At 41.8% G+C, this 144,179-nt stretch overlaps 1 protein-coding gene across 3 annotated transcripts; it reads left to right on the plus strand.

Annotated features, from left to right (window-relative positions):
- Window positions 1-42,670: 42,670 nt before the first annotated feature.
- On the plus strand, window positions 42,671-117,462 carry LOC132818679 (regulator of G-protein signaling 21-like). Of its 3 annotated transcripts, none has more exons than XM_060829704.1 (5): window positions 42,671-42,767; window positions 106,214-106,274; window positions 106,523-106,584; window positions 108,878-109,044; window positions 116,447-117,462. In XM_060829704.1, the coding sequence occupies exons 1-5, from the start codon at window positions 42,698-42,700 to the stop codon at window positions 116,630-116,632; spliced, it is 546 nt and encodes a 181-aa protein (XP_060685687.1). In that variant the 5' UTR covers window positions 42,671-42,697; the 3' UTR covers window positions 116,633-117,462. The 3 variants fall into 3 exon arrangements, with proteins under 3 accessions (XP_060685687.1, XP_060685688.1, XP_060685689.1); XM_060829705.1 differs by lacking the exon at window positions 42,671-42,767 and adding an exon at window positions 92,053-92,067 and having other exon boundaries at window positions 106,217-106,274; XM_060829706.1 differs by lacking the exon at window positions 42,671-42,767 and adding an exon at window positions 93,086-93,140.
- The last annotated feature ends 26,717 nt before the right edge of the window (window positions 117,463-144,179 follow it).

A 144,179-nucleotide genomic window follows, 5' to 3' on the forward strand; every position in this document is an offset into this window, starting at 1 on the left:
CACATGGTCACACTACAGAAGGAGGCCACTCTGTCCATCATATTTGCACTGGCTCTCCAAAGGAGCCATTCCCAAACATTTCTCCTTGTGGCCCTGTGCAGTCTTCCCTTTCTGGCAAAAGACCAATTCCATCTTGAATACTTCAATTGAACTTGCTTTCATTAAACCATTAGGCAACATGTTCCAAATCCCAACCACTCACTGTGAAAGGAAGGTTATCCTCATGTCATCATTGCTTCTTTTGCTGATCATCTTCCTGCTTTGCCCTCCTGTTCTTGACCCTTCTGCCAATGGGAACCATCTCTCCCTATACAGTCAGTGCAGACCCCTTATGACTGTTTCCACTTCTACCAAATTTCACCTTGACTCTTTCATCTCGAAGGAGAAAGTGAGGACTTCATTGCTGGAGATCAGAGTTGAGGACGTGGTGCTGGAAAAACAAGCAGGTCAGGCAGCGTCCAAAAGCAGGAGAATCAATGTTTCGGGCATAAGCCTATTTTCAGGCATAATTTCTAATGAAAGGCTTATGCCCAAAACATTGATTCTCCTACTCCTCGGATGTTGCCTGACCTGTTGTGCTTTCCCAGCACTACACTCTCTTTCAACTCTCAGGAGAAAAATTCCAAACTCCCCAGTATATCCATTTAACTGAAATTCCTAATTTCTGAAACATTTTTATGGACTTTATTGTATTCATTCTAAATCCTTCACAACTTTTCTGAAGTGGGATGCCCAGACCAGAACACAGTAGACTGGTTGAGACTGAATCAGTGTTCTATACAGGATTAGTGGAAACTTTTTGTCATGTAATCTACATGTCTATGAATAAAGCCTGGGATGTTGTATTCTTTATTAACAATGTTCTCAGCCTGCCCCTGCCATTCTCTAAACGGCATTCAGTAAAGTATGGACATATACACCCAGCTCCCTTTATTTCTGTCCCATCTTTAGAAGAGTTTTTAATCGTCTCTCATGTTCTTTCTTTCAAAGTGAATCATTTCACATTTCTTTGTATGAAAATATATTGCAGTTTTTCACACCATTCCACTGGGGTGGCACAATGGCTCAGTGGTTTGCTCTGCTGCCTCACAGCACTAGGGACCTGGATTCAATTTCCAACTCGGGCAGCTGTCTGTGTGGAGTTTGCACATTCTCCCTGTGTCTTTGTGGGTTTCATCCCACAGTCCAAAGATGTGCAGGTTGGGTGAATTGGGTGTGCTGAATTGCCCTTAGTGTTAGGTGCATTAGTCAGGAGTAAATGGGGGTGGGGGTGGGAGTAGCTCTTCAGAGGGTCGGTGTGGACTTGTTGGGCCGAAGGGCCTGTTTCCACACTGCAGGGCATCTAATCTGAATGCTTTTCATTTTGAAGTATCCTCCTCATAGTTTGCAATACAGTCGAGTTTCATGCCATCGCAAATTTTATAACTGTGCCCTGCAACACGATGTCTAGATCATACAACATATCAAGAAGAGTGAAGATGCTAACATAAACCATTGGGAAACATCATTACAAATCTTCCTCCAGTCTAAGAAGAACACCCCCATTCTGTTTTTCACCCCATTTCATATCGATGTTGCTACTGCCTGTTTATTATTCTATAAGCTATAACTATACTCAGAAATCTGGTTGTAAAGCATTTTATTGAAAGTCCTTTGGATACCTGTGTACACAGCATCAACAGTGTTGTCCTGATTAAACCTACCTGTTAATAATTCATGAAAGCAAGTTCAGTATCGTTTTCTCTTGATAGATCCATAATGATTTTTACTAATACACCCACTCAAGTGACTATTAATTTTGTCCCAAATCGTTTTTAGAAGCTTTACCATCACTGAGGTTGGAAAAATATCTGGCTTCCAAAGATTTGTTGAAATAAGTAGAACTGAAAATTTTCCTTCGTGATATGCTTTCTTATCGACTAGGGACTTAGTTACTGTGTTATTCATACTGCGTAGGCAGGTAAAGTAGATCATATAAATGGTTTTAGTAATTGAAAACACTCACTCTGCAACATTCTGTGGAACTCGTTCACAACAGTCTTGCTTTTGAAATAGGTTAAATAGTGTTGAGGCAAGAAAGCCAGTCCTGTTTGCCATGCATTGATGTTTTTCAGGACAATGTGGTTTATGCAAAGATGAAGGCAAAGCTAAAGAGGGCAGCGAGCAATTGGACTGCACCTGAGTCTATTTTTTGAAAGCTATTGACTGGTTTAGCTGGACATCTTAAAAAGGATACTTTCACTCATCAAATAGCCATTAATTAAATAACCCATTAGAGCTGAATTTGTAAGTATGCTGTTTTGGTAATTATTGAAAGAACAAGACTTGAAATATTTTTCTCTTATGTGTGTTTTGTATTTGGTGAGAGGCAGAATTCAAAAGGATATAGATGTCAGAGGAAGATGTGATCTGACATAGTGGCAGAACGACACAAAGAGGCAGGTTTCAAAATGACTCAGTTATATGTACTACAGCAGATTAGACTAGGCTGGATTCAAACCTAGTTCACAATGAGAAAAGGCCCACAGTTGCTCATCCACTTTGTCACTCACTCTTCCTGTACAAAAAATTAAAACTCACACAACACCAGGTTATAGTCCAACAGGTTTAATTGGAAGCACACTAGCTTTCGGAGCGACGCTCCTTCATCAGGTGATTGTGGAGGGCTCGATCGTAACACAGAATTTATAGCAAAAATTTGCAGTGTGATGTAACTGAAATTATACATTGTATAATTTCAATGTATAACAATGTATAATTTCAGTTACATCACACTGTAAATTTTTTGCTATAAATTCTGTGTTACGATCGAGCCCTCCACAATCACCTGATGAAGGAGCGTCGCTCCGAAAACTAGTGTGCTTCCAATTAAACCTGTTGGACTATAACCTGGTGTTGTGTGATTTTTAACTTTGTACACTCCAGTCCAGCACCGGCATCTCCCAAATCATGTACAAAAAATAACTGAGAGAGATCAATATTCAATATGCTGTCACTGTTTCAAGTTTCAGAATAATCTCCTCAGTCAGGAAAAGGTCACCACTGGTGGTCAGAAAATCAACCTGCATCTTTTTAACATATAATCTGGGTCATCAATTGTAGAAGAATAGAGGTGCAGATGCTTGACAATGACAAATGCTTCAGTTCATGGATGAGGGACCTCATAGCTTGGGAAAAATGATTGCAAACAGGTTTATAATTTAAAAAAAACATTTATAACATCATTCTTTATTGCAGTCTTCTAATGAGAATCTATTATAAAAAATAAATTGTTGGTGACAGAAATGTAATTACTTTCTTTTTCATTTAAATATGATTGGTAAAGGATGGTGTGATTCAGACTCAACATCCCTATCCATCACTAAAGGACACATTGAATTTGATCTCAACTATTTGGTTTGATGGAAGTGTCTTCTAATGAAGATTATCCTAAACTAAGACTAATATATAAACTATGGCTAATTAAATTTATCTCTGACTGTTAACCGGCATTGAACTAATGGCTTTTAGAATAGAACATCATTTCAAAATAAATGGAAACAATCAAAAACCAAAATTACTCATGACAAGAGTTAGGATGTGGTTTCAAAGGCATGCACTAGCTTACACCAGCTTGCCAAAGTGTTCTGGAAGTTATTGAGTTTGTCATTGAATGAGTTAGGGAATACAAGAAGAGGTGGGGAAGGTACCACTTGAACCCTGTCTGGCAACTCTCCAGCTCAACTAACTCCAAGGTGGATTGCTGTGCATTATCCTATTATGTTGATGAAGACCTGTTCCACTGGATGTATGTTTGTAGTATGGGAAGACTTCCTTTTATGCTGGTCATCTGCCTATTACAAACATTATTGACGTGTGTTAACGTGTATCCTGGCAAGGAGCTCTTCCTGTGAATGAGCCAGCAGCAAGCTTACCACAGACAGTGTGAATGACAGAAGTACTAAGTATTATTAAAGTGAGAAATAGTAGTGAAGACAATAATGGGCTTCTAGAAATAGAGGGAGATTTATAGGAGGAGGCCAGTCAGCCTATCGTACCTGCATTGGTTGCAAATGAGTTATTCAATTCTTGGTCCAAAGTCTTGTAGTTTACGGCACCTCAGTTGCAAATACAAATATAGAACATAGAAAACAGAACATTACAGCGCAGTACAGGCCTTTCGGCCCTCGATGTTGCGCCGCCTGTCATACTAATCTGAAGCCTATCCCACCTACATTATTCCATGTACGTCCATATGCCTGTCCAATGACAACTTAAATGCACTTAAACTTGGCAAATCTACTACCAATACAGGCAAAGCATTCCATACCCTTACTACTCTCTGAGTAAAGAAACTACCTCTGACATCAGTCTTACACCTATCTCCCCTCACTTTAAAGTTGCGTCCCCTCGTGTTTGCCGTCCTCATACTTGGAAAAAGGCTCTCCCTGTTCACCCTATCTAACCCTCTGATTATCTTGTATGTCTCTATTAAGTCACCTCTCAACCTTCTTCTCTCTAATGAGAACAGCCTCAAGACCCTCAGCCTTTCCTCATAAGACATTCCTTCTATACCAGGCAACATCCTAGTAAATCTCCACTGCACCCTTTCCAGAGCTTCCACATCCTTCTTACAATGCGGTGACCAGAACTGTACACAATACTCCAAGTGTGGCCATACCAGAGCTTTGTATAGCTGCAGCATAACCTCCTGATTCCGGAACTCAATCCCTCTATTAATAAAGGCCAAAACACTGTTTGCCTTCTTAACAACCCTGTCAATCTGGGTGGCAACTTTCAATGATCTGTATACATGGACACCGAGATCACTCTGCTTATCTGCACTCCCAAGAATCTTACCATTAGCCCAGTACTTTGCATTCTGATTACTGCGTCCAAAGTGTATCACCTCACACTTGTCCACATTAAACTCCATTTGCCACCTCACAGCCCAGCTCTGCATCCTATCTATATCTCTCTGCAACCTACTACATCCTTCATCACTATCCACAACTCCATCGACCTTAGTGTCATCCGCAAATTTACTAACCCCTCATCCAGGTCATTTATAAAAATGACGAACATCAGTGGACCCAATGCTGACCCTTGCAGTACGCCGCTAGTAAATGGATACCAAGATGAACATGTTCCATCAACTACAACCCTCTGTTTTCTTTCAGCAAACCAATTACTGATCCAAACTGCTATGTCTTCCACAATCCCATTCCTCCCCATTTTGTATAATAGCCTACTGTGGGGAACCTTATCGAACGTCTTGCTGAAATATCTTAGGTATCTGAAGTATCTTAAATGCATCATTTGAAGGTGTTAATCAAGCACATTAAAAATGTAGTGAAATCTTGACTCCTAATTAGGCTTAACCTTGAAAAGGGGAGGATTGACAGTGCAGTTTGTTGGATTCATTGAGTAAAAATGACAACAACGCTTCCACGTCAGCACTCAAAAACCCCAAGGGCTCAGCTGGCATCTTTGTACCATCTCTATTTTCACTTCTATGGTGCGGCTTCTCTGCTTTGGTTACAAAGAAGGATCTTGCATTGACCTCCAAGAGCCTGCAGTGTGCCTATTACCTTTCCCTCACTGGGACAGACCAAAGTCAAGCTCGATGGGTCTTCAGTGTTGCTCTGAATGCGCTCTCCACACCATTTCTAAACTTTCATACGGTGACTACCAACAGATCTGATATTTCATGAACCCTTCTTGAGCTGGGACCAATTGGCACTTGAGACACTGCAATTTTGTGCCTGGCTTGGCTTACCTGGTGTGAATGGCAATGAAAAAAACTAGCACAACCTAGTGGAAGCTCCCGGCCTATACAGAAAGGATGCAGTCTGTACCCTCTGTTTGCAACTCATGGCATTTGCTTCTCAAATGAACCTTCTGAAGCCTGCAGTGATGCCAGAATTTGATATTACGAGCCAACACTTGGCTGGGTTATTCCAGATCAGACTGAGTTCAAAATGTGGGAGGTCAGAATGCATTTATCTGAACTGGATTGTCAAAACCTTATTCACAATTCAAATCAATTTCCAGACTGATAATTTTCTCATTCAGGTCTGAAATACAGACAAAAGTACAGCCACGGTATTTTTCTTCTTTTTAAAACAATGAATCAAGACAGTCCTGGGAAATGTTCTCAGAATTCAGTGCGTGTCTGTAAACAACGTTAAGAATGAAGAATTTAGTGTCACAGTTCAGAGAAAGCAAAGATGACTTATATTCGCCAGCCTGAAATTTAATTAAGTTGATAAAAAAGTTGGCATACTCTACACTTACATAAGTGTACATTTAGTTTGCATATTAATGAATGGCTCATTGCAGGTCACTTAGAAAGGTTAATTACAAATATTATAACCTTGTGATTTATGTCTCGGCAAATAGTATTTCCAAATGCTGATATACACTGTTTAGTGGAAATGATGCAGAGTTGAGAGATTTATTTAATTACTGAAAAATATATGCACTATGCATGGGAACCTTCACACCTCAACAACCCTTGCATTGTAGCTTCCTGCAGTGTGCAGTCAAACCAAATTTCTTTGTGAGGATGTGGTGTGAGGGGGAGTTTCCATCCAACACATGCATGACGTTAATTCTTTGGGTCCTGCAGGTTATTCTATAAACTCACACACCCAGAAATATAAAACGAAACACACAAGTTCTACAGGCAGAAAGAATTTGGTTGATGGTTGAAATTTGTCTGAAAATTTGTATTTTTTAAAGTGTTTTTATCAGTCTTCGCTTTTTGGAGCTGAATTTGAAACATCGCGCTCATTGCTACCCTCATGTATCCAAATTATGAGAACTTCAACCACATAGAAGGGTGGGGGTCAACTCATATTGAATTTTCTTTTTATTTTCCATTGCCGTTACCCACCTTCAAGTTAAACAGCTGCTAGTAATTCCAGTTAAGCTTCTCTTCCCTGTTTAACTTGTTCCACCTATAAGTTTGTACACGTCCACACAGAATAATGACTGCTGACAGGAAAAATTGACAGAGTAACAGGGAAAGAGCAACAGCATGTGATTAATTGGCAGCCCTTTAAAAACCATTGGCACAGCCATGCCAGACTGAATGGTCTTCTTCTCTACTATTCCATAATTATAAGACCATAAGACATAAGAGTGGCAGTAAGGCCATTCGGCCCATTGTGTCCACTCCGGCCATTCGGCCCATTTAGAAACCTCATCCTTAATGATGAACTCTAGAGGTTAGGCTAATTGGCCTGTAATTTTCCATCTATTGTCTTGATCCTTTCTTACAACAGCGATCTTCCAATCATCCGGGACTTTCCCTGACTCCAGTGACGTTCAATCATAGCTAATTTCTAATATTTCTAATATTGCTGGCTAGCCTACCTTCATATTTGATCATCTCCTTCCTTATTTTTCTCTTTGTTATCCTCTGTTTGTTTTTGTAGCCTTCCCAATCTTCTGATTTCCCACTGCTCTTAGTCACTTTATAGGATCTCTCTTTTTCTTTGATGCATTTCCTGACTTCCTTTGTCAGCCATGGCTTTCTAATCATGGCTGATGGACATTTCAACTCCACTTACCCGCATTCCCCCCGTAGCCCTTAATTCCTTGTGACATCAAGAATTTATCAATCTCTGCCTTGAAGACATTTAGCGTCCCGGCCTCCACTGCACCCTGTGGCAATGAATTCCACAGGCCCACCACTCTCTAGCTGAAGAAATGTCTCCGCATTTCTGTTCTGAATTTACCCCCTCTAATTCTAAGGCTGTGTCCACGGGTCCTAGTCTCCTCGCCTAACGGAAACAATTTCCTAGCGTCCACCCTTTCCAAGCCATATATTATCTTGTTAGTTTCTATTAGATCTCCCCTTAATCTTCTAAACTCCAATGAATACAATCCCAGGATCCTCAGCCGTTCCTCGTATGTTAGACCTACCATTCCAGGGATCATCCGTGTGAATCTCCTCTGGACATGCTCCAGTGCCAGTATGTCATTCCTGAGGTGTGGGGACCAAAACTGGACACAGTACTCCAAATGGAGCCTAAGCAGATCTTTATAAAGTCTCAGTAGCACATCGCTACTGAGTGGCTTTTATATTCCAACCCCCTTGAGATAAATGACAACATTGCATTCACTTTCTTAATCACGGACTCAACCTGCATGTTGACAAGCGAGGGACACCGCTTGTCACCGGTTGCCATTCCGAAAAAGAACCTTTTATCCCAACTCTCTGCCTTCTGTCAGACAGTCAATCCTCAATCCATCCCAGTAGCTCACCTCGAATACCATGGGCCCTCACCTTACTCAGCAGCTTCCCGTGTGGCACCTTATCAAAGGCCTTTTGGAAGTCTAGATAGATCACATCCACTGGGTTTCCCTGGTCTTACCTTTTTGTCACCTCGTCAAAGAATTCCAACAGGTTTGTCAGGCTCGACCTCCCCTTACTAAATCCATGGTGAGTTGTTCTAATCCGACCCTGCTCTTCCAAGAATTTAGAAACCTCATCCTTAATGATGGACTCTAGAATTTTACCAACAATCGAGGTTAGGCTAATTGGCCTGTAATTTTCCATCTTTTGTCTTGATCCTTTCTTACAAGAGCGATCTTCCAATCATCTGGGACTTTCCCTGACTCCAGTGACTTTTGAAAGATCTCAACCAACGCTTCCGTTATTTCCTCAGCCACTTCCCTCAGAACTCTAGGATGTATCCCATTGGGACCAGGAGATTTATCAATTTTAAGACCTTTTAGCTTTTCTAGCACTTTCTCTTCTGTAATGGTAATCATACTCAACTCAGCCCCATGACTCCCTTTAATTGTTGGATTTTGATCCTCTCCTTACTTACTTCTCTCTTTGTTATCCTCTATTTGTTTTTGTAGCCTTCCCAATCTTCTGATTTCCCAGTGCTCTTGGCCACTTTATAGGATCTCTCTTTATCTTTGATGCATTTCCTGACTTCCTTTGTCAGCCATGGCTATCTAATCCCTCCCCGGATAATCTTTCTTTTCTTGGGGATGAACCTCTGTACAGTGTCCTCAATTATACCCACAAACTCCTGCCTTTTTTGCTCTACTGTCTTCCCTGCTAGGCTCTGCTTCCAGTCGATTTTCGTCAGTTCCTCTTTCATGCCCTCATAATTACCTTTATTTAACTGTAATACTATTACATCCAATTTTGCCTTCTCTCTTTCAAACTGCAGACTGAACTCTACCATATTATGATCGCTGCTTCCTAAGTGTTCCCTTACTTTAAGATTTTTTATAGTCTGGTTCATTACATCGCACTAGGTCCAGAATAGCCTGCTCCCTTGGGGGCTCCATGACAAGCTGTTCCAAAAAGCCATCCCGTAAGCATTCCATGAATTCCCTTTCTTTGGATGCACTGGCAACATTATTTACCCAGTCCACCTGCATATTGAAGTCTCCCATGATCACCGTGACCTTGCCTTTCTGACATGCCTTTTCTATTTCCCGGTACATGTTGCGCCCCTGGTCCTGACCACTGTTAGGAGGGCTGTACATAACTCCCATTATGGTTTTTTTGCCTTTGTGGTTCCTCAATTCCACCCACACAGACTCCACATCATCCGACGCTATGTCATTCAGTGCCATAGATTTAATTTTGTTCTTAACTAACAAGGCAACCCCACCCCCTCTGCCCACCTCCTTGTCTTTTCAATAAGTTGAAAATCCTTGGATGTTTAACTGCCAGTCCTGTCCCCCCTGTAACCACGTCTCTGTGATGCCTACCACATCATAATCATTCACGATAATTCTTTATCAAGCATCCACCATTGGTTATGTTATTCCTTACCTCAGGAAATGCTCATTTTGTTGAACAACGTTCTAATATACTTGTATATTTGTTGATGACCAGAAGCAGAGGATGGGGCATTCTGCATATTTGACATGTATCAGGAATATTTCTGAATGTTTTATGCCATTATGGAATATTTAGACTTAAAATAGTGAAACATCCTACTGGACGCATTGACTTTTTTGAGCACTAAATAGGGGGAAGAACAATAGATTTAGCTGTAGAAAGACCTGCTTCTGATCCAAACTGACTTGATCTCATTACTAATCCCATGGGACCCATTTTTTAGCCAACTCAATTGGCACTTTATGTGCAAGCCTGATTGATATTGAGCATGACTAGTGTTGAGACAATTCCAGCTAATCCTTATGGTCACCCAGTGGTTTTTAAAAAAATCATGGAAGTTTTCTGTGGAGTCAGGAGGCAACTAACAAACCATCATCTTTTTCTGTACCGTCCCAGCACATTTAAAATCACAGAATCCCTACAGTGTGGAATGTGCAAGCTGCACACAGAAAGTTGCCCGAATTGAACTCAGGTCCCTAACACTCTGAGGCAGCAATGCCAACCATTGAACCACCATGCCACCCCAACTTGGATTTAAACAGTATGGATTCTTCTCTAGGAGTAGACTGCTTGTGGGACCACAAATAACACTGACAGATTTCCCCAAACATCGGCCCAAGAACAAATTCTTGGCGATCCTCATCAGACTAATTTCTCTCACTTGAAGAAGCTCTCTTCCTCCCTCTACAAGGATTTCAGTGAGTCCCTCTCTCACTGCACCCCCCAGGTCATCTCCTCTGCACAGAAGCTCTTCAGCCACGTTCTCAAACAGACTCGTTACCACAGCCACATCTCCTTCCTCAGCACCTGCCTAAGGAACCGACTGATCCCACACGGACTCCGGACTACATTCCAACCAACAAAATTTGGACCCAATCAGGACAACCTGTACCTACAACAAATCCGAAGCCTCCAGCAACAGACCTCCCTCCGGCCGCCTGGGAACCCTCCAACCACAAGGTATGAATTCAGATTTCTCCAGCTTCCTCATTTCCCCTCCCCCCACCTTGTCTCAGTCGGTTCCCTCAACTCAGCACCGCCCTCCTAACCTGCAATCCTCTTCCTGACCTCTCCGCCCCCACCCCACTCCGGCCTATCACCCTCACCTTGACCTCCTTCCACCTATCCCACCTCCATCGCCCCTCCCCCTAGTCCCTCCTCCCTACCTTTTATCTCAGCCTGCTTGGCTCTCTCTCTTATTCCTGATGAAGGGCTTATGCTCGAAACGTCGAATTCTCTATTCCTGAGATGCTGCCTAACCTGCTGTGCTTTGACCAGCAACACATTTGCAGCTAATTTCTCTCACTAGCATAACCAAAGTTAAGAACAGATTCTGAAACATCTTCATCCTCTTCTCTTCACTGTATACATCAATTATCTTAGCCTGCTTAAGCAAGTATTGCAATCCAATTCATTTAAAATGGGGCACAATATGGTGCCTGGCTGACAATTTTTAACATTGACCAATGTAGCATGGCTCACATGGATTGGGCAAATAATTAGCATGGGTGCACTATGGGCACAATTTTTCCCTCCCTGAGGTGGTGAGAACAATTGAGAACATTATAGTTAATTGGCTGACAGTCCTAACATGAGATTCTCACCATTGAGAAAAACCATCACATTCAGTTCCCTCACATTTTCTGATGATACCCATACCAAACCCTGGCTGTAAAACGCTTCAAAGAATCTTCAGACCTCCACCACAGGAAAATGAAACATTGCTAATGTTTTGACTAGGGTTATTATAGAACAGACCATAGTACTCTTTAAGGTTCTGATGTTTGGACCGGTTAGGCTCAGTATACCTGAAACAGGGTGAACCATTGCATAAAGGTTGCCCAAAGAGAGCATGTGTTAGCTGAGGAGGTTATGCAAGAGAGACAGGGGAAACATCTGTGGAGTTATGGTGGAGGAGGAACAGGAGAGATGTCAAAGAGAGAAAAATGAGGTAATAGTCCAGAGAAGCAGAAAAAGTCTCTTGGCCCCTACTTCCTGGATGCCTGAGTTGAGTTGAGAAATTAAAATGGTAAGTAGTATTTTGATTTGCACAGTTTGGGGAAAATTACTGCTTGCTGTAACACATATTCCAAAGCGCTTGACTAAGTTTTCCATTTGATTGATGTAAATAACAAATATTGAGCTTCTCTTTCAAGTGGGGCTCTGATATCCTCAGCTCTGTAAAAGTTCCAGGGCCTTTGTAAAGCTTCCTGAGACCAACATTTATACTAGTGATATCGTGACCACTTCCACTACCCTACACTCCTCAGCACAGGAGAATTGAAAAAAGCACTAGGGGAAGAGAAGATGAAATATAAGTTAGCTATTAATATAAAAAATTGATTACATGAGGCATTTCAGATATCTAAAAGGTAAGACACAGGCAAGAGTGGACATTGAATTGCTGGAAAATGAGATTGGTGTAGTAGTAATGGGGAGCAAAGAAATGGCGGATGAATTGAATGGGTACTTCGTATTAGTTTTCACAGTGGAAGATACCAGCAGCAGACCAGAACTTCAAGGGAGTCAGGGGACAAAGGTGAGTACAATAGCCATCACTAAGGATAGGATGCTGGAGAAACTGAGAAGTTTGAAGGTGAATAAATCACCCAGCCCAGATAGACTACACTCCAGGCCTCTGAAGGAGATTGCAGAGGCATTGATTGTGATCTTTCAGGAATCATTGGAATCAGGGACGGTCCCAGAGGACTGGAAAATTGCTAATGTAACACCTCCCTGTTTCAGAAGGAAGGGAAGCAAAAGGCAGGAAACCATGACCACAGTCTCCATTAAGATTTTAGAGTCCATTATTAAGGGTGAGCTTGTGGAGTACTTGGAAGTGCACAGTAAAATAGGCTGAGTCAGCATAGTTTCATCAAAGGGAGGTCATACTGGACAAGAATTATTTGAGGAAGTAATGAGCAACTTAGAAAAAGGAGACCCTGTTGAAATAATCTATTTGGATTTCCAGAAGGTCTTTGACAAGTTGCCGCACAGGAGGCTGTTAAATAAGTTAAGAGCCCATGGTGTTAGTGTCAAGGTACTGGTATGGATAGAGGATTGGCTGATTAGCAGAAGACAGAGAGTAAGGTTAAAGGCGTTTCTTTTAGGATGGTAAATGGTGGCTATTAGAGTTCGCAGAGATTCTTGTTGAGATCACAATATTCACTTTATACATTAACAATCTGGACAAAGGAACTGAGGATATGGTTGCTAAGTTTGAAGATGACACAAAGTGGAGGGATAGACAGTGTTGAGGAAGCAGGGAGGCTGCAGAAGAACTTGGACAGGCTAGAAGAGTGGGGAAATCTGAAACATAAAGGGACTTGGGAGCTTTTGTTCAGGATTCTCTTCAAGTTAACATATAGGTTCACTTGTCAATTAAGAAGGCAAATGCAATGTTAGAATTCATTTCAAAAGGGCTACAAGAACAGAGATATAAGGTTCTGGTCAGACTGTATTTGGAATATTGTGAGCAGATTTAGACTGTATCTAAGGAAGGACGTGCTGGTGTTGGAGGAGGGTCCAGAGGAGGTTTACAAGAATGATCCAAGGGATGAAGGCACAGTTGTGGACACTGTGTGTGTATTCGTTGGAGATGAGAAGGATAAGGGGAGAATCTGATTGAAACTTAAGGAATACTGAGAGGCCTGGATAGACTGGATGAAGAGAAGATGTTTTCACTTTTAGGAGAGACTGGGACCCAACAGCCACAGGGTGAAGGAGTGACACTTTAGAACTGAGATAAGGATCAATTTCTACATCCAGATGCTGGTTAATCTGTGGAACACATTGTCACAGAGGGCTCTGGAGGCAAAGTCATTGATTGCGTTTAAGACAGAGATTGATAGGTTCTTGATCGGTAAGGGGATCAAGAGTTATGGAGAGAAGGAAAGAGAATGGGATTGAGAAACATCAGCCATGATTGAGTGGTGGAGCAGACTCAATGGGCTGAATGGCCTAATTCTGCTTTATATTTTATGGTCCCCAAGCCAAGACTTGCAGACTATGAAGCTTTGTGAGAGGCTGAGTTAGACTGAATGATGAGACTGTGGGTGTGAGGTAGCAGAGAGATGATGGTATCATACACCTGTAGAGGGCATGAATCGCTGGCTTTCTTTCTGCACTATTTACCATCTCTTTTGTAGATTCCAATAACACTGAGCTTCACTGCTAACCATGCCCAGACAGGCTACCATTATCAATGCCAGATTGGACAGATACAGTGCCATATCCTGAAATCACAGCGGGTCAGGCAGCATCCGTGGAGAGAGAGCAAACTAATGATTTGAGCTCTTAATCAGATCTGACATGAAGCATGGAAGGGACAGCATTTGGGCAATATTTGGTGGGGGATGGGTTGGAGTGCTGGGGAGGAAGGATGTTGAAAGTTCGGAATTAGTGATTGAAATGTGAGAATGGCAGAACACCCTGTGTGCCTTACTGCCAGATTGGAAAGACCAGACAATCCCACCGGGACTGGGGAAGGGAGAGAGGATGTGAACACAGAAAATGGAACAGTCAAAGATAAAAGAAAGCAAAGGAATGGGTTCACAATCTGATGGTGGTTAAAAAGAACAATATTGAGCCCAGGAGGTTGTAAAGTGCCTAGTCTGAAGATGAGATGTTACTCCTCCAGGTTGCGCTGTGATTCATTGCAGCATGCTGAGGACAGACAGGTGGGCATGCAAGCAGGACGCTGTGTTAAATGACCAGCTATGGGAAGGTCAGGGTCATGCTTGCACACAGGTGTTCTACAAATCAGTCACCTAGTCTGTGTTTGGTTTATCCAATGTAGATTCTCCAATACAGATTCCAGCATCTGTATTGTTCCTACGTGGTGAATGTTCATTGGTCTGAAGTGTGTTCAATGACTTGTCTAGCTCCCTTTCGAATGGTTGCAACTACTCAACACTGGGTGCAGGAAAACCTTGAAAAGGAAAAGTTTCTTGAGGTTTAATTTAATTCTATGCCTTACCAGCAGATACACTAACCCCTTCTTCTGAACTAAACCAAATTAAATAATTGATTCAATTTTTCAGGAAGATGTCATCCTGTCTTTCTGTGACTGTCATCCAGCAACATCTGCAGGGCACATTCAACAAAGCAGGAAGGCAAAGGAAGCATTGTGATGGCATCTCTTGTGTTGGAAGAGCAACCAACACAGGCTGAGGGAATGTCCTAGTTTGCAGTGTCTGAAGCAGAGTCCAACTGACCTTTAAATATGGAGGCAGACCGTTTGAACCAGAAAATCCTGTCGGAGGCATGGACTTCCAACTTGTTCACCAAGCAATTCCCCGAGCAACTTGTGCAAACTTGCTCGTATCATTAATGACGTAGGACACGCTCGATGTTTTACTTTAACCTCAACAGTTAAAATTGTGCTCTATTTTCAAGGTTTTGAGAGTCTATCCAGAGGGAACGAGGCCTGAGTATTTCAGTGCATTTAACAGTAAACAGCCATATCTGTGTGGGGACGGGATGGAGATGAAAATAGTCGCCACAAGCTAACTATCAGGATGTATAAACTGGATTGACGTGTATAAAACAGATAACAATGAACAAGATTATGCTCCATTTGGAATACTACCCAGTTTTAGCTTCCTCACATAGGCAGAAATACTGAGGAATTAGAAATAAGCTAGAGTAGGCTTCATAAATTAACAAACGGTCAAAAGATATTAGCAATTCCTGTAGTCTCAGAGACTGTGGTCTTTTAAGTGAAAGAAACATAGATTTCTGAAACTTTTAACTGATATTTAACATCATGCAGGGTTGAACTGCCTTGAACTCTTATGTAAATTGGTTTAGTTCAGGTGAAGAAGGGGTTAGTGTATCAGCTGATAAGGCATAGAGTGAGATTAAATCTCAAGAAACCTTCCTTTTTCGAAGTTTTTCTGCAGCACATATTGATTAGTCGCAACCATTCAAAAGGGAGCTAGACAGTTGCTGAAGACATTTCATGGCCAATGAACATTCACCAGGACTGGAGTCACCTCTCGTTCAGAATCTGTGACCTTTTGGTTGTTAGGCCCTTTGGGATTAGAAGAGTTCAGAGTGAAAAGGACCATCAAACTTGCTGCAATTCAACACATTTTGTGCAAATTTTATAATCTAAGTTAATGTCAATTGAACATTTTAACTGAAAGGTTATAGTGGAGTTAAACAGCCTACAGAGGTGAGAGCAGGGACACCACTTCAAAGACTTTACAGGGTGTGTGCTGCTTACACTTCTCCTCATTTAAGAAAGTCTTCTGCCGCAAGAGCACTGAAAAATACTGGTAATTGATGCTAAGGCAAATTTGCTCTGAATGTCAGTACAGATTAGTCAACTGCCTCTGCAGTTGTGGTTTCAATGTTAAGGGTAACAACTTAGGTAAAATATGGCATTCGCAATGTTCCAGCCCATTTCCAGCATGGTCTACATCTAAGATATTCAGGCATTGGAGACAGTACAGAGAAGGTTCCAGGTATGGAGGGATCCCCATATGAGGAGAGATTGAATAGGGTTGGGCTGTATTCACTGTAACTTAGAAGAGTGAGAGGAGACTTTACTGCAACACAAGATTCTTAGTGGACTTGGCAGGGTAAATGTGGAAAGATTGTTTCCCCCTGTGGTAGAATCTAGGAGCAGAGGGCAGCATTAAAGACAGAGATGAGGAGGAATTACTTCCTTCTAAATCTAGTAAATTCTGTAGAATTTTATACCGTGGAGAGTTGTAGAGGTTGGATCATTTACTGCTATTTTGGCTGAGACAGATTTTTAATCAGTTAGGGATCAAGGAAAAGATGGAAAATAGGAGTTGAGGGTTGTCAGATCAGCTACAACCTCATTGAATAGCACATCAGATTCAATGGGCTGAATGGCCTCTTCCTGCTCCTATGGGTTGTGGTCTTATCGATGCTATGTTGCTCAAGGTGCTCAACAGGCAGGCTTGATAGAATTTTAGAATTATAGAATTTTAGATGAACAGGCATTCAGCAGTTTGAGGGATTATCCCCCTCCATCGGTGCTATTTAAAGGCATCAACATTCAATTTTCAGTCGAGGTGTTTTCCATTACTTCCAGGTTTGTAATAGACCAGAATGCTTGAGGAGTTCAGAAAAGTTGGTAAAGTCTGCCTCACTTTTACCCAGTCATGAGGCTGCAGTCATATCTCTCACCAGGTTGAGCAGAGGCAGCAAAGAGAGCAGGCCCAGGCAAGAGGAGGGGTGCTCTCAGCAGGAGACCTTCCCTACTCAGGGGCTTCATGCTTTCCTCCTGGCGCCCGAGATGGCTGAGTTTCGACAAGGATCTGGATATGGAAATGTGCCACCTTCTGGAATTCTATGGAACTGGACGCCCCACTCTCAGAGAAGGGCAATGATGAAGCTAATAGCTGGTATCAGTGTGACTGTTACTTTGAGTTTTTTGTGCTTTCTGGTTGGAATAGATCCCCTACTTTATGGAAACAGGCCATTTGGCCCAGCAGGTCCACACCAACCCTCTGAAGTGTAATCCACCCCGACCCATTCCCGTAACTAATGCACTTAACACTATGGGCAATTTAGCATGACCAAATCACCTGACCTGCACATCTCTATGGACTGTGGGAGGAAACCAGAGGACCCTGAGAAAACCCACGCAGACATGGGGAGACTGTGCAAACTCCAAACAGACAGTGGTCCGAGGCAGGAATGAAGCCCGGAGCCTTGACGCCGTGAGGCAGCTGTGCTGACCACTGAGCCACCATGCCGCCCTAGGTGGCAGGGAAAAAAGTATCTCACAGTTCATTCTTCATCATGATATTTGGACGGTGATAGAGGTCCTGCACACCAGCAAAGGGAGTTTATCATCTTTCTAAACATTGATGACTCTGTCCACAAGGCCGGCCCTGGGACATTGAGATTCACAAAGAACTTGACCCAGCACATTATCAGGGTGCCAAAGCTCCGTTTTTGGGACACCCTGCTGACTTTCATTTGACTGTGGTTCTCCAAAATGAAACCCCAATCCTTAATGTTCAACAGCCAACACTTTACTAGTCCTTTGTCACTGACCATCACAGAATCCTTGCTGCTGAAATGCTGTCACAAAACAACCAATAATGTCATACAAACATCTAATATTTCAAACAACACACAGTTATTCTCCCCTTGTGCATTCTCTTTATGCCTGTCACATACTGCATTTTGTTACAACAAACAAGGGTAAGGCTTATACATTAATGGTAGGGCCTTGCCGTGTTGAGAGACCTAGGGGCGCAGGTACACAACTCTTCAAAGTTTGCTTCGCATATAGGTGGTTAAAAAGGCATTTGGCACACTTGCCTTCATTGTTTAGTCCTTTGAGTTGAGGAGTTGGGAAGTCTTGTTGAGGTGGCACAGGACATTGGTGAGGCCTCTTCTGGAATTCTGTGTTCAGTTCTGGTCACCCAGTTATAGGAAGGATATTGGAGAAAATGAGAACTGCAGATACTGGAGATCAGAGCCAAAATGTGTGGTGCTGAAAAAGCACAGCAGGTCAGGCAGCATCCAAGGAGCAGGAGAATCCACATTTCGGGCATAGCCCTTTATCAAGAATGGCTTCTTGATGAAGGGCTTATGCCTGAACAATTGACTCTCCTACTCTTCAGATACTGTATCGGCGCCATCTTGTGCTCCCACGAGGAGGTTCAGCAGTTCATCAATTTCACCAACTCATTTCACCACGACCTTAAATTCACGTGGACCATCTCAGACACCTCCCTCTCCTCCCGGAACCTCTCCGTCTCCATCAACACTGACCGACTCAACACTGACATCTTCGACAAGCCCACTGACTCCCACAGTTACATGGACTACAGCTCCTCCCACCCTTCCCCTAACTGTGTTCTGTAAAGACCATTCCCTCCACGACTACCTCATTAGGTCCACACCTCCCAACAACCCACCCTCCCCTCCCGACACCTTCCCCTGCCACCACAGGAATTGCAAAACCTGCGCCCACACCTTCCCCTCTCACCTCCGTTCAAGGCTCCAATAGAGCCTTCCACATACATCAGAGTTTTACCTGCACTTCCACATGTCATTTACTGTATCTGTTGCTCCCGATGCGGCGTCCTCTACATTGGGGAGTCAGGACGCCCACTTGCAGAGTACTTCAGAGAATATCTCCAGGACACCTGAAACAACCATTCCCACCAACCCGTAGCTAAACACTTCAACTCCCCCTCCCACACTGCCAAGGACTTTTAGGTTCTAGGTCTCCTCCATCTCCACTCCCTAACCACTGGATACCTGGAGGAAGAACGCCTCATCTTCCGCTTGGGACACTCCAACCAGATGGCATCAATATGGATTTCACCAGTTTCCTCATTTTCCCTCCCCACAGCTTATCCCAATTCCAACCTTTCAAATCGGCACCACCATCATGACCTGTCCATCTCCCTTCCCACCTATACACTCCACACTCCCCTCCAACCTATCACCATGACCCCCACCTCTATCTACATATCACAATCTCAGCTACCATCCCCAGTCTCACTTCTCTCCAATTTAACTCTCCACCCCCTCAGGTCACAGCCTCATTCCTGATTGAAGGGCTTTTGCCCCAAAAAATTGATTCTCCTGCTCCTCAGATACTGCCTGACCTGCTGTGCTTTTCCAACACCACACTCTCAACTCTAATCCCCAGCATCTGCAGTCCTCACTTTCTCCTGCTCCTTAGATGCTGCCTGACCTGCTGTGCTTTTCCAACACCACACTTTTTGACTATATAGGAAGCATATTATCAAGCTGGAGAGGGTTCAGAGGAGATAGGGCGGCACGGTGGCACAGTGGTTAGCACTGCTGTCTCACAGCGCCTGAGACCCGGGTTCAATTCCCACCTCAGGCGAATGACTGTGTGGAGTTTGCACGTTCTCCCCGTGTCTGCGTGGGTTTCCTCCGGGTGCTCCGGTTTCCTCCCACAGTCCAAAGATGTGCGGGTCAGGTGAATTGGCCATGCTAAATTGCCCATAGTGTTAGGTAAGGGGTAAATGTAGGGGTATGGGTGGGTTGCGCTTCGGCGGGTCGGTGTGGACTTGTTGGGCCGAAGGGCCTGTTTCCACACTGTAAGTAATCTAATCTAATTTACCAGGATCATGCTGGGTATAGAAGGTTTAAATTAAAAAGAAAGGCTGGAAAGGTTGGGACTACGTTCACTGTAAAAAAAGAAGTTGAGAGTTGACCTAATGGAAGTTGCCTTTTCCCTAGGGTGATTTCAGGCCAAAGGTCACATTTTTAAGGTGAGTGGACAGAGATTTAAAAAAGGTATGAGACAATTTTTTTCACACAGAGGGTGGTTCGTATGTGGAATGAGAAAGTGGCAGGTACAATTACAATATTTAAAAGATATTTGGATAGGAACAGGAATAGGAAAGGTTTGGAGGGATATGGGCCAGGAGCAGGCAAGTGGGACGAGTTTAGTTTGGGATTATGTTCAGCATGGACTGGTTGGACTGAAGGAGCTGTTTCCATGCTGTATGTTTCTATGACTCTATGCTTGTCTTTGCCAGAACTTGTGCCACAATACTATTGCTAAGGGCCAAGAACAAATTCTGCCCTGCACGCGCAGATGATAAGTGAGCATGCTTAACTAATTCTTTGGAACGGAATTGACAGAGTAAGTGTCGCCATAGTTTTATAAGAAAATGTGCCTTGAATTCTACGACACTTCAGTGTGGCCCATCCTTGTCCTCAAATTTCTCCATGCTCTCATTTCCTGTAAGGAGGTGGCACGGTGGTACAGTGGTTAGCACTGCTGCCTCACAGTGCCAGGATCCCAGGTTCAATTCCGGCCTTGGGTGACTGCCTGTGTGGAGTTTGTACATTCTCCCTGTGTCTGCGTGGGTTTCCTCCTGCAATCCAAAGATGTGCAGGTTAGGTGTATTGGTCAAATTCCCCTAAAATCAGGTGAATATGGGGAATGGGTCTGGGTGGGTTACTCTTCAGAGGGTCGGTGTGGACTTTTTGGGCCAAAGGGCCTGTTTCCATACTGTAGGGAATCTAATCTAATCTCCGGGTCCTCAAGTTCTGGGCTCTTGCTCATCTCTGGCTTGAATTCCTCCACTCTTTGTGGTTATATCAGCAGCTAGCTAGGCTGAGAACTCTGGAATTCCATCCCTAAACCTCTCCACTTCACCACCTCCTCCCTTAAGACACTCCCTCAAGGCTATCTCTTTTCCAGATCTTTCGGTAACCATTCCTCATGTTTACTAACCTTCCTGTGAAACACCTCAGGACATTTCATTCCAGTTAATATTTCTAAAGCTGCAGCTTGTTGTTGTCCGATGCGGGTATTGCAGGGTTGTGGACCATACATCCTCTTCATGCATCCTCAAAGCTTTATCCAATTGACAAAACCGTTCAGGAAATTACCAAGAACTGTCTCTCTGATTGGTTATTCTGGCCACTTCTGGGAGATTATTTTGTCAGCAGAATTGAAATAAGCAGAATGTTGCAAATTGATTCCTATTTAGTGACTATGAAGAGCTGGATATTTAACCACACCCTACACCCCTAATTCCCCTGTTTGATTCTGACCGCAAAATATTTTGCACATGTTTTTGAGCATTTCCCAGGATGAGGTTCCATCCCAATTGCCTATTGGTTTCCATTAGAATAAATAGTAGTCATTGAACAAGGTGATCCAATGGAAATATACCATCAGTGGCGTCAGCTATGTACTGCTTGAATTACTAGATACAAGTGTATTGTTTGAGCTGTTTCTTCGCTGGCCCTAATTTCTATGAATTCTGCCTTCTGTGTTTACTTTACAGATAAAACATTAATTGAAGTGAATATGCCTTGAGAGTAATCAGAAATAATGTAATATGTGACATTATTAACTGAGGAGAAAAACATAATAGTGTATTGGCCACTGTATTTTTGGGATGAGCATTGTTCTCTGTAAATTTTTAAGTTAATGCCAGACCCATTACACAACTCTCGTATGACTCTCGTAAGAAAGCCTGCAAGAGCAAACTGGGATTGTGTGAGGTCTAAGTTTTGCTCACCATTTGCAATGTTTTGAGACCTGAACTCTCATGAGTAAACAGCAAAGATGTTTTCCTAAACATAACTATATAGAGAGGACAGCAAGAGGTGACAGGACATCTTCCTTGTAACTCAATAGACTCAGCCTCCAGTTCTCACTGATCCCTATTACATAACTCCCTTTTGCACATACTCAATAGTTGACACAGAGCCAAGGTACAATTCACTTTCCTTTACATGTCATCCCAAAGTGTCTTATCATACCACTCTCCAGGACATTTTACCTGAAGCCCCACCGTCCCAGGCTCCAATTCCATGTGATCTGATATTGCTATCATATATCCCCCTTTTCACATGCTCAGTATACCCAGAATTAAGGGACAATTTCTTTACCTCTACACCAACTTAGACAGTAAATATTTAACTAGGTCAGAGAAACAAAATGGGACTTTACGTCCTTTTGTGTCCTGGATCTTGTGAAAGCCGCTGTCTCTGGTGTTGAGACAAACACACAAATGCTGGCAGGTACATCTGCATCAGAAAGGAGAAACAGCTGGTAAAGCTAATGATGTAATACCTTTTGCACTCAACCCCTTCTCTGTTCTGTTACTGATGTACTAGTTTCAGATTTCTGGCATTTGATGTCAAGGAAGGCATTTAAAATCTTAACCATGAGTCCATTCACGACATGGGGCTAGAAACATTGCGAACAAAATGCCACGCTCCCAATTATGAGTCAGCATCAGTCATAGGAGAGCTTTTGTCACATGTGGTTAAAGGAAAAAGTTTTAATCAGGCCAGGGAATTTAATCTGATAGCATAAGCACACATTCAGGAAGTGGGAAAGATTGAAAATAATGGCATTTTCCAGTCAGTTCTGTATATGCATATACTTGTTTCAGTTTCTTTATTAAATTCACCCTAATTCATCCACTTTGTTCTTCAAAATTCTTCACTCATTTTCTTTCAAATTTTATAGTAACATTAGTATCTTTCCCTTTTGTTAAAACAGTGTGAAAGCAGTCTGTTCAGCCCATCAAGTCCAAACTGACCCTCCCACAAAGACTCATGCCCTGCATTTCTCATGCCTAATCTACCTAGCATGCAAACCCTAGATACCATGGGCAATTTATGCACAGGGGAAAATGTGCAAACTCCACACTGCCTGTCACCCAAGGGTGGAATGGAACCCAGGTCCCTGCGTTATGAAGCAGCATTGCTAACCATCAAGCCACTTGTCATAGAGTCACAGAGATGTACAGCATCGAAACATACACTTCAATCCAACCCGTCCATGCCGACCAGATATCCCAACCCAATCTAGTTCCACTTGCCAGTACCCAGCACACTTCCCTCCAAACCCTTCCTATTCAGAGACCCATCCAAATGCCTTTTAAATGTTGCAATTGTACCAGCCTCCACCACTTCCTCTGGCAGCTCATTCCATACAAATACCATCCTCTGTGAAAACATTGCCCCTTAAGACGCTTTTATATCTTTCCCCTCTCACCATAAACCTATGCCCTCTAGTTCTGGACTCCCCCACCCCAGGGAAAAGATTTTGTCTATTTACCCTATCCACCCCCCTCATAATTTTGTAAACCTCTATAAGGTCACCCCTCAGCCTCCGATACTCCAGGTAAAAACAGCCCCAGACCGTTCAGCCTCTCCCTATAGCTCAAATCCTCCAACCCTGTCATCATCCTTGTAAATCTTTTTCGAACACTTTCAAATTTCACAAAATCTTTCCGATAGGAAGGAGACCAGAATTGCATGCAATATTCCAAGAGTGGCCTAACCAATGTCCTGTACAGCCACAACATGACCTCCCAACTCCCAACTCAATACTCTGACCAACAAAAGAAAGCATACCATACGCCTCCTTCACTAATCCATCTACCTGCAACTCCACTTTCAAAGAGCTATGAACCTGCACTCCAAGGTCTCTTTGTTCAGCAACCCTCCCTAGGACCTTATCATTAAGTGTATAAGAGCTGAAAATGTGTTGCTGAAAAAGCACAGCAGGTCAGGCAGCATCCAGGGAACAGGAGATTCGACATTTCGGGCATAAGCCCTTCTTCCCGAATCTCCTGTTCCCTGGATGCTGCCTGACCTGCTGCGCTTTTTCAGCAACACATTTTCAGCTCTGATCTCCAGCATCTGCAGACCTCACTTTCTCCATTAAGTGTATAAGTCCTGCTAAGATTTGCTTTCCCATAATGCAGCACCTCACATTTATCTGAATTAAACTCTATCTGCCACTTCTCGACACATTGGTCCATCTGGTCAAGATCCTGTTGTAATCTGAGGTAACTTTCTTTGCTGTCTACTACACCTCCAATTTTGGTGTCATCTACAAACTTACTAATTATACCTCTTAGGCTCACATCCAAATCATTTTTATAAATGATGAAAAGTAGAGGACCCAGTACCAATCCTTGTGACATTCCATTGGTCACAGGCCTCCAGTCTGAAAAACAACCCTCCACCACCTCTCTCTGTCTTCCATCTTTAAGCCAATTCTGTATCCAAATGGCTAGTTCTCCCTGTATTCCGTGAGATCTAACCTTGCTAATCAGTCTCCCTTGGGGAACCTTGTCGAACACCTTACTGAAGTCCATATACACCACATCTACTGTTCTGCCCTCATCAATCCTCATTGCTACTTCTTCAAAAAACTCAATCAAGTTTGTGAGACATGATTTCCCAAGCACAAAGCCATGTTGACTATCCCAAATCAGTCCTTGCCTTTCCAAATACATGTACATCCTGTCCTTCAGGATTCCCTCCAACAACTTGCCCACCACCAAGCTCAGGCTCACTGGTCTATAGTTCCCTGGCTTGTCCTTACTACCTCTCCTAAAGATTGGCCAACCTCCAGTCTTCCGGCACCTCACCCATGACTATCGATGATACAAATATCTCAGCAAGAGGCCCAGCAATCGCCTCTTTAGCTTCCCACAGAGTCCTAGGGTACACCTAATGAGGTCCTGGGGATTTATCCACCTTTATGCATTTCAAGACATCAGCACTTTCTCCGCTGTAATATGGACTTTTTCAAGATGTCACCATCTATTTCCATATCCTTTTCCACAGTAAATACTGATGCAAAATATACATTTAGTATCTCCCCCTTTTCTGCAGCTCCACACAAAGGCTGCCTTGCTGAACTTTGATGGGTCCTATACTCTCCCTAGTTATCCTTTTGTCCTTAATGTATTTGTAAAAACTCTTTGGATTCTCCTTAATTCTATTTACCAAAGCTATTTCATGTCCCCATTTTTCCCTCCTGATTTCCCTCTTAAGTATTCTCTACTGCCTTTAAACTCTTCTAAGGATTCACTCGACTTATCCTGTCTGTACCTCACATTTGCTCCCTTCTTTTTCTTAACCAAACCCTCAATTTCTTTCGTCATCCAGCATTCCCTATACCTACCAGCCTTTCCTTTTACCCTAACAGGAATATACTGTCTCTGCACTCTCGTTACCTCATTTCTGAAGGCTTCCCATTTTCCAGCCGTCCCTTTACCTGCGAACATCTGCCTCCAATCAGCTTTTGAAAGTTCTTGCCTAATACTGTCAAAATTGGCCTTCCTCCAATTTAGAACTTCATCTTTTAGATCTGGTGTATCCTTTTCCATTACTATTTTAAATCTAACAGAATTATGGTCACTGGCCACAAAGTGCTCCCCCACTAACACCTCAGGTAAGCATGCAAGTACAGCAGGTAGTGAAGAAGGCTAATAGCATGCTGGTCTTCATAACAAGAGGGATTGAGTAGAGAAGCAAAGAGGTCCTTCTGCAGCTGTACAGGACCCTGGTGAGACCGCACCTGGAATATTCTGTGCAGTTCTGATCTCCAAATTTGAGGAAAGACATTCTGGCTATTGAGGGAGTGCAGCGTGGGTTCACGAGGTCAATTCCCGGAATGGCGGGACTACCTTACGCTGAAAAACTAGAGCGACTGGGCTTGTATACCCTTGAACTTAAAAGACTGAGAGGGGATCTGATTGAGACATATAAGATTATTAAAGGACTGGACACTCTGGAGGCAGGAAACATGTTTCCGCTGAGGGTGAGTGCCGAACCAGAGGACACTGTTTAAAGATACGATGTAGACCATTTAGGTTAGAGATGAGGAGAAACTTCTTCACCCAGAGAGTGGTGGCTGTGTGGAATGCTCTGCACCAGAGGGCAGTGGAGGCCCAGTCTCTAGATTCACTTAAGAAAGAGTTGGATAGAGCTCTCAAGGATAGTGGAATCAAGGATTATGGAGATAAGGCAGGAACAGGATACCGATTAAGGATGATCAGCCATGATCACATTGAATGGTGGTGCAGGCTCGAAGGGCAGAATGGTCTACTCCTGCACCTATTGTCTATTGTCAGTCACCTGCTCTGCCTTATTTCCCAAGGGTAGGTCAAGTTTTGCACCTTCTCTAGGAGGTACATCCACATACTGAATCAGAAAATTTTCTTGTACACCCTTAACAAATTCCTCTCCATCTAAACCCTTAACACTATGGCAGTCCCAGTCTACGTTTGGAAAGTTAAAATCCCCTACCATAACCACCCTATTATTCTTACAGATAGCTGATATCTCCTTGCAAGTTTGTTTCTCAATTTCCCTCTGATTATTCGGGGGTCTATAACACAATCCCAATAAGGTGATCATCCCTTTCTTATTTTTCAGTTCCTCCCAAATAACTTCCCTGGATGCATTTCAGCACAGCTGTAATGCTACCCCTTATCAAAAATGCCACTCCCCCTCCTCTCTTGCCTCTCTTTCTACCCTTCCTGTAACATTTGTTTCCTGGAACATTAAGCTGCCAGTCCTGCCCATCCCTGAGCCATGTTTCTGTAATTGCTATGATAGCCCAGTCCCATGTTCCTAACCATGCCCTGAGTTAATCTGCCTTCCCTGTTAGGCCCCTTGCATTGAAATAAATGCAGTTTAATTTATTAGTCCTACCTTGTCCCTGCCTGCCCTGACTGTTCGACTCCATTCTGTTCTCAGCTGTACCAGTCTCAGATTGATCTCTTTCCTCACTATCTTCCTGGGTCCCACCCCACCACCTTACTAGTTTAAATCCTCCCAAGCAGCTCTCGCAAATCTCCCTGCCAGTATATTAGTCCCCTTCCAATTTAGGTGCAAACCCTCCTTCTTGTACAGGTCACTTCTACCCCAAAAAGGATTCCAATGGTCCAAAAATGTGAATCCTTCTCCCATGCACCAACTTCTTAGCCATGAGTTCATTTGCTCTATCTTCCTTTTCCTGTCCTCACTAGCTCATAGCACTGGGAGTAATCCAGGTATTACTACTCTCGAGGACTTCCTTTTTAAATTCCTGCCTAACTCTCTGTAATCTCCCTTCAGAATCTCAACTGTTTCCCTTCCTATGTCATTGGTTCCAATGTGGACAATGACCTCTTGCTGGCCCCTCTACACCTTGAGAACATTCTGCACGCTGAGACATCCTTGATCCTGGCACCAGGGAAGTAACACACCATTCTGATTTTTCGCTGCTGGTCACAGTCTTGACTGAATTGATTTCTCTCTTTCTCTCTCTCTTTCACTCCACTATCCTACAGACTGATAAACCACTAAATGTGCTGAAACTATCAGAGTAGCATGGAATACTATATACAATTTGTCTTTAATTAGCTACAGATTGTAGCCAATAATCCTGACATTGTCAAGTTACAGGAAAAGTTACAGGTCGCCATCAAAAGCATAATGGTAAAAAAAAATGGGCTCTAGGATTTAATCCATGATGAATGAGAACAACAAGTAAACAGGCTGTTATTGAAGGTCAGAGTTCCTGACTTGTTTCTAGACAAGTCAAGCTTCAGTCTTAAACAAAAACAGAAATAGCTGGATAAACACAGCAGGCCTGGGGCTTCTGTGGTGAGAAAGCAGAGTTAATGTTTCAGGTTTAGTGAGTGAGTTCAGAAATACCATGATGGATAATAGGTTTAAATTTGGGAAATTGAGAGTATGAAGGTGTGGCTGGAGATGGGTTGAGCTGAATGCAGAAGGAAGTGTCATAGATTTGGGCAGGAGGGGTATGGATGGTGGCAGGTAAAAGAAGGATGGCCTTACTAGTGATTGGACCAGTGGGAGGAGAGAAACCATAGGAGGTAGCATGCTAGGGGGGCTCATCATGAGAATGGACTGTTTAGCTGGAGAGAGGTTATAAAAGGACACATGGCAGTGATTCAGAAGGCAGACATGAGGAACAGATGGGTAATTGAAATCATTATTAAAAATCACACAACCCCAGGGTGTAGTCCAACAGGTTTATTTGGAAGCACTTTCAGAGCGCTGCTTCTTCATCAGATGTTTGACTATAATCTGGTGTTGTGTGATTTTTAACTTTGTCCACCCGAGTCCAACACCAGCACCTCCAAATCATGAAATCATTATGGAGGAAGAGAAGCTCAAGAGATGGGAAGAATATTTCAGTCAGCGTGGGGCCTAGGGATTGGTGGGGCTGCAGAGACAATGAAGGGAAGCTGAAAGCAGTTGAGTAAGTTAGGCAAGTGTTAAAGGAGTAAGGGATTCATGAAGGTGTAGTTTGTGGCTATACAGGCAGGTGTAAATCAGAAGTACACCAAAGCTTTGATTGGAAGCTCCAATAAGGGACAAAAGTACCAGGCAGAATCTTACAGGGATCTGAGCAATGGCAAATTGTGTGGCAGGATCAGTCAACAAATGCAGCAAAGCCCATCTTGGCACAGGGAGCAACTCACTGCATCTTTTAACCCGGTCTCAACAAGGGAGGTAAGATTCTCGCCAGGCAGCAACAAGTTGCCCATTGGTGGGGATTATTATTTGTAAAACACCTTGGTAACAACTCACTCATCTCACTCATATCCAGCCTCCCATTTTACCAAACTCTCTATTTTGTAACTAAGGATTGTACCTTGGTACTCTGTACCTAAATGGCACCATGTGTTGGTGATATTGTTACACTGTAACTAATCTGTAACTGAGGAATCTGTACCTAGGTACCTTTGCACCTAAGATGGTATTATAAGTGGAGATTTATAAACTTTCACTGTACTGATTTGATAATATAGCTAATTCAATTCAATTCATCCAACATACTAGACATCAGGAAACTGGACAAAGAAAGAAAGAGTGAGCACCTGGAGGATTCAACTCACTGCTCACTCCAAATGACCTCCATGTTGGACACTGGGCACCAATTTCTCAGGACTCCCTGTATGGACACTGGCCACACACATTCCAATGTCTATGGGCATTGGAATCCAACATGTGCTAGCCCCTCTGATGCCTCGTGGTACAAGTCTGGTCCATGCGCAGGACAATTCTGTACTCCATTCCTGTGCCTCAGGCTGTGCTAGCAACTCTCATTATAATTGTGCAGCAAGGACATGTACCCAGCTCATGGTCTGGACCAGGCCTGCGTCTCTGGGATTATTAGCTTGCTGCCATACCGCTTACTCACTTTCAGCCTACCTGGATGCTCACAGCATCCCACCTTGCATTGTCTTGCTTTGCTTTACCCTCTCAAGACACCAGGCTCATATTGCTTGGTATTTTAATGCAGACACAAAACCAGGAGGCTTGTCGTGGTTGTCAGCAGACTTCAGTCAAGGAAGATAGCCTTAGCTCCATGGTTCCAGTGAGTCTAGGGCAGCCTCCGAAGCCAGTCCAGATCTGATTCATGATAGTCAGAGTCAGCATTCTCTCTTTACACAGTCGTACACCATGGATACAGCCCCTTTGATACAACCTGTTCATGCTGACTATAATCCCAAACTAAACTAATCTCACCTGCCTGCGTTTGGCCCATATTTCTCCAAACCTTTCTTATGTACTTATCCAAATGTCTCTTAAACGTAATAACTGTACTTGCCTCCACCATGGAGGGGTAAAGAGCCAGATGGTAGGCATCCTTCTTGACTCTTTCTGCTCTGTTATCGACTGTTTTCCTCAGGAAATGAAAGTGGGTGCCACAGCTATTAATGCTAGCATAGCTAGGGAGGTATCCTGAGCAAGTGAGTAGGCAGCTCAGAGGGCTCGTCGAACTGGTGGTGTCGAGGGTTGGGATGGGCAAGAGCGAGAAGGGAAAATATTGCAGGCAGGAATAGAGTGGTACAGCAATTATGGTTCATGGTAAGTTTACGGATAGCAAAGGCTTGGTATTTATTTTCTGCGCAGAAATGTGAGGAAGGATGGTTATTGATTGCCTGGCAATTTCCAACGGGAAAGTGGTAGGTGAAGTGTAGTGAGCAGGACGGGAAGGAAGTTAGATTTCAGTTAGACTTATCGGGACAATCAGCAAGCAACAAACATGGCATACCTGAGGTTTGTGGTTTCTAAGGAGGCAATCATGGATATCTTGACAAGCCCTTCTCTTGGCCTCTCACTGGGTGGCACGGTGGCACAGTAGTTAGCACTGTTACCTCTCAGCACCAGAGACCCGGGTTCAATTCCCGCCTCAGGCAACTAACTGTCTGTAGAGTTTGTACATTCTTCCCGTGTCTGCGTGGGTTTCCTCTGGGTACTCCAGTTTCCTCCCACAGTCCAAAAATGTGCAGGTTAGGTGAACTGGCCATGCTAAATTGCCCATAGTGTTAGGAGAAGGGGTAAATGTAGGAGGGATGGGTCTAGGTGGGTTGGTCTTCGGAGGGTCCATGTGGACTTGTTGGGCCGAAGGACCTGTTTCCACACTGTAAGTAGTCTAATCTAAAAAATTGAAGGGAGGCATTGAGGAATAAATGTGGAGTCATGCAAACTTTTGGCAGTAAGTCAAGTGGATGACAGCGAGATAGTAATATACTGAGCATCAGGATTAAGAAGAATGCCCATGAAATAAGAAATGAAAACTGGTCTGACTGGATGACAGGAAGGGGAGGAGACAGGAAAGAGAGACTGGAGAGGGGCCAAGAGAAGGGAGGGGAAATAAAAGAGTATAGATTTCAGGCATCTTACTCCCCTTTTGGAGTATTTGATATTTCTTGGGATACTGTGTATTTTGTTCACAGGTTTTGAGGACCACATAGATCCCCTCATATCCAAAGATCCATCTCTTATTTGATGGAAGGATAATTGATGTGGTCCTCTCTATTGTGCATTAAGTGTATATGTCCTGACAGTACTAAATGATGAATGTGGCTCTCTTTGCAAAGACACAGTTCCTAAGTATGTTGGCACTAATCAAACTGATGCATACTCATGGATCTTCTGCTCAGAGAGGTGGTCAGAGCTGGACAATTAACGAAGTGCCCAAGGCCGTGCTTCAAGGATGTTGGCAGTTTATGACATCACACCGCTCAACATTGATTCTTGTGTCACTGACTGACAAAAGAGGGTAACAGCGATACGTACAGTGGGCTGGCACAAACTACCATAACCACCAGTGACCATCGGGTTTTTGGTCACAAACGGTAACTTGAAAGGCAAGAACCCACAATGACAAGAGGCAGCATGTGAGGTGTTTGTAGTAGACCGACCTTCCCATCTATCAGAAAAATTGTAACAAATGAAGATCCCCGACCTAACTAGGTTGTTTGTTGTGTGTTCATCATTTTTCTTTCCTAGGTTGGCATCATAACAGCAGTAATCATGAAGCATTTGTTGCTGTGGCATTTAGGTGGTATAAAAGTCAACCGATTTCCACGTTAACCGCTCATTATGAGAGCTTAAGAAGATGATGGAATTGGCCTGTACCTGTTCCTTTTGGGTATAAAGGGACACAATTCAGCAAAATAGCTTCCTCATTAGGGGACAAAACTCTCTGGCTCAAAGGTAATGTCTGTTCCCATCTAATAAGCATTTTGACTTTTCAAATTGAGACTTGCAATCACAACAATGTTAAAAATCACACAACATGAAATGATAGTCTAACAGGTTTATTTGGAAGCACTAGCTTTCGGAGCACTGCTCCTTCATCAGGTAATTGTCGCTTAATTAAAAACACTTCTCCTTTGGCCAATCACTTAATTCTTTCCCAATGTGCTGAGATCCTTTGTTGCTTCTGTCATTGGAAAACATGATATTAGGCTGAATTAGCAGCGCACATTACACCAGAACAGTTCTCCTCTTTATTGCAGCAAGATTGAGGCTGCCTTATCAATCCAAAAATGCTGCTGGAGGAGAACCAATAGCAATGATCTGCCTTTGCACTAGGGGGAGACAACATCACAGACAAAGCTGAACTGAAACGTCAAGTGCTTTTGTGGGTGTTGAGGAGTTATTTGAACTTATCAGAGGGCACGTTGCTCAATGCCTATGAGAGCTAGGAAGTAAGGAGTTTTATGTTTAACACTAAACAAAACTTCAATTTAAAAGGAAGTAAAAGTTAAAAGAAAGCAATTAATATTTATTAAATCACTTTGGATATCAGAAAAAAGAAGGCTTGCATTTATATTCCAAGTTGCAAGTACCATTTTGAAGGAGGTAACCAGGAGGATCGTGAATGTGGTTGACGTGGTCTACATGGATTTTAGCAAGGCCTTTGACAAGGTCTTAACCTAGTTAAATAAAAGTTCATAGATCCAGGGGGGTGCAGCAAGCTGGATACAAAATTGGCTCAGTGGCAGCAAACAAAACATAATTGTTTAGAGACAAGGAAAACTGCAGATGCTGGAATCCAAAGTAGACCAGCAGGAGGCTGGAAGAACACAGCAAACCAGGCAGCATCAGGAGGTGGAGAAGACAACATTTTGGGTATAACACTTCTTCAGGACTACTTAATTGCTGACGGCTAAATTTTGAATAAGCAAGGCTGTTTTTAGTGGCTTCTGATTTCCCTGTTGTTGTGATTATACATTAAAAATTGAGATGTAAGTGCAAGGGGCATGATCAAGAAGTGTACAGCGGAGACAAAAAATTGGCCGTGTGGTTGGTAATGAAGAGGGAAACTGTAGGTTGCAGGACGATGTCAGTGGACAGATCAAATGGGCAGAAAAGTGTCAAAAGGAAATCAACTTGGAGAAATGTGAAGTCTTGCATTTGGAGCCATCAAACAAGGCTGAGGAATGTCCAATAAATGGGAGAATACTGCGAGGTGTAGAGAAATGAGGAAACTTGAGCACTGGTCCAAAGATCCCTAAAAGTAGCAAGACAAGTCGATAAGGTGGTGAAGAAGGCAGATGGAATCCTTTCCTTTATGAGCTGGACTGAAGAACATTAGATCCGGGCGGTTACACTGGAACTGCATAAAATAGTTAGGCTACAAATTGAATACCATGTGCAGTTCTAGTCGCGTCAAGTACGTAATTGCACTGCAGAAGATATAGAGGAGATTCACAAGGATGTTGCAAAGATTGGAAAATTGCAGCTAGGGGATAGATTAGACAGGCTGGAGTTGTTGTTGTCAGCTGAGTCAGAGAGTCATACAGCATGGAAATAACCTCTTAAGACCAACTTGTCCATGCCAACCAAGTTTCTCAAACTAAATTACTCCCATTTGCCTGCTTTTGGCCCAATTCCCACTAAACCCTTCCTATTCATGTACCTATCCAAATGGCTTTTAAATGTTACAACTGTGCCTTTCTCTGTTATAACCACTTTCTCTGACAGATCATTCTACATATGAACCACCCTCTGTGTGAAAAGGATGTCCCTCACGTCCCTTTTAAATCTTTCTCCTTTCAACTTACAAATATGCTCCTTAATTTTGAACACCCCCACCCCAGGGGAAAAAAACAACACCTGTTATTCATGTTATCTATACCCTCATGGTTTTATAAACCATTATAATGTCACTCCTCAACCTCCTGTACTCCAGTGAGAAATGTAACCAGCCTATCCAGCCTTTCCTTATAACTCAAACTCACCAGTTCTGGCAACATCCTGGTAAATATTTTCTGAATGCTGTCCAATTTAATAATACCCTTCCTATAGCAAGGTGACCAGAAATGTACACAGTATTCCAAAAGTGGCCTCACCAACATTTTGTATAACCTCAACATTATGTCCCAACTCCTATACTCAATGGTCTGAGCAAAGAAGGGAAGAGACTGAGTAGTTGTGGGCGGTCAGTCATCTCAGTTCCAAGACATTTCTTTAGGAGTTTCTCAAGGTAGTGTCCTAGGCCCAACTATCTCAGCTGCCTCATCACCAACCTTCCTTCCATCATAATGTTCAGCACCATTCGCAATTCCTCAGATAAAGAAGCAGTCCATGCTTAAATGAAACAAGAAGTGGACAATATTCAGGTTTGGGCTGACTAGTGGAACATAGGAATCCAGGAACACAAGTAGGTTATTTAGCCCCTCAAACCTGTCCCATCTTTTAATGAGATTGTTGCCAATCTATGGTCTGACCTTATAAAGTCATGTGGTTCAGTGGTAATGTCTCTAACTCTGAGCTAGAAGGCCTAGGTTCTAGTCTCATCTGGTCCAGAGGTGTATCATAACATGTCTGAACAGGTTGGCTAAAAAAAATCTATATCTGCCTTTGGCTGATATCCCTCAATACCTTTTCTTTACAAAAATGTAGTTATCTCAGATTTAAAACATAACCTTGCCTCAAATGCCATTTATGGAAGGGAGTTTCAGACATCTATTATCCTTTATGTAAAGAAGTGCTTTCTAACATTGCTCCTGAACGATCTAGTCCCAATTCTTTAAACTATGCCCCCTATTTTTACGATCTCCAAGAATAGTTTATCTTTATCTACCTTGTCAATGTCTTGGAAGACTTCGATCAGACCATCCCATGACCTTTTAAATTCTAAAGATGACAGGCCTTATTTGTATAATGTCTCCTTACAACTTAACCTCCTGAACTCCAGGCATCATTCATGTAAATCTACATTACACTGGCTCCAAGGCCAATATATCATCCCTAAAGTTCTGCTGATAGTACTCCAAGTGGGATCTGAGTTTTGTCTAACTGCAGTATAGCTTCTGCATCCTTGTACTTCGGTCTTCTAGATATAAAGGCCAACATTCTATTCACTTTCTTGATCATGTTCTGCTCCTCTTTGTGCCATTTTAATAATCTGTGCACCTTCCAATCTCTTTGGTCATCAACTGTATTTAACTTCAAGCGATTGCAGAGATGGGATCGATTGGGAAGGGGAGGAGCCATCCAAGAAGAAGGTGATTGGGATGGAAAAGCTGGCACATGCTAAAGGATGGGGATGGCGGGGAGATTACATGAGCAGGACTATGTGGAGATTCACGAAGTTGGGGTAAAGGAGAGGGAAGAGGCAGAAATGGGGCTTGGATACATCAGTTGGCTGCTTGAGATAATCAACAGCAGTGGATCTGTGTAACTACAGTCCAGGGAGTGAGCTACAGACAGTCCTACAGGGTTCCGTGCAACCAATCTGGGGAATCGCAGTAAGACAATTGCAGAGTGTAATGTCAGTACGGGGCTTGGTCACTCATCACTCAGGCTGACCACTCAACTCCGTCAAGGTGGGGTGGCCCTCAGACAGTACTGAGGGTCAGCTCAGTGAAACTCCAGGGGATCATCAGGGGATAGTGCTGTTAGAGGGAAGTTGGGAGAAGTCAATTCTGAAGATTGGAGGCGACATGCTGGGCAGGTGAGTGGGACAGTAATTGTGAACTCAACAAATATAAATGGGGGAGACAATAGCACCAGTGTTCTCACTAAGATTCGTACAGCCACTCCAAGGTTCCACTGCACAGCAAACAGCGTTGGCACACCAATTGAAGCATGGACCTCCGGTCCTGGAGCTCGGAGATCCACACAGCCAGAAAGAAAATGAGAAGGAACAGTGCATCCTAGTACATGGGTTACTGTGCGGAAATGGTTTCATTAACAATCACAACCATTCTGGCTTCAAGGGGACAACAGTGCAGTATGGCATGGTGTTTGGCATGACAAAGCTGTAGGGGCAGGAGTCTTTGGGGGGTAACGTTGGGGAATCAAGTGGTGATTCAGTGAGGTATACAGAAATGTGTGACAGCTCAGGACTGATGGTTCAACAGGGAGCATAAGGAAGGAAGGAACATGGAGATTTGGGGGTGGGGGTGGGGGGAGTGGGCCCTTATTCACTAGGTTGAAGTGAAGAAGGGTCCTGCCCAAGCCATCGATTCCCCTGCTCCTCGGATGCTGCCTGATCTGCTGTGCCTTTTTCAGTGCCATGCTTTATCAACTCTCCAGGTTGATCTTGAGACTCACTGTTCCAGGCACAACATGTGTTTGTCACATGTTCTTCCATTCTCATGTGAATCATGTGCTCTGGAAAGTGAAAAATCGTTGCGACTATACGTAGAGTGGGAGGATACAGTGTTCATTTTCTGTATGAGCACATGGGCTCAACCTCTGACTGATGTGAAACCCTTCAAGGGGCAATTACATTAATCAGGTACTATGCAGTGCAGGCTGAAGGCATCTGTAATCATTGTACCCTGAATGTGAATGGCATGCAGTGTCCAATGGAGTGGGATACAATCTGTGGTCAGAAACAATCCTGATCATTTCTCATTGCAGATTGAAGATGGTCATCTCTGTGAAGCAGAAGTAAGCCCTGGTGACCTAAGAGTGGTCCCTTTCGATCATAAAAGCACAAATTAGCAACTGATTCCCTCTCATCTTGAATGGTGAGCATATGCAATCTTATATGATCTTATATGCAATGCTAACATTCTCCTATGATGTGGGGGTGAGGGTGGGTAGACAGGTTATCTGCAATTAGGCAGTAATTACAATTGTCCACTGTACTTGCATGACATGACTACTGTTGCATTCATTGGAGTAAGGTTCCTCATTTAAATGGTCAATTTAAAGCATTTCAATGCCCTCTGTATCCCACTGTATGGATGACTGTATTAAACATCAATAGTGCAAAATACGAATAAGGACTATTTACATTACTCAGGACTTGTTCTTTTCCCCAGGGTGGGGGATCCAAAACTAGAGGGCATAGGTTTAAGGAGAGAGGGGAAAGATTTAAAAGGAACCAAAGGGACAACCTTTTCACACAGAGGGTGGTGCATGCATGGAATGAGCTGCCAAAGGTAGTGGTGGGAGGGATCTGGATGGATACATGAATAGGAAGAGGTTAGAGGGATATGGGCCAAGTGCTGGCAAATGGGATGAGATTAGTTTAGGATATCTGGTCAGCACAGACAAGTTGGACTGAAGGGTCTATTTCCATGCTGTACAATTCTACGACTCTATGAGTCCAATAGATTTATGAATGTGCACTTGCATTTGCAATGAAGTTTCGGCTTTACCACCCATTTAACCTGAGAAATGATCATTTTTGATTCCGCTCCTCCTCCATGCAATGTGAAGGGTAACTCCAGGCTGGCAGGCCCTGACCTAGTTGAAAGCTGAGCTTTAAAAATCATGAGAATACTGGGAATCCCAGGAGGTTCCGGCAATGACAAGACTTCCACTTCTGACATGAGGGAAGCTGGGCTGAGTGGAACACCATTGCTCATGAGGTGAGTTGCAGTGACTAGAATGAGAAAATGTAATAGAGTTCACGGAGAGAACACCTCCTGCAAGTCAACACAATTAGCAATTAACTGATTTCTGCTAAAATTCAGCCCTCTGTTTCTCTCCTTCCACTCTTTTCTCTCTGAGGAGACTCTGAAGGACTCCTACCATTTGCTTGTGGTCACTTCTTTAGGTATTCCTTTCCTACCCAGGCTGACAATTATATCAGCGTTATACTAAAGGTTCTGCTAATCCACTGGTAATGAACATAGAACAGTACAGCATTGGAACAGGCCCTTCAGCCCACCATGTCCGTGCTGACCATGATGACATTCTAAATGAATCCTGCCTGCCTGCATACGATCGGTATCCCTCTATTCCCTGCCTGTTCATGTGTCTGTCTAAATTCCTCAAACGTTGCTGTTGTTTCTGCTTCCACCACTTCCCCTGGCAGTGGGCTCCAGGCGATAAAATGTGATGCTGGAAAATGCACAGCAGGTCAGCATCCGAGGAGCAGGAGAGTAGACATTTCCAGCAGGACCCTTTAGCAGGACTGGGGAAGTAGAAGGAGGCTGAGAAATAAATGTGGTTGTGGTGGGGCTAGGGGAAAGGTAGGTGGGATGGCGATAGGTGGCCGTTCCCTCCACGATTCCCTCATTTGGTCTACGTTCCCCTATCCACATCTGGCACCTTCCCCTGTAAAAATGGAGCAAGAGGTACAAAACCTATCCCCACACCTCACTCCTCACCTCCGTCCAAAGCCCTAAAGGATCATTCCATATCCGGCAGAGATTTACTTGCATATCCTCGAACCTCATTTACTGCATCTATTGATCTCGATGTGGTCTCCTCTATATCTGAGAGACACAGTGTAAACAAGTCAGGGAACATCTCTGGTTCGTACACAACAACCAACCCCACCTTCTGGAGGCCATCCATTTCAACTCCCCCTTCCGTTCCCCCGATGACATGTCCATTCTGGGCTTCCTCCACCACCTGAACAAGGCCATTTGCAAACTGGAGGAGGAACACCTCATCTTCCACCTCGGAAGCCTACAACCACACAGCCTTAACATTGAATTCACCAGTTGCCAAATCTCCAATTCAACACCGTACTCCTGACCTGCCCTACCTGTCCATTCCTTCCCACTAATCCACTTCACACTTCCCACCGACAAATCACAGTCACTTCCTACCTGAATCCACCAATCGCCAACCCGCCTACCTTTCCCCTAGTCCCACAGCCCCCTATTTTTCTCTCAGACCCCTTCCTCCTCCCCAGTCCTGATGAAGGGTCCTGCCCGAAATGTCAACTCTCCTGCACCTCAAATGCTGTCTGACCTGCTGTACTTCTTCTAGCGCCACATTTTATCGACTCTGACTCTCCAGCATCTGCAGTCCTCACTATTTCCTAGTGGGCTCCATCCTCTGGGTAAAACCTTGCCTTGTACATCTTCTTTAAACATTCCCTGTCTCAGCTTAAACCTATGTCCTCGGCCCATTGGTCCACCTAATCAAGATCCCGTTGTACTCTGAGGTAACCTTCTTCGTTGCCCACTGCACCTCCAATTTTCTCCTACATAGTTTTCTTGCATGTACTTCACCCAAGTAATTATTTATCCCAAAAGAATGAAGAAGAGGCTTCCCCAGTTCTTTAACCAGGAACAATTCAGTTATCAGCTGCTCATCCTGTTGTGCCTGCAGTGTTTTGAGCTCGGACTGTTGCAGGATTGTTATTCTGACGTGCAGAGTAGTTCTACGAATGTTGCAGAAGTGTGGTCACTAGGGGGAAACAGCATCACACTGACAAATTTTTCGCAGCTCCAGGTCAGTTTCTGTTTTGCTTTTCTGCTGCTTCTGACTTCAAAGCAATTCCAGAGGCTGCCTTCTGATCTTCTCTATCTTTCCTAATGCCCCAGTCCTCTCAGTTACGCCGATCCGAGAGCCTACTGTTGACGTTGCAATAGCCCTGCACTCACCCTGCTTTGCCAGTGAACAGCCTGAAGACAAACAGCAAGCACTCACACCTCACAGCTTTTACCTCAATGAAGCTGGAGGCTCAATATCCATTGGACTTTGGTTATTGGCCAGTGTGGCACGATATCCTTTGGGCACTCTTTACTTATAGTATAATCATAATGTCCTCTTTCTAAATGGGTTTTGCAATCCATTGTGAATATTTTACTGTGGATTCTTGTGCTATACATTAATGGACATTTTTGAGAGATAAATGACAAATTTTAAATGTTGAGAGATAAAAATCACAAACAATTACTCATTTATTGTGTTAAAAATCACACAACACCAGGTTATAGTCCAACAGGTTTAATTGGAAGCACACTAGTTTCAGGTGATTGTCCTGAAGGAGCGTCGCTCTGAAAGTTAATGTGCTTCCAATTAAACCTGTTGGACTATAACCTGGTGTTGCATGATTTTTAATTTTGTACACCCCAGTCCAACACTGGCATCTCCAAATCATTTATTGCGGTAACATGGAATTAAGAACAGATTATTGTATTTGGTCAAACCAATAATACAATCTCCATAGGGAAACCTTAAATCAAAATATTCCAAATTTACATAACGACCACCAAATAAAGAAATTATCAAACACATTTTTAATTTTTGAAAATTTTGTTTAAACATGAATCCAAATCAATTTGAAATAAATATGATTTAATGAGTTAATGTGACTTTAAACTAAAAAGGTAAATTTCACCAGGTACTAAGCGACATGGTCTATGGTGGGATATGTGGTAGATGGCTATCTTGGGACCATTTTGTAGCAACTTTCTCACATTGCTCAAGTAGGTAGTGTGAGATCCTAGCCAGGGAGCAATATGTTCAGGATGAATAATCATTATTGTTGCTAAATGCCTTGTTAACACAAGTCCCCTCAGGTTGCAATGTTACTACACTCTGAAAACAAACTATAGCCATTGGGAAAACCCGACATGAAAAACAGTGCAGGATCTCACCAGGTTCAACTTGCTGCTCTCTCCATTAGAGGCATGAAGATTTTGGCACATTCAATGGACACATACCTTTCATTCAAGGGGAGCTAGGAATAGTTGAATGAGCACTGGAAAGATGTTGAGCACATCCTACCTCTTTGCATTATCCTTTGCCAAGTTTCTCATCTGCCAGGCTTTCTCAAAGGGTGGATTCAATTCAGCCCAAATTCTAAGAAAGATCTGTAAACCACATTGCTATTTCATTGAAACATGGTGATTTGGCTCAAAACAAAGGTCTATAAAACAGACATTAACAGAATCTGCTACCAGATCTCCTCTAGTCAAGTTTCAGATGAAAAAGTCATTGCTAATTTAAGTAATGGAAAAATTGAAAAAATAAAATCTTCCCTGTTTATAATGTCAAGTACTATCCAGCAGTTTATAATTATTAATGACATCAGTATATGAATAATTACCAAAATTTACATGTTTCAGTTCAATTACTGTTCCTGACGTATTAACACAATTTGAACAAGTATTGAATCTTCATTGCACTAAAATAGCAGACAGAGAATGTCAGCTGATTGTACACTCATTCATACAGAGCACTAACCATATTATTGCAATGCAGTTTAGAGGCAATTAGTGTATTTTAATAAACTGCATACGACAGAGGGTAGGAAGGACTAACTGATCCCTTTGGCCTACTCCTCCTCTCCAATTCCCTCTTGGGAGAGAATGCCCTGTAAAAAGTATTCTCCAATTCCCTTGGGCCATGAATCAAAAAACTAGCTCAAAACTGGCTGCCACCCTGTCCCACCCCATCCCTCAAAGTAATTGCGTGTGGAGAATGGAGAATGCAAAATATCCTTTGTTTGCTTTCAAACACCCATTAGCTGCTTATGGGCATGTTCAGACTTGACTGTAAATTCACTGCAAAGCTAGATTTGCAAACTGGGCGGGTATTCAGAGCTCACCCTGACTCCAGAATAAACTGGCTGGAGATCCACTGAGGGACGGAGACCTGTATCACTGATGGCAATGTTGTTGGCATGATAATACTCCATAGATCGCAAAGTGACCTATTAAGTTCCAAAACCCCACCCCAACTCCTCAATCCTCCAAACTGCAGAGTCCAGACACTTCCACTTGAAAGCGTACATGATGCTTTATGCCGTCCTTCCTCTCAAAGGCAGGTAACAATTCTACTTTGTTATGAATGGTAAAATGCAGCGTGATGTAATGGTGACTGCAATGGAGAGTAAAATCTGGCAGAGTATAAAATCCGGTGAATATCCTAGCCCATTAGTTCGGTTACAATTTTTCCTGCACATCTTTTAGACTGGTGGCTGCATGATCTGATTAGAAGTGGCCATTACCTGCATTATTCTGTCAGCTCTTAATCTCATTGTAGAAGCTAAAGAGAGAGCTTTGTCCGTGGCATACCTTCTCGCATCAAGCATCTAGACTGGGATTACTCATCCTAGTTGGCTTGAGGGCTGAATTGCAATGTAAAGTAATGCCAACAGCACACATTCAATTCCAGCTCATGAAAGACCTGCCTTCTCAAAATATCCCCTTGCCTGGCATCCCTCAGCCTAAACCCACCACCAGGTAAAAACAATGACTGCAGATGCTGGAAACCAGATTCTGGAGTAGAGTGGTGCTGGAAAAGCACAGCAGTTCAGGCAGCATCCGAGGAGCAGTAAAATCAATGTTTCAGGCAAAAGCCCTTCATCAGGAATACAGGCAGAGTGCCTGAAGGGTGGAGATGAAAGGCTTTTGCCCAAAATGTTGATTTTACTGCTCCTCGGATGCTGCCTGAACTGCTGTGCTTTTCCAGCACCACTAAACCCACCACTAGTTGTCTTTCTCAAATGAGAGAGCAGCCCTATGGTGCCCCAGGACTATGGTGACTTACTTATTAAATTGGACACCTGAAAGGTAATAATGCTCCCACGTCCAAAAGACTTGCAACTGCTGATGTGCACATTCCCTGAAGCAGAGTGTTTGTGCCAGCAATAGCTCCTGGAAGAAAAAAACAAGACATGGGTGACATGGTATTGAATAATCCAGCAGAACACATCACAGATCACCGTTATATATAGACATTATGTTCACAGACACATAGGGCCTGGAGTTTACCGTATTTTTGGTTGAGTGTTAATTACTTGCAGGATTTCCCCGTGGGAGCCGTAGAAACTTGACTCGCACAATTGTCCGCTGCTCACCTCATTAAACATTCACCAAAACTTCACGGCACCGCTCTCATGTCATCTTGTACTCAGCAGCAGTGGAAACACTGCCTGTGACCTTACAGCATTCACACTGTGAGCACCATATCTGAGCACCAACTGCGTGGCTGTGCAAATGCTGGAAGGCAGTCACTAGCCTTTGTGTGTTGCTGTATAATTCCAAGGAACCTGTCTGATAAAGGAAAGTTTGCTTTTCGTTCAGGGACCTGGAAGCCCAAGCGGATGGTGGAGAAATGGTTGCCCTTTTTCCCGAAGACCTCCAGTTAAGGCCACGGCACCAAGCACAGCTAGCTGGGTCTGAAGGTCAGTGCAGTCTGGCGGAATGGACAGAAATGCAATAACTTGGTCAATAATCTTATGTGTTTTGCAAAGATATAATCTTCTCTCTGCCCCCTCATACTTTAACTCTGTACTGCACTCACCAAGGTTCATGGTCTACTACTCTCACTATAAAATGCACCTATCCCATTACCTCAAACTACCAACCCTTCCTGCCCTCTGTTCTTCCTATTGACTCACTCACTACCCCTCCTGACTGGGCACCTGCCAGCACCCTGGCTGACCATAGTCCCCCATGACTGGACTAAGAATGCGCACTTTAGTCTTTAGGACTTGGCCATTAGACTGAAACATGTGCTGTGTGTTTGTCACACAAGTTGCTGCCGTAGATTCAGCATTGACGCTCAAACTCCAACATGCGTGTCCCTTGCCTGTTCACCGCAGACAAACATGACAAACTGCCTGGCTTTCAATCTACACCAAAAGGCAAGGCACGACAGAGCTGTGTGAGTTTCCAAGTGAGCACAAAGCAGGTGAGTGCTAAGAAAGAAAGCTTAGAGCCCGGAGACACACCCTATTCTGCTGCATAAAAGGTGGGTATATGACCATACGTGCAAAGGAGCGTGACACCATCATTGCAAAGTATGGCATTGGTGAAATCCAAAATGGAGTACTGAAATGTCTTCTTTGTCCATTGGAGATACCCTGTAATGAACTGGTGAGACTGGTGGTTTGCCAATGCGATCTCTGTGGTTGGAGAGTGCCTGTGGATGCTGCCCGTGAAGTGTGCAATGTGAGGTTGGAGAATGAAAACCTGGAGAAGGTACTGGCAAGCAGCAGCCAATAGAAAACCGCTCAGACGTTCAGATCAGGAATTGGCACTGTCTAGGTTTTCACTGATACCTGAGAGAATAGCAACCTCTTAGGAATGAGACAAAGTTAAGTAATGATAAGATATTAGTGCACGCATACATGGTCCCTGTCATTTACTAGTGAGACTCCTATCTAGCAGTTAGGAGTATTTTAATAGAAAGATCGGGCATTTTTTTCCCTCAATGTTGAGAATCTAATTTTTTTTCAATTTTGCTGCATTCTCTCAAATTTCTTGCTATTGTCCATCTTGTTCAGACACTGGGAACATTTCAAGCACTGAGTCTGGGTCACTACTAGGTTGCTTGGTTACAGAAAGTAATAGATTTTCAGCAGCATTTCATGCTTCAAACGATTGAAGTATAGATGGGGTATGAAACCTTTATGTGCTCAAGTCGCATGCTATGATACTGCTGATTTCATGAGCATACCAATGAAAAGTATACTGCCGTAATGACTGTGAGACAAAACATAAAGTTCTCCTTTCTCTAAAGATGGAAAATTATCCAAGATATACACAATGGTTCATAAGCACATATTGTCAATTCAATAATTATGCAAAATAGTAACACAGAGTTTGCAAAATTAACACTTCAAACTTCAATGTAACATTCTGGCAGCTCAATCTGAGTCAATGATTGTGTGCATCAGGGATTGCTCTGTGTTACACTTGTTTGACAATTTGGTTGTCTTGTGTTGTCACTCAATGCCATTGCACAATGATTGTCAGTGCTATCTTCCTTATACTCTTTCTGCGCAACTGACAAACCATGCATTGGTCTGAACTTAGCTCTGTTCCTTTGCAATGTCACACAATGATCAGCGATGCTTTCAAATGATACGGGTTGGTTACATATTTCAGAAACCATTGTTTATTCTATAGCTTTTCAAAGGCCCTCCTCAGACTATGATGTCTTACAGAGTTAAAGGATATTTTTAAATTTTGGAATCAAATAACATAAATAAACTAGTTAAATCTCCTCTTATGGGTTTATGGCAGCAGCTGCATCTCTTTCTATGCACCATAACCTGGGAAAGACCTGCTGTTTATCTACTGCTCTACAATCAAGTGTCACTCAGTTTGAGATATTCCAGAGCACATTCTCTGTTGTTTCAGTCACTCCTCTCAATATAAACTTCATTAACTATACAAACCTAATTGTTTTCTTTCAAATCATTATTCCGGCAAGCAGTAAATCCATGAAATGATATGTCAATGCACCTTACATCTGGTAGCACACCCCAGTATCATGACCTGTTGCCCCATCAGTCCCAATTCCTCAACATAAATCCACATCTCAACGTCTACATTTGCCTACATGTCAAAACCAAGAAAATTCGAATCTGTCTCCACCAGGCATGACTTGTACATCTAAAGCTTCTGTTAGAACAGAGAAACATCCCCACTTTAAGCGAAGTAGAAACAGAAATGATTAATGACCACTCCACTAAAACGATGTATTCAGTTTCTACGTTAGGCAGCGATTTCAAGCGCGCAAAGATTCTGGTGCCCTTGATTATTTTCTGGAAAATATTTGAATTAAAAGCAAAGGTGGAAAGAATCTTTCACAACTTTACAGCTAATTTAATATCCTGCAGCACTTTACAGTTGCAACACAGAAGAAGCAGCAGCTTATTTGTGCCTGGCAAGTTCCCATTGGCAGTAGCAATTCAGAATCGCATAGGGTGTATAGTGTGGGAAACAGGCTATTCGGTATATCTAGGCATTGACATATAGTTTACATTCCCTCTACCTTGTGTCAACTTTTGACATATCTTTCTGTTCCTTTTTCTCTCACGTTACTCACTTTGTTTTCTTTAATCATCTTAAGTTAATTGTCTCAAGCACATGATGCCATTGTAAGCTCCACATTCTAACCATGGGTCGTTCTGCTATAACACACATTTCATTGATACGAATTCATTATAACATGATTGACAAATTCGGGACACTGTTTCTAAAGTGTGAACTTTTAATGTGTGCATTGGTTATAACGTGATTCTGGTCCCATAATGGTTTTGCTATTACATGATTTTCTTATAACACGGGGTTGCACGAGAATGGAGCTACTGCGTTATGGCAGAACTAACTGTATGTTCCAAGTTTTAAAAATGTGTTTAAGAAATTTTTCCAATTAGATTTTGTATTTCTTTTTGTCATTAAGAGGTGGAAACTTTCAGTCCGTATATGCTGCATTGCATACATTTGATGAAATGCCCATGTAGGAAGCCTCTCAGAATATCGAAGCACATGGAAGGTAATATGGATATTAAATTGGATTAGCAACATGCAGCAAAGGTTAGTGGCTTTTCAGACCGGAAAGTGATTTGTAGTGACATTTGTTCAAGCATAGATCAGTGTCAGGGCAATTATAGCTTTCACTTTATTTAAATGGCCAAGACTCAGGCAGCACTCTCCAGTTTGAAGATGATACACAGCTGGAGTGCAAAGTAGATAGTGATGAGGCTAATTATGGACTTCAGGTTGATCGAGAGCAAAACCAAGGGGACCTTGGAGCTTAGCAAAAAGAAGCAGGAAGTGATGTATTTTGAAATGCCTAAGAAGGAAAGATGTATACCATAAGTGGAACTATGGAGAAATGTATAGACGAACAGATTGTAGTGATTGTAATGAGGTCAGCCACCTCATAGAATATGAGTTCCCTGATTGGGGCTGTTAATCTAATCCAATCAGGGAGCCCTGGCTGAAAGATAAGAACAGGAATGTCAGACATCCTCTTCACTCTGAGAACTGATTCTGAGTGCCTGGATCAATATCAAGGACTCTTTATATGTAAATAAAGGGTGACCTGATGATGGGATATCCCCAGATTCTATGGAGTTATTTCACTGATCATCCTGATGTGTTGGTGTCCATCTACATGAATCTTCCATACACTTCCTGCCTCCATACTTCAGCAAAGATGTAAATGCCTCAGACGTGATACAAAGGAAGTTCACCAAGATGTTATCAGGGAAGAGGGAAGTCAGTATTTTTGGAAAGCTTTGGAAAGTTAGCCTTTGGAACAAAAAGGTTGTGTGATGATCTCTTGAGATAAGGTGGGGGAGAATTATTCTCTCTGATGAGTACATCAATGATGAATCAGTAAAAAGGGGAAATGGAGAGAATTTTTTCATTCAAAATTGTTGGAATCTGGAACTTTCCACCTGAAAAGGTGATGGATGCTGTTTCTGAAAATTATTTAAAAAGGGAGTTGGACAGGCACTTAAGGATTAGGACTTTTGGAGCCAAAGACATAAAGTGAGGATATGGGCCTGAACAAGGCTGATCTTTCAAAGGGCCATTACGGGCCATGATGATGGGATGGTCACAGTGCTTTGTGCTTCAATGATTCTATGAACTACCCAGTTCAACCTGTTCATAGTTTTTAAAACCCTCTATCAGGTCTCCTCTACAGGTCTTCTCTTTTCTAAAGAAAAGTGCTGTGACTTGTTCAGTCTATCCAAATAGATTTTGAAATCTTGGTTCTGGTATAGCATTTTAAACCTATATTTGTATCTTTTCCATTTATATCCTTTCTAAAGGCTGGAGCCAATAACTATACCCAGACTGCCTGAAGCAGCCTGACCAGTATCCCACACATTTTTAATATAACTTCACTATTTTTGAGTTCTACCTTTATGGAAATAAGTCCTTTTCTTTTTGAAAAAAGTTAGCATTTTTAATTATTTTGCTGACCTGCAATGCAGTGTTTAATGATTTGTTAACCTGCATATCCCTAGATCTCTTATTTCTTCTATGAACTGCATCACTCACATTTGTCAATACCGCAGTTCATGTAATTGCTCAGTCTGCATGTTATCTAATGTCTTCCTGTATTATGCTTCATTCTTCTTCAGTGTTAGCTACATTTGTATTTCCTGTAAATGCTATGCAGTTACTAGAAGTCTCCAAGTAGGTTGCATAGAGTCAGCACCTTTAAATTACTCTGCGTGCGTGACCACATTAGATAATTTAAGGAGGCTGTATGATTTTAAACATCATGAATTTTCTCTCTTTGGTCCTATTTATTTAGATGCCCTTCATATCACTCTGAGATCAACATGTCTGCACGGTACAGAACCTATTTTCTGTCTGAAGACCCCCTGTTTTTCTATTCCTACTGTGCCTATTAATTTTTGATTTGGAATGAATTCACTTCCAATCAAACACAGCAAATTGCAGATGCTAGAAATCTAAAATGAAAACAGAAAGTGGCAGAAATACTCAGCAAATTGGGCAGCATCTATAGAAAGATAGACAAAGTTAATGTTATGAATTGAATCTGACTTATGCTCAGAGCTGAAGCAAGGTAGAATTTCTACCTTCCTTCATTTCTGAAGTAGCGTCATATTCAACTCTCTGCTCGCACATGATTTCACCTTCTCCAAAACTATCCTGATAATATTCTGAGTGCTGTTACCCATCCCTTGCGAAAGAATAAAATATCCTTTATTGTCGTGTATTCTCCATTGTAGAAATACAGTGAAAAGCTTTTACAATGTCTGCCTCTTGTACCATCTTAGGTACACATCTTGGATACAAAACGTGAGTAAGAAGTAGTTGTCCTGAAACATACTCCACTTGCCCTATTTCATTCCCAACAATGCTTCTCTCTCACAACCTGGACAAACACTAATTAAGCAAATCGTCATTTTCCCTGTTTGGAAATCCTTCATGTCACTGAGCCCGAAACACAATTTGTATTTAGTCTATATTAGGATAAGTGAGGTCCCTTTAATTACAAATAGCTAAAAGAAATCTAAAACATGGTCCTCTGTAATCACAAAGGAGTTTTCATGGGAGTTGAGAGTTAGGAGTAATTCATTTCACAATGAGGTAGAATTGGAAGATAATTTGTGAACAAAAAAGATCACTTTTTATTCTTCCCAGAGGTCACCAAATATGTTGAGGAATCAGTGGAGGGTGAAATTACACCATTTAATGCTTATAAGACAACAGGGGGGCACTTGAAATTGCAAGAGAAAAAGGAAATCTAAACAGTGACATCGGAAAAGAGAATGCCAGTATTTCAGTCTTTTGACCAGAGCTGAAAAGCTAAAGAGGTCTCTTCAAGAAGGTAAAGTAGAGCGCAGCAAAAAGAAGGTTTGACCTCCAGGGGTAGTTGGAAGATGGATATCATAGCGAGTTGCAGACAAGCTCTAGTGAGGATGGTGCAAGACAGGGAAGTGTGACACACTACGAGTAGATCTGCTAGCGGGAGGAGCTACAAGCAACAGCAGTAGTGCTCATTTTCTTGGCATTCTGTGGTCTCATGAAAATGCCAGTAGACTGCAGTGCGCTCTCCCTTGCAGAAGTAGAAGATCCAAACATATCGGGATAGAACAAACCAGAGGCATCTTTTACCCATAGCTCAAACTGGGCTCAGCTCATTTACATATGTAAATCAGGATGGATGCTCATTTCAAGTTACCACTGTATCCTTGGTTACACTGAGATTGACCATACTGTCCTGCTATTGCACCATAACTCTGCAATTTTTAACATAAATTGTATTGTATATATCCCAGAACAGACAGACAGTAAACCTTAATACAGTTAGATGATACCACAAGATGTGACTTTCCAGTATGAAGGCACTCACCCTAACTTCAGTAGCACTGGTGGCTGCAACATTAGTAATGGTAATAACCTGCCTGCAGTTACTATATCTCAGCTGGATGTAGTCAGAAAGTACAGAACCACACTATATGTTAGCCTGAAAGCCTATCGCAGTGCAATTAGTTAGTTGTGTTAATGATTTTCAAGACATCTGTCTCAAAAAGAACTCAGTCTTCAATGTGTACTTTCCAAGGGCCAAGATGTTGCTAACACATAGACTTGTTTAGCACTCTGGCAGAATATTCATACATTTTTTAACCGAAAAGAAATCACAAAATTCTATCTTTTCTTTGAAATAAAGCTATTTAATGCACTTATTTATTATTGTAGTGTCATATTAGTAGCAAGTTAGGAGGCAACGGATTGTAATTATTACATATTTCATTTGATGGTCCAAAAACAACTTATCATAAAATCACCATAATCCGAAGGAAGTGGACTATGAGGCTGCTGTTTCATTAAAGAGGGATGACCAGTGGTGGCTTAACCTGAGGGTCATCAAACTTCAGATGAGGGGAGGATTTGAGAAGGAGAGTCCTTTATGGTAACCTCAGCCAGTGTAGGAATTGAACCGGCTAACCAAGCCCCCGTGCTTATGAAATACAAACAGAAGTAAAAATGAAACAGTTCTGAGGAACTTGTGAAGCAGGAAGTTGTCTAGTCGTGTTTTTAGTTAGTGACAAGATCAATGTACTTGGATTCGCATTTTACTGCCTCAACACATCATAATGAAAAGTAAATTCTCATTCAGGCAATCTGTACATTAAAGTGCCTACACAGCATTCGTCTGAACAAATCATTCACGCAATTTTCTGCCATCTCAAGCTTCAACAACACAGAGTTGAAGTTGGGACATACATGCAACGATGAAGGACATAGCTTCTGAGGCAACAAGTAGATGTGTAGTGAAAATAAAGTGGGTGATCAGTGCTTCAATTAAATAAAGAATATGAAATATCAGTGCTGAGATGACCCATGAGTATTGGCAAATAGCTACAGTATCCCTAGGAGACAGTAAGGACAGCAGATGCTGGAAGTCACAGTCAATAGATGTGAAGCTGGAAGAGTGCAGCAAGTCAGACAGCATCCGAGTGAGTCCTAACGAAAGGTTTCGACCAGGAACATTGACTTCCTTGCTCATTGGATGCTGTCTGGCCTTGTGATATTCCAGCTTCACAGCTTACAGTATCCCTGGTGTCTATGAAGTAGACAAATATGTTTTAATCTCAGGAAGGGCTATCATTGGCTAAAGGACTGTGGAGGAGGCACTAATGCAAATGAAAAATGGTGATTACACAAATACCAGTCGTGTTGTGGCAGATTCCATGGTGAAATTAATGCAAACCAGGAGCATGTAAATATATTGGGCCTTTAATATTTGATTACTTGATCCTAAGCATTTAAATACAAAAGGATATATTTATACAGAGGTATTTTTAAAAAAAACTATCAACCTGTTCAAAGCTCTGAGCAAGGGATAGGGATACTACCACTACACAACAACAGAATCTGGGTATTGTCTTCATTGTCACATCTCAGACCGTGTTTTCAGAATCCTTAAGGGGGAGGGTGTGCAGCCAGAAGTCGTGGTGCACATTGGCACCAACAACATAGGTAGGAAGAGGGGCGGGGAGGTCATTCAGGAGCTCAGGGAGTTAGGCTGGAAGCTAAAAGCTAGGACGGACAGAGTCGTCATCTCTGGGTTGTTGCCGGTGCCACGTGACAGTGAGGCAAGGAATATGGAGAGAGTGCAGTTGAACACATGGCTGCAAGGATGGTGTAGGAGGGAGGGCTTCAGGTATTTGGACAATTGGACTGCATTCTGAGGAAGGTGGGACCTGTACAAGCAGGACGGGTCGCACCTGAACCAGAAGGGCATCAATATCCTGGGAGTAGGTTTGCTAACACTCTTTGGGGGGGGTTTAAACTAATGTGGCAGGGGGATGGGATCCAGACTTGTAATCCAGAAAGTAGGTTAGCTGTTTTTCAAGATGTCCAAGAATGTAGGGAGGCTGTGGAGAAGGTAGCACTGACAGGGAATACTTGTGGACACAGAGATGGGCTCAAGTGTGTATACTTCAACACAAGGAGTATCAAAAATAAGGTGAGTGAACTTAAGGTGTGAATCGGTACTTGGAACTACGACTATCACGGAAACGTGGATAGAAGAGGGACAGGAATGGTTGTTGGAGGTTCCTGGTTACAGATGTTTCAGTAAGATTGGGGGGGGTGGTAAAAAAAGGAGGGGGTGGCGTTGCTAATTAGAAATGGTATAACAGCTGCAGAAAGGCAGTTCGAGGGGGATCTGCCTTTGGAGGTAGTATGGGCTGAAGTCAGAAATAGGAAAGGAGCAGTCACCTTGTTGGGTGTTTACTATAAGCCCCCCAATAGCAGCAGAGATGTGGAGAAACAGATTGGGAAACAGATTTTGGAAGGGTGCAGAAGCCACAGGGTAGTAGTCATGGGTGATTTCAACTTCCCAAATATTGATTGGAAGCTCTTTAGATCAAGTAGATTGGACGGGGCGGTGTTTGTGCAGTGTGTCCAGGAAGCTTTTCTAACTCAGTATGCAGATTGTCCGACCAGAGGGGAGGCCATATTGGATTTGGTACTTGGTAACGAACCGGGACAAGTGATGGGCTCACTGTGGGTGAGCATTTTGGTGATGGTGACCACAATTCTGTGACTTTCACCTTGGTTATGGAGAGAGATAGGTGCGTGCAACAAGGCAGGTCTTACAATTGAGGGGAGGATAAATGCGATGCTACAAGGAACATATACGATGTGTCCTTGATATGTATGTACCTATCAGACATGAAAGAGATGGTCGTGTGAGGGAACCTTGGTTGACGAGGGAAGTTGAATGTCTTGTAAGGAGGAAGAAGGAGGCTTACATAAGGTTGAAGAAACAAGGTTCAGACAGAGCATTGGAGGGATACAGGATAGCCAGGAGGGAGCTGAAGAAAGGGATTAGAAGAGCTAAGAGAGGGCTTGAAAAATCTTCAGTGGGTAGGATCAAGGATCACCCCAAGGCCTTTTATGCATATGTGAGAAACATGAGAATGACGAGAACGAGGGTAGGTCCAATCAAGGACAGTAGTGGGAGACTGTGTATCGAGTCGAAAGAGATAGGAGAGGTCTTGAGTGGGTAATTTTCTTCAGTATTTACAAATGAAAGGGACCGTATTGTTGAAGAGGAGAGTATGAATCAGATTGGTAAGCTAGAGGAGATACTTGTTAAGAAGGAAGATGTGTTGGGCATTTTGAAAAACTTGAGGATAGACAAGTCCCCCGGGCCTGACAGGATACATCCTAAGATTATGTGGGAAGCAAGAGAGGAAATTGCAGAACCGTTGGCAATGATCTTTTCATCTTCACTGTCAATGGGGGAGGTACCAGGGGACTGGAGAGTGGCGAATGTTGTGCCCCTGTTCAAAAAAGGGAATAGGGATAACCCCGGGAATTACAGGCCAGTTAGTCTTACCTCGGTGGTAGGCAAAGTAATAGAAAGGGTACTGAGGGATAGGATTTATGAGTATCTGGAAAGACACTACTTGATTAGGGACAGCCAGCATGGATTTGAGAGGGGTAGGTCTTGCCTTACAAGTCTTATTGAATTCTTTGAGGATGTGACCAAGCATGTGGATGAGGGTAGAGCAGTGGATGTAGTGTACATGGATTTTAGTAAGGCATTTGATAAGGTTCCCCATGGTAGGCTTATGCAGAAAGTCAGGAGGCATGGGATAGTGGGAAGTTTGGCCAGTTGGATAGAGAACTGGCTAACCGATCGAAGTCAGAGAGTGGTGGTAGATGGTAAATATTCAGCCTGGAGCCCAGTTACAAGTGGAGTTCTGCAGGGATCAGTTCTGGGTCCTCTGCTGTTTGTAATTTTTCTTAACGACTTGGAAGAGGGAGTCGAAGGGTGGGTCAGTAAATTTGCAGACGATACGAAGATTGGTGGAGTTGTGGATAGTGAGGAGAGCTGTTGTTGGCTGCAAAGGGACTTAGATATGATGCAGAGCTGGGCTGAGGAGAGGCAGATGGAGTTCAACCCTGTCAAGTGTGAGGTTGTCCATTTTGGAAGGACAAATAAGAATGCGGAATACAGGGTTAATGGTAGGGTTCTTAGTAAGGTGGAGGAGCAGAGGGATCTTGGGGTCTATGTTCATAGGTCTTTGAAAGTTGCCACTCAGGTGGATAGAGCTTATAAGAAGGCCTATGGTGTATTAGTGTTCATTAGCAGAGGGATTGAATTCAAGAGTCATATGGTGATGTTGTAACTGTATAGGACCTTGGTAAGGCCACATTTGGAGTACTGTGTCCAGTTCTGGTTGCCTCATTTTAGGAAAGATGTGGAAGCTTTGGAGAGGGTGCAGAGGAGATTTACCAGGATGTTGCCTGGAATGGAGAATAGGTCATACGAGGATAGGTTGAGAGTGCTAGGCCTTTTCTCATTGGAACGGCGAAGGATGAGGGGTGACTTGATAGAGGTTTCATAGATGATCAGGGGAATAGATAGAGTAGACAGTCAGAGACTTTTTCCCCAGGTACAACAGAGTGTTACAAGGGGACATAAATTTAAGGTGAAGGGTGGAAGGTATAGGGGGGATGTCTGGGGTAGGTTCTTTACCCAGAGAGTGGTGGGGGCATGGAATGTGCTGCCTGTGAGAGTGGCAGAGTCAGAATCATTGGTGACCTTTAAGCAGCAATTGGATAGGTACATGGATAGGTGCTTAAACTAGGACAAATGTTCGGCACAACATCGTGGGCTGAAGGGCCTGTTCTGTGCTGTATTGTTCTATGTTCTGTGTTCTATGTCAGAAAGGTAAAGGAGGGGTAGGGTGGTTCAGTACAGATTCACTCGAATGATACTGGGGTTTAGTGGATTAATATTAAAAGAGCAAATCCAAGTTCTAATGCTCTGGGATCATCAGTTTAAATCCTACCATTGCAAATAGTGAAGTTTGAATTCACTAACAAGCTGGAATCAAAATATGATATATTAGTGACTATGTAACTATTGTTGATGTTTGTAAAAACTCAACTGGTTTGCTAATGTTCTTATAGAATCATAGAGTCACAGAGATAAACAACACAGAAACAGATTCTTTGGTCCAACTCATCCATGCCAACCAGTTATCCTAAACTAATCTAGTCCCATTTGCTAGCATTTGGCTCATATCTCTGTAAACCCTTACTATTCAGACACCCATCCAGATGCCTTTTGAATATTGTAATTGTTCCAGCCTCCATCACTTCCTCTAGCATTCCATACACCCAACCCCCTCTGCATGAAAAGGTGCCCTTTAGGTCCCTTTTAAATCATTCTTCTCTCACTCTAAACCTACGCCCTCTAGTTTTGGACTTCCCCCACCTCGGGGAAAAGATTTGGGTATTTTTTCCAAAATTACAAAAATAATACAAACTAGCGCATTCCACTTTATAATGTAATAACAACACCAATATAAAATTTTTCAAAAACCTAACTATTAATCTATTCTACAAATGACCAAAACATAAACTAGGATATCATACATTACTAACAATAAACAAAAGGTAGATAAATAACTAGATACATGCTCAAAATAGATTTATATCAAATCATAACAAAACCTGTATTTAAATGGGATTCCTCCTCCCGGAGGCCCCAGATCCAGCCAGAGCCATTACCACGGCTAAGCAAAGGCCCTGAACAATATGGCCGAAATATCTGTGTCAGTGTAGTTCAAAAAGGGCTGCCATGTTCTGTAAAATAATTCCATTTTTTGGTGCACCATATTCATAAGGAAGTCAAGGGGGATATATTCCATGACTAACGTGTAGCAGTTTGAGAATCCTGGGGGGCCTTCAGACACCCAATTCACTAAAATATGTTTCCTTGCAAAAAAGGAAAGGATAGTAAATGATTTCTTCCCATATATGTTCAGAGAGGAAAAATTTGGGGAGCCAAAAAGTAGGGACAATGGATCTAATCCAATCTCCGTACCCAAAATCTTTGTCAAGGCATTCGCTACTCTGTCCCAATACCTGCGGACCTTATGGCATGTCCACAGACAATGCGTGAGAGTACCAACTTCGATTTTACATTTAGGACACACTGGGGATGCTCCTGCCTTGAACTTTGTGAGTTGCTCAGGTGCCATGTGAGCCCTGTGAAGTATCTTTAATTGAGTAGCCTGAGTTCTGTTACAGATAGAGATCTTCCTGGCATTTTCCCAGACATCCTCCCACATTTCTAAACAGATTTCCAATCCTAATTCTTGATTCCAGGTTTTATATAACAGTTCCATGTCCTTCGATACCTTATTGCATAGTGAGTGGTGGAGAGTACTGACCGAGGGTGGCCCTATCGGCCAAAGCACTCTCCTTTCCCTATCCAATTTATAAGGATTGACTATCAGTGTGGTCTTCTTTTGTATAAAGTCTCATATTTGGAAATACCGGAAGAGGTCCTTGCTGAGCAGTCCAAACTTCTGCCGCAGCTGCTTGAAGGACATCACAACCTCCCCCTCGCACAGGTCTCCCAAACAGGAGATACCTCTGGACTCCCAAATTTTGAATGTAGCATCGGTTAGTCCTGGCTGAAATCCCAATGTTCTCACTATAGGGGTATCAGGGGAAGTATTTTGCAGGTTACCCTCTTCTTGTCACATTAATTGTATTTAAAACAATAGGATTTTTACAATAGTCCACAATAACTCTCATCTTATCCATAAATAGTGGATTGATGAAGGGACATTTTGCTTGGGAAGTCTCAATATCTTCGAGGAGAAAGTGAGGACTGCAAATGCTGGAGATCAGAACTGAAAATGTGTTGCTGGAAAAGCGCAGCAGGTCAGGCAGCATCCAAGGAACAGGAGAATCGACGTTTCGGGCATAAGCCTGAAGAAGGGCTTATGCCCGAAATGTCGATTCTCCTGTTCCTCGGATGCTGCCTGACCTGCTGCGCTTTTCCAGCAACACATTTTCAAGTCTCAATATCTAACCAGATTACTTGTGGGTCACAAGAGACCCAATTAGCTACATAAGATAATAGGGAGCTCAACTGATACCTCCTAAAATCTGGAAAGTGCAGCCCTCCCCTTGCTTGTGGAAGCTGCAGCTTTTCTAATTTGATAAGGGGCCGTCTACAATTCCAAATAAAGGAGCCGAGCCAACTGTAAAGCGTATGCAATGCCAGTCTCGGCAGCATCGAGGGGAGCATTCTCATGGGGTATGAAAGACGAGGTAGAATATTCATCTTAACTAAGGCTAGTCTACCTAACCAATATATTGGGAGATCTTCAGAACATTGAAGGCCCTGCCTTATTTTCTCTAATAAGTGTGTGTAATTGGCTTTATACAGCTGACCAAATGCTGGAGTAATAAAAATACCCAAGTACAGAAAACCTTCCAGTGACCACTGAAAGGGAACACAAGATCCATCCAGAAAATTGGATATAATGGCAAGGCCTCCCACCAGCATGGCCTCCGATTGCACAAAATTGATTTTGTAACGTGAAAACATACCAAGTAAATTGACCACTTGAATTAAGCGGGGCACAGATGTCAAAGGATCACTTAAGAAAAGGAGGACATCATCCGCATAGAGAGTAATTTTGTGCTTGCCTGATCCAATCTCCGGAGCCGTTACATTAGGGTCAGTTCGTATAGCTTCCGCCAGTGTTCAATCACTTACATAAATAATAATGGTGAGAGAAGACATCCCTGGCGATAGCCTCTGCCAACGCTAAAGCTGTCCGAAATTAAACCATTGGTGATCACCACAGCGTTGGGATCATTATATAATACTGAAACCCTCTCCAACACCAAACCTTTCCAGCGTATGGAAAAGATATGGCCATTCTACCTAATCTGTGTTCTTTGCATCTATGGAGACAACTAAACCCGGTATTGCTCCCTGTTGGTAGGCTTGTACCATATTTAAGACCCTTTATAAACCCGTCTGGTCCACTTTTATAATGAATGGTAAAACCCTATCCAGTCTTAATGCTAACATTTTTGAGAGAATTTTAAAATCCGTATTTAAAACAAGGATATGGGTCTATATGAAGAGCAGTATTCTGAGGCCTTTCCCTTCTTAAGAATGACAGAAATATTTGCTTCTCTCAACAAACGCGGGGGCAGCCTGACTATATGAATAGTTAGGTTCTAGATTAGAGTGGTGCTGGAAAAGCACAGCAGGTCAGGCAGCATCCAAGGAGCAGGAAAATCGATGTTTCAGGCGAAAGCCCTTCATCAGGATTTTCCTGCTCCTCGGATGCTGCCTGACTTACTGTGCTTTTCCAGCACCACTCTAATCTAGACTCTGGTTTCCAGCATCTGCAGTCCTCATGTTTGCCTACGTGAATAGTTATAGATATTTATGAGTGGCCCGGCCAGTTCCCCTACAAATTCAGCCTGGAATCCATCTGGTCCAGGCACTTTGCCACTCTGAAGCTGCCTAACTGCTTCCTGTACTTCCTGGGTTGTCAGGGGGACATTCAAGAACGACACCTGCTCCAAGGTTACAATTAGAATCTCCCCCTATAATTGTATTGTGGACCCCGAGAGCTATCAACTTAGAGAACGCTTCCATTACAAATTTTAAAGGGTGTGCCGGGGGGCAATAAAGATTCAAAATCCCTTATTCCTCTCCAAATATTAGAGCTTTGATCAATATATACCATCCAGACTCATCTTTTATCTGGCTTAACATTTGGAAGGGGAGACTCTTCCGAATAAGAATGGTTACTCCCCTACTTTTGAGCTAAAAGATGAAAGGAACACAGAACACCTGGCCAAACCTACCCTGTTGCAGCTTTGAATGCTCCTTATCAAGTAGATGTGTCTCCTGTAAAAGAGCTACATCAACCCTTTCTTTTTTAAGACGTGATAATATCTTTTTCCTTTTGATTGGCAAATGGCTCCCCTTGACATTCCAGGAGCACCACCTAAATGAATGGCTAGCCATGATAGTCCAGGCAGCCCTGGGACCCCCCAGGAGGAGGAACCCCACACAAAAGACATTGAATAAAGATTTTAAAAAATTCACATATTAAAAAAACTCTTTAAAACAGTTAAATCAACACAAATAAGAACCACTCCTAAGTAAAAATGACATAAAGCATAATTAAAAAGATACTTTCCCCCGAGATCACAGGGGGCACTACTACCTTCCAATAACACCACCATAACCTCTCCCAGCTAGGGCCCTGCCTTCGGCCCTGGCATTACAAAATAGAGTAAATAAATTCCAGTATCTTATAAAACAGGAGTTAAAAGTGGGTGACCCATCCACCACCACCCCCACACTATCTCCTAGACACGCTTAATAAAACAATACAAGATAGAAATATGTGAGATTACGAAATTACAATCCCAGCAAGTATTAGGCAACTAAATAAAAAAAAAGAAAGAAAATCCCACTCAGAAACAATCTCCAAAATCAAATAAGCCGCACGATAAAAGACCAAAGAAAGAATAAAGAACAGGCCTATCCTAACCACCAGGGAAAGATGGACAAAAAAAGGAGAAAGAAAGAAGGATAAACAAAGGAGGGGAGGGGTGCAAAATAAAGTCCTTATCCATACAGTTCAAGTCCTGCCGTCCAGGAATCCTTTTACTTTCTCCGGTGATCCAAAGTTATATATAGATCCTCCATGACTGAAGTGCAGCTTTGCTGGATATCACATAGAATATTGAATATTTAAGCCTCTCAAATGCTTCTTCGCCTCATCAAATCCCCTCCTTTTGCGGACCACGACCAGAGAAAAGTCCTGAAGCCGCATTATCGTGAAGCCCTTGTACATTGTGGCCTGGGGATCCTTCCCCAAGACTCTGGAGGCCTCCAGCAACATTTGTTTTTCCCTGTAACATCAAGATGGAACCGGGCGGGAGTGTTTGTCCGACTCGGTGGGCCTGCTCAACCTGCACTCGGCCCAGCTCTGACTTCAGTTTCAGTGGTTGTGGGAGCCATTGCTCCAGGAGATACACAAGCTGGCCTTCCTCCTCTCATTTTCAAGGTCATCGATGTGCTCCTTCAGGGTCCGGACTTGTCGCTTCAGAGCCTGGACCTGACCCATGGGTGATTCAGCAGTAGTCTCCGAGGCTGCGGCCCATTGCTCCGCCCCCTCCGAAATGCTGCCCGAGTTTCTTGATCTCTCAGTCATACTTCTGCAGCATGACCGAGATTGACTACCAGGGTCTCCTCGATGGCCGCATTGATCTTCTCTCGAAGTTTGATGATCTCGGAGATCAGGCTCGCCTCCGCCCCCCGAGGCGGCCGCGGACATCTCTGCTGCTGTGGGAGGGGGTGGGGGAAGGGTCCTTGCCTGTTGCAAACTGTGAAAGATTTTGCCCTTAGTCATTTTAAAAAGCACCAAACTGTTAACGTTTGTTGCAAAATGGCCAAGTGTGCTGGGCAAAAGCTATTTTGAGTAATTTAACAGATGAGGTGAAGGTGGGCACTCCACTTTGCCTGAGTCTTGGGCAGAGCTCTGCAGACTCAGATCTACTGGGTCGCCGCCATCTTGAATCTCCAAAATTCACATAGCAGAGGATAGTTTTGACCCAATGACCTCTGGGTTATAGGTCCAGCATGCCTCTGCTGCGCCAATCTGCTTGCCTATTCTGTTAACTGGAGCAGAATGGCTGCCTGATGAAGAGGCAATATAACAACAGTAAAAACTGCAATACTTCAAACTTGATGATCTCCAACATGAGCATAATATGATCCATGAAGTTGAGATGATTCATGTCATCAGAATAATTTCCATGATCAGATCCTGTTGACCCATGAAGTTCATTGTGTGGTGATTCTTGTCATTGAAATAATCACCTTCTTGTCCCTTTGGTTTCTTTTCCATTTTACCTCTATGAGGATATATCTGACCACAATCTGTTCTTGAGGGAACCAAATGACAGGGCCCGAGAGAGGAGATGAACTTCTTCCATGTGTGTGGGCTGCCAATGGAGCTTATTACAAGTATTCAGATTGAGAACAAACGAGTGGCTAAATGATCTTCATTTTGTAGAAGAGATTCATGATACTCAGAGAAGAGTAACACTGAGATAACATTTTTATGTTTGATAAAATTTACCTCATCCTGTACAGCTCAGAGGGTTGATCCAGGTTAATCATTGAGGGTGGTGTATTTATTTCCTTGTCTGTCAAGCATGATTGGTATTGATAGTGGTGAGGTTAAGCATGAAATATTTGTCATCTAGTTCTCATGCAAGTTCATTGACCTGAAGCACTAACACAGTTTCTTTCTCCATGGATGCTATCAGATAGAGTCAAAGAGATGTACAGCATGGAAACAGACCCTCAGTCCAACTTGTCCATGCCAGCCAGATATCTTAAACTAATCTAGTCCCAATTGCCAGCATATGGCCCATATCCCTCTAAACCCTTCCAATTCATATACCCATCCAGATGCCTTTTGAATGTAGTAATTGTACCAGCCTCCATCACTTCCTCTAGCATTCCATACACCCACCACCCTCTGCAGTGAAAAAGGTGCCCATAAGGTCCCTTTTAAATCATTCTTCTCTCACCCTAAACCTATGCCCTCTAGTTTTGGACTTCCCCACCTTGGGGAAAAGATCTTGTCTATTTACCCTATCCATGCCCTTCTTGATTTTATAAACCTCTATAAGGTCACCTTTCAGCCTCCGACATTCAAGGGAAGATAGCCCCAGTCTATTCAGCCCTCCCTATAGCTCAAACCATCCAACCCTGGCAACATCCTTGTAAATCCTTTCTGATCCCTTTCAAGATTAGCAATATCTTTCCTATAGGAGGTAGACCAGACTTGAAAACAGTATTCCAAAAGCGGCCTAATAAATGTTGTGTACAGCCTCACCATGAACTCCCAACCCCTATACTCAATGCACTTACAATAAAGGAAAGCATATCAAACACCTTCTTCACTATCCTTTCAACCTCCGACTCCACTTTGAAGGAACTATGAACCTGCACTCCAAAGTCACTTTGTTCAGCAACACTACCATTAAATGTATACGTCCTGCCCTGCTTTACCCTACCAAAATATAGCACCTCGCATTTGCCTATTGAAAACCTCTTGCTTTGACGCTTCATTTAAAATGATTTGGAGGATCAGATCTTTTTGCTTAACAACAGCAACTGATACCATTTTTCCCCTTTGACAAAGAACCTCCTCCATCTGTTTTTCTTCAGTCACTGACCATTCCGGGTTTTAATGTCAGACTGTTTCCAGTGGATTCGTTTACTATGCAAATTATAACCTGTGTTCAACATAAAGGAATAACTTTAAAATCAAAACACAGGTGGAAGTTATTCCAAAAATAAGTGGCTACTTACAAAGCTGATCCTCTCCATATCACCAATCTATTAAGTTAGGTTTTCAAATGAATGTACTGATGTAAAGCTTGCATTGTGCTGTGTTTAGAAACCAAATTATTTTAATTTTCACAATTCAACCATATTGATAAGTTGAAAATCTGTTTCAGTTTCTGTTCAAAGTATTGTGCAAAATGAATCAAGTTATTGGAATGTCAAATTTGCCCAAACTTGTCAATACAAATCAACAAAGCTGAACCTCTATCTTTTGTGCACTATTTGCTGTAATATTCTGGGCCGGCATTGATAGAGTGGAATGACATTCTGAAGAAGGGTCACTGGACCTGAAATGTTAACTCTTGTTTCACTCCACAGATGCTAAAAGGTCTATTGAGTTTTTCCAACAATTTATGTTTTTGTTTCTGATTTACAGCATCTCTAGTTTTTGGGTTTGTTTTGTTTAGTAATATAAAATATAATTATTGTTTGAGTAACACAGAGAATATTAAATTACTGTGTCATTAAATTCTGCACTGAGCATTAAAAGTTTAAAAGGTCTAAATTCTGTATTTTTTTTAATATAATGTGGTTGGTTAACTAATATGAGCTTTTGTGCAGTTGTAAGGCAATCCCTCATCATACAGTAAATCTTAATATAATAGTCATATTTTCAAAAATTCTGGACAAAGCATTGACAATTTACATTAAATGTTCAAAAAGACCTGAAGTTTCTGTGATTAGTGATCAGGGCAAAGGTCATACACATATGTCTTCATCATTTAAATTCTCATTCCACAATGGCTATTATTTACACTTGAACAGAACAGCGACCATTTTATAATCAGCTTAATCACAATCTCTTGATTTATCTTCAATCCCCTTAAAAGTTTCTGCTGTGCCCCACTTCAGTAGATCTTGAAGGTACTACTAAGTCCCTGCCTATGCTGGCAATTACCCTTCAACTATTTCTTCCATTCCATTAAGTCCACTAACTCTAGATCTGAGCTGGAGGTAAACTTGAGCATTTAGTTTAAATATGGTTATGAAATGCAGCAGGAAGTTCTTAACAACGGTCGAGATAGGATCTTTGTTCATTTTTTAATCAGCACTTAAAAATTAATCTTCTGCATTGTAGCAGTTCCTCGAACAGTACCAAACCTTTGGTAAACATTATAATTCAGAGTACAAGCCCCAGATTTTCAATTTGATGCTGACACACCAATATCAGGATTAAATCAGGGTCCCAATCCAGCACTTTGTTTGCAACAGTGAGCCAAAATAATTTTGAATGGATTGGACAATTAATGGCAAGAGAAATGCGCTCACCATCCAATTTTAGGAAGTCAGGCAAGCTCTCAAATCTTTAAGGCAAATGAGATGGTCCTTCAACACTGAAAACTACTGCTGCAAATAAGGGAGAGAGAGAGAGAGAGAGGGAGGAAGAGACAGAGAGTGTCCATCTTGAGGCTTTCTGCGAAGACTTTTCACAAAACCTTTTGGCCATATGAGCATGACAGCTGCAAGAGTATGTTTGGATGATTGCTATCCCTCTGGCCTGTTGTTAGGAGGCTGCTTCCAGATATCTACTAGGTTCCTGATGTCCCATGGGTCAATGGGCCAGCTCCAACCATTAGTCTCTTAAACTATCATAACAAAGTTGGCATTGCCTCTGGATGAGTCACTGCCCAGCACGGAATTGGCATTGCAGCCGGAAAGTAACAGGAAATTTCACCCTTGTCGACCTTTATTCCCATCTTGATACCAGCACTAGCCTCATGATTTTCCTTTCTAATTTCCTTGTTCTCTCACTATATCCTGACATGACACCTGTCTCCACTACAACTGTAAGTTCCTTTTCTACGCTACAACATGTGTTTAAATATCACAGTGGGCCACACTGAATGAGGGAACTGGCCTTCATAGTACATGCTTCGTGAACTCAGGATTTTTCTAAATGTTTCACAGGCATTGCACACTATTGAAATGTGACCAAATATAGAAAGCATGGAAACTCAGAGGGAGGGATACTACTACTGCAACACAAGAGCACTCATTTGTCAATTCATAAACAATGTGGACAAACCTAAAATACAATCCTGTACTAAGCATAGTGTCCTTGCCTCTGAGCCAGGTGACCCAGGTTCAAATTCCATGCTCTAGAGATGTGCAACATCTCTGAATAAGCCGATTAGAAAATATCTCCAATCCTGTGCTGTTGACAAGTTATACAGGACATCTTAAACTACCTACCTGGATTATGAGCAACCACCTGTACAAACAAACTGTGCTTCCGTGTTTTTAATTCTCTGATTAACATAAATGTATTTGCATATGTAAGTTATTGTATTTATTTGCTCTTTGGAATGGTTGATTTTAATGCAAAAGTCTCCATGAATTAGACTTTCCAACCGCAATCTCTGACACCTGAGAATTAGAGACAGGCAGAGGAGAGTATTTTTCTGAGCAGACATTGGGATCTGGGAGGCTGGTAGGAGTAGATTTAATTGTAGCTTTTGATAAGGAATTGGATTAGTACTTGATAAGAAAATCGTTGAGGGATTTGAACAGCACTTGCAAAGAGCCAGCGTAGACCTAATGAGCAGAAACTTGAAGAGGGTTGCTCTTGTCAACTGGCTGGACACTTGGCTTCAGACCCACACTGCTTTGTTCATTGCTGGTGGGTTGACATGAATTGATAGTGGTCATGAATTAGCTACTTAAGGGCCTGATCATGGCCCTTGCCGTCCAGAATATTTTACTGCAGGAGGAGGGAAATGGCCTGGTCTATACATCTATCCTACCCTGATAAAGTGCCCTTCTTGCCTCCAAACTCTCCCTTTCCTGGAGAACACAATCCTGATGGATCAAATGACCTTATTCTGTGCAGCAAAATTCTAAGAAACATTACAAAGATAGTCACTGCAGAAGTCATGTGAGTAAAAATTGCCGTAATTCCAGAGGACCATAGGGCTATTTCCTCATTTGAGAGAGAGAGAGACACACACACATACAGAGAGAGAGAGACTGACAGACAGTCAGACAGACAGTGAGACAGTCAGACAGACAGACAGTGGGGGCAGTAGGGGGTGGGGGAGGTGGGTGATGGTGTGGAGGACTAATGGTGGTTTACCTTAAGGGTAATCATACCTCAGATAAAGGTCAAGGTTGAGAAGGTGAGACCTTCATGGTAGCCTCAGCCAGTACAGGAAATAAATCTATGCTGACAGCATCACTCTGCATTACAAACTAGCTGTCCACCCAACAGGGCTAATCAAACCCAAACATTATCTAATCAGTGATGGATGAGTGAAGAGAGAGAGAGATGGACATTATTTGTTTACCTGACTGCATACAGTGTGGTCTAAGGCTTGCTGGCATGGTGGATAGCAAGTCAGAGTAGACTTAGAATGATGAGGAATGGAGATTGAAAGCTGAGAAACTGAGACTGCATTGGGACAAATAGAGGACAATTGCAAGAGACCAGATGCCACAGAAGTGAATCGAGGACACACAGTAGAGGGCAGCAGTTAAATTAAGAAGAAGTATTAGTATTCATTGGTAGGGCAAAGCAGACAAAACGTAATTTGCATAATGTTTTTTCACATTATGTTTGCTCATCAAAAATTCTACAAAGGAGTTAACTAGTCATTTGGATACAATTCACACAATTCCATATTACTGCAAAGTGTTCAATACACACAGGTCACAATTGTTTATTTTCCCTAAGGGTGTCATCCCTCCTCTTGGAAACACAATGTACAGACACAAAAAGCAGCTATCAAACACCTGGCTGTGGTATAACATATAGCAGCCAGCGTTTGGAATGGAACGCAATACGATCACATTTTTTTGTTTGTTGTTCAAAAGACTTCAGGGAAGGCATTTGAACAAAATAAAATGTACAAAATGTCCTTGGCAATAATTCAAGAATGTCAGGTGTTCAGAACATTCCTCGAAGATTAACAAAAGCAACGTGCATGTTAACAGGTAGAGAAGGTTCCTATATCCTTTGGTGTCAGCTGATCACACAGAGTTCCTTCTTATATAATACATTTATTGAAAGTGCATATGAAAATTCTAAAATTCCCCTTCTAATAGCGTTATCATTGCACCGATTACCAGGTGGAGAGCTGCAGTGCAAAAAGATGACTTAGCAACTCTTTAAGGGCAAAGAGAGATGGGCAATAAATGCTGATTCCTACATCCCATGAAAGAATAAAAACAAACTAATATGAACCCAACAAAAGAAAAAGACACTTGAACAGTACTAGGCCGCTCAGCCCCTGGCATTCTTTAGTCATTCACTCAAACCAGAGCTGGGGTTTTGTACCTTAACTCTACTGATCTGCTTCTTTATCATCCTTGCAGAAGAATTTAAAATTTTGTGTTGATTTAATTTTTTTTGTGCAGAATGTTTCAGATATCCATAGTCACTTGGATGAAGGTGTGCATCCTGATAACTTCTGTACAGCCTAGCTGGAATTTTAAAGTTATGACGTAATAGCAGATATGAAACCTAATTAGCTCTTGCATTATTTAATGCACATACTATCTTTGCAATTTCTCTCCCTCCCTATTCACTCCAGGATGTATGGTTCCACTGTGCAAGATTGTTTGGGGATTACCTGCAGAACATTTGGCCAAGGGGAAGGAGTTTGAGGGAGAGAGAAAGTAGGGAGTAACACGAAAACATGACCGATTTTCAACCCGCTAATCTTGAGCCAATTACATTGCGCCAGCCAAGACCAGGTTAACTCAAAACATAGTGGGCAGCACGGTGGCACAGTGGTTAGCACTGCTGTCTCACAGCGCCCGAGACCCGGGTTCAATTCCCGACTCAGGCGACTGACTGTGTGGAGTTTGCACGTTCTCCCCGTGTCTGCTTGGGTTTCCTCCGGGTGCTCCGGTTTCCTCCCACAGTCCAAAGATGTGCTGATCAGGTGAATTGGCCATGCTAAATTGTCCGTAATGTTAGGTAGGGGGTAAATGTAGGGGTATGGGTGGGTTGCGCTTCGGCGGGTCGGTGTGGACTTGTTGGGCCGAAGGGCCTGTTTCCACACTATAAGTAATCTAATCTAATCTAATTATGTGATCAAAATTGGGATTTTCCTGGCTTGTTGTGATTCAGCTGCTCGATAACTATGCTGAGCTATAAAGGAAAACTTTAACATTTGACGTTTCTTTTCTTCCAATTCAACAAACAAAACATGCTGGCTAAGTCAATATTACAACTGATCTCCCATTTCTACCTGTTTATGTGAAGGGGCCGGGGATGGGGGGGGGGTGATATACCAGCAAGTGGAGAGTGTAAATAAACAGGAAGACATATCAGGCCAATTTAAACCGAAAGCAATATTTATATTTCTGGTACATCTGATCTGTTGAATGCTCTTTGAATTCAAAGGGTTACATTTGTGCAGCAACTCCATTGGAAATTGCAATAGGCTTTTGATGCAAAACGTGATTGCAGAAAACAAGAATTGGAATGGCCACATCATCTGAGTCTACATAAGATTTAACACAGACCACAGAAAGATCACGAAGCAGGGATTCTTTATTCCACTAGCCCCGATCTTTACGAACATGAAGAAAACTTGAGGTTAAACTAGGAAAACAGAGAATTTACTTGAAATTAAGCCTGGTGTAAGTTTTGGTTATAAACATTTTATCTGTCTCTCCATCAGACTTCTTTTTGCAAGGAGGATCGACTCAACAGCTTGGTATACTCCCTCACTGTCGCCACCTGCTGCTGAAGGCCCTGTTCTACTACTTTTGGTTGAAGTGAGAATGGTGTTGAAACAATATTCTGCCTTATCGTTATTCCAATAAAGCTGCAGAGTAAGCAGACAGGAGTTCAACACAATGTCGCATTTGAAAGACACTGTGTGGCAATGCAGTACTCCCCTAGTGCAGCACTGGTACATGAACCTGGCAGATGGAATTGGCCACAGTGGAAGTGCAAAACAGGCATCAGCAAATCTGCTGCTTGTTTCATGCCACCACTTAATTTTTGTTCCCAGTGCACCTCACTGTCAATTAACTATCACCATTTAATCTGATTCCCACTTTCTCACCACACACATGAGTAAAGTTAACACAAGGTGATGCTTGAGAGGAGCAAGAGAAAGTTCCAGAGACAGTCACTGGCACCTAGAAGGGAGCTTGTTTCAATTCTAGGAATTTTGAAAAACAAATTTCTAAACTAGCATAAGGAACGAAATAATATATTAGCAGAGAAGAGAGAGTTGATTTGTGAGTAAGGATGGAAGAATTTCTACTTTCTCTAATCTCCAGTTTTCAGGTAATAGTGGAAGTGTAAGGTTAGGATAAGTTAAAAATAATTAAAGATACAGTTAAATAAAGCAACTTAATGTATGGCAGAGCAGCTTAACCAAGTGAAATGCCTTTCCTGTGACATGTTGTGGACATTTCTCACAGCATAGACTAGGCAATGTGCAGATGGTGTCACTTTTTACACAGGTTTGAATTCCAGGGTGGTTTCTTACCTCTCTGGTGCTAAGGTGAGAGACGTCACTGAACTGCAGTGAGACATTCTTCTTGGGAAGGCTGAACAGCTCGAGGTTCTGGTCCACATTGATACTAACGAGATAGTTCGAAAACAGGGTTATGGCCCAGCAATTTGAATTTCGGGAGCTAGGTAGAAAATTAGGAAGCAACACCTCCAAGGTAGTAATCCCAAGTTACTCCCAAATAGGAAGACAAGACAGATGATTGCATCCGGTGAAAAGATTATGCAGGAGGGAGCACTTTAGATTTCTGAGACACAGTATAGTGCTTCCCCTGATATACAAATATTTGATGTGCTGGGGACAATTTCAAAGATTGTGTTTGAAAGATTTGCAATTTGTGAGGAAGATAGTGTCTAACTTCAAAAGAACATTGACAAGTTGGTGGCAACTGAAGTTCAATGTGGTGCAAGAACATGGAGTGATAATATTAAATAAAAGACACTAATCTAAAGGGTGGGCAGGAGCAGAGAGACTGTAAATATACTCACGAATATCTTGGATGGCAGGATGCATAGCGAGAGCTGTTAACAAAACGTACATAGGCTTTGTAAATAGGGACAGTGAGTACAATAGCAGAGAGGTTATGATGGTGTTATACAAGACCACGATTGTGTACAGTTCAGGGTAACATGATAGAGGAGGGAGGGATGTGAATGCATTGGAGAGCATGCAAAAGAAGTTTATTAGAATAATTACGGGGAAGAGAAAGTTCAGTCCTAAAGGAAGGTTGGAGAAGTTAGAACTGTTTTCCTTGGAGACAAAAAAGAAATTTGATACAAATTTCAAAATCATGTGTAGGCAGAAACTAGTCAACTCATAACTGGGTTGAGAATCAAATGGCACAGACTTAAATGTTTTGCAAAGGAAGCAAACACGAACTGAGACAAAGCTTTCAGATTTAAATTAGATTACCTACAGGATGGAAACAGGCCCTTCAGCCCAGCAAGTCCACACCGACCCTTGAAGATTAACCCACTGAGACCCATTCCCCTACCCCATATTCACCCCTGACTAATGCACCTAACACTATGGGCAATTTAATGTGGCCAATTCACCTGACTTGCACATCTTTGGACTGTGGGAGGAAACCGGTGCACCTGATGGAAACCCACACAGACACAGGGGGAATGTGTCAACTCCAGACAGATAGTCACCCAAAGCAGGAATCAAACCCGGGTCCCTGGCGATGTGAGGCAGCAGTGCTAACCACTGAGCCACAGTGCCACCCCTTTCACTCAGTGCAACATTAGGGTATGGAATACAGTGCAGGAAGTGTGGCGGAGGTGGGTTCAACTTAGGCAAAAGGGCAGTAGATGATTATTTGATAAGAATGAATGTGCAGGGTTCCAGGGAATTGGCAGGAGATTGACACAAAATTAAAATGTTCAGAGAGCGGTTGCAGCCATGATGGACTGAAAAGCCTCCTTCTGCAGTTTAACAATCCAGTGTTTCTGTGATGATTTGGAAGTTTTAGCTTCGTCAGATGGTTGTGACAGAAACCAGTGCTCCCAAATAAACCTGATGGACTATGATCTGGGGTTATGTGATTTTTTTAACTGTGAAGCTCTCCTGTTGTGAGTTGCAGTGTATTGCTAATGGTCAGGACTGAAATTATTGATGGTGAATTTCTTGAATCAGAATGAATTTTAATACACCTGCAAAAATGGTGTGAAGCCAAGCCTGTTCTGAGGTTATATGTACAGACATGCTAGAGGAACTGAAATGTACTGTAATATCTGTAAGCTGAAAGAGATATGTGATTCTGATGACATTTCTGTATCGCAAATCTAATCTGCTTGCTGATCACCCATAACCTCAGAAGTTACCAAACAGTGATGGTAAGTAAACGCTGCAGATGTACAGAGAAGCCAAAACATGTAACTCAGACAAAAATTACAGGATGATGATTCAAACACTCACTGTGTTTCTTGCGGTGTTGGGAAAACAAAAATGTACATTAAGCAAACCTCTACCTTCAGTAGAAGAATTAGTGGTAGATATCTTCTAAGCAACCTGTTCAAAGATGCTATGACGCATTGCATCCTGAACTCAGGACATTAGCACTGCACTAGAAAAACCCCAAGAATTAGTTTTAAAGCCTGTGTTCAAATTAATTTCAGTAGGTCCACTTGTTGTCATCTTGTCATTGATGCAATGGTACAAGTGACAACATTCCTTAATGGAGTTTAAGGTTCATATATTCCATAGGAATACAATCAACTCCCATTATGCCACAATGTATTTGCTGATACAGTCTCCCTCTAGATGTGATAGAAAGGTAAGGGGTGGGGAGGGAGGGGCGGCTGATTTTTCTGAGAATTGAATGGATAGCAGTTGAATCCTTGAGGGGTGGGGGGCAGGGATCAGGGAAGGGAGTGAAGGGTGACTTCATCTCAATCATTGACTCCCACAACTTACCCACATTTAATTTTATGTTGGTTGGACATATAAATGGGCAAGCATCCCGTTTGGCTGGAAGTGAGCCCGCGACCCTGATTTGTTCAGTGATGGGGTCTGATGCCGCAGTTAGTGGGAAGGGGAACTCAGACTGAAATGTTCATATATAGAATGGACAGTGTCCATGCACACCAGAGTGCCATTGCTTAAAAAGTGAGAGAAAATGCCTGGGGGAGGTGGGGAGGGGTGTGGCGGACAGAGAGAGAGAGGTGTGTGAGAGACAGTAAGTAAGAAAGAGTGATATAGAGAAGTAGCTGGCAGGAAATTTCAAAACTAAGGTTGATTGACTTGGAGAGTAAGCTAGAGGAATCCAGTTTTTTGTGGGGCCAGCAGGAAATGGGACAATCCCCAAAGGTCTAGAAATCTGATACTTGGCCATAACCCATTCCCTCTAGATAATGACCCCTAGCCCCAATGTCTTCCATTTACAGTTGCCCCTTGGCAACATTATCTGCAGATCCAGGGTCAACTTCCACATATATTGTGGTGCCACCAAGCTTTACCTCTCCAGCATCCCTTTCAACCTCCCCCTTTCTCCGTCTACACTTGCAGTATTAGACATTCCTCCAGTTAAAGATTGGGAAGGATTAAATCACTATTCCCAAGTCCCACCACAATCTACATATCCTTGCCAGAGTTTCCAACTTCTGAAGCAAATGTATCAGCCCCAGTCAGCTAGTTCAGATCCTCACTGTCCTATTCAACAGCAGATTGAACTACCACTCCCACACCCACCTCTACAACATCACTCCTTCCTCAGCCAATCTGTTGCTGGCACTCCTCAATTATTTGTTATGAACAGGATGAGAGGAACAGTCCTCCTCTTTACACCTATGATTGATGTGTTTTTGAAAAGAAAGATGTGTGCTTCTTAGAATTTGGAATTAAGAGTCTAATGATGACTAGGAAAAAAACCATCTAGTTCACTAACGTCCTTTAGAGAAGGAAATCTGCCATCCTTACTTGGTCTGGCCTATACATGACTCCAGACCCACAGCAATGTGGTTGACTCTTAACTGCCCTCTGGGTAATTATAGGATGGTAATAAATGCTGTTCTAGCCTGTGATACTCACATTCCATGAGTAAATTAAAATAAAAAACAGGAATTTGAGGACTGTCTGATGAACCAACAGCAAGATTTCATGGGTTTAAAAAAGAAAGGATTATTTATTCACACACTCACCCTGAAAGCTTAATGCTGTGTCATTCACTCATCCCCCACACAAAAAAAATTACTGGACAACATTTCAGTACACTTTTACAATGTACAAGCAAACAAAATGTCAATTGCGAGTTTCCCTCATCTTGAGAAAAGAAATACCAATGTTACAGGTACAGTGAGAGTTAGAAAGTGGGGCACCTAGAGAAAGACAGAGCATAACCTTGCTGTAGGTGTACAGAAGTGAATAGAGTGGGTTCTTTCTTGATTATATATTTTATCGAGATTTGTCTCTTGATTAATTTTTAAAAATATAAACCATAAGTACTAAGTTAGCCTGGAGTACTGTGTTGTCTTAGAGTAAAAGGATGATGTTATTTTCTGGGTGTGTAGAATGTGAAGGAGCGAAGATAACTTTTAGTAGAGCAATATGCTCTTCTTGTTGGATATGGGAGTTTAGGGAGAGTTTCCATGTTACTGAGGATTATGTCTGCAGGAAGTGTCTTTGGTTGCAAATCCAATCATATCGCACAGATCAGTTGGAGCAGTAGTTACAGGCAATGAGGAATTTACAAAATCTAGGGGGTGTGATGGATGGCAGTTGCAGGAAGGTAGGAGGGGTAGGCAGGTAGTGCAGGAGTCTCCTGTAGCTATCCCCATCTCAAACAAGTATGCTTTTTTGGAAAATGTACAAGGTGATGGACTCTCAGAGAAATTTAGCATGAACAAACAAATTTCTGGTATGGAGACTAGCTCTAATGTAATTAGGGATACATTGGGTTCCAAGCGATCACTTGTCAGAGGCACAGATGGACGTTTCTGTGGCCAGCAGTGAAAAACCAGAATGGTATGTTGTCTCCCTGGTGCCAGGATCCAGGGTGCAGAATGTTCTCAAAGGGGAGAGGGTCCAGCAGGAGGTCATTGTACAAATTGGAATCAATGACATAGGAAGGGAAGAAATGAGATTCTTAAGGAAGAATATAGAAAGGCAGGAATTTAAAAAGGTAGCAATATTTAGATTACTCCCTGTGCTATGAGCTAGTGAGGGTAGGAATTGGAAGATAGAACAGATGAATGCATGGCTGAAAAGCTGGTGTATGGGAGAAGGATTCACATTTTTGGACCATTGGAATCTCTGTTGGGGTAGAAGTGACCTGTACAAGAAGGACAGATTGTACCTGAATTGGAAGGGGACTAATATACTGGTAGGAAAATTTGCTAGAGCTGCTCGAGAGGATTAAAACTAGTAAGGTGGGGGGACCCAGGGAAATAGTGAGGAGAGATAAATCTAAGACTGGTACATTTGGGAAAAGGAGCGAGTCAAACACTCAGGGCAGGCAAGAACAAAGCAGTGTCAAAATGTATAGTGCTAGAAAAATACAGAGAGTCAGGCAGCATCCAAAGAGGAGGAGCAGGAGAGTCAACATTTCGAGCATAAGCTCTTCATCAGTAGCTCGTCACCATGTTCCTGAAGAAGTGTTTATGCTTGAAATGCCGACTCTCCTGCTGCTCAGATGCTGCCTGACTGGATGTGCTTTTCCAGCACCATACATTTTGACTCTGATCTCCAGCATCTGCAGTTCTCACTTGCTCCTAGGAACAAAGCAGAGAACAAGATAGGACTGATCAATTAAATTGCATTTACTTCAATGCAAGAGGCCTAACAGGGAAGGCAGATGAACTCAGGGCATGGTTAGGAACATGGGACTGGGTTATCATAGCAATTACAGAAAAATGGCTCAGTGATGGACAGGACTGGTAGCTTAATGTTCCAGGGTACAAATGCCTATAGGCAGGATAGAAAGGGGGGGGGGGGGGGGGGGGCGGAGGGGAACAAGAGAGGAGGGCGAGTTGAGTTTTTGATAAGGGATAGCATTATTGCTGCTGTACAGAGGGAGGATATTCCTGGAAACATTGCCAGGCAAGTTATTTGGGTGGAATTGAGAAATAAGAACGTGATGATCACCTTATTAGGATTGTATTATAGACCCTCTAATAGTTAACGGGACTGAGACTGCCATAGTTTTAAGGGTTTAGATGGAGAGGACTTTTTTAGGCGTGCACAAGAACATTTTCTAATTCAGTTTGTGGATGTACTTACTAGAGAAGCTGCAAAACTTGACCAACTCTTGGGAAATAAGGCAGGGCAGGTGACTGAGGTATCAGTGCGGAGCACTTTGGGGCCAGCGACCATAATTTTATTAGTTTTAAAATAGTGATGGAAAAGGATAGACAGGATCTAAAAGTTGAAGTTTTAAATTAGAGGAAGACCAATTTTGATGGTATTAGGCAAGAACTTTCAAAAGTTACTGGGGACAGATGTTCACAGGTAAAGGGACGGCTGGAAAAGGGGAAGCCTTCAGTAATGAGATAACGAGAGTCCAGAGAAAGTACATTCCTGTCAGGATGAAAGGAAAGGCTGATAGGTATAGGGAATGATAGATAACTAGAGAAATTGAGATTTTGGTTAAGAAAAAGATGGAAGCATATGTCAGGTATAGACAAGAGAGATCGAATGAATACTTAAAAGAGTATAAAGGCAATAGGAGTATACTTAAGACTTAAATCAGGAGGGCAAAAAGGGGATATGAGATAGCTTTGGCAAATAGAGTTAAGGAGAATCCAAAGGGATTTTGTAAATACATTAAGGACAAAGGGTAACTAGGGAGAGAATATGGCCGTCCTGATGAAGGGCTCTGGCCTGAAACGTCGAATTTCCTGTTCCTTGGATGCTGCCTAACCTGCTGTGCTTTAACCAGCAACACATTTTCAGCCCTCAAAGATCAGCAAGGCAGCCTATATATGGAACCGCAGGAGATGTGCAAGATATGAAACAATTATTTTGCATCGGTCATTAGTGTGGAGAAGGACATGGAAGATATGGGGAAATAGATGGTGACATCTTGAAAAAAGTCCACATTACAGAGGAGGAAGTGCTGGATGTCCTTAAACACGTAAATGTGGATAAATGCCCAGGGCCTGATTAGGTGTACCCCAGAACTCTGTGGGAAGCTAGGGAAGTGATTGCTGGGCCCCTTGCTGAGAAATTTGTATCATCGATAGTCACAGGTGAGGTGCCAGAAGACTGGATGTTGGCAAACGTGGTGCCACTATTTAAGAAAGGAGGTAAGGAAAACCCAGGCAACGATAGACTGGTGAGCCTGACATCAATGGTGGGTAAGTTTTTGGAGGGAATCCTGAGGGACAGGATAAACATGTATTTGGAAAGGCAAGGACTGATTAGGAATAATCAACATGGCTTTGTGAGTAGATCATGTTTCACGAACTTGATTGAGTTTTTTGAAGAAATAACAAAGAGGATTGATGAGGGCAGAGCGAGAATCGTGATCATATGGACTTCAGTAAGGCGTTCAATGAGGTTCCTCATGAGAGAATGGTGAACAAGATTAGATCTCATGGAATACAGGGAGAACTAGCCATTTGGATACAGAACTGGCTCAAAGGTAGAAGACACAGGGTGATGGCGGAGGGTTAATTTTCAGACTGGAGGCCTGTGACGAGTGGAGTACCACAAGGATCGGTGCTGGATCCACTGTTTATTGTCATTTATATAAATGATTTGGATATGAACATAAGAGGTACAGTTAGTAAGTTTGCAGATGACACCAAAATTGGAGGTGTAGTGGACAGCGAAGAAGAAAGAAAGCCAGGCCCATCCAAAATTTCTTCATAAAATAACTCATTAGGCTTCAGGTATCAATCTAGTAAAGCTACTCTGAACCGCCTCCCATTGCCTTACTTTCTTTCTGAAATAAGAAGTCCTAACAATTGCACAAAGGCGTGGTTTCACCTATACCTTAGAGAATTGAAACATAACATTGCTACTTTTATGATTAATTGGGTCCATCAGTTTCTGCAAATGAAAGTAGATGACCACCTTTGTGTGTGGCTGCATCAAGCTGTGCGTGGATCCCTGGTATGCAAACACCAAGTGTCACTACGTACTGAGGTTCAACCTGTCCCCGGTGTTGCGAAGGATGGGCCTGGCCTCGCTGCTGTGGAATGCTCCAGTAGTTGGACCATTCTGTATCACCTGGGGAAAGATCACCGTGTAACATCTGCCTGCCTAAGTGGAACAGGGGGCCCACCCAGTCATTTAGGTTCTGCTGACGCCTCAGCTAAATATATGGATTGATAAATGTACAGACCGGTTTATACAAACGATAAATTCTGATCTTGTATGCAAAGAAATTGAATGTTTACATATGTACGGCATGACCAACTATACAGACCATCAAAATATTTTATGAATAAAGTATATTTTTGAAATAAAAAAAGTAACTGGTTTAGTGTCGTACTCTAACATAGATCCTGCCTGCAGGGCAGAACAATGCCTCGGTGTTTGACAGTAGATACCAGGTCTAGTGCTGGGGCATTGAGGGTCTTCTTAGGATATAATGGTGGGTTTGTGGGGAGGAGAGGGCATGGATGTGATGACTGAAAAGCTCAAGAGAGCCCAAAAAGAGTTGTTTCGCCAAATATATGACCATAAGAAATAGGAACAGGTTAAGCCATTTGAACTCTGGATTAGAGACGAAAAGAACGCAGATGCTGGAATCCAAGGTAGTCAAGTAGGAGGCTGGAAGAACACAGCAAGCCAGGCAGCATCAGGGGGGTGGAGAAGTCAACGTTTCAGGTGCAACCTTTCTTCAGGACTGGGGTGGGTGTGAAGACAGCTGCAGATAAACAGGGTAGAGGTGTGGGGAGCGACTTCTCCCCCTCCTAATGCTGCCTGGCTTGCTGTGTTCTTCCAGCCTCCTGCATGTCTACCTTGGATTCTAGCATCTGCAGTTTCTTTTTGTCTCTAATCGAGAGTTCAAATGGCCCACACCTGTTCCTATTTCATGTGATTATATATTCAGAGAAGCAACTCTTTCTGGGCTCTCTTCAGCCTTTCAGTCTTCTCATCCATTTCCAGCTTCCTGCCTGTCTAATTTGAACTCACGCACCTGCTGTGCCATTCAACAGGCTGATCTAACATTCCTCATGTTCCCTTGATTCCCCCACTGATCAAGAATCTATTTATCTCAGTCTTAAATACAAGGACTTGGCCCCCATTGCTCTCTCTGGCAAAGAGTTCCAAATCTACCAATCCTCTAAGAGAAGAAATTCCTTTTCATCTCAGTCTTAAAATTAGCACCCCTTTATTCTGAGACCATATCCTCTGGCCCTAGACTTTCCCATGTGGAGGAGAATTGTCTCAGCATTTACTCTGCCAAGCCCCTTAAGAATCCTATATGGTTCAATGAGATCACCTCTCATTTTTCTATACTCCAGTGGGTTTAACCTGTTCAGCCTTTGCCTATATGACAATCCCCTCCATACCAGGGATCATCCTGGTGAACCTTGTCTGAAGCACCTCCAATGAAGTGATATATCTTCTGAAGTAAGGTGATCAAACTACTTACAGTACTCCAGATGTGGTCTCACCAGCACCTTGTACAGTTGTAGTAAGACTTCTCTACTCTTAGACTCCATCTTCACTTGAAATAAGGGCCAACGTTCTATTAGCCTTCTTGATTTCCTGCTGCGTCTTGTGTTAGCTTTCTGTGTTTCATGCACAAGTTCCTTAAGTCCCTTTGTATTGCGGATTTCTGCCTCATATTTTCACATGGGTTCTGAAGAAACTCAGTGGTGGCAAACATAGACATTATTAAGGATTTGGAAAGCATAGAAACAAGGGCCTATTCTCATCTGATCACAGTTCCCCTTCATGTTTTTATTTTAAGTTTCTGCTTTTACCATGCACTCTTCCTTCAACCAAATGAACTGCAGAATATTGTTCCAAGTATAGTGGGACCCATGTCTAATACTCTTTGCAAGATAGTATTCAATCATGTAGCCCATTCTTTTTAAGTGCATGGCAATGTAAAGGCCGGTTCACGGTAAATTGTCACGGTATGTCTGGACTTTGAGTCACAAGGAGTTTACACTGACAATTCCCATCAGTCCAACCCCAACTCATGTGCCTCCCAACAGCTTGCTGCGCGAACTGTGTCAAAACATTGACTTTCTTGTACACTTCCTCAACATCACCAGTGTCAGGCATTTCCAAGAATTGTTACATAGCAGGTTTTATAACTGATGGGTATGTTTGGTGATTACATATCCTAGGAATCATCTAGAAAGGAATAAGTTGATTAGGGATAGTCAACACAGTTTTGTGAAGGGTAGGTCATGCCTCACAAACCTTATTGACTTCTTTGAGAAGGTGGCCATAGGTTAATAGGAGTTGATGTAGTGTACTATGGATTTCAATAAGGCGTTTGAAAAGATTCCCCATGGTAGGCTATTGCACAAAATAGGGAGGCATGGGATTAAGGGTGATTTAGTGGTTTGGATCAGAAATTGGCTAGTTGAAAGAAGACAGAGGGTAGTGGTTTATGGGAAATGTTCATCCTGGAGTTTCGCTACTATTGGTGTACCGCAAGGATCTGTTTTGGATCCACTGCTGTTAGTCATTTTTATAAATGATCTGAATGAGGCTGTAAAAGGATGGGTTTGTAAATTTGCAAATGCCAGAAAGGTTGGTAGGGTTATGGATAGTACCGAAGGATGTTGTAGGATACAGAGGGACATAGATAAGCTGCGGAGCTGGGTTGAGAGGTGGCAAATGGAGTTTAATATAGTAAAGTGTGAGGTGATTCACTTTGGAATGTAGAGTACTAGGCTAATGGTAAGATTCTTGGTAGTGTGGATGAGCAGAGAGATCTTAGTGTCCATGTACATAGATTCCTGAAAGTTACCATCCAGGTTGATAGGGTTGTTAGGAAGACATACGGTGTGTTAGTTTTTATTAGTAGAGGAATTGAGTTTCGGAACCATGAAGTCATACTGCAGTTGTACGAAACTCACTTGGAGTCTTGCATACAGTTCTGGTCACCGCATTATAGGAAGGATGATGAAGTGTTGGAAAGGGTTCAGAGGAGATTTACTAGGATATTGCCTGGTGTGGAGGGAAGGTCTTAATGAGGAAAGGCTGACCGACCTGAGGCTATTTTTTAACGAGAGAAGAAGGTTGAGAGGTGACTTAATTGAGACATATAAGATAGCCAGAGGGTTAGATCGGGTGGACAGTGAGAACCTTTTTCCTCGGATGGTGATAGCTAACATGAGGGGACATGAGGGGACATAGGGGTGATAGATATAGGACAGATGTCAGCGGTAGTTTCCTTATTCAGAGAGTAATAGGGGAGTGGAAATCACTGCGTGCAACAGTAGTACACTTGCCAACTTTAAAGGCATTTAAATGGTCATTGGACAGGCATATGGATGAAAATGGAATAGTGTAGGTTAGATGGGCTTTGGATTGGTTTCACAGGTCGGTGCAATATCGAGGGCCGAAGGGCCTGTACTGTGCTGTAATGTTCTATGAATATTAAGTTAGCATGAGACAGCACACAATGAAAGAAATAATTACTAAACCGTAATGGAAACAATTCTGCTGCTTATTTAGTATATAAAACGTAGAAAGTAGTCACAAAACTATTATTTATATAAACAATACAATTGAACCATTGTTAGCCTCACTGGAATGCATAGATTACATAATTTATGGATCGCTTGATCTCAATTTTGATGTGTTGAAGGCAGTTCATCTAAGTTATGAAACAAAAATAAACTCCAAAAACCAGAAGTGTGTAATGATACTATAAAGGGGGAGCATTACCTGCATATAAAAAGAGAGGGTGAGTTACTGCATTTCAAGTATTTGCCAAAATTAAACACTCTATGAGGAAAAAGGTCAGGCCAGTCAGGTTTATTAAAACAGAAAGATAAAACATAAGGGTGGAAAATAAATCAGTTGACACTTAAATGAAAGAGATGACTGGAGATAATGATGTCAAGACTAACTTCTGCAACGCTGGCAGAAAAAAGTAACAAAATAAAAAAGGAAAAGCTGCAAATCCTGTGAACTAGTCATGAAAAAGAAAATGCTGGTTATACATTATCTACGAGCCATTGAACGACATTTCTTTTATTGGAAAAAATGATAATAAGTAGAGTTTTCCCATGGTTTGATTGTGTATCAGAGAATCCCTACAACATAGAAGCAGGCCATTTGACCCATCAAGTCCATACTGATCCTCTGAAGAACACCCCCATACCAGTAACCCCCATCCACCTAGCCTCCGGGCAATTTAGCATGGACAATCCACCTAACTTGCACGTATTTGGACTATGGGAGGAAACCCGCACAGACACAGGAAGAACGTGCAAACTCCAATCAGACAGTTGCCCGAGGGCGGAATCAAACCTAGGTCTCTGGCGCTGTGAGGCTGTGAAGTAGCAGTGCTAACCACTGAGTCACCATGCTTGTGCAAAATATAATAAAATGTGAATCATATCCACTCAATGGAACACACCTGCTTCTTGATATTAAAAAGATAATCGATATCAGCGGACCGACCAATTCCCCTATCGAACCCAGAATCACAGAATCCTCCACTGTTGAAGGAGGCCATTCAGCCCACCGGGTCAACTGTTTAAAAGTACTTGTTGTACTGAGGCATTAAGTCCAGCTCTGGTATCATGTTGTATTCTAATACACAGATAACAACCACTGATGGCCTTTGGTCAGGGGAATCTGCTGCAATCAAGCCACCTTCCAACACTAATCTAAGGAGCTGTACATTCACATGTTAAGGAGGATAAACCACCAACACTTTAGGTGTTGCTTGTTTTAACAACTAAATCCATACTCCCGCTGCTCCCGCCTCCTCGTCTGGCACACATTTTCTTTAGAAAGTTTTATTCAATTGCTTTTGTTGAATCCGATTCCACAAACACTTTAGGCAATACATTAAAAGTACTAACTTTTATGTAAAAGAAAATTCTGCTTCGCCACCCTGCTCCACTCCAGCTCTTCCATCAATTACTTTTAAAGGTGATTTTTGTCTGAGCTACAGGTTGAAAGCTGGTGTACATCCTGAAGAGACAAATTATGAGAATGAAGCAAGTTCACTTTGGGGCAGTACATTTTCTATAAGTTACATTGATATTCATTTGATAATACCAACCCCTCAAACTTAAAAGTGAGATTTTTTAAAATTCATTCTTGGGATAAGAGCATCACCAGCTAGGTTAGCATCTGTTGACCATGTATATTTGTACAGGGAGCAGTTCAGATACAACCACATTATTGTGGGTCTGAAACCTCTTGTAGCTAAGGATAGTGGATTTTTATGATAGATGTCAGGTTGCCATTAAATTACTTTTTTATTCAAGATTTTTTTAAAATTCAAATCTGTCATGGTGGAAGTTGAACCCATCTTCCCAGAACATTTGCTTGAGGTTCTGGATTGCTATCCAATGATATTCTCCATCCCTCCCTCTTGAAATTGGGGCAATGAATGCTGTTGAGAACTTGCATCTGCATCTAACCTCTTAAAAGTAACCAAGTTTCATTGTATAATATTCCATTCGTCACAGTTAGCATTCCTCATCTTGAAAAATCACAAAATGGCTGATGAAATGTAAGAACTGTAATTTTTACAGATCAGGACACCAAGGTATCATGGAAATTATTAACTTGTAACACCAGATTTGTCCTCTAAAATCGAGTCTGCTGCAGCCAAATAAGGTGTACAGATGTAATGTCAATCCATATCTGGGATCCATGGAATGTTACACCTGCTGAGAGTCAGAGAAAATTCAAAGGAGAGAAATGCAATAGGAAGAGGTAATGATGAGGCTGATCATCTGTGCCTGTCAGCACAAAGCCATCTCTTGCATAATTTATGTGTTTTAGCCTTCCTGGAATGCACCAAAATAAAAGGATTGAAAACTGATTGCATAACCAGCCTGTGTGACAGTGGTTTTAATAACCTAGTGTGTGCAGTAAGTGTGCTAAAACAGAATCAGAGCTTTGAAAACTGCCATTCAAATATCCCTATATTGTGGGTAAAAGAAAAATGATAAAGCTCTCTCACAGAGTGCTGACAGCCAGCCACTACCAAAAGCAATCAGGACAACAGAGTTTCCTACAAAACCAAGAGTTTTGAAAACAACTGTTCGATTACCAACACCTCGTTCCATTTCTTGCAATGCTCAACCATCCACTCTTCATGAATAATTCAGAGACTGATCAGTATTTTTTCTTAAACTACTAGCTTTTGTATTCACCTCTTATTTGTAATTTATGTCTGTATGTACTGTGTTACTATTTCTTTTCACACTTAGAAATTAATAAACTCATTGTCTTGTTAATTCAAGAAAACATGTTTTAAGTGCTTCCTTCTAAAAGAAATTCATTTGGCTTTATGGAAACATATCCACAAGGTAAGGGATCCTTTACTAATTAACCTCGTTTTGATCAAATACAGAGGGAAGGCTAAATAGCCAAAAGCAAACAGTTCACATCTTTTCACCCAAGAAGTTAGTGCTCCAATTTGGGAAGGGAGTGAATCCGACGGCTCATATCAACAGAGACTTCACGGACGGGTAGCTCTGCCAGATTCAGTCTGGCATTTCTGCCAATGGTCTTACCTTCGAGGGCAGAGTGTCCTCCAGGTTCTGGCTGAGTTTCAGAGATTTCCAATCATGGGAAGTGCTTATCGGAGGCTGAGGGGTGACCTTATAGAGGGTTACAAAGTTATGAGGGTTATGGATAGAGTAAATAGACAAAGTCTTTTCCCTGGGGTTAGGGAGTCCCGAACTAGAGGGCATAGGTTTAGGGTGAGAGGGGAAAGATATAAAAGAGACCTAAGGGGCAACCTTTTCACACAGAGAGTGGTATGTGTATGGAATGAGCTGCCAGAGGAAGTGGTGGAGGCTGGTACAATTGCAACATTTAAGAGACATTTGGATGGGTATATGAATAGGAAGGGTTTGGGCGGATGCTGGCAGGTGGGACTAGATTGGGTTGGGATATCTGGTCAGCATGGACAGGTTGGACTGAAGGGTCTATTTCCATGCTGTACATCTCTACGACTATCACTCTAAGTTAATGGTTGGAGGCATCCCAGCTGGAATCATACAACCTGTCCTTTCATTTTATCATCTTATTAACTTGAAATGCAAATTGTGCAATCTCACTTGGGAACTGGTTGTAACAAAATACTTCTTGATCTAGTCTAGACTCAGAATGACCAATTATCCAAAGATAACAGAGGACAATGTTTCCTTTGGTTCAGATCCTGTGCAAGTCAGGAAAGGGTGGGTGAAGTATGGAGACAAAAGAAGAAAACAAAGTCAGAAATTCAACAGCATCAGTGGAGAGAAGCAATGTTAAATCTTTCAGTCCAGCATGATCCTCTGGAGAAGAAAGACAAAAAAGAAGCAGCAGATTAAGTTAAAATGACAGTTAAATTTCCCATTTCCTTTGCTACAATTGGTTAAATAATTTACCCCGTGGAGCATTTAGCTACAAAAAGTGTCTGACTGCCATGCATGCAAAATGAAAAAATATTACAGTGCAATCTTTGTGTTTGTTTCAAAATATCTTGACTTCTTACTCAGGCATACAGTCAAACAACACACAAAACTTCCAAATTTCATACTACGTTACATAAGATTCTGAGAAGCTACACTGTATTGAATTACACAGAATCTACAGAGTAAAAGATAGACCTTTCCAGCCCATGTGTTCTTGCCAATGTTTATGCTACAGTTGGACCTCTTTGGCAAATCCATCAACATAATCCTTTTCTCTCCCTTCTCCTCTGTATAATTACCTACAATGGATCTGTACTATTCTCAATTCCGTGGTTGATATTTTACTTCATCATGGATTTAGAGTTTACAGAAACAATCCCACCCAGAACTTAATTCCAAAGCAAGGGATGTGGTTCAGGTATGTCACCCTCGCACTTGATTAAATCCTCTTCCTGCCTCATAGCTGGCCACAAGCAAAAGCAGAGGGTTCAGTGCAATACAAACACTGTTAGACTCACAGGAAAGCATGAACATATAATTAGAGCCATTATTTAGAATGTGTTGAGCTCAGTTTCAACAGAGGGAAAGAAAAACCTGGTTCACTTGTCTGTGAAACAGAACAGAAACTGAACACTGGGCATGGAAACAGAATGGAGAGTGGTATCTGTATAAAAGACGATTATAGATTATTGCATTTCAAGTTAATAAGACCATAAACAAAAGAAAGCAACACACCAGGAGCCTTCTCGAGGGATGGAATTGAAAAGTGCACAAGCCGTACTAAATGCATATTAGTTCGACGACAGTTCTGGTCATCATAAGGTGGACTTTACAGAGAGATAGATTACCCAACCCCGAACCTGAAACTCAGTCAGCACCTCATCAAAGTGAAATCTGACCTTATTTACCCCGACCGACCCCCCCCCCCCCCCCCCCACACCAAGGGTTTTGACTCCACCTGTGGCCTTGACACCACCTGATTGGCTGGTGATTTGACAGGTCATCCCAAAAGCAGGCAGCTCAGGTTCCTTTGTCAGATCTCCATCAGGCAGATTCGCATTTCAATGACTGCTTCCTAGATGCCCTTCTCTCACATCAGCAACCTGCCAAGCTTCGGTTGATTTTACAGCCCGGTTGCACAACTGATTCTTTGAAGTACCTGACACTGATCGATGGAGAGGAAGGATATGGAATAATGTCACCTTTCTGTGTTTTCAACGCTGATTTAAGGATCTTACAGAGGGTTGCTGAGGTCAGGAGAAAGGGGATAGCAGATTATAGTGGTGCAAGCTGTCAGTCTAAACTTTGTGACTTAAAGTCCTGATATATCAACACACTTCTTCCAACAGCACGACTGAGAACAGAGGCCACTGCTGAGACTATAAGCAATCCCTAATGCCCAAATCATCAAGGCCAATATGAAATTGAATGTGGGTGGAAGGGTCATTACCACAAGGGAGGCTCTGGAGGAGAGGTGGTGGGGTTCGTGATGACAATGCCAGGCAGAAATTGAGGGACCACGTGGGGCTGGAGCATCAGACCGTTGTAGTGGGTCAGACTGTTGCGGTGGAGAACTGGGTGTTTTGCAGGGTGGGAGAGCATCTGATCTGGAAAGGAAACTTGGAGCAAAAATGCCTCTTGTAAGACTTTATTTCCTTTTATGTCAATATGAAACTGATTAGGCAGTTGGACAGTTTCTCCCTCCTTAAAGTTTCAGTGTATGTCAGTTATCTAGCCCTGCACCTTTTTCCAATGAATTATTAATAGTATATAATAGGTGCTTGTGCTAACTTTTCCCTCAATCTTTTTAAAATGTGAAAATGTAGGTTTCACCCTCTGGCAGCTTAATTTGTTGAGTTGATGTCTCTTCTTTTTAGATTAGATTACTTACAGTGTGGAAACAGGCCCTTCGGCCCAACAAGTCCATACCGGCCCTCTGAACAGCAACCCACCCAGACCCTTTCCCGTACATTTACCCTTTCACCTAACACTATGAGCGATTTAGCATGGCCAATTCACCGAACCTGCACATTTTTGAACTGGGGGAGGAAACTGGAGCACCCGGAGGAAACCCATGCAGGGATAATGTGCAAACTCCACACAGATAGTTGCCTGAGGTGGGAAATGAAACCGGGTCTCTGGTGCAGTGAGGCAGCAGTGCTAACTACTGTGCCACCGTGCCGCCCATGGTACAAGTGTACCATTTCTAATCTAAACTTCCAACCTCATGTCCACCTGATCCATCTCACTGAAGCAAAGGAATTTTGTTCACGTTAATGTTTCTGCCATTTTACTGTTGCTACTTCTGAGTTTGTCACAGATCTTAGAAACCCTGTGACCCTCCTAACCTTTCTTTGAAGCTTGTTTTTTTAAAGATTTGTAATCCAAATTAAAATTAAAATCCAGAAATTGAAATTCTATCCCAAAATCACTATTGTTTTTTTAAAATTCTATGGAATTGTTGCAACATTACAGCATTGCCATCATAATGTACATCTCTGGAGATCTAATACCCGTAGCAAAAGTGACACGAGGCAATGTTCTGGAAGCATTCACAGCTCTGTAGCTAATAATTTTGAGGATTAACTGAAGAATCCTGTCATTCATCGCAACTGGAATGGTCACAGTCTTTCCTCACCCAAGTACCTGAACTAACTGGAGTTTCCAATGAATAAGTGCTATCACTGGCAAACTATGAAAGCTTATTAGAGCATGGATTAATTGCTACTAAAGTTTAATCACAAGTCAAAATTTCTCTGCGTGTATGCAATGCATTCAAACTGAACTCATTGTGCATGTGAGGTGAGCAGTTTGCTTGTCTGTCTATGAGGAAGTGAGGGCCTGCCTTTGAGGAAATGAGAGTTTGTGGGATGGGAGCTGAGATGTTGAACTCCCAGTGATGCTGCGAATCTGCGAAATCACATTGGTTCTCCTTTAGGGAAGAATCTGTATTATATCACTCATAGCACCTATTCTGCTGGGAAACAGTTCTTCGGAGAATACTACAGACTAGCATATTTCCGACAATAGAGTTGAAAGCCAGGTCATCCAGATTGGTAACTGGCCTTTTAATTCTGCAGTCTAGCCCACTTCCTTCTAGGCTGTACCTTTACTTGTCTACTCTTTATGTTTATAGCTGACCTCATAGATTATACTCAAACCAGCAAAGATCTGAAGCATAATCAATCCCACATTATAGTCCAAAACCCTTAATGTTGCTCAGCTAGCAGTGCTACTAGGGAAAGCTGCCAGGCGTCAGTCATATGATTGCCCACAGGAAGGGAAGAAAATCACTGTTAAAAGCTTATTTTACTTGTCATGCGGATGGATTGGAATCCCAAATTACCATGTACAATGTTAAATTTTTAACCCCAAAAATGTCTTTTCAGAAGAATCTGGCTTAGCCAGTTAAGGAATACAAATATAAAATTTGTTGCTATCTGGTATCTGTTTGGCACTTATGGAATGTGGCATCTATAAAATTTCAGGGAAACTTCAAATAGAGAGTGAATTAAAATAGCGAAAGATGAGCAAGGCCATGTCTCCATCCTCAGCAGAAAGCTACCTCTTGCAATATACGTTTTGGTCTTGTAGTAATACACAAAGAAAAGGTTAAAATCCAACTGAAATTATCATATTTCTCTATGCTAATGTCCTGATGTCCTGGTGCGGACTAGGGTTTTGTGAAGGCCACAGCTTAGAGAATAACCATTTTAAGCACCCTTGCATTGCAGGTAAAAGAAGGGAGAAAATTACCTCACTCTGTGCTCCAAGTCATTCACTGGCTAAAGGACTCTGAATAAAAGTGCTTCAATCAACCTAAAAAGGTATGCATATCATAATTCTCCAAGAACCAATGGCAGCTCTACCAATGACATTCAGTATAATGGCTGCAATGGTTAATTATCCACTCTTCATGACCAATTCGGAGACTGATTTGTATTTTTCTTTGAACCTGTGTCTTTTTTGACTCAACTCTTCCTTATACTCTATGACCATCCATGTTGGATTATGACTTCTTCTCATATTGGATCATTAATAAAGTTGGTTAATTCACGTAAGTGTGGTTAATTGACTCTTTTTAAAATATAAGCTCATTTGGTCTTCAGGGAAAGGTATCTACAATAGAAGAGGTCCCTTATAAAAATCAACCTTATTGTTGCCAACTGAAGGGACAGGTGAGTAAAGAGCTGGAGACTTGGCCCATCTCGCTGTGGAGAGACAGTTCGAAGAATCTTGTCGGGACCTATAACTAATTGGGAAACCTTGACCAGGGTCTGATTGTACTTCAGTTTGGGCTGATTTGACATCAAACAAGAATCAGATCCGAGTTCTCTTATTATCTTGAGTGGAGAAGGACACATGACAAAAGACAAATTTTAGGCAGGACAGAATATTCACTCGTTCAGCATTATTTTCTAACTTTTCTGATTGAAAACCATATAAACTAAGCAACATTTTTATTGATTGTAACAAAATGATGTGCTTCATCTCAAAATGAACATGATAACAACTGTAGACCAATTTTTGATTCTCCTCATTTTCAGGATATGGGTAAGGCCTATTTATTCTGCTCTAGGTTTTATTCTTGACATGAGTGGCTTGCCAGCTTAATTTTAGAATTCAGCCAAGTGTCAGGATTGTTGGTGTGGAGCTGGTGTAGACCAGGTAAGGGAAGCATGTTTCCTGCCCTGAAGGACATTACAGTACCTTTAACATGTCCAAAAGCACCTCAGAGTAACATTATAAGCCATGTAGGTGAAGCATTATGTTCTTAGAAGCACCATAAAAGAGGAGAAAGGAACACAGAGATTTGGGATGGAATCCAGAGCTTAAGGCCTATACAGCCAAAATCACGGAACCAGGAATGGAATGATTAGAATGAAGGAAAGTATAAAGACTATTAGGGAACATGAAGACATCAGGATGATATAGTGCTAGAAGAGGGTCTGAGATGGGAAAAACTGAAGGATGGAGGGATATGAGAAGAGGTTTAAGAATTTTAAAAAGGACACGTTATTTGGCCAGGAACAATGTAGGTCAACAAAAACATGGGGTGATGGGCAAACAGGACTTGACACAAGTCAGGAGTCAGGCAGCAGAGTTATAGATTTGACCTCAAGTTTACAAAAGACTAGCCTAGCGTGGAACCACTGAATTTAGAGCAAAAGATATCAAGATGCCTTTTGGACTGGTGGTGGTGAGGAAGAAATAGTAATGTTACAGATGGGAAAAAGGAGGTCTCAGTGGTGATATAATGCCAGATTTGGCAACTTTGATGGGCCAGGGGAGTGCCAGGTCAGCGAACATAGGTATGATGGATGAACAGGCCTTGGTGCAAGTTAGGATTCAGTCAAAATAACTTTGGATGATCGTAAGTTTGTCATTGCTAGGAGACTAGCCAAGAGAGTATTCATTGTGTTTGATGTGTCTCGAGGTAACAAAGGTATAGATGATGATTTCAACAGCAAATGTGTGGGGACGGTGTTTCGAAGGCAACAATAGGCAATTTTGGTGACAGAGCAGCTATGGAAAGAGAGAGAATTGCATTGATACAGCAGCTGTCAAACCTCAGGCAAGTCTGGGGAATTTTTCAGTACTCTGTAAATGTACATGCTAGTGTCATGTTTACTGTATATGGGATCAGAAGCTCATACCTGGGATAAATAAGATCACCAACATTCTGGTCCAGTTGCAAATAGTGGCCAGGGAGAAGGATAAAGTTAGTGGTTAATGAGTTGACTTGGTCTTCCTTGGTGAAAGCAGTTTGCGCTAATCCAGCAATAGATGTCAGACAGCAGCACAATAAATCAGAAGCAGCAGAGAATGATGTTTAGGAATTGGCATTCGAGTTGGATGTCACCTGCATGCATGTGAAACCTGACATGTTTTTTGGATGATCTTGTTAGAGACTGTCGATGAGAAATAAGAAAGGGATAGGTCCTTGGCCTCTCCAAGGGTGCAAAGGGAAGCCAATTCAGATTTTACAGCTTGAACTTTAAAAGCAGTCTGACACCTTTGTCATCACGTTTCGCCGACAACTGTTTTTTTTCTATATTTAGAAACTGAATTAAAATTCTTAAAGCAACATGACTTGACATGTTTTCTGGAGCTCATACCGATATAAATGCTATACTGCCACACATATACTTAAATGACTCGTGAGACATGTATCAGTGTGCTAGGCAAATAAAAGTGGGTGTTTCTTTTATTTTAGAACACAGATGGCATGACTGATGCTTCTATATTTAGAGTGCAGTGTTTATTGTCTGAGGAAAGGCATTTTCTTAGAACTGTAGAGAATTTTAAAAGCAGTTGATTACCATAAATATTGCAGAGTGTTCAAAAGAAGTGGATTTATTCCCAGTCTCCAAAAAAAGCTTTCTCCAGTTTTCATTTCTGTTTCAGTGAATTAATTTGCAAAGGGCACTAATCATGAAAAGTCAATCGGGAAAAATAGGACAAAGGCACATGGATCGCAATGGGTGCTTATGCATAACCCATTTGTAATTTGGCAAGAAAATGGCATGCTCTAATTGATCGCTGTGTGTAGTGCTAAACACATTGCACAGTCACTACATGGTCAGGGGACCAAGATTGTACAAGCTCTCACCAATTCAAGCTAGGCTGCACTACTTAAAACCAACCTGGATGTTTAAAGGCAGAAGTTTATTCTTGTTGTAGAAAGTACTGGAAGTGGCCGAAGAAGAACAGATGACCTGAATGGTGAAGCAGACTTGATGGGCTGAATGGCCTACTTCTCCTCCTGTGCCTTCTGGTCTCAAGGAAAGTGGATTTTAACAAAAAATGATAGGACAGGCCAATTTCTAAATGATGAATTCCAACATTGCTGGCTTTACGTTGAAGGACAATAATTGGTCAAAGGGTAACATACTCTCTGATTACCATTTCTCCACTTAACTAGTTATATTGCTCGCAAGAACATTGGGCCCAGCACAATTTAGATGGAAACCATACCATTGGTGCAGATCTCATTTTTCGCTGTGGTTCACAAATAAAAAACCCCCACTTCAGGTTTTGGGCCTCTCCTTTCTCTCTCATTTGATTTGCCCTAACCAATTTGCATGTAGCTCAGCTAAAAATCCAACAATTATGACCTTTCCTTCTTAATTTGTGCCCAGCTTCTCACTCTGACTATGCTGAACCTCCTTCTTGCCCATGTTGCTGGTACCTGCATGGATGCAAACCTCCCTTCCCTCGGAACGTTCCTCTCCAGCATTGAACATATATGCCGAAACCTAACACCAGTAGGCAACTCACTCCATCGGACCCTTGTTCTTTTTTTGTAGAGCATGGTATCAATCCTCTGAGCATACTGTCCCCTACCACCACTGTATTCCTGTTCACTCCCCCAACCTGAAGGATTTCCTGCAGCATAATGCTATGGTCAATTAGCTCATCCACCCTGCAGCCCTTGTTCTCATCTAAACAAGCTTAAAGATGCTGAAACTTGTAATGTGAGAGGTTTCTGAGGTCTGCCGTATGGATTCTCTTATCTGCCTTACTCACGTAGTCACTCTTCTGTGTCTGAACATTGGCCAAATTAGAAAGCCTTCATTAAGAAGAATTGTCTCCTGTTACAAAGAATCCACGTAACTTCCCTCTTCTCTGATACATCATAGTGGCTGTATTTCAGCCTCCACTTCAAACTCTGAGCCACAGTTGCTTCAACTGAAAGCATTTACTACAAATGTGTTTGCCAAGGATTATACTGGCATCCATGAGTTCCCACATACTGCAGCTGTGACACATGTCTTGCCATCCTTAATGTGTTTTAATTGACTCCTTCATAATTTTATATACATGCTTATGCTTTTTATATATGTAATTAAACTTACTAACAGATGCTATATTACTTTGAAGTTGAAGAATAGAATGAAAATACAACAGAATACAAGTAGATCAAAACTTAATCCCTTATCTGATACTTAACAAATAACTAGCTTCTTCTCCTTGAGCCTGGAAAAAAAGTGAGTAATAGCAAAAGCAAAGGAGAACTTCACATCTTTCTTCCCCAATTCACTTAGTCACCCACCTCTAGCACTCTATTGTAAGTCACAATCAAGTAATTAAGCCACATTAAGTTGGCTAATTTGATATACTTCTAACACAAAAGGCCTAAATGACCCAATATAAAGGAATAGGTTCTGATTGTTTCTTTAAGTAGTAGATTAGCACAGCTACTCTTTCAGTGATGACTTTATTCAAGCCTCTCTTAGGGCTGGTAACTTCAGAATTCAAACTGTGAATTTCAGTTAAATACTAACCACATACATTACATTTGTAGAAAACAATAAGACTTTCTGACACACCAGCTGCCCACATTCCATATTTCCTTTTTATCCATAAGTGCCTTCAATTTTTCCATGTGCACTTTATCACATCTAATTTTCCAAGCATCCTTGGAATCTGAAGGAGTATCAGAGGATAGGTAAAATTTCAATGTGACATCCCTTATTCAAAAAGGAAGGAAGGCACAAAGCAGATAGCTATAGGCTGATTAGCCTAACATCTTGTGTGAGAAAAGTATTGGAATTAATCATTAAGGAAGTAATAGCAGAACATTTGGAAAATTATCATCTAATCTAGCAGTGTCAGCATAGCTTCATGATAGGGAAATCATGGCTGACTAATTTATTGGAGTTTTTCAAGGAACTCTCAACCAGAGTGGATAGAATGGAGCCAGTAGATGCATTGAATTTGGACTTCCAGAAGGCATTCATGAAGGTATCTCACAAAAGGTTAAGCAAACTGCCTCAAGCAAGCAAAATAAAGATCCTTCACAAACACCAGAGTTATCCATCCAGGAGCAGGAAGTAAATCCAGTGATTCTCTGTCATGATTGGATAGATAAGGACTAAACCTTGTAAATGTCAACTCACCCAGTGGGACAGCAGTATAGAAGTATTGGAGAAGGAGATTGTGGTCAACTGCATCATAGGCTACAAATGGGTCAAAAAAGGTAATGAAGGATAATTTACCTTGTTACAGTCTTTTTTTTAATGAGCAGGGGTACTGTTTTGTAACCAAACAGTACCAAATCTGAAAGAACAATAGGCTTTTGTCTGTAGATTATGACCCATGACTTGCAATTTTTATCATGACTGTACACATGATCTATGAATACTCAATTACAACTGAGTAATTCAGCTCCTACATATGCAACTTGGAAAAGGATAATCAGCATTATTTTTACGAGAACACCAAATTGCATTTTACTCATTGATATTTAATGCTCTTAGTTGCAACAAGATAGCAGCTGTTTTACAGGCACTGAATGCTTCAAATCATATTTTTATTGCATAATTCCCCAAGCTAATTTTATACTGGATTCCCACAAAATTTTGACAAGGCTGAAGTTGCGTTAAAGCAATAAAAGTCATTTCATTCAGTCTTTTCCACAAATTAGGTAATATAGCCAAATATCTGATAGTATCAGAGCTGATTCACATAAAAACTAGTGATGAGTTTAGCAATTTAACATTAGGTCTAATTGATCAGTGAGGCTGTAATTGCTTCAATTCACGGATTTGAGTTGCAAATGGATGCTATCAAGGTGATGTAGGTCTTTTGTACAAATGTAAGCATATTTTCGAATATGATTCAATAGCCGAAGAATCAAATTTTTGGGGACTATTTTACTGTGTCTCCAGCAAGTTGAATTTATTTTTTAAAACCCACTGAAAATTTGCATTCTGTTTACAGGAAAACTTATTTTCATAGCATATGCAGCAATGGTTCCAAATTAAACTACACCTTTTGTTGTTTTAACCTTGAATCTAAATCAGTGCATTTCCCTTCTGAGATATTATGCACATGAGGGCTATTTCATTGGATGCAGATTCATTTTCCACTGTGATTTTCATCAGCATCTCCATCCTTGCTCCTCCTCCTAAGCTCATATCTAATGGCTAAGGTTGGTTTATATACATTGGTGATGTCATGGAAAACTATTGTTGTTTGACACATCGAGGAGTTAAAATGAAGAGGTGCTACTCTTAGCGAAGGGACAGATCAATATTCCAGGTGTACCAGGTAAGAGCTCTGCTGTCTCTGAACAAGTTGTGTAGAAGGCAAGAGAAGATCTTTTGGAGGCATTGATTCCACAATCTCCTATAACCATGTTAGTTATTTTTTTAAAAGTCTTCTGTTGTCCAGTCAATGAAATGTTCTGAATATTAGCTGTGAAATTGTGTAAGATTTTTAATTGTATTGCTTTTCAAATTCAATATTTTGTAAGTAACATTTTATATGCCTTCAAAGTACATTGTGCAGGAATTGAAATGATGCACAATATCTTGGACTCTATGTCCCTATGGAGTTTGCAAAATATTTAAAGTGCATCCATAATTGTATGACAGTTCTCTGAATGCCTTAAAGCTTGGGATCTGCAGATTTGTTGCTTCCATCAAAAGTCTCGAGAGTGGAAAAAGGTATTTTCCATAAACATAGTTTCAAAGTCTTTCTCTACAAGAGTCGACCTTTTTTTTGTCTTTCAATTTGTATCTTGTGTGAATAATTTAGATTGCACTTCACACAGTTGGTGTGTTAACGGAGTACAATTTAGGGGGGAAAAGATCACCGGATTTTTCTCTTAATCTCTCTGACCAAGCCCATTTTCACCTGAAACGGTAGCTAACTATGATGGCGAGAATTCTATAATGTTAGCCATTCCCTGTTCACTTACCCAAATGGATGTTCTTCATATGTCGCAAAGATGTTTGTTGGCAGTCTGTGCCACTGATACTATTCAGAGCTGAGCCTGGTTGTTGAATCATGGAGCCCAGAGATACTTCCAACATTTGATTTTTCATCAGTATTGGAGGAATTGTCAGATTTCTGGACTCTTTAACCCCTGGGCCGTGTGGAGCATCACAACTGCTATCCCAGTTCAACTCATCAAGTCAAGCCAAAGAGGTGCAAACCTGAGATATTCCAGATGTGGCTCAGTAATGCAGTAGGTTGTAAGTGGACCTACTGTAACATGCTGGAATATTGTCTACTCAGCATTCAGTTCAATAAAATCTAAGATTTAATACTGACTGAAACATTTAAACTTAAAACCAGAACCTCCAGCGGAAGCTATACAAACCAACTCTAACATAGTGACTCCGAGGGTTGGTTCGGGTAAACATAAAATCACTCTCTATGCAGATGATGTCCTCTTGTTCTTAAGTAATCCTCTGATATCCGTACCCTGCTAAGTTCAAGTAATTAATCTATTTCGTATGTTCTCAGGCTACAAAATCAATTTTCTGAAATCAGAGGCCATGCCATTGGGTGGTCTTGCTAGTATATCCAATTTATCGAACGGATCTTGTTTTACCTTTCAGTGGTCACTGGAAGGTTTTCTATATTTAGGTATTTTTATCACCCCAATATTTGGTCAGCTGTATAAAGCCAGTTTTATACACCTACTAGAAAAAATAAGGCAAGACCTTCAACGCTGGAGAGATCTCCCAATATCCTGGTTAGGCAGAGTAGCTCTAGTTAAGATGAATATTCTGCCTTGTCTCTTATATCCTATGAGACTGATGTTATGTAAACTACACGGCTGTCTTGGTTCCTTTATGTGGAATCATAGATGGCCCCTTATCAAATTAGAGAAGCTGCAGCTTTCACAAGCAATCGGAGGACTGGATTTTCCAGACTTTAGGAGGTATCAGTAGGAGCTTTCTATTAGGCTATGTAGCTGATTGGGTCTCTTGTGAACCACAATCAATCTGGTTAGACATCAAGAAAGACCTCCCAAGCAATGTGTCCCCTCATCAATCTTTTATTCTTAGATAAGATGAGAGCTGTTATGGACTATTGTAAAAACCCTATTGTATTAAATACAATTAAAGCATGGAGGATAATGCGGCAAGATGAGGGTAACTTACAAAAACCTCTCCTTATACTCTTATAGTGGGAGCATAGGGTTTTCAGCCAGGGCAGACAGATACTACATTTAAAACCTGGAGGTGTCTCTTGCTTAGGGGATCTGTTTGATGAAGAGGTTATGATGCCTTTTGAGCAGCTGCACCAGAAGTTTGGACTGCCTAATGGAGACCTTTTTCGGTATTTCCAAATGCGATATTATATACAGAAGAATAACACATTATTAGACAGTCCCTACAAATCAGATAGGGAGAGAAGGTTATTATGGTCAATGGGTTCACCCTCGGTCAGTACTCTTTATATAACGAGGTATCAAAAGACATGGAATGACTGTTTAAAATATGGAACCAGGAATTGGGGTTAGAAATCCCTTCAGAAATGTGGAAAGACATCTGGGAAAATGCCAGAAAGATCTCTATTTGTAATAGAACTCAAGTTATTCAATTAAAGATACTCCATGGGGCTCATATAGTATAGGAACGACTGGCAAAATTTAGGGTAAGAACATCCCCAATGTGTCCTGAATGTAAAATAGAAGTAGGCACTCTCATGCACTGTTTATGGACATGTCACAAGATCCGCAAATACTGGGACAGAGTAGTGAATGCTCTGACAGAGATCTTGGGAACGGAGATTGGATTGGATCCAGTGTCTCTTCTCCTGAGCTTTTCAAATCTGTCCTCCCTGGATGTGCATGGGAGGAAACTATTCTCCATTCTCTCTTTCTGTGCAGGGAAAAATATCTTAGTTAATTGGGTAGCTGAGGGCCCTCCAGGACTTTCGAATTGGCACAGGTTAATCATGGAATATATTCCCCTTTACTTCCTCACAGATATGGTGCAGCAAAAAACTGAAATATTCTATAAAATATGGCAGCCCTTTTTGAACTATATAGGCACAGATATTTCAGCCATATTGTCAAGGGCATTTGTCTAGCTGTGGTAGTGGTTCTGGCTGGTCCAGGAGCCCCCCCGAGGGGAGGAATCCAGTATAAATGTGGGTTTTATTATGATTTGATGTCAATCCATTTTCAGTACATATTTAATTATTTAATTATTACCTTATTTCTTACTAGTAATGTAAGGTATCTTATTTTATGCTTTGGTTGTTGGTAGGATAGATTAGTAGTTCGCTGAGTTTTTTTTTTCTTTTGTTGTGTTTTGGCTATTATTTATTTCATTTGTATGTATATTTGTATATTAGTGTTTATATTTGTTTGTATTACTTCGTAATTTTGCAAAAAATGTTAAAAAATCTATTTTTTCTTTCAATGAAAATACCATTTAAAAAAACTTAAAACCAAAATACAGATTAGATTAGATTACTTACAGTGTGGAAACAGGCCCTTTGGCCCAACAAGTTCACACCGACCCACCGAAGCACAACCCACCCATACTCCTACATTTACCCCTTACCTAACACTATGGGCAATTTAGCATGGCCAATTCACCTGACCTGCACATCTTTGGGTTGTGGGAGTAAACCGGAGCACCCAGAGGAAACCCACGCAGACACGGGGAGAACGTGCAAACTTCACACAGTCAGTTGCTTGAGGCGGGAATTGAACCCGGGTCTCTGGCGCTGTGAGGCAGCAGTGCTAACCACAGGTTCTCTAAATGACAATAACATGGTCAATATGGAAGGTAACTTCAAAAGAAAAGCAAAAACCGTATATAAACCAAAACGAAGGTTGACCTTAAAGAACTTTTTAAAATGGAGATTTTTCAACCGATTCAAGTGCTCAGTCAATGCCTCTTTTTTAAGTGAGCTGTCTGTCCCCTATCCTCATGCGAAAATTATTTAACTATAAGAAGAAAGTGAGCACTGCAGATGCTGGAGATCAGAGTTGGAAAAGTGTGGCACTGGTCAGGCAGCATCCAAGGAGCAGGAGAGTCAATGTTGCGGGTCACATTCCTGATGAAGGGTTTTTGCCGAAACATCAATTCTCCTGCTCCTTAGATGCTGCCTGACCTGCTTTGTTTTTCCGGTGCCACACGTTTCAACATTTAACTGTAATCCTAGTATTAATGTAATTTCAATGAATACCAAGAACACATTTTCAAATTAGTTTTCTTTTGTAGAAATTACCACAAAGTCAAGAAAGAAAGTTACCTAGTAATTTTGACAAGAATGATGCAAAAGGTTTTAGCTATACTTGGTATTAACTAAAATTCCTAACCACCTTATGAAAGACAGATAGGAAGTTGAAACATAGCCCCTTCTGCCTCCATAGGTGAATGCAAAAAGATCCTGAGCAATATTTTAAAAACAGCAAAGGATTTTTCCTAAGTGCTTGTATCGATACTTATCCCTCAATCTATATAAGTGAGTTCATATGGTCATTTTCATGTTGCTGGTGGTGGGAATTTGCTACAGATTATGTGGATACTGGATTTTCTACAACAGTGATCACACATTAAAAGTACTTCTTTGTGAACAGAAAACACTTTGAGACATTTGATGGTTGTGAGAAGTGTGGTTAAATGCAAGCCTTTCTTCTTCCGCTAAAGGACAGATGTGCAGCTAAATGGGAACATCCAAAATCTGCAGCTCAAATTGGGAGATTCTGCTATTAGCATAGCAAAAACAACATTGGCTATCTATCTCTATGTTGGAGTACATTGAACATCATGAATTTCTGTGTTTGTGTATGAGAAAATAAAGCTGCTATAGATATTCAGAAATACAAGCATAGGTAGCTTTTTAATGTTAAGATGGTTGTAAAAACTTGTAAAACAACCCCTCTGGCACTGAAAAATAGCTTTTATAATCTTAGAATCACATTCATTCTGATTGTGAAATGTTTTAGGAAATATTTTAAAATTTTTAATGTCATTTTATTCTTACCATTACCATTCTGTCTCAATTTTCTTCATTCATTCTTTCCTTTTCTGCCTTTTTCTTTCTGGATCTGTTTAAGCATTGTATGCTGCCACTCCAACTTAGAGTGCCTTTTCTGCCTTTGAATATAGAACATGGAACAGTATGGTATAAGAACAGGCCATTCAGCCCAACATGTCTGTTCTAACCATGGTGCTAACTAATCCCATCTGCCTGCACATGGTCCATATCCTTCTATTCCCTGCCTGTTTATGCATCTGTCTAAATTCCTCTTAAACATTGATATTGTATCTGCTTCCATTACTTCCCATGGTAGTGCATTCCAGGCAACTACCACTGTCAATATAAAAACATTTCCTCTTTACACATTTTAGATTAGATTCTCTACATTAGATTAGATTCTCTACAGTGTGGAAACAGGCCTTTTGCCCCAACAAGTCCACACCGACCCTCTGAAGAATAACCCACCTAGACCCATTTCCCTCTGACTAATACATCTAGTATGGGCAATTTAGCATGGCCAATCCACCTGACCTGCACATCTTTGGACAGTGGGAGGAAACTGGAGCACCCGGAGGAAATCCACACAGACACAGGGAAAATGTGCAAACTCCACACAGTCACCCGAGGCTAGAATCGATCTTGGGACCCTGGTGCTGTGAGGAAGCAGTGCTAACCACTGAGCCACTGTGCCGCCCATTTCTCCTTTACGTATTTCCCCTCTCACCCTAAACCTGTGCCCCCTAGTATTTGACATTTCCACTCTGGGATAAAGTGTCTACTATCCACCCTATCAATGCTTCTCATAATTTTATATAGTTCTATTTAGGACAGCTGCCAGCTGCTGACACTGTAGCGAAAACAACCCAAGTTTGTCCAACCTCTTCTTACAGGTAATACACTCTAAACCAGGAAATAGCCTGATAAAACTCTTTTGCGGCCTCTCCAAAGCCACCACATCCTTCCTATAGGTGACTATGCTGCACACAATACTCCAAACGTGGCCTAAATAAAGTTTGAAACAGCCACAACATTACTTGCCAACTCATCTATTGAATGACCCTATCAATGAAGGCAAGCATGCCATTTGACTTCCTTAAAACTGTATCCACGTATGTTGCCACTTTCTTGGAGCTATGGACTTGCATTACAAGATCCCACTGTATGTCAATGCTCTGAAGGGTCCTGCCATGACTGTATACCTCCCTTTTGTATTTTGCCTCCAAAATGCATCACCTCACACTTATACCAATTGAACTTGTTCTGCCATTTCTCTGCTCAAACTGATCGATGTTATGCTGGTAACCTCCCTCACTATCCATAACTCGACCAATTTTCATGTTATCTTTATGACTGTGAGTTTTGAGAAGATTTGTAGCTCAGGTTGAGATTCTGGATATAGGGTTGCTTGCTGAGCTGGATGGTTCATTTTCAGGTATGTTACCATACTCGGTAACATCATGAGTGAGCCTCTGGATGAAGCACTGGTGGTATGGCCCGCTTTCTATTTATGTGTTTAGGTTTCCGTGGTCACCAACCCAAATGTGTTCACTTTTCATTAAAATGGGCAAAACAAGAATTCTGCATCAATAAATCCTTGTGATAATGTTACCTTAATAAATATTCAGGCTCACCATGTATTCCTTCCTTAATTTCAATATTGGTCCCAATTTGTTTTCCAACTGAATGGATTTATAGTGTTTCATTAAAAACAGTGTAACTACAGAATTTACAATTTGCATTTTCACCGTTTATAGCAAAATACTCAAAGTTATTGCAGTGTAAAATTAAAAAGTTCATATCTCAACCATTACTGAGAGCCTTTTCAGAATTTCATCCAGATCAAATCTTCAAGATGAAATGACCCATTCTTTATTAAAAACTAAACTAATTTCAGTTTATTGTCTCATACACTTTGAGAGAATACTGCCAAGATTTGGTGCCAATGTTTTACTTTAGATTAGATTAGATTCCCTACATTGTGGAAACAGGCCCTTCGGCCCAACAAGTCCACACCGACCCTCTGAAGAGTAACCCACCAGACCCACTTCCCTCTGACTAATACATCTAACACTATGGGCAATTTAGCATGGCCAATTCACCTGACCTGTGCATCTTTGGACTGTGGGAGGAAACCAGAGCACCCAGAGGAAATCCACGCAGACATGGGGAAAATGTGCAAACTCCACACAGACCGTTGCCCAAGGCTGGAATCGAACCTGGGACCCTGGTACTATGAGGCAGCAGTGCTAACCACTGAGCTCACCGTACCACCCATTTTCAAAATGATGCACTTTGTAGTAATAGGCTGAAACTGACTGGAAATCAGTAATGTAGCAAGTTCAAGGAGTTCCATGGAGGGTTCCTCTCCATGAGATCTAGCAAGTTTTAGAAGATTATTCATGGCTCACCTCATTTGCTTGGCACCATGTCTCTGTGGCATCCCACCTGCACTATCTCCCATTCAACAATTGTGGAAGCACTCACACCTGCTGGGACCCGCCCCCCGTGCCAACACTCTGTCATGCAGAAGGCTTCTAAATGCAACTTGTGAAGTCTCCAAATGAGAGGAAATCAGGGCTGTACTCTTTGTGTAATCTATTGGTTCTTAAAATGCAAAATTCCCTGACAGCACCATTTCAGTAAAAGGTGTTGCTGCACTTCAAAGTGCAACATTGAATTGGAGAACTGTATTTAATTGGTTTGGAAATATGCTATGATGATGTGGTAAGGTGACACATGTCTGATGCCAATGTCCATGGACTGTGGAATGATACCTGTGGGAAGTGTCCTGAGATGTTGTGGACTGCTGTCCATAGTGGAGGCCCAGAAAAGCAAATAGTAAGCTGGAGTCACCGGGCACCAGTGAGGAAAGAATAGGTACTAAAGTCACGCAGTTTGCTGCAATAAGCCAGTCATCATTCCCCAGTGAGATTCTTGTCTCATTGTTCAAAACATGGTTGCAGAATTGGAATTTTTATTCCCGACATTTAGAATCTCGTTTCTTTCAATCTTTTCTCAATTTACCAACTGACCCATCAATACACATGTCATTCAGGTTCTGGGAAGATCCTATGTCTTTATATAATTTTAACAAGTGTTAAAATGTTATTTAGAATGGTCAGTTTTAATCTGGTACATCACAATGTCCATTTTGTGAGTGTAGAAGTTTGCTATAAGAATATCTACAAAACTGAATGGATATTGCATTAAGCCTGTTTCTCTGAGTTACCTGTAACTCATATGAGAATAGCACAGCTTATCACTAATTGCAATCCAAAAGCAAATATTACACATACCTATGGCAATTCTGGTCTCTGCACATTCTCACTTTTCATTGCTCCATTATTGCAGTCTACTTTCAGATGCCATTCCTTCCCTAAACCTCTCCTTCCTGTAAATTGCTCCTTAAAACCCACTTCGGTGACCAGATTTTCTATTACTATCTGAATCTCTCTGTAAGTTCTCGGTGTCAAATTTCCTGTGTACCACCTTGAATGTTTACCACATGAGCTGCGTGATACGTAGTGTATTTAAAAACAATATTTTGCCAATCTTTTGGCAAGGTTGGTGTTGTTAAAAAGAAGTCACCAATGCAAAGAAACTCAGCATTTTGAAGCATAAGCTTGTGAGAAAATGATAATTCATGCATGTTGCAGCTGACTGTCTGGCATGGATTATGGTGAGAACTCAAAAAGTACTCACTGGAGTTTAGATTCACCAAATACAAAGTCCATTTGTGAAAAAAAAGATTCAAATTTATTATTTTCAGGACCCAATTGTGACTGCACTGCTCAAAATAAAACATAGGAGAAAGTGAGGACTGTAGGTGCTGGAGAGTCAGAGTTGAAAGGTGTGGTGCTGGAAAATGGACAACAGGCAGCATCCAATGAGCAGGAGAGTCGACATTTCAGGCATATCTCTTGATCCTCTCATTGTAACTTTGAACGGTGTCAGAAATTCGACATGCCATTCAGGACAAAGCAAGCTGACTACATTAACAAGAGTGTGGTGCTTGAAAAGCACAGTAAGTTCAGGCAGCGTCTGAGGAGCAGGAGAATTGACGCTTCGGGCATAAGCCCTTCAAGAAGCGATAATGCCTGAAACGTTGATTTTTCTACTCTTCGGATGATGCCTGACCTGTTGTGCTTTTTCCAGCGTCATGCTTTTTGAATCTAAATAAAACACAACAAAGGTAAGAATGCAGGTAGCTTATTTATTGAAAATTTCAATGATTTCTCCAATTTACTTTTTTTATATTTTTTACCAATTTTAAATAAGGTGTACGGGGTGTCTGTTTTTAAAATAATAAACAGTGTTTGGTTGTCAAAAAGGTTCATCAGACTTATAAAACTGGCATTCACTGACTCCCCCTACCTCCTGAAATGAATGAGCACCAACAAGTGAGTGAGCTGTCATGAGCACAGAACAATGTTGTATTGAATGCTGAGTCATTTATCCTTACACTTGCCATTCCCACACGTGTTCAGAAAATGTGAGTGAATAAATAACACCGTTGCTGGTCGCGAGTTTTGAATAACCAGTCACTGGTTCCACTAGTGCAGCTGAAATTAAAAACAGTTGATGGCTGTTTCCAAGTTTGTAGGATTGTAAGATATATCAGAAGCAGGTCATTCTGCCCCTGAAGCCACCATTCAATAAAATCAAGATTATTATGACCTTAGCTCTATTTTTCCAGTCTCAGAACTTTTGACTCAGTTGTAGATCAGAAGCCTAATTCATTGTTGAACATGTTCAATGGCACATCATGAGGTTTGATGACAATCAAAGATAGTTTTATGTTCACCATTAATGAGATTAGTTATTAGATTTATTCATTGCATTTCAATTCCAACAGCAGCTGGGGTGCCATTTAAACCCATGACTCCAGAGCATTAACCAATCAGTAATGCAAGTATATTTTTTAAATAAGCAGGCAAAATCTGAATATGATCATTTAGGTGTAGTCTCTTAGATGCCTTTTACAATTAGAACAAAAGTTTCCTAGTTCTATACTCCATCCCCTTTTAATAAATGCCAACATTTTGTTTGCCATCCTAATTACTTGTTTGACTTGCACATTAATGTGTGGTATTTCATCTACAAAGGCGTCAGATTGCTCTGCACTGAGCCTTATGTGCTCATCTCATTAATCGTGTCCATGAAGCCACCATCAATTGTCATAAAACTCCAAAAATAATGCCCTGCTGGAAATGACCATACTGTTTCTGACCTGACTTGGTCTAGATGTGACTCCACATCTACAGCAATGTGGCTTGTTCTTAACTGTCCTCTGAAATGGTCTAGCAAGTAACTCGGTTTTGGTCTTGTCAACAAGGCCCAAATCCCATCAATGAATTTTTAAAAAAACTCCTAGCCATTTCAATAATTAAATGCTTTTTGATGCTTTCTCCCAAAGTGGATAATTTTGAATTTCCCTCTGCTCAATCTGTCACATTTTAGCCCATTTACCTCAGCACCTGACAGAATCGCAGAATTGTGATAGCGTAAAAGTAGGCCTTTCAACCCACTGTGCCTGCCTGCTCTTCAAACAAACTTCACTACCTAATGGCAATCTTCTTCTTTCTTCCCCATATCCTTGCTCAGTATTTCTATGCTTTCTCCAGTTTCCTCATTTCCCCTCCCCCCACCTTGTCTCAGTCAAATCCCTCGAACTCCGCATCACCTTCCTAACCTGCAATCTTCTTCCTGACCTCTCCGCCCCCACCCCACTCCGGCCTATCACCCTCACCTTGAACTCCTTCCACCTATCACATCTCCATCGCCCCTCCCCCAAGTCCCTCCTCCCTACCTTTTATCTTAGCCTGCTGGGCACACTTGCCTCATTCCTGAAGAAGGGCTTATGCCCGAAATGTCGAATCTCCTGTTCCCTGGATGCTGCCTGACCTGCTGCGCTTTTTCAGCAACACATTTTCAGCTCTGATTTCCAACATCTGCAGACCTCACTTTCTCCTCCTCAGTATTTCTATCCAAATAATCGTCGAATGCCCTCTTGAGTGCCTCAGGTGAACATGCCGCTGCCAACTGATAGGCAGCGCATTCCATAGCCTCACTACTCACAGAGTGAAAAAGTCTTTTTATCACATTACCATCGCTTCTTTTGCACATCACTTCAAATCTATGTCCTCTCATCCCTGTTCCTTTTATGAGCAGGAAATGCTTCTCCCTATCGACTCTACCCAGCTTACTCATGATTATGAAAATCTCTAACAAATCTCCTCTTAGTGTCCTTCTCTCCAAGAAGAACTGGCCCAGGTTTTTCATTTGATTCTCAATACCTGAAGTTTCTCATTCCTGGAACCAAACTGGCAGATTGCTTCTGCAGTCTCTGCAATGGATTCATGTCTTTTCTAAGATGTGGCGCACACAACTGGAAACAATCTTTTAAAGGTTGAATACCTCTCCCTGTTCTCATATTCTATGCCGCTATTAATAAAGCCAAGGATCACTGTATGCTTTATTAACTACTCTTTCCACCTTTTCTGCCACCTTCAATGATCTGTGCACATATACACCGAGGTCTCTGTTCCTGCACCCAGCATTGAGTCGGTGGAGGAGGGTTGATGGAGCAGGCATCATTGGTGTGCTGGCTCAGGTCTCATGGTGGAGGCAGTGGAATGAAAATGGACTCTGTACCTTTTTTTTGTTCTGAAGCTACATAAAACAGCACTGGATCGTGGTGATGGTTGAAGCATTTCACTGCATTGTTCACTGTAAAATACACATGACAACAAAAGATTCCTTAAATTCATTTTGATTTGTACCCCCATTTCATATTGTTTCTATAATGTTCTTCTAATCATGTACATTGCCTCACACTTTGCTGCATCAAACTTCATCTGCCACCTACCTACCAGCTCCAGCAACAGGTTAATATCCTTCTGGTGTTTTATACTGTTTTCCTCACAGTTTATAATTCTTCAAAGCTTCACATCATTCGCAAACTTCAAAACTGTCCCTGAGAGACCAAGATCCACATCAGTAATGTATATCAGGAAAAGCTTCCTCAAGCCTGAAAAATATCCATTACTCTCTGTTTCCAACCACTTAGCCAATTTGGTATCTACATTGCTACTGTTCCTTTTATATCAGTGATCTTTAATTTTCCTCATATGTCAGCTATATTACATTGCATCTGCTGGAAATCCATGTATCTCACATCAACAGTGTTACCCTCACTCAGCTTTTCTGTTAACTCTTCAAAACTCTCCAGCAAGTTAGCTAAACATAATTTTCCATTTAGAAATTCATGCTTATTTGTCAACCCAACATTTTCCGTGTCACCACAAATTCCATGACGAATAATTGTTTCCAAAAGCTTCCCCATCACTGAAATTAAACTGTCTGCTCTATAATTGCTGAGCACAATTTTTAGGAACTTTGTTGTTTAAAAAAAGGCCATAATGTTTGCAATAGTCCAGTCTTCTGGCACCTCTCCCAAGTCCAGTGAGGACTGAAAGATTATAGTTCTTAAGAAGGGTCACTAAACTTGAAACATTAATTCTGCATTCTCTTCATAAATGCTGCCAGACCTGCTGGGTTTCTGCACAGTTCCTGTAATTTATTTCTGAAAGTTTATGACCAATGCCATAATTTCTACCCTCACTGCCTTCGAAATCTTTGGATGCACCTCATCTGGTCTTGGTGCCTTGTCAACTTTTAAGTACTAACAGTCTATCTAAGATGTCTTCATTATTAATTTCAAACCCACAGCAACAGAGTTCCCTCTACTGATACCATGGCCTAGGCAGCACTCTTCTCTTTATGAAGGCAGATGCAAAGTATTCAATTAACACCTCGGCCATGGTCTCTGCCTCCTCAGTGTAAATCCCCTCTAGGTCTCTAATCAGCCCTACTTCTAGTTCAACCACTCTCTTACTATGTATACACATACAGAAAACCTTGGTTTTCCCCTTTATGTTAGCTGCCAGTCTTTTCCTCTTAGCTTCTCTTCTTTGCTTTTTCACCTCACAGCTAGCCTTTCAACATATTTTTTTTCTCATCGGTGAATTTAGAAACAATATCTCCTCATCTGATATAGTTTGTAAATAGTTAAGGTCTCAGTACTGTCCCTGTGGTAATCCACTGGCTATGGATTAGATGAAGTAGGGATTGTTAAGGCTAATATTGAATATCCTGTTTCTGCACTCAAATTCTATGTAACTCTACATGATAATTGATTATCTACATTAAAAAAAATTTTAGGTCTGGTTTAGGAAATCTAATTGCAAATGTACTCAAAATTCTTTGAATCAATGCACCTTCCTGCTGAAAACACTATGTGCAATGTTTTGCTGCCAACAAGGCAGTTTAATATTTAGCAAAGTAAAGGACTGAAAACTCAAATTAATTGAATTTTTCATCAGCAGTACTAGTGATTCCATTACTCACCTCAGAAGCCAGAACAAAGGTCAAGATGCCAAAAAAGTGAGTCCACTTTTCTTATTAAGGGGGCTTTACCTTTAGAAATTACAGCTTGAGAAATGAATGACTTTATTTTTGTATGGGAATAGTCTGCGGCTAAATTACATAATCCAGATACACCAGTGATATAAGTCAGAGAGATACATGGATGAAAGTTAATCACTTTAATGATGAAAGTTAATCAGTTATTCCAAAAAGAAATGCTGGAAGGTTGCCAATGTTATTTTCAAGTATTGTCACTGTTTTCATAGGCCAACACATGACGAAGTAATGCTGTGGTCTGAATCAGTGGATAAACTGTTGTCTCACAAAGGTAAAGTCTCATTGAAATGCACAATATAGTTGCTGGAAATACCTTTTAATTATCTATGCTTTTTAATGTTGTGTTTGTTATTGAAGAGCATTTTCCTGATGCAGATGGAGGTAATCTTCATCTACTTTGCCTTCCTATCATTACCCCTACCCTTGCCCCTACTTCCCCAGTCACCACCGCCACCACCACCTAGATCCCTCCGTGGAAATGTTTGACTGTTTATTCCACACAGGATAAAAAAGTAAAACATTGCAGATTCAGGAAACGTGAAATAGAGTGGACACAACAGATCTGTGGAGAGAAAACAGAAGAGTGGATTTCTCCTGGCTGGGAACGACAGCATTTTAAAAGAAAGGGAAGGCAGTGGAAGTTTGTGGGGAGCAGAGGAACACACACTTAAACAGACACTTAATCAAAGCTCTTCCACTCAGTCATGCTGCCGTAAAACATGATGGCTCTGCATTGCACCCACTCCTAACACCCATAATATCCATCAAAGAATCTTCTGGGAATGATGAAAAGTAAAGTAGAAAGAAATTTGGGCCAGTTTTGGTTACTTCCAAAGAGAACGGACAGATTCCAGGTGAGGAGCATTGGGACCGGAAAGATATAGGTCAAACCTGATCAAATTTTCTCCATTGACATCAGCTGCAGACAGTAGATCCCTCATTACTTTCATTACTACCATTATAATTTCTATTGTTTCACACAAACATCACTTTGTTCAGCTCGTTCCTATTCACCACTGTTATGGGTCAGCTTCTTTCCCTGTTGTGTGGTTATGTCTCTTTCTCTGCTTCCTCCCCCCTTGCTATCATCTGTGATAGCTTCCATTTCTGATGCAAGTTTGCTATCTGACATTCTGACTCATCTAATAAAAGCAAATTACTGTAGATGCTGGAATCTGAAACCAAAAGAGATAATGCTGGAAAATCTCAGCAGGTCTGGCAGCATCTGTAAGGGGAGAAAAGAGCTGACGTTTTGAGTCTAACTGACCCTTTGACAAAGCCAAAAAAAGGGAGAAATAGGGAGGTATTTATACTAGGCTGAGAGAAGGTGAGTCATGGCGAGAAGCTGTACTCAATACCCTGACCACTAAAGGAAAATTATCCATTCCCTTGAAGTGGTGAGGAAGGTGGAAAGGAGGGCAAATAATTTGGCCATTTATCTCCAGAGACTTCCCTCCCTGCCACCACCTAAGTCCACGCATTACCATGGTCTTATCAGATGGTGCTGTCATCATTAACCCCTTCAGACCTGTTCACCTTTATACACCTGCTTTCCCAGCAGCTGAGACAAATGGCTAGTTTCCTGACTAGGATACCAGCACATGCTGCTGGCATGTTTTCTGACTAGTGGGGGCAGGGAGTCAGTGACCACTGAAGATGCTTCTCCCCCAACCACTTAGTACAAGGAAAGGTCCTGGCTTCTGTATCTCTTTACAGAGAAGTTGCCACACCCGAGTATTTCCAGCATTTTGTGTTCTTATTTCAGATTTTTGTGTGCAACAATGGACACACTCTAGAGACACTCAGCAGGTTAGATGAGTCAGAAACCAAAAGCGAAAATGCTGGAAAATCTCAGCAGGGCTTTCCGCATCTGTAAGGAGAGAAAAGAGCTGACGTTTCGACTCTCACTGACCCTTTGTCAAAGCTAAAAAAAAGGGAGAAATAGGGAGGTATTTATACTAGGCTGAGAGAAGGTGAGTCATGGCTCCAGAAGCAAAGGTGGCAATTAAGAGGTGATAGTGACAGTGCAGAGAAAGATTATAGGGAGATTAGGAGCTGTGAATGACCAAGGCTGAAGCCAGTACTATGTGACAAAATATATGGGGGATGGTAGGGATGGGTGAAGCAGAGGCGAAATGGAAAACAGGGGAGAAGGGTAGGGTCTGGAGGGATATGTGTCGGTGCTGGCAGGTGGGACTAGATTGGGTTGGGATATCTGGTCGACATGGACGGGTTGGACCGAAGGGTCTGTTTCCATGCTGTACATCTCTATGACATCTGGGGGATCATAATTCAGTGTTAACTCTGTTTCTCTTTTGTTGTCAGTCCTGCTGAGTATTTCCATCATTCTCTGTTTTCCAATGCATGGTTTTGTTACAGATATGTTTCCAATGGTCTGCTTAGAGTAAAAAATGAGGTCTGCAGATGCTGGAGATCACAGCTGCAAATGTGTTGCTGGTCAAAGCACAGCAGGTTAGGCAGCATCTCAGGAATAGAGAATTCGACGTTTCGAGCATAAGCCCTTCATCAGGAATAAGAGATTAAAGTTCACTCCTTTACCACAGCTGGTCAGATTGCTTTCAGAAACTTTCTTACAAAGGAATACAGTGAAGAGAACATCGATTTCTGGTTGGCCTGCGAAGACTACAAGAAAATCAAGTGTCCTACAAAACTGGCTTGTGAGGCCAAGAAGATTTATACCAAATTTATCAAAGTTGAGGCACCTGGAGAGGTATGGATTTCTTTTCTTTTGAAAAAAATGACTTCATGCTTGTAGCTGTCATCAAACTGAAAACTGGAAAAACTTTGGCAGAATATGACAGGATCTCACATCAAATCTCTGCATGGTCTTGCCCCATCCAATTGACAGACAGATATGGTCAAAGTAATTGTCATTTGGAATGATCCAGGGTAACAAAAGAAAGTTAGCAGAGATTTATTCAAAGCAAATCATGTTCATTGAACCTAATTGAACACATTGCTTCAGCAGCAGGAGTGTTGTGTGGGGTTGATGTGGGTGTAAATTTTTAAAAACATTTAATAAAGTCTCAGATAATTCACTAGTGAGCAATAAAGTAATGCACTTGGGATTAAAGGAATGGTGTAACATGGATCCCAAATTTCCTAACAGACATATAAAATATTCAATAGTGATGATTGGTTGTTTTGCAGATTGGATGGAACTATATACCATTGTGTTCTCAAGGAATCAGTCAGGTTCAACTGATTCATACAGTTTTCCATACACTTTTGAGGAATGGTGGGGTAATTACTGAGGGCAAGGGGTGGCTGTTTGAGTGGCAGACAGCTGAAAATGTGTTGCTGGTCAAAGCACAGCAGGCCAGGCAGCATCTCAGGAATAGAGAATTCGACGTTTCGAGCATAAGCCCTTCATCAGACAGCCCTCCTCAGTGGAAAGGACCTCCATAAGCCATAGTGACCAATCAGAGTGGCCCCTCCCGAGTCCTCATCACTACTGTTCTGGCCTGTGTGCAAATAACAGTACTGTGTTCTTGATTATATGGTCATGAATGAATTCAATACTGACTAATATTTCCTAAAAACAGAAAATGCTTGGCCTACTCAGTAGGTCTGGCAGCATTTGTTGAGAAAGAAACAGAATAAACGTCTCAGGTCGTTGACCTTTCCATCATTTTCTGTTACTTCAGGTTTTTGGCTAATACAACGTATTGTTTCTCTAATTCAATGTCATCTTATTTTCATCACCAAACAACAGGAAGGAGCAAACAAAGAATTTGACAACCGTTTGTCATTTTGTCATTTTATTCCTTGTAGTAATTGAACTAAGTGACTTGATTTGTGCAAGGAGAAAAATTAATTTTCTAATTTTGGCATCTAGTTTTGGTTATTTTCATTCTTTTTTTTTGTAGGTTTGTATTTCAATTCACCTGGCTGTGACTTCAAAAATAGAGTCAAATACAGGACCGTAAAAAGTTACTTTGGTAACAGTTTGGTCCAATTTTTTTTTTGCAAAAAAGTAATTTTTCAAATTCAAGACAGTTACTGTGGTGGTTTTCTGTTAATTTATTGGTATCTTTGTTCGTGAACTGAAAGAGTAATTCAGAACTAAACGTTAACATAACTGCCAGAGATATTTTTATTGAAGTCACAATAGTACAATGCAGAAATGTGTAATTTGACCCCATTGTTGAAGCTTTTTCACAAGTCAGCCTTTCTCTTATTAGATTACCTACAGTGTGGAAACAGGCCCTTCAGCCCAACAAGTCCACATTGACCCTCCAAAGACCAACCCACCTAGATCCCTTCCTCTAACTAATGCACTTAACACTACGGGCAATTTAGCATGGCCAATTCACCGAACCTGCAAATCTTTGGACTGTGGGTGGAAACCAGAACACCGGAGGAAACCCACGCAGACACTGGGAGAATGGGCAACTTCACCCAGACAGTTGCCTGACATGGGAAATGAACCCAGGTCACTGGCGCTGTGAGGCAGCAGTGCTAACCACTGAACCACCGTGCCGCCCATATGCACTACTTAAGCAATGAGTTAGATATACAATGTATATGTTATGGAAAATAATCTAGGAAGCTATAATTGAAGTTGTAAATTGTATCCCACTGATTGGGATACTTGCAGCATTTTTGTGTTTCTGTATTACATTAATGCATTCTGTGTAATATAATTACAGTTAAATGTTTCAAATGTTTTAATACTATGATCTTGATTTGTGACTAACTTTAATTACTGTGTATGATATACAATGTTCCCTTTAAATTTTCATCACCCAGAGCTTGCTACAAAATCCTTTGAATGTTACTTTGTATCAGGAACAAATGTCTTGTCCAAAAGTTCTGAGTGACCTGTTTAGTTGAATGCATAGTGCATTCCAGATATGGATAGGGTGAATAGCCAAAGTCCTTTTCCTAGGGTATGGGTTGCATATTGTACCCACATACATGTTAGAGGAAGGATTGCTCCAAACTGACTCCATTCCACCTCACCTTAAATGTCCACAACTTGATCTCTCACCAGTGCCAATCCACCTCATCGCTAAGGAATCACAGCCTATGTCAATCTGCACAATCCCAATCTTTCTCTCCTCTCAGTGGTTCCCAGGCCAGCTTCTTTCCAGGAATAGGAACAGCTTTGTTCTAGTTTCTCCATCTGCACTTTTCATGATTTGAATCATTTCACTCAACCTTCCCTTCTCTATGGAGAACAACCCCAGCTTCTCCAATCAATCCAGGTAACTGGGATTCCTCATTCTTAGGGTCAAATTCATAAAAAAACAGCAGGTCTTCAAAGGGGTTTGAATCCATACTCGGAGGACTGATCACGGACTTAACAAAAGACCAGACCAATGGAACGAACTGGATCTATCTTCAAAAACGCTGGCACACATTTAATGGGTTGCCTGGTCTACGTCTCTACTGTCCTATTCTATGTTGTGGAGGTGCGGTGTTGGACTGGGGTGGACAAAGTTAAAAATCACACAACACCAGACTGTAGTCCAACAGGTCTATTTGGAAGTACAAGCTTTTGGAGCGCTACTACTTTGCCAGGTAGCTAGCTGACAAAGGAGGAGCACACTGAGAGCTTGCACTCCCAAATAAACCTGTTGGACTATAACCTGGTGTTGTATGATTTTTAACTTTGTTCTATTCTATGACAGCAATTGATTATAATTTTATTGAATACAAACTAACAGTACCATCTGGAAAAACAGGCCTAGGGGAATTCTCCGAGTGCTGTAATTGATGTTCATTTTCCTCCATCCTGGGATCACCATGAACAGAGTAAAATCAATCAATCAAAGGAAACAATTGTCATTGGTATCATCATGCTTATTGTACAATTCTGGTTGACCTTCTACAGGAAGGATGTCGTTAAACTTGAAAAGGTGTAGAAAAAATAACATGAATGTTCCCAGAACTGGAGGGTTTAAAGTATAGGGTGAGGTTAAATAGGCTGGGACTTATTTTCCATGGAGCATTGAAGGCTCAGGTGACCTTGTAAAAGTTTTATAAAGTCATGAAGAGTATGGATAGGGTGAATAGCCAAGGTCCTTTTCCTAAGGAATGGGTGTCCAAAACTAGAGGATATAAGTTTAAGGTGAGAGGAGAAAGATTTTAAAAGGACCTGAGGGGTAACCTTTTCATACAGAGAGTGATGCAAGTATGGAACAAGCTGCCAGAGGAAGTGGTGGAGGCTGGTACAATTACAGCACTTACAAGGTATCTGGATGGGTATATGAATAGGAAGCATTTTGAGACAGATAGACCAAGTGCTGGCAAATAGGACTAGGTCAGATTGGGATGTCTGGTCGGCACAAATGAATTGAACTGAAGGGTCTGTCTCCATGCTAGATAACTCTATGACTCTGTTAATGGTCATGGTCATTTGAAAGCTTTTTTTCTGAATGTTCCTGTAAATTTTGCTTCTAAAATCTCAAGGATATTGTACTTTATTGACTAACTTTGAGATAAGATTCTGATGTGGTTGAACTAGATCCACTATTTTCTGCACAGTAAACAGGATGGCACAACTAAGGAAAGTATTTCTGTGCCTAAGTTGAACAAAAAAAAATGTTGGGCACGAAGATTATCCAACAGCATCCAGCACTGGCTCTGAGACATGCCTTGGATCTCTTGAAATTGTTCATGAATTAGGCTCAAGACCTACTTAATGGCCAATGCTATTGTCTTACCAGCCCATCAGTCATCTGAGTTCACAGTAGGTATTACACACAACTCCCCCAGTCTAGTGATAATGTGGGCCGGGGCCCAATATTGAGTGGACCTCGGGTCTACCCATTCAAAATTGTCTCCTACATTGAATTCAAATCAGCTTCATTGCTCGATCTCAAAGTGAGAGTGCAATGGGAATTAACAAAATGACAGTTCCTGTGAGTGCCAGTCACTGAGATCCAGGACGGCAGTGTACCTCCTGTCCTCTGATCCACTCTTCCCGGGGAGTACATCGCAGTATCACCCCCCTCGCCCCCCCAGCTCTCTGATATATGGAACAAAGGGAAGTACAGTTTAATGGGTACAGGTCAAGATCAAGAGAGACTAATTAGAGCACTAATGGAAACCATTCAGTGTTTGTTCACAATAATGTGAAAGGCAGAATTTAAAATGTGTGTGTGTGTGTGTGTGTGTGTGTGTGAGAGAGCGAGCGAGAGAGTGTGTGTGTGTGTGTGTGTGTGTGTGTGTGTCTCACTGTGTGTGTTTTATGTAATAAAGGAAGATGTGGACTATATTTAAAGCTGTCAAGCTATATCGATGGCCAGCTAATGTTATGAAGCTTGCAGTTTTGATTACTTGCCATTAATTTCTAACCTGGTTGTGGATGTATTAGTAAGGAGAAGGTAAGAGCACAAGGAAGAATTAGGTGAGAAAGAGATATTTAGTCCAGGAAACTTCTTATTTAGATTGCACGGTGGCTCAGTGGTTAGCACTACTGCCTCACAGCGCCAAAGATCTGAGTTGGATTCCAACCTCAGGCGATTGTGTGGAGTTTGCACATTCTTCCCGTTCTGTGTGGGTTTGCTTCAGGTGCTCCAGTTTCCTCCCACAATCCAAAAATGTGCAGGTTAGTTGGACTGGCCATACTAAATTGCCCATCATGTTCAGGGATGTGTAGGTTAGGTGCATTACTCAGGGGAAATGGAAAGTAATAGAATAGGGGAATGGGTCTGTGTGGGGTACTCTTTGGAGGGTCAGTGTGGATGTATTGTGCCAAAATGGTTTGTTTGCAAACTGTTTGGATTCTATGATAGAGGTGTTCACGGCCATGTCCAATTCTTAAGTGTGCAAGCTAGCTACCTAATAATCAGGATATTATAGTTAGAGTCAGGTCTAATTTTCATATCATGATCAATTGCTATCTCTTGGCAATTGCAGTTTAGAGGTTTTCATCACATAACCTCTCATCTTCAAAGTCCTGCTCAGTTAAGTGGCCAATTTATTTGATCTTTCAGTATTTTGATCAGCAATAAAAGCTTAGAAATTGTAAAGCTCAGCTCTAAACAAGACTGGGGATGGTTTCTGGAAGTTGAAGGTCCTCTGATTTGGGGTACTTTGAATCGCCTGGTGCTTTCCTACACAGTCTGTGCTTTGCCCCATTGTGGAAAGGTATTCCTAGAATTTACCAATAGCCTCTGAGTTGGTGTGGTCATAACAACACACAGTCTTACCAGGTGATTTGGTACTGATTTCCTGGATGTAGGCTTTATAGAGGAATTTGGGAGAATTTTGTAAGAAGCTCAGTAAGGTCTCTCTTGATAGCAAGAGAGTCAGGTTGTCTGTTCCAACTATGTTCTGGGCGTCAGGTTGAGATTCTAACAAATGAGTGGGGCAAGAGGCCTAATAACTGCGATAACTCATTTTCACCTTTTCTAACACATAACCTCACCATATTAGTATCTGCTCTCCGATACTACCACCATCAGATAGAAATGAGAGAATATCAACATGAAAGCCTGAGTAGGTACCTGGTGACTCCAACTCACCACTTACTCCTCTGGACCTCCACCTTGGACAGCCAGCATCAAGATCTCACTGTACACTGATTGGGCAGAGGCCGCATGCATCCCACATCCATGGGGACTGGCATCTGACATATGAGTAGAGTAGATAGAGTAGAGTAAATTCTATTTGTCATTTCTACCATATACAATTGATACAGTTATCAAGACAGCGTTCCTCCAGGACCAGGGTGCTACATGGACAGCACAAACTACACACCTCTCTGCACCATCGTAACACATCTCCAGTCCACTTACGTTATACACTTCTGCATTTTAATGTTGCACTTTGAACTGCGCTGGCAACTGTCATTGGAATATAGCTACAAAGACACAAAGTGGCAGAGCATGAGCCTTGGTGAGAGGTGTGTGCAGTGGCAGAGATAGAATGGATGTGAGGTTGCAGAAAGGAAATAATAGCATATCCCCTCATTGACCTTCTTCCTGCACTGCTGGACATTTCTCCAGATGGCAGAGACTACCCTAACCTGGTGACAACCACAGACCAGGCTGGAGCGATCTGGTCTCACTGCCTCCTCTGCTGATCCTTTGGGAAGAGGACATCCATCTTCCACAGCATCCTGTCACCCAAGACCACCCAGCTCCCTGTCCCCAAAACAGGACAAAACCACAATGGGCAGCTCCAGACTGACAGCACTTGTCTGGATGCATACAGGTCTTTTAAAGGTGGCATTGACGCAAGTGGATCATAGAATCCCTACAGTGTAGAAAGGCGTCATTCAGCCCATCAAATCTGCACTGACCCTCTGAAGAGGATCCCACTCAGACTCACCCCATGGTCGTAACCCCATATGGGGTTTTTAACTGTGGCCACCCACATAACCTGCACATCCCCAGACATGGCAGGGCAATTTTTCTAACCATTGCCAATCCACCTAACCTGCATATCTTTGAACTGTGGGAGGAAACTGAAGCACCCAGAGGAAATCCATGCCAACTTGGGGGGAATGTGCAAACTCCACACAGTCGCCCAAGGATGGAATCGCACTCTGGTCCCTGTCACTGTGAGGCAGCTGTGCTAAACACCGAGATACCATGGGGCCCATGAGGGATCACAGGACATCCCAGCAGTCGCAAATACTTCAAGCTGTGATGAGTGGGAGATTTAGGCTGGCATTGGATGAAAATAGTGTCATTAGGACATGGCAGGCAGTTAATGAGGCATTAATAGGATTATAATGTAAGAAAGTCACTCAACCTCGCAGACAGAGAAACCCTGCTTAAAACTCAACAAAAATGTCACTTTGCCAAACTGCAGACAGTGCCACATCTGCAGTCAACTACACTGCAGTCTCTGAAGATCTCTTGCATTATATTCTATTTCAGGAATTAGACTGGATGAATTATTGACAAGATTTACAGCAGGATCCCAGAAGTTCATCTTTAAATCCAGAGCAATCTGTACAGGGTAACATCACTTTCGCATTCCTCAGGAAAACAGAGCCTCAGATTAAACCTTAGCACAACACCATATGACATAATGACTTATGTGTAGTTGTAGACTTTTATTATAATTTGCTTTCAGAAAGGGTCTAGAATATGCACTGCAAGGGAACATCATCTAGTTTCATTTTCATGCCTTCATTTTCTTTCTCACAGATTAACATTGATTTTACAACACGAGAGAATATTGCCAAAAGCATCAATGAGCCTACCCCTTCCAGCTTTGACCTGGCACAGAAACTAATCTACAGCCTGATGGCGAAAGACTGTTATCCCAGATTCCTGAAGTCCAACAACTACCTGGAACTGGTAACCAATGCAGAAAAAAGTCAGCAGAAATGAAACCATTCTGTTTTGACATTATGTACAATGAGCAGTAAATCATCAGACCAGAAATAGTAATTAGTTGTTGGCTGGACAGTGAGAATATTGCCAGTAATTTAAGGCCATCTGGATAGCTCAGGCTGATCTGAAATAATTAATGACAAAAGTGATTAATGAAATGTTCCCAAACATTTAGACTGCTGTAATCCTGAAGAAGAATATTCTCAGTGCATTTAGTTTTTTAGTTATTGTCAGAAGATTTGAAGGACTCTGTGTTAATCTCCAAGATTGATCTGAACATTATACTGTCGAGTGTTAAATCTTGTTGTTGCTAATATTGTGGGCCTCGCAGAGGAGTTGTCCTTATTTGGGATTGAAATGCTAGTTTGGCTGTTAAGCATACTAGGATTTTAGTCATGAACATCAAAGAGTCTAAAATTGCTTAAGTTAGAACAATAAGATTTCAATGCTTAACTCACGACATGAATTCAAATTTCTTCCAATTAATGAGGTGATAATACTCGCCTTAAAGTGAATTCAGGGAGACCTATACTGAAACATTCTCATTGTGCCTTTTATGTAGGTTCTGTCATAACTTTCAAAGAGTATTGGAATAAATGGCCTTGTTTTCTGGGTGTTTAGTCATTATAGATGGTACTATTCTTTTCTCAAATAATTTATTTATAAAAATTTCAATCGCTTTATAAAAAGCGATCATCCAAAGGACTGGATTTAAGCCATCTGTTCCAAATTTGGCAAGAATGCACTTTAAATGACTCAGGAAAGTATAACTAATCTCCAAATTATCTTTAGATTTGATAAGGAAAACCAATAAAGGACTATCACATGTTCTTTCATCATTTGCAACTGTCATTGGCTACTCAAACTGTTTATTTGGTCACCAGCTATTAGTCTGCTGTTATCAACTGCTGTCATGCTTCCTAATTTCATCACTCTGTAACTGTTACTTTTAAAATCATTTATAGCTTTGACAACAGAATAAAATCCTGCTGCAAACTCAGGCTGTTGGAGTGCATTTTAATTTGAATTGAAGCAGCATTTGAGTTTGATCTAAGGGTTTGTGATTGGTAGCAATATTTTAAACAGCGTTCCTTAAATTGCAATGAAGTTTTAGTAGTTTATCCAGGACACAATGCAGACGAGTTCAAACAGTTAAAAATCCTCTGGGCATCATTCCGTTGAAATCAAGATGATTTTTGCTTGTGTCAGATTATCACATGTTGCCTAAACTGGATCTAGTAGATATTATAAGGTGCACTGTTACCAACATTCCTGCTGAAGCTCTACCCAAACTGTACTGACAGTCCTGCTAGGCTTTGTTACATTTTTATCCACATCTTACTTCACAGAGCATACTCAGGCTGGATATTACTTCATCACTTTCTGAATTTTGTCTTCTATACTTTCCAAACTGTGTACTCTCGTTCTTTTCAGCTACAGTTCAAGCTGCTAATAATAAATAACACTGATGAACAATAAGAAAGTTTCAAAGCAAACTTTATCTTAAAAGCATGCCGTGAAATGTTAAACAATGTAAGCAACGTGTTAGAGTGTGATTAATGCTGTTATTGATGGAGTGAAATTCAATCTGGCAATGGTCACATTGAATGTTGACATTATTGTGCACTATACTTTAATACATTTATCTCAATTTTAATTAACATGCTAAAGTAGTCCACACAGGAATTCTACATGAATGTAAAGACATTCAGATGTATTATTACATTAAAGATATCCTCTTAACCTTATACTTTCCATAAAAGGTTACTTTTTACTGTTTTAACTTAGCTTTATGCGAGAGACTCATTTGAATCACACTCCATCTACTTGCCAGTACATTCCTGATATTCTAAATGCTTCTGTTTAATGCAGCAGATGCACAGGAACACAGTCAGCTCTGAGTTCCCTTTCAAGTCGCACACCATCCCAACTTGGATACACATCGTCCTAAAACCTAAAACTCAAGACCTAAAACTCGCTGCCTAACACCATTACAGTAGCTTCACCTGATGAACAGCAGCGTTTCAAGAGAAACGCCCATGATCAGAGCACTTCTCAGAAGTACCTGGACACGGACAGTAAATGTCAGCCTCGCTAAAAACACCCACATCCTGAAAATGATTTTTTTGTTTAGTGACCTGTGGTTAACACACTGCAAATAGGCAGAAAGTACAACCAGGAACACAATATATTCCAAATAAATTCTCCTCCGCATAGGTGTTATTTTTAACGGCTTACTGTTAATGTTGCATAAAGAGGAACACAGTTAGAGTTCTGTATGTGAGCAGCAATGGGAATTTCTACTTGATGGGAGCCATTTTCATGCAGACGTTCCAATATCAATGTTCTGCTGTGTGTAATATGGGAAGTATGGCATGATTCAGACTTGCCTACATGTAATAAAGAGCTGGAGTTCCTTTCATTAACTCATACACCTTTGAATAAGAAGTGTTATCTCAACTTGACTTTTGATCAGTTGTACTTCCACTGCAGGCATGTGAACTCTACCGATTTACTGAGCGATCAACTTGTTTTTATTCATTTATGAAATGTGAACATTGCTGATAAGGCTGGTATGGATGACAAGGTCTCACTGCCCTCATGACAGAGATGTCGAACATAATCCATCTTATTGAACAACTGCAGCCCATCTGGTGTACACAAAATTCTCGAGTTAACTTTATTGAATTTACGAAGTGAGTTACAACTCCCAAGGCCAAGGGGTGGAGGGAATAATGAAACAAGTAAAGTTCCACCCTGACCCCAATTCCTTTTACAAAGGCCTGATTTTTTTCCTCAGGCATATGAAGTGGTCACCTGAGACATTAGGACCCCAAAACCACCTTACGTACGGTAGCACCTTGACTTACGAACATAATCCGTTCTGGGACCCGGCTTGCGAACCGAAAAGTTTGCGAACTGAATCAATTTTTCCCATTGTTTGGATAGTGTAAAAATGCTTGGACGGCTGTTCACAGCGCACACGCCAAAGACGAACTGAATGAGATGACGTGGAGCCCGAGAGCTTTTGCGTTCAACAAGCGCGTAGCAAAGTAGAACAATGAAACCACATGGTCGCACACGGGCTTTTTGTGTTCGTACCTTCGTTCGTACCTTGAATTTCGTACATACGTTAAGCAAAATTTTATGTACAATCCTGTTCGTAAACCGATTTGTACGTGAACGGGATCGTTCGTATGTCGAGGCACTACTGTACATGTAATGGCCACCCTGACAGAGCAATCTGATTCTGCAGAAAGTGAAAGGCAAAGCATGTGGTATGCATAACCAAAAAACAGAAAATATAGGAAAAACTCAGCAGGTCTAGAAGCATCTGTATCGAGTTACCATTTTGAGTCTGATATGACTTCGTCAAAGCTTCTGAACTTCTTCAGTTCTGAAGATGTGTCGTACAGGATTTGAAATGTTAACTATGTTTCTCTCCAACCAGATGCTGCCAGACCCTGCTGAGCCCCTGCAGCAATTTGTGTTTTTATTTCAGATTTCCAGCATCTAAAGTATTTTACTTTAACTTGGTATGTATAATGGCCACCTGATCTGCTGCCTGTTTTTATGACTCGTGATTTTGAAAATGCTTCTCCATGTGACCCTTATCCTCCAGTCTGCCCTTCCTTTCTGTAACCTTTGTAGTGTGTTGCATTAAGTGACCTAGTCTAGACTTTATTTAACATACTGGGGGCTAAATTCAACAACTCCTGAAAACCGATGGCAAGACTGCGATGCAGGGTAATCTCTGCCTGGTATCTCTGATGTATGTTGCACAGCAACGTTGTGCTGTCAGCCTATTAAACTGATTGCAGCTTGCAGCCAGCTCTAACCATGCAGCGAGTGGTTCCACTCCTGAACGGAATGTCCAAAATTGTGCAAGATTAGCACTGGTTAAAGCTACCTTGCACCACATTATAACAGCCTTCATTTTACAGTAAATTATCTTGTCACCACAACAGGCTGCAAGTTGTTATGGAACTCATTCCGATTTAGAAAATGACATGATAATAGGAAAGGATCGAAATATCAGACTTCAAGAGACTCCAATGCTGTACTTAAGGTGCAGAGAGAGATACGCTGTTGTATATTGGATCAGAAAGCCCAGCAGACACACTCACTAATGGCAACTAGCTGTGGCAATCAATGCATGAGTCTTCTCCCAAGGACTTGGATGCAGTGAACAAAAAAATCTAAATGGCATCATATGCATGGTCAATATCAGTGAGTGCAACTTCAAATTACACTGACTGTACCAATAGCCTCAGCCACTGCTCAATCCATCACACAGCAGATAGCAGGGGAACACCACCACCTGCAAGTTCCCCGATAAGCCAAACACCATCCCGACTTGGAAATATATTGCTGTTCCTTCACTGTCACTGGGTCAAAATCCTCGAACTCGCCAATGGCACTTACACCCTTTTGCATAGCCGTGGTACAGGAAAGCATCTCAGTGCCACTTTCTCAAGGGCAATTATGGATGGGCAAATGGTGAGCTAGACAGAACCATTCGCATCTTTAGAACAAATGGCAGTGGTTTCTAACTGAGGGAGGAGCTGTGTAGCTACGTGTCTTTACTCCAAAAGCAGAGACAGTGCTCCCTGGCATTGCAGCAATCTGGGGTTGTGGCCAGGTATAGGATTAAAAGTGGGATCTTTAAGCCTGATTCTCTTTCTCATATTACACTTGCCCCTCAGCTTGCTCTAGCTTCTAATTAGGCACTGGAATGGTGTAAGTATGTACCTCTTAAAATTCCCACTGTCCTCCACATGCTTGAGCCTTTCTCCCTTCAAATAGTCAAAAACTAGAAACTGACCAGATAGTGGTAGAAGACAGGACAGTGACGGTTACAAAACCCAGTTTCAGATAATACTTCGGATGCTGACTGATTTTGTAGAGGCAGCATGGGAGGTCATGGATCGAGTGTGTGTGTGTGTGTGTGTGTGTGTGTGTGTGTGTGTGTGTGTGTGTGTGTGTGTGTGTGTGTATGATGCAGCTAGACAAGGAGAGCCTGGTGAGACAGGAAGGTATATAATGGCTGTCCATCTAAAAGGAAAGGAGGGGATACTTAATCCAGATCTCTCCATGTCCAATTAGTAGATCTTTCTGTCTAGGACAGAGTGTCCTACCAGATCCAGACCAATCTGCTAGCATGCCCCCTCATAGGCCCACGTGCTATGGCTGGTTCAGTATCATCGGCCTGGCCTCAGACCTTCAAGTAGTCAGGCAAGGATTTTAATTAGCCTCTGATAGGGAAGGCTGCTGTCAAGTTCTCCTGCTGTGGTCTAATTTAGAAGGAAGCAGGAAGACAATGGGCTCGTCACCCTGAAACTCCTTACTTGGGCCTCTCCTCACCTCACCCTCAAAACCCAAGACAGGCATTAAATTCCAGCCAAGGTGTGCAAATGTTGGGTGACTAGGGAATTGAGGTAACGTTCACTCAAATTAGAATAGGAGAGTTAAGGTAGAACAGAGCAGCCAAGATAACTGCATCCCTTCCTCCTCTTCCTTGTGCTTCTGCCTTCTCAGCTGGTTACTGTAGGTAGCTGATGGCAAGCTTGGTTCCACCTGACGGTGATGGCACACGGCAATCAGCTGATCAGCATGAAACATCACATCCACTCTGTCAGGTACTGCAGGACTGCTCCAGAACATTCCACTTAGCAGAAACATTGTCTCATCATGTCAACAGACCATTCTCTCACATGCAAATGCCAGCTTATACTATTACACATAGGCTAACAGATATATGTGTGTATGTATGTGTCTGTGTGTGTGCTTGTGTTTGTCTGTGTGCACGTGTTTGTGTGTCTGCATGCATGTGTCTGTATGTGTGTGTGCACGTCTGCATGCATGTGTGTCTGTTTGAATGAGTGTTTCTATGTGTGTGCGCCTGTGTTTCTGTGCATGTGTCTGTGTGTGAGCATGTGTCTGTGTGCAAGTATGTGTCCATGTGTATGTGTGCCTGTGTATGTTTCCACATGTGTCTGTGTGTATGTGTCTGTGGTTTCCATGTGTTTGTCTGTGTGTATGTGTTTGTATGTGTGTGTGTGTGTGTATGTAGGTGCGTGTCTATGTGTAAGTGTGTGTGTGTGTTTCTATGTGTGTTTGTGTGTTTGTATGTGTATTTCCACGTGTGTGTCTGTGTGGATGCATGTGTGCATGTATGTGTCCATGTGTATGTGTGCCTGTGTATGTTTCCACGTGTGTATGTGTCTGTGTGTTTCCATGTGCTTATCTGTGTGTATGTGTTTGTATGTGTGTGTGTATGTAGGTGCGTGTCTATGTGTAAGTGTGTGTGTGTGTTTCCATGTGTGTCTGTGTGTTTGTATGTATGTTTCCACGTGTGTGTCTGTGTGGATGCATGTGTGTATGTTTGTGTGTTTCTGTGCGTGCGTCTGTGTGTCTACTTGCCAAAGAGGATAGCAATGGTCATCCAGTAGACATCATTGTACTCAAGTGTAGATGGCAGAGTCAATACTGCAGGTGGAAAGGGCACTGCCAGAACACTGAGTGTCAATTCCCTGTCTGTGACGAGAAAGCAGCTGGATTCTGAGGAAGTGGAATCCCTTTCAGTTGTGGTATACCATAGAGACATATATATAGTGCCTGAAAAGTGTGGCCAGTCATTGACTCCTCTACCACAAGAAAACCTACAATCTGCATGAAGTCATGTTTATTTCCAGAAAAAAAAAACTTTATTCGTAAGATTTGCAGCAGTACATTGTATAATGTCAAGTTTAAATTGTTAAACTAACTGCAATATGGTTTACTTTATTTCAGTGCAGTATGTGGCACCCTGAGGTGACAGGTTGTGTTTAAAACATACATTTCACATCAAACATTCTCTGGTGTTTACAACCTGCGGTGCTTTACATTGGCTCCAGCCCTATTAAGCATTTTGCACTATACGCAATAATTCATGGGCTTTTCCATTTTTCAGCAGTTTCCCCAAATTTTAGTGCGTCACATAGTTCTGGATCTTACAATGTGTCAGTCTGCAACACTCAGTTGTGAACACCTCACCCATGAACTCAATGTATTTCTCTTTCTCCAACTCTTGAGCTGCAGTAACTTCCTCTAAAGAACAGTAGATGGCAAACTGTGAGACACTGCAAATATCTCCAGCTCCAGCCTGTATAAATATGGTGGCAACAGTAGGGTAGGTAACGTTCGGGCTCCTAAGCCCATTCGCTGCCGAGCACCAGGCCAGCTGAATCCAATTTTCACTTTTATATTTCCTTTCCTCTCTCTTTTTTTTGTCTTCTTCCATTTGTTGGTGGAGTAGACAGCATCTGTGGTCAGCGTCAGGATTGGAGATGTTGGTCTTCAGCTGCGATGATGCAGTAGGCCCGAATCAGTCCTCCTGCCATCAATGGAAGTAGCAGCTGCAACAGTGATGGCATGGTATGGTTACTGTGGGACTCCTGGTGGCGGAGGCCAGGAGCAGGACTCCTAGTGATAGCAGGGATGCGGCAATGATGCTGGCTGGCCCGGACCCCATTTATAGAGACCCTGGATTCCATTGTGCAGACTCCCCACCCAACACAAGAATGGAGGAAGATGAACCTTTAGTTATATTCCAGTTATATCTTAATATCTGCTGTAATTCAAAACGAGCATAGTGACTTATTTATTTGTTAAATACAAGTCACAAAAAATTATTCAATTCAATTCAAAATATTACCCAGGTGCATAAAATTTCAACACCATGGTCACCTTTACAGTCACTGTGGGATTTTTTCAGTCCGCTGAAATTGTACGCGTGGCTGTACAGGCTGATAGATATGGGTGAGTCTGCCCCTTGCGAAGTAAAAGTTTTGTTTTTCACTGAGCCTTTGGATAGGAAACTTGCTCCCTAAACACAGTCTTCCATTGGGAGCCTTCTTCTTCATCCTTCCCCTGTCTCTTGTTCTGCTGAGCATGCTTCCATTCCCCAGCTTATCCTATATTTAAAGGGGAATACTTACAAGTACCTGGAAACTTCTCCTGTGTCTTGACGTCAGGACAATATCCTTCAGCATTTGTGGCGCACATCTCGTAGACAATTGCAACTTTCAGCAAGTTTGGAAACAGCGAACTCTTGTACAATCAGAAAAAACGTTGGAAGAAATCAATCAGAAATGAACACAAAAGCAGTTGTCATGTCATAGAATCATAGAAGTGGACAGCATGGGTACAGATCTTCGGTCGAACTCGTCCATGCGGACCAGATATCCTAAATTAATCTAGTTCCATTTGCCAGCACTTGGCCCTTATCCCTCTACACCCTTCCTCTTCATATACCCATCCAGATGCCTTTTAAATGTTGTAAAATATCAGCCTCCACCACACCCTCTGGTAGCTGATTCCATACATGCACCATCCTCTGTATGAAAAAGTTGCCCGTTAGGCCTCTTTTAAATCTTTCCCCTCTCACCTGAAACCTATGCCCTTTCGTTATGGACTATCCTGGGGAAAGACCTTGTCTATTTACCCTATCCATGCCCCTCATGATTTTATAAACCTCTATAAGGTCACCCCTCAGCCTTCGACGCTCTAGGAAAAACAGCCCCAGCCTGTTCAGCCTCCTGCTTTAGCTCAAATCCTCCAATCCCGGCAACATCCTTGTAAATCTTTTCTGCACACTTCCAAGTTTAACAACATCTTTCCTACAGCAGGCTGACCAGAACTAAACATAGTATTTCAAAAGTGGCCTCCAGTGTCCTATACAACTACAACATGACCTCCCAACTCCTATACTCAATGCAATATCTATTGATCTATTTAAAAGAAAAACACTGGGTGTGAGAGTAGGGAGGTCCATCTCTCCTGTTGCTGAATGTCTGTTCAGCCATGCATAAAGTGATAGCATTACTTTGAGCATTTCACATTGCTTGATATTGAGCTCGGCTTATGCTGTATACTTTCTGTGGAAATTCATTGTCAAATACCATCTCCCTCAGCACAATGACATCTGGAAAAATCAGACTAGACGGATGTTCCACTTGAATGTCAAAGTGCCTCTGTAACATCAAAGAACTGCCACTATAGATCTCAACTTTCCACCCGCCATTCTCTCAAGAGTCACTGTACATAATTTCTCATATCAGGGACAACAGATGCTGATGACAAATTCCTTATATGTACGAGAATACAAAACTCAAGCCCTTTTTAACAAGTTTTGTCCTGAGCAACAACACAGAAAACTGTTTAACATCCGCAATGTAAATTAGATTTTTAAACATTGATATATTTTGTCCCAGGATGTGGAAGAGCTTGAGAAACAGAGATGAGATACTTCCACTTGCTTCCGCTGTATCTTACGTAATGTTCCTTCTATAGATATCTAGACTTAGCTTCTCAAAGAATATCTGCTGACCTGTACAAAGGCCAGTCGTTGTTGGTATTTGCCAGTTGTCATAGCGACCAAATATTTTCAATTATGTTTTACATATTTATAAATGTTCTGTTCACAAGGGGGGGAACACAGTGTTCCATGAAAAGAACATATTCCACCCAAAGTCTACATTAAAACAATAAATACACTCCAGCACTGTGCCTCATTTGCATAAAACATCTTTGAGGTATCTGGTAGCTATGAAATGTCCTTAAATAAATGCAAATCTTTTTTTTAAAAGACATCATGCTAAAATCTCTTGCACTGCTTAATGTTAACTGGATACTCCCATGCTGCATCAACATAACCTTGCATTTGTTTACACTGATAATTACTAATACTTCAAATGCCAGGATGGTATGGCACAATGGTTAGTACTGTTGACTCACAGCACCAGGAGCCTGGGTTTGATTCCAGCATCGGGCTTCTGTCTGCGTGGAATTTGCACATTCTCCCCGTGTCTGCATGAGTTTCCTCTGGGTGCTCCGGTTTCCTTCCACAGTCCAAATATGTGCAGGTGAGGTGGATTGGCCGTGCTAAATTGCCCATAGTGTCCAGGGATGTGTAGGCCCAGTGGATTAACCATGGGTAATGCAGAGTTACAGGGGATGGGGTGGGTCTGGCTGGGATGCTCTTTAGAGGGATGATGTTAACTTGAGGGGCTGAATGGCCTGCTTCCACATTATGGGGATTCTATGACTCTGACTAGGTTTTCTGGTACAAACTCAAACTTGCACAAGGTTTGAAATCTTTCCAAATGTATGTTAATTCAAAGTTCTTGACATCCATCAAAGGAAAGTTGGCATGTGGTTGATGCACTAGGAATGCAAGTAAATCCAAATTCCTGAAGTTCAAGAGTGGGACTCTGATTGGCATTGGGGTACCTTCTTGTGTTGCTCATTGTTTACTCTAATTGTTTACTAATGTTGTTCAACTGCTGAGCGTGAACTTGGAAAATATGTTTGTCATATTGTAATCTATTGTCAGATTGCCAAACAGAATCATACTTATTGTGACCTTCATTCCCACATAGCAGTACCTTAAAACCTTGAGTGAAATGCAGTGACACAATTTAATTTCTGTCATTGTGCTTGATCTGCATTGAATTTTTCAATAAAATCCACTTATTATCACTTTCTGCATTGCCTGTGTGTGCTTAGCACACACAACTAGTACTGGTGTTAATGCCTTTTATTGGTTCAAATGTCCAAGGGACGGATTTCGAAATAAAAGGAAGAAACACCCACACATGAGCCAATGGTTATCAAAAAAAGAAGCTGGGTTCAATTTCCAAGTTTATTCCTTCCTGATACTGATGCTATATGGTAATTGTGATGTCAATGGACTTCTCTCACTCTGCTAATAATAGGACTCTATGTTTGAGCTTATCATTTTTTCAATAGAATCCCTACGATGTGGAAACAGGCCGTTTGGCCCAACGACCCTCAATGAGTAACCCACCCAGACCCATTCCCTTACCCTATTACTTTACATTTACCCCTGACTCAAGCACCTAGCCTACACATCCCTGAACACTATGGGCAATTTAGATTAGAAAGTGTGGAAACAGGTCCTTTGCCCAACAAGTCCACACTGACCCTCCGAAAAGTAACCCACCTAGTCCTAATTCCTAACTGATTGTTGCACCTAACACCACGGGCAATCTAGCATGGCCAATTCACCTGACCTGCACATCTTTGGACTGTGGGAGGCAACCCACACAGACACGGGGAGAATGTGCAAACTCCACACAGACAGTCGCCCAAGGCTAGATCCCTGGCACTGTGAGGCAGCAGTGCCAACTACTGAGCCATCATGCCGCAATAAATTATGTAAACCTGATATCAATGGAGTATTGTAAAGCTAATAGGAATAGAATGCTGTGGCCCTGATATTAATAGACTTAATTAACAAGGTATTCGAACATTTTTCTCCGAGGCACAACCAAGAACCACAATATAGACACAACCAACATTGTTATTGTCCATTTCTTCATGCATAAAATATGTTTGAAATGTGAAGGAAATTTTAAACTCCTGCTCTCTCAGAGATTCAATGAATGAAAAATGTGGTCTACCAAAGACAGAGTCTGGTGAAATATCTTTGGCTGATTGATATATTTCATCTTCATTTGAAGAACACTAAAATAGCTATCTCTGACAGTTGACTATTATACAACTTGTATTTATAAAATGCCATGAATGTGACAAAATATCACAGCAAAACAACATTTGACAGTCAAGATTTCTGAGGGATGATAACCAAATACGTTTTCAAAGAGATAGACTTGGAGGATTGCTTTCAGGGAGAAAAGAGAGGTGGAGGAGGTTTCAGGAACTGCAGGGTGTAAGGCCTTGAAACTGAAGGCATAGTGTCCAATGACAAAACCAGGTCAGAATTGGAGGATTGCAGATATCATGGAGAGTTGCAAGACTGAAGATAATTGAAGATGCAGGGTGGGAAGAAGCCATAGAGAAAGTTGAAATACAGGATGAGAATTTGAAACTGACTATGTTGCTTAACAGAGAACTCATGCAGATCCACAAGAATAGAATGGGATTTCCTGCAGGTTAGGACACAGACAGCAGAGCTTGGATGACCTCAACTTTACAGAAGGTAGAATGGGGAAGGCCAGGCAGGAGTGTAATGGAACAGTCAAGTTTAGGGGAACTAAGGCATGGATGACAGTTTCAGCAGCAAATGAGGTGAGCCAAAAACTGAACCAACCATCATTTTGTTTGTTAAAATGGGCAGTCTTAATGATAGCTTGAGTATGTGGTTGGAAGATCAAATGGACCACCCATGGCTGTGCTTCAGTCTAATTCAACATCATAAAATTGCCAACGAGTGAGATGGAGTCATGAGCAAACTTTGCATCCAGGACTGAAGACATGGCTTCTGTTGTCTTCCCTGTATTTAGTTGGAAGACATTTCTGTTCATTGACTACAAATTTCTGAGCACCCATGGATCAACTCAAAAGTGACGCTCCGGGAAGAAGATTTGCAATTGCGGTCTATCAAGATATTGCTGACCTCAGTGAGACTTCCCTTGCTGTGTAGGACAAGCTGATGGAACAGAAATCAATACCTTCTATTTGAAAAGAAAGGCTGACAATGATCTTTGGAGTTGGCTTTGTATTTGGAAAGATCCTGGATAGACTGCTAGAAATCTCCAATTGTTTAAATAAAAGGCTCATGACCCTTCACTTCCAGCTTAGTCACCATCACTATGTCACCATCATATGAAGATGTGATGGAAAAGTTTTATTCTGATCTTGATGAAATCTTCACTGCCATCATAAAAAAAGAAAAATCTGTGACTCTCATGTCTGGAGAGGAATAATTGAGAAACATGGGGATTGACAGGGAGAAGCCAATGCAAATGGTGCTTTCATGTTGACAAATAGTGCTCGACATTGCCTCATTAGAATAAACAATCTAGAGGAAATGTATAACACCATGTGGAAGTATCCTGGATCAAAGCGTTGGCACCTCCTGCACTGTCATTGTTTGGGTCAAAGATTAAAGTGATTCAATCTTGGAACTCAATTCTGGAACTGATCCCTGAATGGCAGATCATCAGTTTAAGTTAATCAATGATGCACATCTACCCAGCACCAAGATTTTACTAGGCCCAAAAGCCCAAGCTGACTGAAGAGAGGAATTCTATGTGCAGCTCACAATCAATGTGGAACATCTTCATACATCCAGCTCAAATAGACAACAAAAGAAGTATATCATAGAGTCATAGACATGTATAGCACAGAAACAGACCCTTCAGTCCAACTCATGTATGCCAACCAGATATCCTAACCTAATCTAGTTCCATTTGCCAGCATGTAGCCCATATCCGTGTAAAACCTTCCTATTCATGTTCCTATCCAGATGCTTTTTAAATGCTATAATTGTACCAGCCTCCACCAGTTCCTCTGGCAGCTCATTCCATACACACACCACCCCCACGTGAAAAAGTTGCCCATTAGGTCCCTTTTATCTCTTTCCCCTCTCATCCTGAATCTATGCCCTCTAGTTCTGGACTCACCCACCCCAGGAAAAAGGTTTTTGTCTATTTACCCTATCCATGCCCCTCATGATTTTATAAACCTTTATGAGGTCACCCCTCAGCCTCTAATGCTCCAGGGAAAACAGCCCCAGCCTGTTCAGCCTCTCCCTATAGCTCAAATCCTCCAATCCTGGCAACATCCTAGTCAATCTTTTCTGAACCCTTTCAAGTTTCACAATGTCCTTCCAATAGCTGTCACCAGACAAATATGCCAAGACCATTTGGTCAAACCAGGGCTGGTTTTGACAAAAAAAAATGCTGAAATGTGTGACAGCAGAACAAAAGGAAGTTGTTTCATTGGCTAGCAGGGCAATCCAATGTCACAAGCACTACATTGACCCGCAGGGGGGGTGGGGGCATGGGCGCCAGTCAGCCAGTGGACAGTGTTTTAGGTTCAGCCGGGCATGGTAGCACAGTGGTTAGCACTGTTGCCTCACAGCGCCAGAGACCCGGGTTCAATTCCTGCCTCAGGTGACTCTCTGTGTGGAGTTTGCACATTCTCCCCGTGTCTGTGTGGGTTTCCTCCGGGTGCTCTGGTTTCCTCCCACGATCCAAAAATGTGCAGGTTAGGTGAATTGGCCATGCTAAATTGCCCGTAGTGTTAGGTGAAGGGGTAAATGTAGGGGAATGGGTCTGGGTGGGTTACGCTTCAGCGGGTCGGTGTGGACTTGTTGGGCCGAAGGGCCTGTTTCTATACTGTAAGTAATCTAATCTAATCTAATCAAGATGGCATCATTGAAATAGCTCAAGGCTAATGCTGAAAGAGAAATCCAGAAGGTAGATGATTTATGATGGGAAGAGGAAGCTCAAGAAATCCAACAATATAATAATATGCAAAACTTTCTTTAAAGCAACATACTCCCCACCCTGGGCTATTTGTAGACCAAGGTCAAAAAGACCAAATCCCCCTCAGCCATGTGATGCTGTCTTTCTCTTCTGGATGACAATGCCATCTGTCAATGCTGGAACAAACATTTCCAACAACTCATCAGCCATTGATCCACAGTGACTGAAACTCTCCAGGTTATCCCTGATTATCTGCAGTAGAACCCAAGGAGGAGTCACCATCCATTAGAAAGCTAAATTAAGCAATAAAACAGATGAAAATCATTACAGTCTGCAAAGCTGATGGTATTCCAATTGAGGTGTTCAAAACTGGAGACTTTTCCTTACATCAAGACTCAATTCATGCATCCTACAGAGATGGGAGGAAAATAAATCCCACCCACCTACTTAAGGAATGCAACAATGGCAATTACCTTCAAGAATGGGATCTATCAATTGTCAAATCCTGAGGGTTACGATTGATTAGGAACTGAACTGGGTGAAAGTGAGGACTGTAGATGCTGGAGTTTAGAGTTGAGAGTGTGGTGCTGGAAAAACACAGCCGGTCAGGCAGCATCAGAGGAACAGGAGAGTCAATCTTTTGGGCAAAAGTTCCTTATCAAGAAATTCCTGATGGAGAGCTTTTGCCCGAAACATCGTCTTTCCTGCTCCTCGGATGCTGCCTGACCTGCTGTGCTTTTCCAGCACCACACTCTCAACTAGAAACTGAGTTGGACCAGCCATGTAAATACTGTAGTTTAAAGAACAGGTCAGATGCTAGGAATCCTGTATTGTTTGTCTGCCTAAACTGAATACACTGCAGTGGTTTAAGAAGATAGTGTATTACCACCTTTTCAAAGTGAAATGGGCATGAGCAATAAATGAACAATGCCCACATCCGGTGAATGAATTCAAAAAATTAAGATAAATCATGCTTAAGAAATTATCGGGGTATTTCCCTCTCGCTGGGAAAATTTCACACATTCTGCTGAATTAGTATCGCTGCATGAAATATGCATAAGGGGAATTCAACTGTTAATTTACTCTCGCTCCCCTCCCTTCTAAAGACACATCCAGGTTTCAGTGTACCTGCTAGCACAGGTGAGCTATAAAATTAGACATTTGGAGATCATAGATTTGAAAAATAAAACTTGTTGGACTGCGACAAATTCAATTGAAGAAAGTGATCTGACTGATTGAACACTCATTTCTTGTTTTTGCCGGAGCTTCAGGTTTGCCTTCATTGCTCAGTCCTTTGAATATAGGAGTTCCAGTTGTACAGGACATTGGTGAGGCCTCTTCTGGAATACTGTGCCCAGTTCTGGTCACCCAGTTATGTGAAGAGTATTATTAAGCTGAAAAGGTTTCAGAAGAGATTTACCAGGATTCTGTTGTGGTTTTTGTCACAAAGCAAGGTTGGATAGTTGGGACTTTTTTCACTGGAGGTTGAGAGGTGAACTTATAGAAGTTTATAAAATAATGAGCGACGTAGATAAAGTCTGTAGCAAGGGTCTCTTCCCTAGGGTGGAGGATTCAAGACTAGGGGACACATTTTAAAGGTGAGAGGAGAGAGATTTAAAAAGATTTGGGAGCAACATGTTTACACCAAGGCTGGCCTGTAGAAGTAGATGTAGGCATACGTACAACATTTAAAAGACATTTGCAAAAGTTCTTCAATAGGGAAGGTTTGGAGGGATATGGGCCGGGGCAGGCAGGTAGGACTAGTTTAGTTTGGGATTACGTTCAACATGGATTGGTTATACCGAAGGGTCTGTTTCCATGTTGAATGATTCTACGACTCTACACAATTCCTTTTCTTCTAATGTTCACAATCCTTCAACTTCAAAATATTCCTTTCCTGAATCCAATGCTGTGGACCACCTTTAGTGTTCCATTCCTCCTGCAGAGTCATCAAACGTAAGCTTCGGTCCCTTATGAAAGCAGCTTTACTTTTTCCCCGACTTCTCTTTAAAGTTCTAGAGGTATTCTCAGCCATGGCTGTTAGTCCCCTTTACCTCAGCCTTTCAATTACAAAATAAATAGGGTTATACAGTCCCATTGTGCAATTCCTCCAGAATCTGTTGGTGGATACAAATTTGATTAAATAAGTGGATTCTTGCTGTTTTTGCATTATTACTGTAAACGAATCATTGTCCATGGCACATGGTCTAATTCAGTTCCGCTTTTGTCGATCACTTGACTTTCAAATAAAGCCCAGTCACAGGGGAAGAATTGCACAAAACAGTAAATAGAATGATAGTGTCTGTACAAGATGTACTGAGGAAGGAAGTGAGGTTATCTGATTGCTGTGAGTCAGATATGCCTCTTAAAGTATATTACAAATTTGAGCAGGGATCAACAGTTTAAGACGCCCAAGTGTGTAAAATATGTGCACAATTTTGTATCTTGCTGCAAGATCATGGGAGTAAAATGGGAAAGGGGACTTGTGTGTGGGACTCAAACTTAAGTAACGTACAAATGCATTTTTACATATGCGCATAAAGATCCTTTCATCTACCATTCCCTAATGCCTGCGGTGGAGGTGAGGTGGGTAGGGTGTGGTGGTGGTTGTGGAGGAATTAGCGCCACATTCTCATAAACATCCCCACCACAGCATTTTTCAGCCATGGAAAAGCTTTCTGCTACACACCATCAAGAAACATGTGACTAGCTAAACATACTATAGCAATCAGTAAAGAGAAACAGAAACACACTCAGATGTCTGTGTGCACAGATTCCTGCAGCTGGATGGGCAAGTTGATATGGTGGCAAGTAGATACTGGACATTTGTTGACTGAAACATGGTTAGAAGAGGTTATGCTGGAAGTGCAAAAAACAACAGCTAAGACATGGCTGGAGTACCGTGCATAGGTCTGGCCACCATATTTAAAAAGATTTATGGTTGCACTGGAAAGGAAACGGAGTAGTTTTATAAGGATGTGGCCTGGATTAGCAAATTTTAGTCACAAAGAGAGACTGGATGGGCAATGGATGTTTTCTTTGGAGACAGAATCAAGAAATTAGTATACAGGAAGGCATGTTCCTCTTTGTTGAGAGTCAGTAACTAAACAACATAAATTTATGTCAAGAGAAAGGAGGTTTAGAGGAGATTCGAGGGAAAATGGTTTCATTTAACATTTCACTCGTAACATGTACATGAATATACAATGGAAAAATCGTAACCTACAAGTCTCCTGTCAAATGGATGGAAAGTGGAATTTGGCTGGGTTACTAGTTGGATCAATGGATTCCTTCGATGCCCTAAGTTCATACAATGCTATGAAAGATCATGGTAACAAGAGACCTTGCTCAGCCCCTAATAAATGAGTTTGAAAGTATTTTAAAATGTTCCTTTAGGCTTTCCCTTCCCTGGAATTTGCAGCCCTCATCCGGTGGTGGATTTGCCAACCTCATACCCATGACAGATAATCAACCCCTCCCCCCTCCCCATAGCTTCTCCACACAGACCTCACCTGGCTGTGGACTATCTCAAATCCCTCCTGGTGCTCAGCTGCGGTTTCATACATAACATCCTCGACACAACCCCACCCCTCATTCCTGCACCACAACCGACCTCAATTTTCATCCATAGCTTAATGCTTGGCTGGCCCATATCCTCTTTCCTGAATCACGACAGTGATGACTCAGAGGTGAAGCACTCTTCCTGACATCATGTCCATAAAGGATGATAGCCTGACACACTTGAGTGATAACTGAAACTATGTCATGTGTGAGAGTATCTAGCATGGGTTACCTTAAGAAATCTTGACACATTTTCCATTCGCGGCAATAGCACCAGTAAGAACAGTGATTAAATCTAAACATGTGATGAAAACAAAAGCATAAACATTGAACTGTAAAGTGGCAAGAAACGCACTAATAATTTAAGTGGAAATTTAACAGCAAAACTATGTGAGATGATTCTGTTTCTTCTCTTTTCAGAAATCACATGACATCAGGTTACAGTCAAACAGGTTTAGTTTGAAATTGCAAGCTTTCAGAGCGCTGTTGTTTCATCAGGAGTAGCAAAGGGTTTTTTTATTGGATTACAACCTATTGGATTACAACCTGGTGTCATAACTCTGTATAGAACGCAAAAGTCAATTTTTATAGAATCCCTAGAGTGCAGAAAGAGGCCATTCAGCCCATTACCAATCCTCCTCTGAACATCCCACACAGACCCAACCCTATTCCCATAATCCTGCTATTCCATCTAGCCTGCATGTCCCTAGATACTACAGGGCAATTTTAGCATGGCCAATCCACCTAACCCACACACCTTTGAACTGTGGGAGAAAACTGGAGCACATGGAGGAAACCCACAGAGACACAGGGAGAATGTGCAAACTCCACACAGGCAGTCACCCAAGGCTGGAATTGAACCTAAGTCCCTGCTGCTGTGAGGCAGCAGTGCTAACCCCTGAACCACCATGTTGCTCTCAAATTTCAAATACTTCCATCACAAAATTGCATCCCATCCTCCCCCAAGACAGCCTTCAATGGAACACAGCCTGTCTATAGCCAGTACCTGGTAGGCATTGGGCAGGGATAAAGACACAAGTAGGGGAAGGCTCTAGCTAGGTAACAGAAACTAAATAGGCTGGCATAATAGAGTCCCAAACCTTCCCTTTGTGACTTGGGCTGCCCTTCCTGGTCTGCGTGGAAACCTAAAAAGAAAGCCTTTAAGCTGATCTTCCAGACATCTGGACCTGGCTCCCAATTGTTTGGGAGAGAGCATGGCCGCATCTTCCACTGTTCTCTGCCACCAACTCCCTTAAACAAAAGAGCAGGTTCTTTTGAGGGTCATGACAAGGAAGCAATGGAATCAAAGGCATTATGACACCTTGTCTTAATTGCCTCTGTTTGTAATTTCTACTAGTCAGAATCAGTTACAATTGATATCAGCCCTGGTTCACTCTCCTTGCTCCTATTGAGTCAGAAAGCTGTGGGTTTCAAGTCCCACTCTTATCATGTGAAAACAAACCTCACGCTGACAATTCAGCACAGTACTGAGAGAGTGGTCAGGGATAACATTAAATGTGAAAACTCCAGAGTGCTCACTTGAAGTTTTGACCTCTCAACTTCCTCACGTAGGTAACATACACCTCTTCATAACCAGGCCAATCCATTTGAAGTGGATTTCACAGGCTGAAACCGCATTCAGAGGCAACCATCCTTCAGGCTACATTACAGAGTCTGGTTATTTAGGAACTATGCACAAATGGGCAAAGTTAAAAATCACACAGCACCAGGTTATAGTCCAACAAGTTTATTTGGAAGCACTAGCTTTCGGAGCAGTGCTTCTTTATCAGGTGGTTGCTCCCGTTGGACTATAACCTGGTGATTCTTAACTCTGTCCACCTCAGTCCAACACCGGCACCTCCAAGTCAAATGGGCAAAAGTTGTTTTGAGTCCTTTTGAACAAAATATACTTGCACAGTTAATATGCTCTTTCTCCTGGTCCAGATTTAAAGGAATTTGCACGTTTGGCACAGCTAGGTTGTGCTGTACTGCTACACTCAGTCTGATAGTGCAGCTGAAGCCAATAGCAATAAAACAAAGGGCTAGTACAATGGAGGAGAAAGATCCATCTAAATAAACTATAGTTAGATACTTCACGGGAATAGCGAAGGAGAAATATAAGTATGTAAGTTCATAAACCTGAGCTACAAATCTTCTCAAAAATCGCTAAGGAGAAACATCTTTGATGCTCCATTGATATTTTGAGGAATTTTGTACAATATAAGATGCTGTTTTCACAAGAGAAGATACAAAGAATAAAGGAAAATCTTATAGAAGTTGAAGAGAGAAAGAAGACATTTCATTGCTGAAGAAAAACATCAGTTTATGACAAACAGCTGCAAAGATAAGGTTCAGCAAACTGGGGACAGCACGTGTGAAGAAATCCCCGTTAAGCTATCATGTGACCGTTATTCCCCAGCTCATTGATTTTTTTCTCAGCAGACCAAAGCCTCACTGACATGTTGACACCTTTTACTAAACGATGTCTCTGTGGTATTCACCAGACTTCCCACTTCACAAAGTGCACCTGCTGGTAAGACCTTGCAGGAAACCACTAGCTGTAAATGAAGATAAGTAAGGCAGGGCTAAACGGTTCACAGGTGACAGAGCGTTTCCTGTAAAGATAACACGACTTGCTGCCTGACGTCAGTCTCTGATTGCTTCAGGCAGCGGTCTTGTGGACTTATCTTCAAGATAGACACCTATTCTCATGGAATTGCTTCACTTAGATCTCTGCATCCTCATCTAGCATTCTCAGTTATCCAAAGGTTGCTTGATGGCTATTTGTTCTTTCTCTCTCGACATTTTTCCTTCACAGTATGCTATCTGAAGTTGATCAATGTCCCATGCTATATGTTAATTCCAGCTTTCTGCAAGTCTTCAGGAATCTTGAACAAAGAATGGTAGCTGAGAACCGACTGAAAACCTTTCAATTGACCAAAATGTGAGAACATTTCAGGCTTTTTAAGGCAAACCCATTGCATTTCTCAACAGAAACAGATTCCAGAAGCTGTAATTGTTTGTGACCGCAATGAATTGCCATATAGATAACACGACTGTGGGGGACCATCAGGGCATTTATATCATGTGACATAGTGCAACCTCTCAAATGTGCTCCAGAGGACAGTCAAGTGCCAGGTCAACTTCCACAAAAAATAGTTTAATAAAAACAGAAATACCCATCAGAAATAGTTGAAACGTCATTGACATGAAACTTGAACCCAAGGTGGGTTTGCAACTAAAACTTGCACCGTCAGTAAGAGCACTTGTTTCCACTTCAGTAACATCTCTCACCTTCACCACTGCCTCAACTGTTCTTTTATTGAAATATTCATTCATGCCTTTGTTATCTCTAATTTTGTCTGTGCTGGCTGGTCTCTCATATTTCATCCTCTGTAGATTTTACTTCCTTTATAAACTTAAATTTCACTGATCAACATTGATTTCTGGAGACAGTGAGGTCTGCAGATGCTGGAGATCAGAGTTGAGAGTGTGGTGCTGGAAAAGCACAGCAGGTCAGGCAACATCTGATGAGCAGGAAAATCAACGTTTCGGGCCAGAGCCCTTCATCAGGGATAAGGCTGAGAGCCTCGGGGGTGGTGAGATAAATAGGAGGGGTGGGGGTGGGACTGGGGAGAAGGTAGCTGAGAGTGCAATAGGTGGATGGAGGTGGGATAAAGGCTGTCAGCTACCTTCTGTCCAGCCATAACCCCCTCCCATTTATCTTTCCCCCTATGCTCCCAGCCTCATTCCTGACGAAGGGCTCCGGCCCGAAACGTGGATTTTCCTGCTTCTTGGATGCTGCCTGATCTGCTGTGCTTTTCCAACAACACACTCTCAACATTGATTCCTGGTCAAGCAGTGTCCTGATTTTAAAATTATCATCTTTCAAATCCCTCCAGCGTCTCACCCCTCTCTGTCTGCATAATCTGCTCCAGCCTGCAATCTTTCATGACATCTGCATTCCTTTAGTGCTGGCCTTTTGAGTATTGTCAGCCAGAAAGAATTCAAGCACCCTCCCTGCATCTTTCCACCTTGATTTCCTCCTTTTTAATACTCCTTAAAGCCTATCATTTTGGCCAAAACACGTGCTCATCTGACTTCATATCTCCTGTGGTATAGCGTCAAATGTTGCTTTATAATGCTCATAGTGACTTGAAACATTTCATTGTGTTAAAAGCACAGTATACATGCAATGTGTTGATGTTGTCCTGGCAGTGAAGGAGTTAACCTTCTATGGACCACCCTCTTTCTAAGCTCCCAGTGGCTGGAATGAGCCCACAAGCTCATCAGGGTATGTGGAACATTTCCTCTCATTTGACATACAAAACAAAACACCTTTGCATGAAATTTACTTAGCATGATGAATAATTTCCACCTTTAGCTGTTCATGTGACCCAGCTCTCACAGGAGGTGGCTAAACTGTGTGACACTAATCTTTCCTGTATTGACTTTCTCCTGCTCAGTGTTGCAGGAAGGAGCCCTCATGCAACTCCCTGAAGACGTGATAAGCTCATTGACTTGCTTTATCATGATTTTACTGTTTTAAAGAACCTGTTGGAAAGGATGATGAAGTTAGAGACTTTGTTTCAAATCCCACCAGAGCAAGTTATGAAATTTATTTATTTCCATAGGTTGGATATGAGTGTATCATAAAGTGGTCAGATTAGTACAAATGACCTAATTAGATGTTATTCAGAAAATGGTCCAGGCACTAATACTTACTTTGCATTTTGGGGTAAGTCCACCAGAATATGTTTCACGTCCAGTGAGATCACAGCTGCTTCACAGATTAGGCCTTTGCATAATATTACACAAAAACAAAAACCTATCAGATTCAGTTTTGCAATGTATAATTGGCCCCTAACCTCAACGGTTCTTGAGGGAGAGAGTTCCAGATTTCCATAACATTTTGCTTTTCCAGACCTGGTCCCTGAACAGGCTGGAATTCCAGTCACAATGCAGACTTTTGTCACCAATGCACATGTGCTGTGATATTGAAAGAAATAATTGATTGATCTTTTGTGTGGAATGAATTATGATTGATTTATGCCAGTATATTTTAGTGATGTTTCCATTGCCCACCCATCCTTCTGATCTCCCAGAATAAGATGAACAATAATTAACAGTGAATGATGAGCAACTTTGTGCTTTGGACTTATGCCTTCTGGCAACTTGAATGAGTTGCTCAGACACACATCACTTAACACTGTTAAGATGCCTTCAACCTGCCTCACAGAAATTGAATTGTTTTGCTTAAAAAAAGTATTGTCCCCAGGTGCAGAACAGGGAAACACAGCAGCCCAGCAAGATTCTACAAGCAATGAGTTAAGTGAATTCATCATCTATTGCAGGAACAAAAGTTGAAGGATAATTATTGATCAGGAAATGGGATATCCTCATATATCTTGTATAAGGGCGTGGGATCATCTTGGTGCACCTGAGAGGCCAGATAGGGTTTAACATCTTTTCTAAGGATGGAACATTCCATATTGCAGACTCAATGCCGAGTTGGACTGTTAGCCTCATTTAAGGGTGTTAATTTCCTATGCCTGACTCATCCTGGAGTGCTACGAAGAACCTATAGCTAACAGTGAGACAGAAAATGATGAGGGCCATGGATAGGATGAATAACCAAGGTCTCTTTCCCAGGATGGAAGATACCAGAACTAGAGAGCATAGGTTTAAAGTGAGAGAGGAAAGATATAAAAGGGACCTTAGGGGGCAACCTTTTCATGCAGAGGGTGGTGTGTATATGGAATGAGCTGCCAGAGGAAGTGGTGGAGGCTTGTACAATTACAACATTTAAAAGGCATCTGGTTGGGCATATGAATAGGAAGGTTTAGTGGGATATGGGCCAAATGCTGGAAAATAGAACTAGATTAATTTGGGATATCTGGGTGGCATGGGTGAGTTTCACCAAAGGGTCTGTTTCTGTGCTGTACATCTCTAGACTCTATAAAGGAATTTTGCCTCATGCTTTAAGGAGCAGCATTCTGACTTGGTGAGTTTCCTATGCCAATTCTAGCTTGAATTTCAACATGTTTTGTGAAAATAGTTTCAGCTGGAGTCCAGTCTCTGAATCTATGTGTTTTCTAAACACAAGTAAGCAGCTGCTGCTGATAACACGGTCTGCGATCCCTATCTGCTTTAGTTATTGAGCAGATAAGGTTTAGTGTCAATGGAATATTTTCTGACCATGTCAAACAAACTCCAGGCAGGTTTACAACCTTCAAACTATTTCCACTTGTAAATAAATTCAGAACCAGTTCTGCATTGTTTTGCAAAAGAAGTGATGTGATGAGGGGATAACAATCTTTTTCACACAGCAAATAGTCAGGATTTGGAATGCACTTGCTAGCAGTGTGGTGGAGGCAGGTTCAATCAAGGTTTTCCAAGGTGGTGCTGAATGATTATTTAGGTGGAAACAATGTGCAAGAGTATGGGAAAAGGCAGGAGAGTTGCACTATGTTACAACGTTCAGGGAATCAGGACAAACACAAGGGGTGAATAGCCTCTCCTGCACCATCACAATTCACTGATTCTGTGGGTAAGCAATACTTTCTAATCCAAAACTTCGTACTTCGCCATCTCTAGTTAGAAGTAAACAGCTTTTCACTTTGTTTTTTGATAAGAAAAGGTTGGTGTTGGAATGGGCTCAAGAGACCAAGAGACCTGCCTATGTTCCTTCTTTTGTTCACATATTAACACACCAGCAGAACATTGTGCTACTTGAACCAGGGTAGATCCTCAGTAGAATATAATATAATATAATATAATATAATATAATATAATAATAATAATATAATACAATATAGGCCACACATCTAAACCAAAGGTACTTCAAAGCAGCATTTGAATTTTTAAAAATTTGTTATTATACCGTCCCCATTTGGAACAAAATAGCTTTCGAGGTTTACATTTCCTTTTGTGGTTGCTAGTTACAACACCTGGGACACAAGAATCATTATACTCCGTAGCCATTCTATGTCTAACCCAGGGATATATCAAAAATAAAATCAAACTCAAAATCAATCAAAAAATTATTAAATTAAGCAGGTATGCATTTAATCCAATTGAACCATGAATTCCGTCATTATAAAAACAATTAAAATAAAGTCTGCCAAAATCACATTGAAAGAAAATAGACAATGCGAAAAGGAACATGGTGGTTGAAGGGAGTGGGAAATAATTGAAAATCTGACACAAACATATTAGACTCCCTACAGTATGGAAACAGGCCCTTTGGCCCAACAAGTCCACACTAACCTTCCTAAGAGTAACCCACTCAGACCCATTCCCCTACACTATACTGATCCCTGACTAATGCACCTAACACTACAAGCAATTTAGCCCGGCCAATTCACCTGATCTGCTCATGTTTGGACTGTGGGGGGAAACCGGAGCAAACCATGCAGATACAGGGAAAATGTGTAAGCTCCACACAGACACTGTGCTTCCCCACTGAAGGCCGAAAGCAATGACTTCAGATAATGGAGAAATCCTTGCCCTTTGGCCTGTCATTTTCCTCACACACCCCCTTACACACCCCTCAACAACCATCATGCACTCCCACACGATAAACATAATCATCTGAATCAGTTTCCTGCTTACTCATGACCAGCTGCATTTTAGATTCAAACTACCTACTGTCCTCCAATTGCATCTCCTCCACCCTTCCTCTACACAAGCGCCAACCCACTCAAGTTCCTTCTCAAATTTACTCCCACTGCTGTATTTCCTCTTTCCTAATAACTCCACGGTAATAATGTTCATGAGATGCACCTTGGGACATTTTACTACATAGGAATAGGCTATATTATTCAGCCTATCGAGCTTGCCACACCATTCTAGATCATGGCTGACCATCACCTCAAAGCCATTTCCCTGCACCATTTCCATATCACTTAGTTATTTAGTCTCCACCGACTTCTGATTTGAACCTGTTCAATGATTGAGCTTCTGCCGTGTCTCAGATATAGAATTCCGCAGATCCACCACCAGCTAAATGATGATGTTCATCCTCATCTCAGTCTTAAAAGGCCTGACCCTTAACCTGTGATTATGTCCACTCGTCCCAAAATCACTAGCCTAGGAAATCATCCTATCTGTATCTCTCCCGTCCATAGGTTACATGAAGGGCACTATATAAATGTGCACTGTGGCAGAAATATTGTATTTTGGTTAATGTGTTGCCTGAAGATCAGAAAAGTAACTAAAATAAATCAAGCATATCATAACAGTTTAGAAAGTTATTTTATAAGATGGAAACATAAGTGAAGAGACAAGGTTTTGAATAGGAACATCAGCTAACTTAAACTAAAGATCAAGTTCTTAATTAATAGCCATCTTAAATTTTGATTTTGTAATTGGAAGATTGAATCATTTGTTTTAAATTACTTTGCACTCAGTGTACTGATTCAATACAGTAATTCACTGCTGCCTACCATTCTATTTAAAGTGCACTCTGTGAGCAGTGTTTGCTTGTATTCACTACTGCATGTATTATTGTATCAGTTGTGCTGTACTCGGGTAATGTGCAGCTGTTAAATGTAAAGTATCCGAAGCCTGATCCTGCACCATGACAATAATGTGCTGTGAAACGTGCAATAGAAGGCCACACCCAGGGTTTGTTAACATTCCTGCCATGCTAATAGACTAGGAGTGCCTTCCGTTTGAGATTTTATTAGTAACAAGAGAGTTAAAAATAGACATTGCTTTGGATTGTTGTATCAGTACTTTACTCATTCACTGATTCTATCCTTTTACTACGTAGCTGTTTTGAAACTTCACGCAAGGAGGCTTATTGTGAAACGTCTACTCTTAAAAGTCTTACCATGGAAGAAAATGGTCCAAAACTGATTGAAAGATTGATCTGAAGAACAATTAAAAGTGGAAGATTTCCGTCAATGAGTTCTGTGCATTCCTACAAAATGTGGTCAACAACATTATTTACTTGCCATACCAAAAGGAAATATTGATCTGTATATGAATCCACGTGGCCGTATTATTTGTTCAGTGCTCAACATCTCATTGACTGGAAACTATATAAAATGTTCCTTCATACTTCCTGTGGAGCACTGACCAAATAATACTGCCATGTGGATTCATATGCAGACCAATATTTCCTATAAGATCAAGATTGGCCATTCTGTTGAGCATTAAGGAATACTCTGTGATCATTAGAGTGGATGCTTCCCTGACAATATTCAAAGGGTTTGGCACCCATTCAGGACAAAAGCAGTCTGTTTGATTGGAAAGCCATCCGTTATCCGACATATCATCGTGGCAAGACTGCAGATGAACTATCCAGGGTAAACTGCAGCAAATCACAAGGATTCTTTAGCAGCACCTCACAAACATAACATTCAAGAATATTGGACAAGCACAGGAAGTTGGGAGTAGCTTGCCATTAATGGTGCCTATTGTTAGTGTGGATGACTCTATGTAGTCTTCAATTTAGAAGGACAAAGGCAGAAATTTCCATAAAAAATCCTGAGATTCTGCTCCAAGCCACACACTGTCATAACTTGGACACACAATGTCCTTCACAAGTGATGGATCAAAATCCTCACGCTTACAACCTGTGATTATACCTTCATCAGACAGAACAGTGCAGTTTGAGGGGAATGCCTACCACCACATTCTCAAGGTCAAATAACTAGCAAGGAATGCTGACTTTTCCTGTGATACAATTGTAACAGAATCACAGACAGCAAATATTTTTTTTAAATGTCAACCAAGAT

This window comes from Hemiscyllium ocellatum, chromosome 9, assembly GCF_020745735.1.
Source record: "Hemiscyllium ocellatum isolate sHemOce1 chromosome 9, sHemOce1.pat.X.cur, whole genome shotgun sequence".
Lineage (NCBI taxonomy): Eukaryota > Metazoa > Chordata > Chondrichthyes > Orectolobiformes > Hemiscylliidae > Hemiscyllium > Hemiscyllium ocellatum.

Excerpts from the sequence above, each read along its gene's own strand:
- LOC132818679 (XM_060829704.1), top strand. The coding sequence starts at position 42,698 with ATGGTTGCCCTTTTTCCCGAAGACCTCCAGTTAAGGCCACGGCACCAA. Across the intron at positions 42,768-106,213 it reads ACAGCTAGCTGGGTCTGAAG|CAGTACTAGTGATTCCATTA; the intron begins GTCAGTGCAGTC and ends ATTTTTCATCAG. Across the intron at positions 109,045-116,446 it reads AAGTTGAGGCACCTGGAGAG|ATTAACATTGATTTTACAAC; the intron begins GTATGGATTTCT and ends TCTTTCTCACAG.